The sequence below is a fragment of the Onychomys torridus genome, chromosome 10 (assembly GCF_903995425.1).
Source record: "Onychomys torridus chromosome 10, mOncTor1.1, whole genome shotgun sequence".
NCBI classification, from domain to species: Eukaryota; Metazoa; Chordata; class Mammalia; order Rodentia; family Cricetidae; genus Onychomys; species Onychomys torridus.
The window spans coordinates 44,350,431-44,476,398 of NC_050452.1; the positions used below are offsets into that span (position 1 = coordinate 44,350,431).

General features: G+C 40.9%; 1 protein-coding gene and 1 non-coding gene across 5 annotated transcripts; one reads left to right on the forward strand and one right to left on the reverse strand.

Annotated features, from left to right (window-relative positions):
• The first annotated feature begins 1,715 nt into the window (after positions 1 to 1,715).
• Positions 1,716 to 116,090, forward strand: Pds5a (PDS5 cohesin associated factor A). Of its 4 annotated transcripts, none has more exons than XM_036200407.1 (33): positions 1,716 to 2,053; positions 2,919 to 3,093; positions 35,021 to 35,224; positions 36,868 to 36,954; positions 37,409 to 37,506; positions 43,424 to 43,550; positions 44,660 to 44,740; positions 47,902 to 48,042; positions 49,089 to 49,204; positions 49,872 to 49,966; positions 50,818 to 50,963; positions 55,605 to 55,756; positions 57,223 to 57,336; positions 62,067 to 62,148; positions 63,087 to 63,135; positions 63,926 to 64,065; positions 68,072 to 68,187; positions 77,639 to 77,744; positions 80,731 to 80,891; positions 82,702 to 82,825; positions 83,243 to 83,401; positions 86,242 to 86,310; positions 87,992 to 88,128; positions 89,479 to 89,602; positions 90,009 to 90,213; positions 91,152 to 91,266; positions 93,579 to 93,711; positions 94,529 to 94,648; positions 98,739 to 98,801; positions 99,452 to 99,597; positions 100,445 to 100,553; positions 106,740 to 107,092; positions 113,586 to 116,090. In XM_036200407.1, exons 2-33 carry the CDS (start codon positions 2,959 to 2,961, stop codon positions 113,587 to 113,589), a joined length of 4,011 nt encoding a protein of 1,336 aa, XP_036056300.1. In that variant the 5' UTR covers positions 1,716 to 2,053; positions 2,919 to 2,958; the 3' UTR covers positions 113,590 to 116,090. The 4 variants fall into 4 exon arrangements, with proteins under 4 accessions (XP_036056300.1, XP_036056304.1, XP_036056303.1 ...); XM_036200409.1 differs by lacking the exon at positions 1,716 to 2,053 and adding an exon at positions 2,155 to 2,283; XM_036200410.1 differs by lacking the exon at positions 36,868 to 36,954 and having other exon boundaries at positions 1,736 to 2,053.
• Positions 57,394 to 57,468, reverse strand: Trnaa-agc. The gene has a single exon. It is a non-coding gene; the product is annotated as a tRNA-Ala (tRNA).
• Positions 116,091 to 125,968: the final 9,878 nt, after the last annotated feature.

Here is a 125,968-nt window from a genome sequence, read left to right on the forward strand (position 1 = left end):
CGAAGTGGTGGCGAATGCCTTGTAATCCCAGCACTCAGGAGGCAGAGGCAGGTGGATCTTTGTGAGTTCAGGCCAGCCTGGTCTACAGAGCCAGATCCAGGAAAGGCACAAAGCTATACAGAGAAAAACCCTGTCTCGAAAAACCAAAAAAAAAAAAAAGGGGGGGGGGGGGGGGTTGGGGATTTAGTTCAGTGGTAGAAGCACAAGGCCCTGGGTTCAGTCCTCAGCTCCAGAAAAAAAAAAAAAAAAAAAAAAAAAAAAAAAGAATTGCCTTGGTCATGGTGTTTATTCACAACAGTAGAACAAATGCTGAGACAAATCATAACAAAGTAATAAATTGTTAAAAGTTATATTTTACCAGCACATAAAAAAGTAACATTCAATAAGGGTGAAGTTGCTGATAATCCATGAGAGTGCCTGTCTGCAATCCCAACACGCCAGAGGTGGAGCCTGGAGGATTGAGAAGCCAGCCTGGGCTATACAGTAAGATCCAGGTTGGCCTCGGTTATATGGAGGAACCCTGCCTCAAACAAATAATACCAACATTTTTCCCCCGTTTTTTATTCTTTAGGTCTCCCAAACCTACCTCAACCTCCCAAGCACGGGGACCACATACATACCTAAGGAGATCTGCCTCCTCCCTGCCTCGTGTGTTACTGGTCTAGAAGTCTTGAGCTCAAGAAATCTTCTTGCCTCTGTCTCTTGAGTAGCTGCAACTACAGGCCAGTTAAAAGGCGGGTATTTCAATATTTACCTTAAATTGCTCAAACAGGGCTGACCTGAGTTTTGCTTGGCAACCCTTTCCTTTGGATGAAAGAGAAAGTTAAGCTCTGGGGGTATTTACAACTAAAAAAAAAAAAAAAAAAAAAATGAGGTCTCACACATTCACACGACTCACCCCGGTATTTGTAAATCAGTAGGACACCCCCCTCTCTTTTATTTCCTGGGTTCCACTGTCAGAAACCCTGCTGCGTGTTTTCAGCCTGTACCCAGAATGACGGGGAGGCCAGAAGCTTGAGAGCGTCCCCAATGCTAACTTCCGATTTTGCAGCTCGGCAAACTCAGAACGTTCAGGAGTCTAAGGTCGCAGGGTGCTTCCAGGGGCGAAGACACAAGAACCCGCAGTCCACGTTGCGCCCCGCGGTAAAAACTTTGCCTCGCCTTCGGGAGGGGAAACCGGCAGCGTCTCCGCGGAATTATTAACCATTTGTCAGCCAGCCCGCCCGCTCTCACCGCCCCACCGGACGAGCCTCGAACTCCGTGCGGGCCGCCAGCGGCCCCAGGCCGGCGCCGCCCTCCCGGGGTCCGCTTTCCCGCCACCGGGGCTCCTCCTCCGCGCGCCCGCTCGCCGGGCCGGCCTCCCGGAGGCGCCCGCGCGGGCCAGGTCTTGGCGCCAAACGGGTGGCGGCGCTGTCCGACCCCGCGCGCGGCCGCGCCGGGGCCCGAGGGAGGCGGGGGCTCGGCCGGCGGAAGAAGGGGCGGGAGCGAGGCGCGCGGTGCTCTCGCGTGCTCTCGCGCCGCTCGCGTGACGGGCCCTGGGCGTGCGCGAGGCCGGGGCTCGGGCTCCGCGGGGCACGGGCAGGCCGGGAGCGCGCCGCGGTGGCGAGAGGGCGTCGGGTGCGGGTGGGCGCGAGGTGCGGGCGGGCGGGCCGGCGGGCGGGCGGGCGAGCCGGCGCGGGTGAGCGAGCGGGCAGGCGGGCGGGCGGGCGGGCGGGCGCGGGGGGGCGCGCGAGCGGGCGTGCACCCGCGCGCGGGCTCTCGGCAAGGGAGTCGCGGCCGAGGCTGCGCTTCCTCAGCCCGACGGAGAGCGGCAGTGTCGCCCCGGCCGGCGCACGCTCGGCCCCGCGTCTCCCCCCGCGGCGGCTGCTCCTCGGCACCGCCAGCCCCAGCGCCGCTCCGGGGCGGGCGGGCGGCGGCGGCGGCGGCGGGACCCGCGGAGCCGCTTTGTGTGCAGGCCGACGAGGGGCGGCGGCGGCGGCGGAGGCAGCGGCGGCACAACCACCTGACAGAGAGGCCCGGCGCTCGCTGCACCGTCCGCCCGCATGAGGAGGAGGTAAAGCGGCGGCGGCCGGGCTCGCGCCCTCGGCGGCGGCGGCGGCGGTGGCGAGGGAGGGACGGAAGAAGGGGGGGAGACCGCAGCGGGGAGGGCGCGCGCCGAGGCCCGCCGGGGTTGTCCGGAGCGGCCGCTGCTCAGGCCTCGGCGGTGCCGGGGTGGCGCCGGGCGGCCGAGGGGCGGGAGACGCCGGCGGGCTCGGTTGCTGAAGTTACGGAACAAAATGCGAAGTGCGGAGCCGCGTCCTCCGCTTCCTGGCGCGGGGCTCGGGCCGCGGGCGGCTGGCGGGGGTGGCGGGCGCGCCGGGGAGGGGCGGCCGCGCGGCGGGGACGCCGGGGTGGGGTGGGGGGAGCCCGGGGCTCGGCGCGGCCGGGGCGTTCTGCTCCCCGGCGCCGGCGCCGCGCGTGGGTCCTCTTGGGTACCTAGTTTTGCGGCCTAAGCTGAACCCTCTAGGCCTCGCGTCTCCTTTCCCGAGGGGACCGGCCAGGCGGGGACCCGGCCGCTTCTCCTGGGCCGAGCTGGGGCCTTGGGGTCCTCACCGGTCCCCCGGGGCCACCAAACTTCCGACCTAGGTGCTCGGGGGTGCATTTCATTGTGAGGAGAGGGCTAGGAAACTCCGGGCGCTGTTGGGCACCTCCCGCGGCCGCGGCGGCTGCAGCCGAGAGCCCACGGGTGGTTCCGGGGCTGGAGCGGGTAGGGGCGGCGGACGCCCAGCGGGATCCGAGTCCCAGGGAAGGAGCGAGTGGCGAGGGGGTCCCCGGCTTCGGGGGAAGAAAGGGTTCTCCCCAGATTAGAGGTTTTTGAAATGAAAAAGAGGTTACAAAGTCGCCCCTTTCCCGCTGAACTTTGATTCTCTGACCGATAGAGGCCGGTAGAGGACTGTGAAAGAAAAGTTATCCCCCAGGATGGACTTCACGCAGCCGAAGCCTGCCGCTGCCCTCTGTGGCGTCGTGAGTGCGGACGGGAAGATCGCTTACCCTCCGGGAGTCAAGGAAATCACCGACAAGATCACCACCGACGAAATGATCAAACGTCTGAAGGTAAGAGTCTGGGTCGATGATCTGCACTCCGGGTAGCTTTCTGACTCGCGTGGTTTCGCTGGACGACTCAGCCTGGCCTTGGGAGTTTTTAAAGATAGTTTAAAGAAAGTATTGTTCCAAGTTGGAGACATCTTTAGTTCTGAAAGGACATAAGTATCGTGGGAAATTTGTGGTTATTTTCTATCCTGTTAGGCAAAACAACAACAAAACACCCAAGTTTAATTGCTTCCCTTCTCCTTGGGATCCATTTCATTTAGTGAATATTGTTTAAGTGGCTTGTACCCTTAATTGTAAGTAGTGGTTTGCCCTAGAAGGTTCCTGATTTTCATCAACTCCAAGTAAGACTGGTGTGAGCACAAGCAACCTTTTTCTTTAGTGGTTTTTGTTTTTTTGTTTTATGTGCATTGGTGTTTTTTACCAGCATATATGTCTGTGAGAGTGTTGGATCTTTGGAACTGGATTTACAGACCGTTGTGAGCTGCCATGTGGATGCTGGGAATTGAACCCCAGGTCCTCTGAAAAAAATCAGCCAGTGCTCTTAACCAGGGAGCCATCTCTGCAGCCCACAAGCAACCTTTCCTCCCCACCCCTCTAGTTTCTTACAATTTTCGAATATCTGGAAGCCTAACTATGTATACCGTGCGGCTAAACTTTAGAGAGGGTACAGATTTTTTGAAATTGGAGCTTAAAGTGAAATGATTTTAATGCCCAAGAAGTTTGAGAACTGTATTTTTGTTATTTCTGTGATGGGTGTAAATGTGGTAGTCCTTAACATCATTTTATGTTTCAATCTTGCATTGGTCAGTTTGGGGTTTTTTTTTGTTGTTGTTGTTGTTGTGAACGTTGATTGTGGTGGCACCCTTACCAAGTGAGGACAGTTTTTGTTGGGAGTCAGCTTCAAGCAGTGATTGTCACTTTGGGGCACTTTTGATTCACCAGGGGATGTTGTAGGCGTTTTGGATGTCAGAGTTGGGGCTTGTTTGGAATAGGGAGGTGCGGAGGGATCCGTCTTGCTAGGAAACCAGCAGTAGTTGAGGTGAAAGATGTTAAACTTTGGAAGTAGGGCCTTGACAGTGGAACTAGAGACAAATAATGGGTCAGGTGAGCTGTTAGAGAGAGGTCTCCTGTAGCCCTGCTGGTCTTCAACATCTTCCTGCCTCCACTCTCCAAATTCTGGAGTTATACCACATCCTGGTAAAACAGTGATTCTCAAACTGGGGGTTGCGACCCCCTTTGGGAGTCGAAACACCCTTTCACAGGGGGCTCATCAGATATTTACATTACAGTTATGAAGTAGCAACAAAAATAATTTTATGGTTGGCGTTACCACATGAGGAACTGTATTAAAGGGTTAGTTAGCATTAGAAAGGTTGAGGACCATTGTACTGAAAGATGCTTCAAAGTTAAATCAGACATGGTGGGAGGCTAGGCAGGAAACATTGTTGGCAACTTTTCTGCCTTGTGCAACTTTTTAAAAAAATGTGCATTGGTGTTTTCCTTCCTTTATGTCTGTGTGAACGTTTCAAATCCTCTGGAACTGAAGTTAGAAAATTTTGAGCTGCTGTGTGGGTGCTGGGAATTGAACTGGGGTTTTCTGGATGAGCAGCCAGTGCTTTTAACCCCTGGGCCATCTGTCCAGCCCCTTTGTGCCACTTATAAAATGTATTTTTAGGTCCTGAACTTAGAACTGAGTATAGTATCTAGTAAGGGTTGTGTGTTTAAAGTATTTCCATGGTTTAGTTTCCATTTGTTGCCTTTTTGAAAGAATCAGTACTTTAATTAAAACATCTTTCCTGTTTTCTTTCCATTCCTTTTTACTGGGGTGCCGAGGGTGCATGTGTAGGCAGTGCATATTAAACCCAGGCTCTGCTCTACCACTGAGCTACACCTCAGCCTAAAGCAGATAAATCTTTTTGTTGTTTTCAAGACAAGGTCTGATCTGAAACTTGCTCTGTAGAGATGAGGTGGTCTCAGACCTCCTCAGTTTCCTCAGCCTTTGAAGTGTCACCATGCTCCACTGCTTATATTTTTCGAGACAGGATTTCTCTGTGTAGTTTGGTGCCTGTCCTGGACCTCACTCCGTAGACCAGGCTGGCCTTGAACTCACAGAGATCCACCTGCCTCTACCTCCCAAGTGCTGGGATTAAAGGTGTGTGCCACCATTGCCTGGAAATCAACTAAAATCTTTATTTGAGAATGTATGTATTGTGTGTGTGTGTGTGTATGCCTACTTTTATATGTAGGTACATAGGTCTTTTTGTGTATGTTTGTGGAAGCAAGAGAACAATCTTGGGTATTATTACCCTCTGTCCTTTGAGAGAACACCTCTGATGTCCACCTGTGAGACAAGGTTTCTGGTTGGCTTGGAGTTCACTAATTAAGTTAGAGTTCACTGGCTGTCCAGTAAGCCTGGAGAATCCTCGTACTGAAATTACATTTGTTCTGGTCACGTGGAGCTTTTTATGCTGTGCTGGGATTGGAGCTCCAACTCAGGTCCTTATACTTGTAAGGAAAGCATTGGTCACTTAGTATTCCCTCCTCCCAATGAATCTCATTACGTGGTGTACTGATACTTCGTAAATGTTTCATAAGATTATATGCCCAGCAGTGGTGGCACAGGCCTTTAATCCCAGCACTCCCAGCACACAGGAGGCAGAAGCAGGTGGATCTCCGTGAGTTTGAGGCCAGCCTGGTCTACAGAGCAAGTTGCAGGACATCCAGGGCTACACAGTAAAATCCTCCTGTCTAGTAAAGTATATACGTATATGGTATTTTGAGTATGACTCTGAACAACTAAGAAAAATAAAGCTGTTCAGTAAAATTAGCGTTGTACCTGTATGTGTTTTTGTCCTGTGTATTTTCCCCCTCACCCCAATTTGTTTATTTTTTAGTGTTTTGAGACAGGGTCTCTCTATGTAGCCCCAGCTGTCCTGGAACTCATTATGTAGAACAAGCTGGCTTCCTCTGCCAGAGTACTGGGATTAAAGACACGTGCCACTAAGATTGGCGACTCACTCCAGGTTTGACCAGGTTCTTTTTTGTTTGTTTATTAAGACAGGCTTTCTCTGTGTAACAGCCCTGGCTTACCTGGAGCTTACTTTGTGTAGACCAGGCTGGCCTGGAACTCACAGAGATCCACCTGCCTCTGCTTCCCAAGTGCTGGGATTAAAGGTGTGTGCCATCACTGCCCGGCTTGAGACAGGGTAGTATGGTTTAGCTCAGGCTAGTCTTAGATTCACAGATCTTTCTTCCTTGGCCTCCTGATTGAATTGATTTGAATGTGCTGGGATGACAGGTATGTGCCACCAGTCCTAGCAATCATCTGGTTTTGATTAAGTGTTTAAATTAAGAATATGGAAATAAGTCTGCTGGTGGTGCTACATGCCTTAAATCTCAGCAATTCTGGAGGCAGAGGCAGGTAGATTTCTGAGATCAAGGACAGTCTGTCTGGTCTACCTAGCGAGTTCCAGGACAACCAGGGCTACAGAGAAACCCAGTCTCAAACAAAACAAAAATTGAAATAGTCAGGCATGGTGGTGTTCACATTTAATCCCAACACTCAAGGATTTCTGTAAGTTCCAGGCCAGCCTGGTCTACATGAGTTCTAGGCCAGCTAGGAGTATATATACAGTGTGACCCTGTCCTAAAAAATAAATAAAATTAGATAAAAGAATATTAAAACCTTGAATTGTTAGGGGTGACTGTCTTTTTTTTTCTTCCTGGAGCTGAGGACCGAACCCAAGTCCTTGCCCTTGCTAGGCAATCGCTCTACCACTGAGCTAAGTCCCCAACCCTGGGGTGACTGTCTTTAAAAAAAAAAAAGCAGGGTGTTGGTGGCACATGCCTTTAATCCCAGCACTCAGGAGGCAGAGGCAGGTGGATCTCTGTGAGTTCGAGGCCAGCCTGGTCTATAGAGTGAGATCCAGGAAAGGCACCAAAACTACACAGAGAAACCCTGTCTCAAAAAACCAAAAAACCAACAACAACAACAAAAAAAACCCGGGAATTTTGGGGCTGGCTAGATGATTCGTTAGGTAAGTGTGCTAACTCTGAAAGCTTGAGTGGACCCCTGGGACCCTATATGCTGGCAGGAGAATGGATTCCCACAAGCCCTCAGACCCCCCACATGGAAGCTATGGATACCCCCCCCCCCATGAAATAAAATGCAATGAAAATTTAAAAGCAGGAAGTTAGGAAATTGTCCACGTAAGGATGGATTAAATATTAGAAATATTACTGACTAAAAGGTCAAGGACAACATTGGCTTAGCTATCCTTTTTTTATGAATTCTTTTGCAAGTTAAAGTTGGCCTCTGTCTCTCAAATGCTAAGATTTGAAGGTGGTTGCCTTTCTTTTCTTTTTTTTCCTAGGCAATCTCTCTACCACTGAACCAAATCCTTAATCCTGGAGGGCATCTTTTTTTTGTTTGTTTTTTTATTAAAGACAAAATAATCACGTAGACCGCCTGGACTTGAACTTAAGATCTTAACTTGACATCTGAAATTCTCTCTCTCTCTCTCTCTCTCTCTCACACACACACACACACACACACACACACACACACACACACACACACACCCCATGCCTGAGGATTGAATTGAGTACTTCATGTATGCTAAACTGACTGATACCCTACCAGCTGACCCCATATCCTCAGTCTCTGTTCCTTTTTTCCCCTTCATGGTATCTGTTTTTGAGAGATATTTGAGACATATATATATATATATATATATATATATATATATATATATATATATCCATGCTACCCCCAAAATTCTGATCCTCTTATGTCCTAGGGGTTACAAATATGTACCACTGCATGAACTCCATAATTGAAGAAAAAAGTGTGTATCTGCATAGGTGCACTGTGCCTTGATGTGCATGTGGAGGTCAGAGGACAACTTGAAATAGTCGTCCCCCCCGGGTTTCTCTGTAGCTTTGCGCCTTTCCTGGATCTCACTCTATAGACCAGGCTGGCCTCGAACTCAGAGATCCATCTGCCTCTGCCTCCCGAGTGCTGGAATTAAAGGTGTGCGCCGCCACCGCCCAGCTGAAATAGTTCTCTTTTTCTACCCTTGGGTTCCAGGGGTTGAACTCAGATTGTCACACTTCGTTGCAAAGTACTTTCACTTACTACTAGCTTCGTAATTGTAAAGTTAGAAGGATCCTAAAAACATTCTGGAACCCCCTTTTAACAGACAACAAAAATTATGTCCGAAGCACTCATCAGGATCAGTTATAAAGCTGATTAGTGGCAGATCCAGGGCATTGGCATTTTATTTGTTTTGGTTCTGATGTAGTTTGTACCTAAGGCATTTTTACTAGATAGGACTAAAGATTTGTGACTAACAATTTAGTTACATTTAATATTATAAATTAGCTATTTAAATTTAAATGTGTGTGGGGGGAGCATTCCACAGCACATGTGTGGGAAGGTAGGACAATTTTGTATGGTTGTTTCTCCTTCCACCGTTATGTGTTCTGGGGATCAAACTGAGGTGGTCAGGTTCGGTCTTTCCTCCCTCAGCCATTTATTTCACCAGCCCAAGAGTTGATTTGAGAGGGAGAGGGTGGGCAGGTAGGCTGACTCATCTGGTCCCAAGCTTGCTGTGTAGCTGAGGATAGCCTTGAATTTCTCATTCTCCTTCCAAGGCATTATAAAGCAGGCACACCTCTTTGCTGGGTTTATGCTGGGCATTTATTTACTCAGGGCATCCTCAAGTTTGTATAGTAAAAAAAATTTTTTTTTGAGACATGGTCCCTGTACATAGCCCTGCCAGCCTCTGAAGTGCTGGAGTTGAAATAGTACACCATAATGCCTGGCCATAGTAAAATTTTAATTTCCGTTTTTGAGGACTATTTTATTTTGTTAGGTTCAGTTACACTTGGTTTTCTTTTGTTCCCCTTGAATATACTGGGTTCATTTCTGCTTTAGAGGTTGTTCACATTATATAGCTCAGGACATCCTTTGGCTGTGGGTGTCAGTTTTTACTAAGGGAAGTGTCTTAGATTTCTTTCTTATTGGGTAGTTGTTTCGTTTTGTTTTGTGGGGGGGTTGTTGTTTTGCTTTGTTTTTTGAGATAGGGTTTCTCTGCAGCCTTGGCTGTTCTGGAACTCACTTTGTAGACTTGGCTGGCCTCAAACTCAGAGATCTGCCTGCCTCTGCCTCCCTGTGCTAAGATTACAGGTGTGGGCCACTTCCTTCGGGCCCTACTTGAAGTTCTGTCAGTGTCCTGGACATTGGTTTCTTTGACTCATCTCTGTGCGAGCTTCATGAACACAGGTGCTAGATCAGATTGGTTCACTTTTGAGTGAGAGGTTTTTAATCCCTCCTACTCTTAATTTAAATTTTTAAGAAAATTGTATGCATGTGTTCACTTGCAGATGTCAGAATATTCTTGGGAGTCAGTTATTCCTTTTCACCTGTTGCGGCCAGGTCCCTTTCTGCTGTCCTGAGTATACCACGCTAGCTGGCCTGCAAGTTTTAAACAGTTCTGTTTATCCCCCATTCTGTAGTCAGAGTACTGGAAATATGTTGTTTAGGGGGGGGAAATTAAGATGTTAAAGGCCGGGCGGTGGTGGTGGCGGCGGCAAGTGCACACCTTTAATCCAGCACTCGGGAGGCAGAAGCAGGTGGATCTCTGTGAGTTTGAGACCAGCCTGAGCTACAGAGCGAGATCCAGGAAAGGTGCAAAGCTACACAGAGAAACCCTGTCTCGAAAAACCAAAAAAAAAAAAAAAAAAAAAAGATATTAAAGGTTAATTTTTCCTCCTCTACCTTAAATCTAATATAGTAGTATAAATATTTATAATTTCTTTTTTACTTCTTTTAATTTTGTTCATTTTTCCTTATCCTCCTTTGATTCTGGCCTTTTTAAAATTCTTTAATACTTAGTTTAAATCTTTTTTCCATGTACTGGGATTTGAACTCAGGGAGTTGCTCATGCTTGGCCAGTGTTCTATCACTGAGCTGCAGCCTCAGCCCTGACATAACCTTTTTTATCTTTAGATATATTTATTTTAGGAATATGAGTATTTTGCTTGCATGTATGTCTTTGTACCATGTGTGTGCTTTGTGGCCTCATAGGTCAAAAGAGGACATTGTATCCCCCGGAACTGGGGTAACAGATGGTTGTGGACTGCTGCCATGTTGGTGCTGAGAATTGAACACTGGTATTCTGGAAGAGGAGCCAGTGCTCTTAACTGCTGAGCTCAACCATAACCTTTTTAATGCATTCATGCAGTGGGTCTTAAGGTTCTTTTTTCTGGTTCTCTTATTTCTTCCTGCTTACACTTAGTTTAAAGTTTTATGGCAAGTATACTATTTCAGGGAGAGCTGAATAGAATAGTCCTTTGTTGCATTATATTGGGAAACACATATCATTTGTTCTTTTAGGTATGTTGCTTAATATTTGGTCAAATTTGGTCAGTTCTCTCCATTGTGAAGATAAGTTTCTTTTCCTTTGCAATTAGTAAGTAGTACTTTAAGAAATAACTTATTAGGATAACTTGTTTTCTAGCTGTCTTTCTTTGCTTTTCCGTTGCTGTGGTAAATGGCTGACCAAAAGCAACTTAGATGAGCAAAGGATTTATTTGGACTATGGTTCATCTAGGGAAGCCAAGGAAGGAATGAAGCAGAGACCCAAGTATGAACTCTGCTTACTGAGTTGCTCTCTATGGCTTGCTCAACTTTCATATACAACCCAGGACTACCTATGCAGAAATGGCACTAAGAAAATGCCCCTAGTGAGGCAGAGGCAGGCAAATCCAGTCTGCATAGCATTTTCCAGTTCAGCCAGAACTACACAGTGAGACCCTGTCTCAAAAAACAAGAAGTAAAAGCCCAGAAAAGAAAATGCCCCACAGATATTCCTATAAGCCAGTCTGATGGAGGTAGTGCCTCAGTTGACTCTCAGGTGACTGGTTTGTGTTAAGTCGGCAAAAACCTATCATGATTAACCATGTTTAGAAACATTTCATACTCTGTTTTCTGAGTGTGTTGGCCCTGGAACCTCCCCCCCCCCCCCCCAGGGTTTCTCTGTAGTTTTGGGGCCTGTCCTGGATCTCGCTCTGTCGACCAGGCTGGCTTTGAACTCGCAGAGATCCACCTCCCAAGTGCTGGGATTAAAGGCATGCGCCACCCAGCTGGTTCTGGTATCCTTTTAATATTAGTGTCCTTTTTTTTTCTTTTTTTGAGATAGAGTCTTGCTGTATAGCCCTAATTGGTACTGGAATTTACTGTGTGGACCAGACTGGCCTGGAGCTTACATTAATTCTCCTGATTCTGGGAGTTCTTGAGCCTCTGTGTTAATCTGAAGGAAGAACCTACCTTTTCAAACTGAGGATTGAATCAAGCAAGTGCTCTACTGCTACTGAGCTTCATTCCTCAGCTCCAGCCCTACTGTCCTTACGCTGGCCTCTACCTCCCCTTCGACTGGACACAGTCTGTATTGGCCACAGCTCCTTCAGGGGATGAAGTGGGAGGACAGGGCAGCACCGATGGAGTCCAGCCATGCTTCATTGAGTTGGTGTTGGTGATGGAAATGGTTGAAGGGCTTGCTGTCCAAGTCCACTCTGCTTCCCGTCACCTCCAGCAGCAGGCTGATGATGTCCTAAAGGTAGAGGATCTTCACCATCTCTGGCTTCTCCATGGGTGCTGCCTCCTTGACCTTGCTCTGTTGCCAAATAGTGAGCACAGCATCCACTGCAGACCTCTGTTGAGAGGTTGCCTCTGGCAGATGCTGTACAGTGGCGGCAGCTGCCTGCAGGCCACGCCCAGCAGCTGGTCAGGTCCATGTCATAGTAGGTGAACTCGAGGAAGCCCACTGCTGCTGCTCCACTTCCTCCATCTTGCCAGGTGCTCAGGAAAGAATGGATCACCTATCCCTGTGCAGTTGTCTTTAGGAGTGAGCCCTTTACTTGTCTAAGGTGTTACTCTAGTGTACTTCCTGGCCCAGATTTGGATAGCTCTTTTATTCCAGTGGCCCTATTTCCAGTTTTAGTAGAAGGTAGCATTTATAAATAAAAATCTAGGCTTTGTATTTGCTCATAGGATATAATTTCTTTAAGTTTTTTCAATATACAGAGCTAGGAAATAAACCTAGGTTTATTTAGTCAGTAAGTCAAATGCCTGTTTTGATTCCTCCAGTTGAAACTCACCGCATAAGCTCCCTCTATTTCATATTTAGGATTTTTTCTTTTTATAAAGTGGACCAGATTTCTATAACATCGATAAACAAACATTCATGCTATCCTAATGTAAACACAAAGGTAAGTTTACATCTTTATTATCAGTTTCATTTATGTGCCTCACACCTTTAATCCCAGCACTTGGGATGCAGAGAGAGGCAGGCGGATCCCTGTGAGTTTGAGGCCAGCCTGGGCTACAGAGTGAGATCCAGGAAAGGCACAAAGCTACACAGAGAAACCCTGTCTCGAAAAACGAAGGGAGAAAAAAAAAAAGGAAAAGATTTCCCTGCAGTTTGTTTTGCTTTATTATTACTGTGTATGTGTCTGTGGTGTATGTGCATAGGCACACAAGTGCTATGTATGGCATGTGTCAGAAGACAACTTTGTGGATTGGTTCTCTTTGAGCTTTATGTGATTTCCTGACGTGGAACACAGGTTGTGGGGGTTTCATGGCAAGTACCCTTACTCACAGAGGCATCTAGGCTGGCTCTGCAGTTTTATTTGCCGCATCAAAGGACGTGTAAAGTACCATGTTGTTAGTTAAGTGAAATTGAAACTTTTTAGCAGCTTTCTGATGTGTGTCCCTCCAAAGTTATTTAGAATATGTCCTCTTGAAGAACATTCGTAAATATCTTTAAAGAAAATAGTAAAAATTAGGCAGTAATGAAATTCCTTTTAGACCTGTGTAGAGTTACTGTTGACCATTTTGTCTGTTCAGTTTTCATTACAATTTCTTCATTTTTTTGTTCTATGTCCCACCGTTACTGTCTCAGTTCTGTACATTTTTCTTATGGTTTACTTTTTTAGTAGACTATTATTTTAGAGTAGTTTTAGGTTCACAGCAAAATTAACTGGAAGGGACAGAGTTCCCAGCTCACCCCTCATCACAGTCTACCCTACTGCAATACCTGTGTTCAAAGTAGCACATCCTTATCACTAAGTTCATATTCCTATTTTTTGGCGTATTTATTTTTCCTTGGCCTCATTTATATTTACTCATGTGTTTACTCCTTTAAACTAGCTTTTTAAGTTGATTTGATTTGATGGTTTGTGTGTCAGAAGACATCTCATGGCAGTTTGTTTCTTTTTCTGCTGTGTTGGTTCTATACATTGAACTCAGTCTTGGTGGCAAAGCCACTTACCCACAGAACCAACTTTTACTAGCATTTTATTTGATTTGTAAGTTTAACGATTGGAAACAGTCTGGTTATCCAGCCTTGAACTTTTTTAGGTTCTTGCCTCAATACTGGGATTACAGTTAAGACCCATCATGCCCTTCCTGTATATTCCTCTCTCCCTCCCTTTTTTAGACAGCTCATACTGCCTAGGCTGGCCTCCAACTGATTATCCAGGATGAACTTGACCTGCTGATCTGATCCTCCTGTCTCCACCTCCCAAGTTCTAGGATCATAGGCATATGCTGCTGTTCTACTTTTGTGTGTATGTTTGTATTGGCTGTTTTTGATACTGTTTGTTTAAACTTTATATACATTGGTGTTTTGTCTGCATGTGTGTCTATGTGAGAGTATCAGATCCCCTGGAACTGGATGGAGTTACAGTTGTGAGCTGCCACGTGGGTGCTGGGAATTGAACCTAGGTCCTCTGGAAGAGCAGTCTGTGCTCTTAGCTGCTCAGCCATCTCTCCAGCTCCTATTTATTTTTATCTGCTTAACACAGACTAGAGTTATCTGGGAAGAGGAACCTAATTTGGGAAAATGCCTCTCCATCAGATTGCCTGTAGGCAAGTCTGTGGGTATTTTTTTGATTAATGATTGATGTGGGGAGGCCTAGCCTGCTAGGGGTGAGTCCACATCTAGGCAGGTAGTCCTGGGTAGTAAGCAGGCTGAGTAAGCCATGGAGAGCAAGCCGGTAGCTCCCTTGTGGTCTCTGCTTCAGTTTCTGCCTCCAGGCTCTTACCTTGTTCTTGCCCTGACTTTCCTTGATGATAGACTGTAAAATGTAAGATGAAATAAACCCTTTCATCCGCAAGATGCTTTTGGTGTTTACCATTAGTCATAGAAACCTGTGGCTGTAAGTGTTGTATGGTGGTATGCGTATACCTGTATGTTCATATGTGTAGATCTGTATATAGAGGCCAGGAGTCAGTGTTGGGTGTCTTTCTCTATCACCCCTCCCTCCCTCCCTCCCTCTCTCTCCTTTCCTGTGAGACACGATTTCTCACTGAACATGGAAGTCACCAACTAGCAAGGTTGCCAGGTTAGTGACACTCCTCTAGCCCATCTTAGTCTTCCAATCTCTGCGATTATAGGTGTGGACTGCCATGCCCACCTTTTTTTTTTTTGGGGGGGGGGTGTCTATGTGTCTGTGTGTGTCTGTGTCTGTTTGAACATATGCACATGTATGTGAGTGCCCATAGAGGCTAGAAGAGAGATTTGGATCCTCTGGAGCTAGAGTTACAGGTTGTTTGAGCTGCATGATAAGGGTACTGGGAACCAAACTTGATCCTGGAGGAACAGCAAGTGCACTTCTGAATCATCTGTCCAGACCCCCAGCTGTTTTTGTTGTTAATGTGGATGCTGAGGATCTGAACTCCAGTCTTCATGCTCACACATCAAGCTGCCTATGAGCCATTTCCATTCTCTTCCTTTCTAAGATTTGTTTGTTTGTTATGTACACAGTGTTCTGTCTGCTTGTGTCCTTGCAGGCCAGAAGAGGGCGCCAGATCTCATTACAAGTGGTTGTGAGCCACCATGTGGGTGCTGGGAATTGAACTCAGGACCTCTGGAAGAGCAGCCAGTGCCCTTAACCTCTGAGCCATCTCTCCAGCCCCCCCCCCCCACTTTATTTCTTAACATGAGAAATCCTGAACACTCCACACTTACATGTTGTTTATACTATCTTTGAATCTAAGTGGGGTTTATCACCCAGTTTTAAAAGTTACATTTATTTATTGCGTGTGCGTGCATGCGTGCGTGCACATGTGGAAGCCAAAGGACAAGTTGAAGGAGTCAGTTCTCTCTCTCTACTGAATAGGAGTCCAGGGATTGAACTCAAATGGAGTCAGTTATCTTTTTCTGCCTAGTATGAGTGCAGGAATTGAACTCAGATGGTCAGACCTGACAGCAAAGTGTCTTACCTACTGAATCATCTTATTAGCCCTAAAGTGAGCATTTAAGTACCAAAATGAGCATTTACTCATTTTAAATGAATATTAGAGGATTTTTATTTTTAAAAGATTAAAATTTTTATTTATGCCGGGCAGTGGTGGCGCACGCCTGTAATCCCAGCACCCAGGAGGCAGAACCAGAACCAGGTGGATCTCTGTAAGTTCGAGGCCAGCCTGGTCTCCAAAGCGAGTTCCAGGAAAAACCAAAAAAAAAAAAAAAAAAATTATTTATGTGCATGCGTGTTTTACCTGGATGTGAGTGAATATGTATACTATATGTGTGTCTCGTGTCTACAAAAGCTAGAAGGAGGTATCAAATCTCCTAGAACTGGAGTTACTGATGGTTTGAGTGACCAGGGTTCTGGGAACCAAACCCAGATTAGGAAGTGTATGTAACTGGTGAGCCGCCACCCCCCCCCCCCAAGTGCTTTAAATACTCATGATAAACAGCATGCTGTAAACTAGATTGGTTGTTGTCGAGTTTTTGAGTTCTTAAATAGCACCTGGTGCTTGTGTGCAGGTGTGTCATTGATTGTGTGTGATGTTCACATGTGTACAAGTGCCTTCAGAGGCCAGAAGTGTTTGATCCCCCTGGAGCTGGAGTTATATACAGGTGGTGTGAGCCACATGCATTTTGGCAACTGAACTTGGGGCCTCTACCGGATTAGTACATGCTTTTGACCATGAACCATCTCTTCAGCCCTCCTTTGTTTTAGATTTGGTTTTTCAAGACAGGGTTTCTCTGTGTAGCTTTGCGGCTTTCCTGGAACTCACTCTGTAGGCCAGGCTGGTCTAGAACTCACAGAGATCCGCCTGGCTCTGCCTCCCGAGTGCTGGGATTACAGGCGTGCACCACCATCGCCCGGCTTGTTTTAGATTTTTATGTTACTTGTATCAGTGTTTTGTCTGCATGTATGTATATGTACCATATTCACGCAGTGCCTGTGGTCAAAAGAAGGCATTGTATTCCCTGGGACTGGAGTTACAGGTAATATGAAGCCATCTCTCCAACTCCTCCACCCTAAGTGATGTTTGTTTTTTTTTGAGACAGGGTTCCTCTGTGTAGTTCAGTCTGTCCTGGAACTCTGTAGACCAGGCTGGCCTCAAACTCACTGAGGTCCGCCTCCCTCTGCCTCCCTCCCTGAGTGTTGTGTTTAAAGGCCTGAGCCACCACTGCTGGGTTGGTGATCTTGATACAAAGAAAATACTTGAGAGTTCTAGAAATATACTGTATAATTGTAGACATATACTTTCTTGATGTAATTTTGTATCTTTTTGGTATGTGTCAAAAGGTGAAAGGTGGTGGTATTTTATTATTTTAATGGCTATATAGCCCAGGATGGCCCAGAACTCACAATTAAGTACAGTTTTACTAGTGATTTTAAAAAATGTTACTTAATAAAAGTAGGTTATTTACTTGTGAAGGCAGATGTTATGGGTTTCCAAATGTTTTTCATGCTCTCCTGTTCTTCTCATTTAAACTGATGCTACAAAACAGCACCTTAGCATCTAGAAGGAAGGTGAAGTGGAGGTTCCTACACATTCTGCTGAAGGAGCTTGACTTTCTGTTTTATTTGACACAGGGTCTGATTGTGTAGTGCAGACTGGCTTTAAGCAGTCCTCCTGCCTTAGCCTGCTAATACATGACTAGTGTTGGGGTTGTCAGTCTCAGTCTGTAAAGCGGCGAGGGTCAGTAAAGCTGACACTGATGTGTCCTTCCAGAAGTCATCCTTACTTACATAGTAGATGTGATCCCAGTTGGACTTCTAAGTCATCAACAATAACATCTAGATGGCTTTATTTTTTTTCATTTCATGTTTTCATTCATTTTCTACTTTATTTTTTGTGTGTATGCATTTATGTGCACATGGCAGCAGGGATTGTGAAAGCTTGTATGCAAACATGAGTGGAGGCCAGAGGTCACTGTTAGTATTACTGTCCTCATTCTGTCTCTACTTCTTTCTTGAGACGGGTCTTTCACTGAACTTGAGACTCACCTTTTTGGCTTGATCGGCTGGATGGCAAGGCCGTGAGGTATTCTTGTGTCTACCAGTTCCCACCTTTCCTTCCTGGGATGATAGGTATGAGTCATGAGTCACCACACCCCAACTTTTACTTGGGCACTGATGATCTGAACTTAGATTGTCATGCTTGTACAGTAAGCACTTGACCAACTGAGCCATCTCTCCAGGTCCTGTCCCCCCACATCACCCCACCCCACTTTTTTTTTTTTTTTTTTTTTTAAAGTAATAGGCGCTGGAACTTGCTGGACTCTACTCTGAGATCATTGCTTCTGCGTCCTAAGTGTCGGGGATCAAAGGCACTTACCACCACACCTAGCATCACTGATGAACTTTTATTTAAATTTATTTAATGTAAATAGGTGTTTTGTTTGCATGCATGTCTGTACATCATGTGTGTGCCTGGTGTCTGCAGAGGGCATTGGGTCCCCTGTAACTGAAGTTATAGATAGTTATGAACCCTAGTGTGTCTGCAGGGAGTCAGACTCAGGTCCTCTGGAAGAGCAGCAAGCGCTCTTCACCGAGTCATCTCTCCAGCCCCTATGAACTTTTTACTATGTGTTATACAGTAGCTCTTGAGAGTGTTGCTTACTGTAGGGTAATCATAGAAACTGAGAGTAAATAGAATGTCTACAGGCCATTTTCCAGTGCCATAGTAGCTACCCGAGTGCACTGTTTTTTATCTTACAAATGGATTAGAATTAAAAACAAAATATCTCACTTGACCACTTAGGATTTTCTAAGTGTGTCTAGATCATCTGATCTCCGAAGCTACAATCTCTTGCTCCTCTTCCAGAGCCACCTGGTGTTCTTACAGTACTAGGATCACTCAGCTGAGCCCTTACTGTGAAATCTTCCTCAGCTGGTTCATCTGCTTCAACAGCTCAGAGTGGTTGGGTGACGATCTGAATCTCAGTGTGTGGAACTAGTGTGTATTCTGTGGTAGATATGTTCTTCTCACAAAAACCAAAGCCATAAATGAGCTGACCAAGTGTGAAGGTGGAAGCAGAACAATTACAGTCTTAGTAGACTAGTGGAAGGGTACTCTGATTTCTACCCTTCAGTGCCAGAAGTAGCAGTTGTCACTAGTGCAGAGAGCATCCATTCCATTTTAAAAATAGAACTGACTTACTGTGTCATGAGGTCACACAGCTGACACTGTAACTATGAACCGTTCTGCTGGACTTGTTTCTCCAGTGGTTACTGGTATAGGTGCAGAGATCACAGGCTTTTAAGACTTTGCGTGCCTCACCAATTAAAGTCTAGCCTGGTGGATTTTAACATTTAGAAACTCCCTTTTGGTTTTTTTTTTTTTTTTTTTTTTAAGGATCTTGCCATACATTAGAAGATGACCTTGAGCTCATGATCCTCCTGCCTCAAGTGTTTGGATTACAGATAAATGTTATGCTTAGCAACACAGGGTTTTCATAGTAAAATTTGTATAAAGATAAGCTACAAGTTTTTTGTCCTTACCTCTGCTGCCACTTACTGTGATCTTGTAAAACACATCTCAATTCGAGGTATGAAAATAGGAGCCTTAGAATTGATGGAGTATGGACATTTTTGTCTGCTAATAGTAGAATTGGCACTTTGTTCTATTATGTCTAAATAACCAGTTTTACATAATTATGTTTCTGTCTTTGTCTTTGTTTTACAGTCACAGAAGAATAAGTAACATATATTTAATTTAGGTTACCTGTTCATGAAAAGCATGAATTCATAGCTGGTATCTTGATTAAACCCAAAATACAACTTGTGTCCTTCTGTGCTGTAAGGAAGAGGTTAGTTTTGGAGGTTGGAGTAGAATGAGTAAATATGCATTGCACAGTGCCCTGGTTGGCATGGTGTCTTTAACCAGTGGGAACGATCCGGTGCCGAAGGTTAATGAAGTCCGGGTGGTGATATGGGATTGTTAGGTCGTGATTGAAATGACTGTTTAGCTCCACATCATTGGTCAGTAAGGCAAGAGTGACTGCGTAGTCTGATTGGAGGTTTAGAATCCATATTGAAGGCAACAAATGGTTTTGCTAAGGACAGACAGAAGAGTTCATAGGTAGACTTGTTCTTGAAAGGAAATTGTGCAGCTAAGAATGCTGGAGGTAAGACGTTTTTGAAATGTGAGTTCCAGATTCTACTAAGGTCTGATGGAACTGAACACCGGGGAGGTAAATTAACAAGGGCTCCTTTCAGTAATTACGCTGAGACCACATGTGTGAATTTGGTCTTTCTGTGAAGTTATGAAAGCCAGTTAACTGGAGATCTGAATTCTTAGTTTAGGAGCTCTGGATTTAGAAATTTTTTGAGGATTTGTATTCCTGGATTCAACAATAGAAGATGTAAATAAAATTCTCTTTCCTGGAGTTCATTTTTTTTATTCAGTTTCTCTCTCCTTTTCACATTAAGGGTTATATAATGTTTACACATAACCTACTATTTATTATTTGTGCCTGAGGTTTTTTTGTTTTGTTTTGTTTTGGTTTTTCGAGACAGGGTTTCTCTGTAGCTTTGGGGGCTGTCCTGGAACTCACTTTGTAGACCAGGCTGGCCTCAAACTCACAGAGATCCACCTGCCTCTGCCTCCTGAGTTTGCAGGTGGGATTACAGGTGTGTGCCACCACCGCCCGGCCAGTGTTTTTATAGTTTTTATTGTAGAAATCTTTCCACTTCACTAGGTTTATTTGTAGGATTAAAAATACATTTTTTTTTTACATTAATTTTTTTTTTCTCTCAAGAGACAGGGTTTCTCTGCAGCCCTGGCTGTTCTGGAACTCACTCTGTAGAACATCAGACTCACAGAGGTCTACTTGCCTCTGCCTCCCAAGTGCTGGGATTTAAGTAATGCGCCACCACCGCCCTGCCTTTTTACAATCATTTTTTAAAAAGTGTGTGCTCATGGAGGGCAGAGGACAACTCATGGGAGTCTGTTCTTCCCTTTTCTTGCATAGATCCCAGGGATTAAACTCGGGTCCCCAGCTTGGCAGCACATGCTCTCACACACTGAACGTCCCTCACTGAGGGAAGTCAGGACATGAACTCAAGCAGAAGCGAAGGCTGAAATCACAGAGGAGTGCTGCTCACTGGTTTGCTCTCTCTCTGGCTTGCTCAGTTAGTTATTCTATGGTTCAGTCCTCCTGCCTAGGAATGGGCACAGTGGGCTGGGCCTCCTTCATCAGTTCACACCTAAGAAAACCCCGCATAGGCTAATCTAATGGAACAAATTCTTCAATCCTTTAACAGGTAACTCAAGTTACTGTCAAGTTAACAAAAACACCTAGTTAGTGCAACACCCCTCGTACTTTTTAGTTACAGTCTTTGCAGGCTACATTAACTTTAGAAAATTCTTTGCCACTGGTCTGGTTAGGTTCTCACTGGCTCCTGAGGTCTACTATCTTGTTCAGGGAAGGTGGGGGTGGTAGGCAGTAGATGTCTAGGTTGATGGGTGTCCTGAGTACATCAGAGTGGTCGAAGCAAACAGCGCTGAGCTTTGCACTGGAGCAGGTCTGAGGGAAGCAGACCCTCAGTTTGCTGGTCTGGTGTTTCCAGATATTGTCCCTCTGTAAGCCATCCCGTGAAGGGAAGAAGCTGCAGTCATCTAGATTCACTAGGCTTGGCCTTAAGGGTCTCAGTCCTGCCTTGCAGCAGGCTGTACTTGGTAGTGAGGTAGTGCCAGAGACTAGACAATATTTTGGACATGCATGGCTCAAAGCTCAGAGTCTCCATATTAGTCCATGGGTGGTTGGTCTTGTCTCACTCCTTGACACAAAGAGTAGGATCACCAGCAGTCTAAGCTGAGCTCTGCTGTTCCAACTTCTCAGTGGGTTCACAACTACTGCTTATGTTTCTCCCCTAGCTATACATTGTGACCTGGTGTCCTTAGGCTCTCTGACTTGTCTCTAGAGTTCCAGAATAGCTCAGTCCTCAAAAACAGAAACAAGTTCCCCTCTGTTGGTGGTGCCAAGCTGATACATTCTGAGTAGAGGAGGGTAGCAGGAAGTTGATTCTTTTCCAGTGCTATCAGCCATTGCAGGAGGAGTCACTGTCCACAGTCCTGGCCGGCACTGGGTTTAAGGCTTCTGAAAGCTGTGGGTCTCTCTGGTAGTCAAGACTGTCAGTTTTTTGTCACCAGAGCTGCAAATCTGAGCTCTTTTTTGGTACAGAATTGGAGTAGTAAATGACAGACTGCTTCCTTAGATTTCTTAGATGTCTTTCTGTTTTCCCAAGCTTTTGAACTGGAGTCACTTCCTTGTTGATTCCAGTCTATGCCTTGGAATACAGTTTCTCATGTTTGATCTTGCTGCTTTTCACTCAGAGTCCCACAAATGAATCATCTGCACCCTCATAGCTCTTGAGTATTTTTTCATCATCAAAAAGCATTAGATTTTGTGAAATACTTTTTCTGAATATTTTCATGATGTATGTTTGTTTTGAGACAGGGTTTCTCTGTGTAACAGTCTTGGCTGTCCTGGAACTTGCTTTGTAGACCAGGCTGGTCTCAAACTCACAGAGATCCAACTGCTTCTGCCTTCCCAGTGCTGGGATCAAAGGTGTGTGCTACCACCTCCCAGCTGCATGATTTTGTTTTATATTGTAGTAATTTATATGTTGCTTGCTGTTTCAGATATTAAACCAACCTTGCATTCCTGCTATAAATTGTACGTGGTCATAATAAATAATTTGTGTGTGTGTGTGTGTGTATGAATTATATAATTTAGAATACACACACACACACACACACACACACACACACACACACGTCTCTCTCTGTATTCTATTCTAGTTTGCGTTCTGTTGGTGTGGTAGGGGAGAGTAGATTTTTTGGCTTATATGCCCATGGTTGAGGGAGGCCCAGGCAGGTAGTAATTCAAGCAGAGCAAGAGCAGAGGGCACAGAAAGGTGCTGCTTGGCTGTCCTGCTCTTCACGGTTGATGGGTTTTTTTGAGCAGAGTGCTGGGATTAAAGGTGTGTGCCACCACTGTCCCCTATACTAATTTTCTCATGATATCCTTATTGTGTTTAAAATCTAATCTACCCTCATATGGAAGAGTTTCAGTAGTAATACTCAGCAGTAAGGGAACCTGGTCGTTTTCTTGTTGCACAGGTTTTTCATTACTATTGGTTCACATTTTCTGTTTTTCTTGTTAATTTCAGTAGTTTGTGACTAATTAGGAACTTATGTAACTTGTTGGTATTTTATAATGTTTTATTTTTGTACAGTCAGAAATATCTTTCATTTGAATCTGAATTTAGTTGCTTCTTTTTGGTTAATTTCACTTGAGTTCTTCATTTTGTTGAGTTTTTAAAAAAAACTGGCTGCTAAGTTTCCCTTTTACTGCTGTCTGTGGACTTGAACCTGGTGTGGGAGAGGTTTGCTTCTGTTTCCTTCCCTGGTGGTCGCCTTTTTATCCTGCTTCTAGGGAATTTCCCTGTGTTGATGCTCCCCTGGCTCTCAGAGCTTACAACAGAATTAATTCCATCTGTCTTTTTCTACATAGACCTACTTGTCTACTAGAATCTTAATTTTTCCTTCTAATTCTTTTTTTGTTTTTTGTTTGTTTTGTTTTGTTTTTTGAGCTGAGGACTGAACCCAGGGCCTTGCACTTGCTAGGCAGGCGCTCTACCACTGAGCTAAATCCCCAACCCCCTTCTTCTAATTCTTAATCTGTTTAATAATAAAAGAAATTAAGAGAAAGAAACCAACTAATGTTTTCATTTCATGTATGAGCAAAAAGACTAAGGATGAGACAGTTAGAAGACTCTCAGAAAGCTAGCAGACTCTCAGCACCTGGGAGACAGGTAGGAGATCTTTGAGTCTGAGGCAGCACGGGCTGTACATAGTGAGTCCCAGGCCAGCCTGTCTCTTTTTTTTTTTCTTTCTTTCTTTTTTTTTATGGAGCTGAGGATTGAACCCAGGGCCTTGCGCTTGCTAGGCAAGCGCTCTACCACTGAGCTAAATCCCCAATCCCAGCCTGTCTCAAACAGAAGGGTTGGGGATGGAGGGAGGGAAACTAGCAAGCCGGCAAGTGTTTTCCTTCCTTGTTCTTGCTTTAGCTCCACCTTGACATCCCTGACACTGGGCTGTGACCTGGAAATGTAAGCCAAATAAAAAACAAACCCCATCTCCCCCAAATTGGTTTGGTCAATGTTCATCACAGCAGGGGGAAACAAACAAATACTCACAGGATCACTTGCAAGGAGATGTTCAAAGCCCTCATTGTAGTCTGCCCTAGATTAAAGGGCTTTGTTCGTTTATAACAGCCTTGCTGTCTAGCTGGGAATTCTCTTCAAAGATCACAGATCAATTTAATAACTTGTTCTGAGACCAGGCTGGCCTCAAACTCATAGACCCGCCTGCCTCTGCCTCCCAAGTGCAGGGTTAAAGGTGTACAACACCACCACCACCCTGCTCTTGCTGCCCTTTGAATACTATTTTTATTGGCATACAGTAATTCCATTTTTTTCTCTTTTTATATCTTTGTCTTTTCTTTTTCTTTTCCAGTATTTCTGTGGTCATCTTTGTGTGAATATTCTATTAGAAATATTGAAGCTGCTTTAGGGTTCACTCCTAGGTGGAATTGTTAGGTCACAGGACATGCAGATATATTTAATTGAAAACACCAAAGTGGGTTCTCTGAATTATAGTCCAGTCAGCAGCAAAGTCCGAATTTTCTTTGGCCTAACAAAATCTCCCTGAGTGAATTGACAAAAAGTTCTTGTAGTTTACATTTTGCCTGAGTTCATGCTGGTCTTGAACTCATGATTCTCTTCTGCCTTAGCTTCTCAAGTATGCGGACTTCTAATGTGTACCATCACTCCTCCTGGCTTCTAAGACCAGGCTTATTGGGCTGGAGAGATGGCTCAGTGGTTAAGAGCACTGGCTGCTCTTCCAGAGGTCCTGAGTTCAAATCCCAGCAACCACATGATGGCTCACAACCATCTATAATGAGATCTGGTGCCCTCTTCTAGCTTGCAGTCATACATGCTGTATACTAAATAAATAAATATTTAAAAAAAAAAAAGAGAGAGAGAGAGAGAGAGAGACTAGGCTTATTAAGGTATACCGGAAATACAATCAATGGAACATTTTGATACTGTTTGGTCTTTGTCCTTGTTTCTGGGAGATTGAAACAAACTATAATATTTCTCAGTGAGGCAGCTTTTGAACAGTATGGGGAAAGGCCAAGCACATGGTACAAGGGCTGGAACTTTTAACCTCCTGACCTGCCAGGGGGACCAGGGAGGCTAGAGATGAAATAAGAATCTCACTGGTTCAGAGGGACCCTGACAAAGCTGGACATGAAGGTTAAAGACACTTCCTGTTGCTGAGCACACTGCTGTGCTAGAGAAGAGTGTCTAGGTTCCCCAGGAACACAGGAGCTCTGCCTCTTTAAATCTTACTCTATACCAAGACCTGGCCTTCATGTCCTTCAGCTTGACTGTTTCTGAGTTCCATCCTTTAAGATAAAACTGTAATGATTCCTATTCATTTGTCTAGCAAATTTTTGAACCTGAAAGAGTTGTAGGAAACCCTACATTTGTAACTGGTTTTTCAGAAGTACTGTGTTTCCCACAAGACTTGTGGCTGGTGTGTGAAGTGTGACAGAGGGGGGAGTCTGGTGAAATTTACCTTTTTTTGGTTTTTTTGAGACAGGGTTTCTCTGTAGCTTTGGAACCTGTCCTGAACTAGCTCTTGTAGACCAGGCTGGCCTTGAACTCACAGAGATCTGCCTGCCTCTGCCTCCCAAGTGCTGGGATTACAGGCGCACGCCACCACCGCCTGGCTGTTTTTTTTTTTTTTTTTAAGATTTATTTATTTATTATGTACACAGCATGTATGACTGCAGGCCAGAAGAGGGCACCAGATCTCATTACAGCTACCATGTGGTTGCTGGGAATTGAACTCAGGACCTCTGGAAGAGCAGTCAGTGCTCTTAACCTCTGATCCATCTCTCCAGCCCCTGTTTTTTTGTTTTTTAAAGACAAGGTTTTACTGTGTAGCTTTAGAGCCTGTCCTGGATCTCATTCTGTAGACCAGGCTGGCCTCGAACTCTCAGAGATCCACCTGCCTCTGTCTCCCAAGTGCTGGGATTAAAGGCGTGTGCCACCACCGCCCACCTGAAATTTACCTTGTAAAAGTATATTTATTCATGCATTTTATGTATGAGTTGTCTTTCTTCATGCACATCAAAGAGGGAATCGGATCCCATTACAGATGATTGTTAGCCACCACGGTTGTTAGCCACCATGTGGTCACTGGGAATTGAACTTAGGACCCATTGAAGAACACAGTCAAGTTTCTCTAGCCTCAGAAGTTTACTGTTTAATTTGTGAGATCTACACTAACTTCAAAATGTTATTGTTAATGAGTGACATTCACTTGCTTGGTGTCAGAGATTGCTGTTGTGACATATGTGATAAACTTTGACATATACCTACATGTAAACGTGTGTGTGTGTGTGTGTGTGTGTGTGTGTGTGTGTACGTGTGCGTGTGCGTGTGCGCGTGCGTGCGTGCGTGCGTGTCTGTCTGTCTCTGTGTGTTCTTGGTGTCACTACTACCATCATGATGGTTGAATGCCTGTCATCACCGGAAATTTTACCTATTTCTCCTTTAGTCTTTTCGGCTCTCTGTCAGACTCATCATATTTTAAAGATTAATATATGTAATTAATTGCCTCTATATATTCTTTTAATTGCCACATAGCATTCTTTTGTATGAGTATGCCATACAAGAGTATAACATTTTTGTTTGTTTTTGTAATAAAATCATTCTGTGGAGCCTTGCCCTAGAGCTGTATGTAGAATAGGTGGCCTTAAACTCACAGAAATACCTCTGCCTCTGGAACACTGGAACTAAAGGCATATACCACTATGGCCAGCTGTCATTTACTTTTTTGATGAACAGATATGTCCAGTTTTGAGATTTAAAATGTTTTATTTTTTAAAATTATATGTAGAATGTTTGCCAGCATGTTATGTCTTTCTACCACATGTGTGCAAAGCATGTGGATGCCTATAGAGGACTTTGAATCCTTGTTGGGGAATATTATTTTAAGGTGTATTACTTTTGTTTATGTTGCATTTGTTTAACTCTGTGAAGCTGTGTTACTGTGCCTGTCTAAAATACCTGATGGTCTAATAAAGAACTGAACAGCCAATAGTGGGGCAGGAGGAAGGATAGGCGGGGCTGGCAGGCAGAGAGGATAGATAGGAGAAATCTGGGAGAAAGATCAAGGAATGAGAGAGGAAGGAGGAGGGCATCAGGGGCCAGCCACCCAACTACACAGCCAGCCATGGAGTAAGAGTACGATTTACAGAAGTAGGAGAACAGGAAAAGCCCAGAGGCAAAAAGTAGACAGGATAATTTAGGTTAAGAACAGCTGGCAAGAAACAAACCAAGCTAAGGCCGGGCATTTAAAATTTAGAATAAACCTTCATGAGTAATTTATTTGGGAGCTTGGGTGGCAGAGGCGCCCCCCCCCCCCCCCCCCCCCCCAAGAGCAAAACCATCAAACAGCAGACAAAGTCCCTAAAACTGGAGTTACAGATAGTTGTGAGTTGCCACGTGGGTGCTGAGAATTGAATTCAGGTCCTCTAAGAAGAATAGCAGTGTCTTAGTTACAGTTACTGAACCATTTTTTCAACCCTGATTTTAAGATAGTTTTAATATGCTGTTAATAAAAATTTGTTCATGAGGTTTTTGTTTTTTAAGATAGGGTGTCTCTAATAACCCTGGCTGTCCTGGAACTCTCTTTGTAGACCAGACTGGCTTCAGACTCAGAGATCTGCCTGCCTCATGCTGGGATTAAAGGTGTGCACCATCACCCCCAGCTTGCTTGTTCATGAACTTTTATGTGATGTAGTTAAGTATTTAAAGGTGGTCTGGGTATAGTAAGATGCTGTGTAGTTCCAGACACTTAGGAATCTAAGGCAGAGCAGTGGCTTGAGACAGGGGGTACAGGGCCGATTGGATAAGTCCCTGTTTTATATTTTAGTTTTGAACTGTTTAGGAAGCCCCCTGGCAGTGGAACTGGGACCTGTCCTTGTTGCATGAGCTGGCTTTTTGGAACCTAGGGCCTATGCTGAGACACTTTACCTTGGTGTAGGGAGGAGGGGACTGGACATGCCTCAACTGAATCTGCCAGGCTGGGTTCACTCCCCAGGGGAGACCTTGCCCTTGAGAAGGTGGGAATACAGGGTGGATTGGGGGAGAAGGCTGGTGGATGGGAGGAGGGAGGACAGGGGAATCTGTGGCTAATATGTAAAATTAAATTAATTATAAAATAAAAGTATTTTAAAAAGAAAAAAAAGAAAAGGGGTCTTGTATACATGAGGCTGGCATAACTGATTGGTTATGTAGTCAAGGATGACTTGTAATGATTCTGCTTCTACTTCTGAACACCACCTTATGTAGTTGGATTTTCCTTTGGGTCATAAGTTCATAAAAAAAATGACACAGAGGCTTAATTATGAAAGCTCAGCTGATAGCATAGGCTTCTTTCTAATTAGCTCTTATAAGTTAAATTAGCCCATTTTCTTGTTTGGTTTCTCGAGACAGGGTTTCTCTGTGTAGCTTTGCGCCTTTCCTGGATCTTGCTCTGTAGACCAGGCTGGCCTCCAACTCACAAAGATCTGCCTGCCTCGGCCTCCCAAGTGCTAGGATTAAAGGTGTGTGCCACCTCCGCCCGACCTAAATTAGCCCATTTTCATTAATTTACTTTCTGCCTCATGGCTTTTACCTCATCTCTGTAGTGCTCATCATGTTTGCTCTTCATCTGGCTGGCTATTCTGCCTTCTTCCTAGAGTTCTCTCTGTCCAGAAGTCTCATATATATATGCATACACCTCCTGCCTAGGTATTGGCCATTTAGCTATTTATTTATGTTCGTTTTTTTGAGATAGGGTTTTGCTGTGTAGCTTTGGAGCTTGTCCTAGAACTCAGTCTGTAGACCAGGCTGGCCTGGAACTCACAGAGATCCACTTACCTCTGCCTCCTGAGTGCTAGGATCAAAGGCATGTGCTACCACAGCCCAACCTAGCTTTTTATTAAACCAATTGCAGTGACATATCTTTACACAATATAATCAAATGTCTCTCAACTTTTCCCCCTTTTTGTCTAAATAAAAAGGAAAGGGTTTTAACTCTAACATAGTAAAACTAAAAGAACAATTATCGGGCTGGAGAGATGGCTCAGAGGTTAAGAGCACTAGCTGCTCTTTCAGAGGTACTGAGTTCAATTCCCAGCAACCACATGATGGCTTACAACCATCTATAATGAGATCTTGTGCCCTCTTCTGGCTTGTAGGCAAACATGCAGACAGAATACTGTGTACATAATAAATAAATAAATCTTAAAAAAAAAAAAAAAAGAACAATTATCAGGTAAGGATTACATTTATAATGTCCTACCTTGTCTTGGCAAAGTTCAGCAGATACTTTCCTTTGTGACCTGTTTGTTCAGTTTGGACTGCTGTCAGTAGTCGAGGCAAGGGCAGTTTCTTTGCCTAGTTGGTATCTTTGCTATAAAGAAAGCAAACTCCATATGGAAGTTCTTTAACGCCCATCATCGTTTTTTTGAAGTAAATTGGTGCTGCCAGGAACAGATGTGTCTCACTGTCAAGAAAAGCCTTGGGCTATTAATACATTTTAGTTTATTTATTTATTTGTTTGTTTGTTTGTTTATTTATTTTGGTTTTTCGAGACAGGGTTTCTCTGTAGCTTTGGAGCCTGTCCTGGACTAGCTCTGTAGACCAGGCTGGCCTCGAACTCACAGAGATCTGCCTGGTTCTGCCTCCTGAGTGCTGGGATTAAAGACTTATGCCACCACTGCCCGGCTTTATTCTTTCTTTTTTCTTTTCTCTTTCTTTCTTTTTTTTTTGTTTTGTTTTGTTTTGTTTTTGAGACAGGGTTTCTCTGCAGTTTTGGTGCCTGTCCTGGATCTCACTCTAGACCAGGCTGGTCTGGAACTCACAGGATCCACCTGCCTCTGCTTCCTGAGTGCTGGGATTAAAGGCGTGCAACTGCCCAGCTCATTTTCTTTTTTTTAAGCCTATAAACATTGTTAAATACAGTATAACTTGTTTAGAGTCTTTTTTTCCATGTCTGAACCTGCTTTACTGTGAATCTATAATCTTTTTTGTCTGAGCAGAACCTTTTTTTTTTTTTTTTCCTGGAACTGAGGACCAAAGCCAGGGCCTTGTGCTTGCTAGGCAAGCGCTCTACCCCACTGAGCTAAATACCCAACCCCCCAGCAGAACCTTAAACCACTGTGCAGTTTTTTTCATGGAGTGCTGGCCGCTCAAGCCTGCAAACAGTGGCTGGGAGAGGTGTCTTTGTACTGAAGCCTGCATGACAGACTGTGGAACTAAGAAGCCATGTTTGACTCCATGTTTTTGTGTGTGTTTGTAACCCTTTTTTAAAGCTTTCTCATGTCCTATGTGGAAATATATGCCCCATGTTGGGTGCCATATGTAGTCAGACTTTCCTTTGGGCTGCCAGCTCACGAAGACTTATTCTTAATTTATAAACGCTTGGCTAATAGCTTAGGCTTGTTTCTTTCATCTCCATCTCCTCTTCCTCCTTTTTCCCAAGATAGGGTTTCTCTGTGTAAATTTCCTAGCTGTTCTGGAACTCGCTTTGTAGATCAAGCTGGCCTCGAACTCAAAGGATCTGCCTGCTTATGCTGTCCAAGTGCTGGGATTAAAAGCATGTCCCACCACCGCCCAGTCTTAGGCTTGTTTCTAATTGACTCTTATAAACTTAACTCATTTTTATTAATTTACTTTCTACCTCATGGCTTTATTACCCCATCTCCATATTTCCCATCCTATTTGCTCTGCATCCAGCTAGTGACTCTGCCTTCTTCCTAGAGTTTTCTCTGTCCAGATCCCTGCTATACCTCCTGCCTAGCTGTTGGCCATTTAGCTTTTTATTTAACCAGTCACAGTGACATCTATACAGAATGTAATCAGATATCTTGCAACAATCATGTTGGGTTTGTGTATGCTGGAGATTGAACCTAAAGCTGTGCATGCTAGGCAAGCTCTCTTCTAGCTATGTTACACCTCCTTTTTTCTTTTCTTTTTCCTTCCTCCCTTTCTTCATTTATTGTTTGAACTTAACTATTAAGTGTATTTCATAATTTTTTAAGTTTTATGTGTATGTATGTTTTACTGCTTGCATGTATCTATGTGTATACCATATATGTGTCTGGTGCCTGCAGAGGCCATAAGAGGGCGTTGGATTCCCTGAAACTGGAGTTATACTTGGTTGTGAACTGAGCCGTGTGGGTGCTTTCTGCCAAACTCAGGCCCTCTATAAGAACAGTAAGTGCTCTTAACACCAAGCCGTCTCTAGCCCCTGTGTCTTCCTTTCACTGAAGTTATCCACAGTAATACCATTTTACTTTAGCCAGTGTATGTTTCCTTTGGGAGCGGGGGCTTGAGACAGGTCTCTCTACATAGCCCTGGCTTTTCACTCACTGTGTAGGCCAGGCAGGCCTTGTATTCACAGAGATCCATATGCCATTCCTCCCAAGTGCTGGGATTAAAGGTGTGGTCCACCACCCCCAGCTAATTTTTTTTTTTTTCGAGACAGGGTTTCTCTGTGTAGCTTTGTACCTTTCCTGCAACTCGCTCTGTAGACCAGACTGGCCTCGAACTCACAGAGATCCACCTGCCTCTGCCTCCCGAGTGCTGGGATTACAGGCGTGTGCCACCACCGCCCAGCTTCTTCTTTTTTTTTTTCTGACTCAAGGTTTCTCTGTGTAGTCCTGACTGTCCTGGAACTCACTCTGTAGACCACCAGCCTAGAACTCAGAGATCCGCCTGCCTCTAACTCAGAGATCCGCCTGCCTCTGCCTCAGAAGTGCTGGGATTAAAGGCGTGGTCTACCACTGCTCGTCCCATTTTCATACTGAATAGACAGCTCACATACTACCTCCTTACAGAACGCACTGTAAAACCACAGTAATCAGACCTGGGAACAGGCTCAGTGGTCAAAGCCCTTGCTGGGCAATGGTGAAGACTGGGAGTTTGGGTCCCCAGACCTCATGTAAGTGCCAGGTATACATGGCCACCAGCCTGTAATTCCAACTTCAGATGGCCAAATCTTGGGATCACCAAAGCAAGCTGGCTAGCAAGACTAGCCATTTCAGCAAGCTCTAGGTTTGATTGAGACCCTGTCTCAAAGGAAAAGGTAGAAGAGCAACAGAGAATGATTATCAATGTTAACCTTTCTTTGTTCAACACATGTATATGCATCTACCCTTATCCATGTGCACTCACACATACCCCTCTGAAAATTTCCAAACATGCATACACATGTATAGTACACCCACCCACACATGGAGAAATAACAAAACTACAGTAATCAAAACTATGGTACAGATACAAATAACAGGGCAATAATAGTTTAGAAAAATAGTCCTGCCATAATATACTACCATTAGTCTTTTTAAACAACAACAAAAAGTCAGAACAACTCAAGGGAGCAAAAAAATGGGCTTATAGTAGTAGTGGTGGTGGTGGTGGTGGTGGTGGTGGTGGTGGTGGTGGTGGTGGTGGTGGTGTGTAGCATTGTTACCATGGTGCTTGACAAAAAAACTTCCAGTACATGTAGAAATTAACCCCAAGACAAATGTAGAGCCTAAAACTATAGAACTTAATTAGGAAACTTAGAAGAAAACTTTGCAGCTTGATTGTCAAAGATTTCTTAATACAGTAAACAAAAACCTTTAGAAAGGAAGAAAATATTAACTTTCTATTGAACCTATGCCTGGTGTGGTGGTACAGACCTTTAATCCCAATACTGTAGTTCTGGGCTGTTTCTCCAGCTGTCTCAGAATTTGCTGAGCTTTTCTGTTCCGTGTATAACCCACACACATGAAAAAAAAAAAAGGGAAAATAAAAACCAGCTACTGTAATCAAAACTATGGTACAGTGTTTGGGATTTAGCTCAGTGGTAGAGCGCTTGCCTAGCAAGCACAAGGCCCTGGGTTCCATCCTCAGCTCAAAAAAAAAGAAAAAAAGAAAAAGAAAAAAAAAATAACAACTATGGCACAGATACATAAACCATAGGAGGAATATAAGAAAGAGGGTTCATCTTACAGCTCAATTTTAGAAAACAGGCATGAACCTGTTTTCCTGCACATGGTCTTGGTGAGGGCTCATTTCCTAGGGCTTTTTTCCCCAAGTGGCTTTTGCAGTTTAGACAGAGAAGCTTTCTGACCTGGGAGTTGGATTGGCAGAGGGACATTGCTGCCTCGATATGCTAGTGCTTACAGCCCCAGCTCCATCAAGCTAGCTAACGTCCCTCCAGTCAGTCCATCATGGCTGTACCCAAACCCGTTGTGGGAAAGAACTCCACTAGATTGAAAGATGATGAGGGATTGTTTGTTTTTGTTGCTGTGATAAAATAAAAAAACACCATCGCCATAAAGCAACTTGGGAAGGAAGCTTACAGTTCCATACTGTAGTCCATCATCAAAAAGTTGGAAGTGCAGGAACTTAAGGCAGAAGCAGAGATCATGGAGTAATGCTGTTTCCTGGCTACTTTATTATATTATCCAGAACTACCTGCCTGGGGATGGCACCTCCCTCAGTGAGCTGGGTGCTTCCACATCAATCAGGAAAGCGCCCTATAGACTTGCTTACAGGCCATTCCTTTGGAGGCATTTTCTAGTTAAGATTTTCACCCCTGGGTTAGAGATGGTTAAGTGGTTAAGAACTCTGCCTGTTCTTGAAGAAGACCTAGCTAGGTTCAGTTCCCAGCACCCACATGACTGCTCTTAACTGCCCCGTAACTTCACTTCCGGAGAATCCAATGCCCTCTTCTGGCCATTGAGGGTATCATGAGTACAGATACATGTACAGGCGAAACACTAATACATGCAAAAGTAAATAAATAGAATTAAAAAAATTAATATTCTTCCTAGATGAATGTAATTTGTGTCTAGTTGACATAAAATCTATCTAGTTCAGTATGGTAGTTAGTCTTCAAGGTTGCCCCAAATGGTATCTGTGTGTAGTGCTTTCTAACACAAGAGTAGATCTGACCTCAGTAACTGGGAGGATATTGCAGAAGTCACTTGATTTACAGCTACCTAGAGAGGCCATGGAGAGAACCTCACTTCTTTTGTGCAGTTAGAGCCATGTGGATATGAGCTATTACTGAAATATCATGCAGACTTATTCAAGGCTTCAAATGGCATTTTTGTCATAGTGCAGCCCCTTGAGAAATTCCAAGCTGTGAACCACTTGGCTTAAGCCATGTTCCCAATACTAACTGCATGATAAATACATAATTATTGTTTCTAGGAGCTTCATAGGAGGGAGGTATATTTTTAGATAGCAATAGTTGAAAGTACACACCTTTCATGTGTACTTTTAAAAGTAGAAACAAGATTGAGTCTTGCTATGCACCCCAAACTGACTTTGAGTTAGCTCTGTTGTTCAGGTTGGCCTCAAACTCAGCATAAGTTATTTATAATTAAAACTTTCCATCAGGAATACTATATGAAACATTTAAATATGGTGGTTTTTGTTTATTTGTTTTTTAAAGATTTATTTATTTATTTATTATGTATATAGTGAGTGTTCTGCCTGCAGGCCAGAAGAGGGCACAAGATTTCATTGTAGATGGTTGTGAGCCACCATGTGGTTGCTGGGAATTGAACTCAGGACCTTTGGAAGAACAGCCAGTGCTCTTAACCTCTGAGCCATCTCTCCAGCCCAAAATAAATATGGTTTTGTATTATACAAAGGCAAATAAGATTTCAAGCGAAGAAGGTTTAAGGAGCCTGTAAAATTCAACTTTGATTATAAAATGAAAATGATAGAAAGATGCTAAATATTTGATCAGTTGTGTATATGGGGGTCAAAACCTTTTTAATTAAGTTACATTTGAGTAATGAAATCAAGCATGTTGACATATATGTGTAGTCTCAACTGCTTGAGAATCCAAGGAAGAAGTTGGGAGAATCACTTGACGCCAGGAGTTTGGTTCTGCTCTGACAACTTAGCAAGATGTCATCTAAATAAATAATTCAATACGATCACTAGTGGATGTTTTCAAGTTTTTATAAGAAAATATAGTGTAAAAAACACATAATGTGGGCCGGGCGGTGGTGGCGCACGCCTTTAATCCCAGCACTCAGGAGGCAGAGGCAGGTGGATCTCTGTGAGTTTGAGGCCAGCCTGGTCTCCAAAGTGAGTTCCAGAAAAGGTGCAAAGCTACACAGAGAAACCCTGTCTTAAAAAACAAAACAAAACAAAAACAACAACAAAAAAACAGATAAAATGTCTGAGTAATCTACAAGATGCTTCTTGTTTTTTATTAGTTTCTTTGACTATACTTTTCATGATTATGATCCTTTTTTCAGTATGTGGGAGTGGGTGTGCATGCTTCTGTGGTGGTTGGGAATGAACCCAAGACCTGTGCTCTAGCACTGACATACACATCCCCAGCTCCCTTTTCCCAGACTTAAAAAAGGAAGGGGAGGAGGGACACCTCTTTCTGATTCCTAAGTGTTATGGGTTGGTCATTTTATTTATTTATTCATTCATTCATTCATTCATTCATTTATTTTTCTTACAGATGGTAGTGAAAACTTTTATGGACATGGATCAGGATTCAGAAGATGAAAAGCAACAGTATCTCCCTCTAGCCTTGCATCTCGCATCTGAATTCTTTCTCAGGAACCCTAATAAAGATGTGCGCCTTCTCGTAGCATGTTGTTTGGCTGATATATTTCGAATCTATGCCCCAGAAGCTCCATATACTTCCCATGATAAACTTAAGGTAAATACAATGTTTTACAAAAAAGTTACTTTTATTTTTGTCACATAAGCATGGTTTCTGACCACAGGTTTCATATAATTATCACATACAGACATCACTAGTACAGAATGAGGCTTTGGAAGGTAAAGATCAGAGCTCGTCCTAGTCTGTTCCTATTTAACCTTCCTGGTAGTCCCCAGAAAACCCAGTCGGATAGATGGAAGCTTAAGTAGCGGCTTAATGATAATTTGTGAAACAGTAATATACTAGAATTTACACATTGAAATAACTTTTCCCCTTACAGGTTATTAAATAGTGGATATTCAGAACTGCTCGTTTTGGTGGTTCTACTTTTTTTCTAAACAGTTAAAAATAATTATTAAAGTGAACTATTGAACTGATTTTATATTGTTTAAATTCTTGGGAAATTTGTAAACTTTAGAAAATTAGAAAACGGCTTTTTTATTATTTATGTATATGTGCGTGCATGAGTATGTGTACTGCATTCATGCAGATGTCGGCAGAGATAGGAGGAGGATGTCGGGTTTTCTCAAACGAGTTGCAGGTGGTTTGAGCCACCAGATGTGGGTGCTGGGACCCAAACTCAGGTTCTCTAGAGGAGCAGCAGGTGCTTTTTTATCCGTCGATCCACCACCCCTTTTAAGTACAGTCAGTATCACCCTGTGGTTTCTCTTCCCATACTTTCAGTCACTTGTGATCAACCCAGGTATTAGATGGGAAATACCACAAATAACAGTTCACAAAGTGTCAGTTTGGTAGGACCATAATGAAGTTCACGGTCAGCTTTATTCCTCTTGAGACATGTGCCGGCTGCCTGTGAGTCACTTAGTGGCTGCCTTTGTTAGCTGAGAGCTGGAGTCGCATCCTAGTGTTTATGTTTAAGTCATCTGTACTTTAGTAATGACCCTTTATAACTTTGTAACTTTATAACATTGTTTTATTTTATGGTTATTTTTGATCATGTTTTAAGTACCTGGTTTATAGACTAAACTATCATGACTATGTGTGTAAGGAAAAAACAAAATACATGTAGATTATAAGCATCCACGGTAAGGATTACAGCAAAACAAGTCATTTTGTATCATACTAGTGCTCTTTGGAATGGATGTAAACGTCTAATGGAAGCATACTAAGGAATAAAGCACCACCATCAGTCCTCAGCTTAATGTCTTGCCTTTGTTCCAAATGGCTTTTTTGTCACACATCAAATTCAAAACCACGGGCTGGAAACTACTTGGTTACATGTCAGAAGTAGAATAGACTCATTCAACTTCTCTAAAAAATGAAGATAGTAGTTTTCCATGATGTGATGTAGAGACAGCAAGTGACCAAAAGCTCTACAATTAGAGGAGAGTGTGTAAGTTAAAAGGTGAATGTTCTCAGATAGATGTCCTAAAATATGCAGGAGAAGTACATCTTTAGCTTTACTTCCAAAGGATGTTGTTTGTTCTAATCTTTTCCAGTCATTTAAAATAATGGAATGGGCTGTCCCGCAGGGAAACGTTCTTTATTGTAGTTTGTAATTACTTTTATATATCTATACCTCTATATGTAGATATAGATATGCACTTAGTGTATTGCAAAAATGATAAGTAATAGTGTCTAAGCTAATATATTTTTCATTTTTTTTATTTCTTTAACAGGACATATTTCTCTTTATTACCAGACAGTTAAAAGGTTTGGAGGATACAAAGAGTCCACAGTTTAATAGATACTTTTATTTATTAGAGGTAACAGTAATACTTTATTTAATAAATATAATTTCATGTAGTTGCAAATTCTTAAAATTATACTATAAAGTAAAACTTCTATGTATAACTTAATAAATTCTTACATTTCATAAGGAAAATATCTCTATGTTTCCTCCTGTCTTAAAAAGATAAGTATATCCAGTGGGAAAAAAATTTGATATTTTACTTTCATTCCTAATCTAAAAATGAATTTTCACTACTTCTGAAATTTTATAACTGTATATATATTTGTAATAACTCCTAACTATTCAGTACTTTTCAACTTGAGAAAGTTGATGCTGCCAGATTGGAATGATTTATAATTTATAATTGTGTACATTGAGTCTTTGTAGACTTTAAACAATTCTACTTGTAAAAACTAAATTGAGTGTGCTTTTGTATAACAGTTCTGAATATATGTGATTAACCAATTATTTTTATTTATTGATTTAAGAATTTAGCTTGGGTTAAATCATATAACATCTGCTTTGAGTTGGAAGATTGCAATGAAATTTTTATTCAGCTTTTTAGGACTCTCTTCTCAGTAATCAAGTAAGTTTGTTGTTTTTTTTTTTAAAGCTTTTTTATTGTGTGTATTCTGTATATAAATGTACTCTAATATATAAACTAAACTCTTCAGATTTCTAGGGAATTTTTTTCTAAGACTATTTAAGACAAAGGGGGAAATGTTAAACAAGTCCTGCTGTTTGAAAGCTGTCCTTATCATTGTTTTAATGATGAGACAGGAGCTACTTTATATCTCTGAGAGACCTTGAACTTCTGTAGCCAGGTTGGCCTCAAACTTGTAGTGGTCTTCTGCCTTAGCCTCCAGAGTGATTGGATTATTAGGATTGAGCCAGCATGCCTGATGTTACACTACCTTTTAAATTTATGGTATAGATTAATTGGTTGACTTTTCTGTGTCTTTTTATGTGTTTGAGCCTAAATATGATTAGAGGATCATAAAACAGTTTTTGCAGTTTAAAAAAAAAATTGACAATTGTGTACATATATACGTTGATCATATTCACCCTCAGGATACCCACTTTTTGTCCTTTTTAACCCCCCATCCCTTGGTAATCCACTGCGTCTTGCTAGTACTTCCTGCTGGAATATTTAAGTCTTAGTTGGCATGATCTTGTGCTGGTAACCATAGAGAGTGAGTTCATGGGTGCCGTGGCTGTGCCGTGTTCAGGAGATAGTATCCACAGCACTCCTCCCCTCCTGCCGTAATCTTTCCATCCTCTTCCGTGTTCTTCCTCGGGTCTCAGTTGGAGAGGGCAGTGAATGGTACAGGTATTTCATTTACAGCTGGGCATGCAGACAGCACTCGTTCTGAGCACCCGACCAGTCATGAGTCTGCATTACTGTTGTGTACTTTAGCCGCCTCTCTGGCCAAGGTTTAGAGCAGAACTGACCTATGGCTATCAACATGAACTTTAGGACATGGTTTGACCACATAGCCATTCAGCAAAACAAGGGGAGTAGGTTCTCATCACCAATCACCCCCATGGCCCAATACTGGGCATGTAGTCTCTCCCGTGGAACAGGCCTCAATCAGAAAGTGGTTGCTACCCTCACTCGTAATTTTCACTTCACCCTTGTAGCTGTGGGGCTTGTCAGTGCTGTGGCATTCAGGGTTCATTTACCACTGTGTAATAACACAGGTGACCTTTCTCTCCAGATGCTTGTATAGTACCTGCTGCCTCTATGAAAGCTAGTTTTCCTGTCAGTTCCGACTTGATTTCTCTAAAGGCCCTGCAACCAAAGTATATTTGTCTCCAGGGGTGGTTCTAGTGGACAATCAGGAGCAATGGAAGTGGTCTGTGTTATGGGATGCGGGGACACTCTTTGGCCTCAAAGAACTAAAAGGGAGGTGAAAACACCTTGTTTTGAAGAAACTTACCCAGTAGAAACAGTGGCATCATTGTAGTGTAAATGGCATAAGACATGAAACAGTGAAGTGCTTTCTGTGCATCATTGATGTTGAAAAGAGCAGATTAGTCCATTGCTTACTAACTTTGATAATGTCTACTTTTTGGATGGAGCATGCATATATGTAACATGTATTTTGTGAAATTGTCAGGATGGAATCTAGGGAATACTAGGCAAATGCTCTACCACTGAACTACAGCCCTGACTCTTGAAAGTCATAAACATTGCTTAAATCAACTTTTTATAGAATAGAGAAACTAATAGAAGAAAATAAATCAGTGGGCTGGAGACATGGCTCAGAGGTTAAGAGCACCACTGCTCTTCCAGAGGTTTTGAGTTCAATTTCCAGCAACCACATGGTGGCTCACAACCATCTACAATGGGATCTGGTGCCCTTTTCTGGTGTGCAGACAGAACACTGCATCCACAGTCAATCAATCAATCAATCAATCAATAAATACTTAAAAAGTATTTTAAAAAATAGTGCTTCAACAGATAAATGAGTATATAAAAGTAAGCCCCCCCCGGGGGGGGAATCAGTATAGTTACTGGTGAGGAGATAGATGAGTCCAAACTGATTTCAGTCTAGTAGTTTATTCATACCCAACATCTGTGAGATGTGTCTTAAAGTATTATATGCAAATATGTCTTATGTTAATTTTAAATTCTCTACCACATTAAGATATGTAGGAAGAAGCAATTGAAATTCATTTTATTAATTCATTATAGCCAAAAAAATTAACCTTTCATTATATGGCTCTGTCAGGTTGCATATTAGAGAGTATATTTCTAGAACTTTTTCCTTTCTCCTTTGGTATGTTGAAGATTTGGTATTAACCTAAAGTAGACAGATTTGGTTAGTCCAAAGTTAGAAGCTAAAACATTTAGATCTTAAGAGCTTCCTGTTGCATTTTTACTGCCAGCAAGCCATTGGAATAAGTGATAGAAACCTTTATATTAATTAACTTTTTTATGTATAACAAAACATACTAGGAACTTGATCATATGAGAAGTCATTTCCAGCCCGTGATTCTGCTTGGTAGTTAGTCTGGTCTGGATTCTTTGCTGTGTTTGTAGTTATTTAGCAGGACACCTGGCAGTTGGTTGAAATAATGGAACAATAAAATCTCGTCTTTCATCACCCAGCAGGCTGGCCCCAGCATCTTCATTCACTGACTAGGCTTCAAAATTGCCAAGAAAGGCAAGCTCTACAATAGTAGAACCTGGTAATCCTTTAGTAGCTTCTGCCTAATCAGCCAAGCAAGATGTATAGGCAAACCCAGATTAAAGGATTGGCCAGATAGTTGTTTTTTGTTTGTTTGTTTTTCAAGACAGGGTTTCTCTGTGTAGTTTGGGAGCCTTTCCTGGAACTCACTTTGAAGCCCAGGCTGGCCTCGAACTCACAGAGATCCGCCTGGCTCTGCCTCCCCAGTGCTGGGATTACAGGCATGCGCTGCTGCCACCACCACCACCACCACCTGGCTTGGTCAGATAGTTTATCCATGGTTCCTCATGGATGGAACATCATTGTAAAGTGACATACAGGAACAATTTGTGGGGAGTGACTCCGTTGGTAAAGTGCTTGTTTCACAAGCGTGAGGACCTGAGTTTGAACCATAGAACCTCTGTAGAAAAGGTAGGCTCCATGGCACAGGTGTGTAATCTCAACGCTGGATAAGTAGAGACAGGCAGAATTTAGTGCTCCAGCCAGCCAGCCAGCTTGGTGAGTCACAGTGAGAGACTTGGCTGCCTCCCACAAAAGTGAGGACTGTGGCTTGTGAGGATTGACACCTGAATTTGTCCTGTCTTTAACACATGCTCAAATGTGTATGAATGTATACACATAGGCACATTTGTAACCACTGCTTGTGTTGTGCCTGCATTTCACAGGCTCTCCTTTTGAAGTTTGGCTCCTGTCTCTGACAGCTTGTGAAGTCACTGACTTGTTCCTCCTATAGTCTTCTCCACACAAAACCTCCAGCTACTTTTTGTTGTTGTTGATTCACTTCAGGAAATCTGATTATGATATATTGTAGAACTTTTCTTCTGGCTTTGGTTTGGTTTGGGTTTTGTACTTGGGGCTCCTTGAGTATCTAGACTCCAGGGCGTATCTTTTGATTACTCTTCCAAACTCTCATAGAAAGTCCAAAGGTTATTCATTCTCCAGATGCAAGGAATTTATTCACCTGCATGTGATGATCATCAAGCACTTGATTCTTTGGGTTTGATTTCTGAGTAATTCTTTGCTCACTGATTACTCAACTCTATACGCCTTATTCTGTGTGCACCCAGGAAGAACCATTAGGGTCCACTAGGGCTGATTTTCCTGGGCTAACAACCGCCTGTTAACTTACTGAGAACTATGAAAGTACTGTTTTTTTCCTTCATCAGTGTGTGCATGATAACCAATATCAGAACACTGTTGTTTCTATATCTTTCTCAGTTTTCAGTTGTTTCAGATACAGGGCAAATCACTGTGGTCACTGCATCCAGCTGCCAGTAAAATAAACTGACCTGGATTGGTGAAATCTTTAAAATAATTTGTTTTTGAGATAGGTTCTCATCAGGTATCCCTGGCAGGTCTAGAACTCATTATGTAGCCCAGGTTGGCCTTGAATTCACAGAGATCGATCGGCCTGCTTCTCAGCACTAGAGAGGCTGAGGTAGAAGGAATGTCACAAGTTTGAGGCTAGCCTGGGCTACAGCAGTGAATTCCAGACCAGCCTGGACTACAGAATGAAATTTTATTTTAAAAATACAATAAATGCTGGGCATGGTGATGCATGCTTTTAGTCCCAGCACTTGAAAGGCAGGGGTAGGCAGATCTCTGAGTTTGAGGCCAGCCTGGTCTACAGAGCTAATTTCAGGTCAGCTGGGGCTACACAGAGAAACCCTGTCTCAGAAAATAAAACAACAACAACAAAACAAATACTGGACAGGAAAAAGATGGCTTAGTAGTTAGGAATGCTTTCGGCTCTATCAGGACTCAAGTGTATTTTACATCAGGTGGCTCACAACTGCCTATTGTTGTGTTTGAAAAACAGTGAGAAAGAGTCACGTCATACAATAGGGCTCACTTGGTAGGTTTGTAGGAAGAGGGGAGAGAAGGGGATGAGAGAGAAGGGAGAGAAAGAGATGGAGGCGCCTTTTATAGCGAATGCACACAGGAGGTGCTCCTAGTGCACCTATAACTCCAGCTCCACAGGAATTCAACATCGGCTTCTGACCTCTGTGAGTGCCCACACACATGTGGTATACATGTAAACAAACCCAAAATAAATTAAAAAATGAAATAAATTTTTGGATGAGTAAATAAATGAATGCCTCCCAAGTGCTGGGATTAAAGGCATGCATCGCCAAACTTGGCCAGGGAAAATTTTTTAGTCTCTTTCATCTGTCTTCCTTGTACTCTTGCTTTCCTTCCCTTGAGGATATATGGATCTGAGAACCAAGCACTCAGATTTGTGTGTGTGTGTGCGCGTGTGTTTCATCAAGCTTACTATCTATACTCTCCAACTCATTCCCCTGCCCCACACACTAGACAGAGAATTGTGCCAGTTGGTGTTTTAAAGTGTGTAAGATATTTTGGAGAGTACACACAAAAGGACTGTCTTTCTAAACATTGTAGGAAACTATATCAGTGTGACAAATACCCCCCAAACTTTCAAAAGCTTCCATGTTTTCATCATTAAATGCTAGATGAGTTTTTTTTTTTTTTTTTTTTGGAGCTGAGGATCGAACCCAGGGCCTTGCGCTTGCTAGGCAAGTGCTCTACCACTGAGCTAAATCCCCAACCCCAAGTTAATTATTTTTTTGTTGTTGTTTCAAGAAAAATTTTAAAGCACTTTAGATAATTCAATCTTTCAATTTTGTTTTAAACTTCTGTATTTATACTATAGAATATAGTTACATCGTTCTGTAGAGTGTACATTTTGAAGGGATTTCTTTATTGTGAGTATGTGAATATATGGGTAAGTGACTTGTAGAATACTCCATTAGAAATTAGGGTGATGTTTGTTTAGAGTACTTTATAATAACATGGTTCAGTTATTGCAGGAGGCCTTGAGAGGGAGTAAATATGACAGCTGAAATTTCTTTGTCCTTGTCAGCATGGTTCCCTCAAGTAAAAATCTTTAACACCTCAGATTGTTGATGCTCTACTGTGATTGAATGTAGGGCTTCCTGTGTGCTAAGTGTTCTGCCACTGGGCTGTATTTCCCATTCACTCTCTCCCTAGAGAGAATCTTATTTTTATTTGTTCAACTGGCTTTAAGCTATGATTTACCATACTCAGTCTCCTGAGTCACTAGGATTATAGATAGGCCTTTTGCCTCTAGGTCCTGAGATTATTGCTTTAAAGTGGAAATTTTAACTGTCATGGTGGCACTTAGGGTGAGGAGGTGCAACCCAAGTTTGAGGTCAACCTAGGTTACGTAGCAAGACCTTGTCAACCACTAAACAAGTATATGAAAGAAAATAGACCCCAGGGAACTTTGTCTTTCTATATGTCTTAATTATTTTCCCTTCTTTTTAGCAATAGCCACAATAAGAAGGTACAAATGCACATGTTAGATTTGATGAGTTCTATCATCATGGAAGGTGATGGAGTTACTCAAGAATTACTGGATTCTATTCTTATCAACCTCATTCCTGCACACAAGGTCTGTATACTATCAAGATATTAAAGATCAGTTTATGTAAAGAAATCAGTTCCTGGCTTTTGACCATTTGCAATTTTATTTAATAATTCCTATTCTGACCCTAGAATGAGTCACAGTCTTATAGCCATTATCTTTAGATACGTTGTTTAAAATATTTAAAAAGTTTTTCATTTGTTTTTTTAAAAATGTGTATGAATGTTTTAAAAATGTGTATGAATGTTTTAACCTGCATGTATATCTGTGCACTATGTGTGTGTAGTGTCCACGGAGGCCTGAAAAGGGCCTGGAGTTAAAGACAGTTGTGAGACACTATGTGGGTGCTGGGAGTCAAACTCCTATCCTCTGTAAGAGAGGCCAGTGCTCTCAACCATGGGCCTCAGAAATGTGTTTCCAGTTTCTTTTTGAGAGGTACTAGATGAATAAGATTGAATCTGTTTCATAGTTGAGAGATGTTAACAAGTGTTCTTTAAAACAATAATTGTTTTCTCAATAAATTTTTAAAATTTAAATATATGCCATGGCCACCGTCTTTGGAAGCATAATAGTCATCATTTCAGTAACATATTATCTGGGTGTGAGACACCTTTACTACATACACTTGCTTGGGAAACAGGCAGGCAGATCTCTGAAGCTAGCTTGATGGGTAAGTTCCAGGCCAGCCAGTGCTTTCCCTACCCTTTCCTTTTTGTGGTGTAGAATTTGAATCTAGGCCCTAATAAATGTTAGATGATTGGTCTACTATACCACTGAATCACATTCCCAAGACTTTCTTCAAGGACACATTGATTAAATAGTGGGTTGGGGAAGGAGCATGTATTTAGGATAATATGTGTAGTGAGTTCATGTTGGTTAACATCAACTCAAAAGCCTTGACATCTGTTTTAGTTCAGTAAAGCTTTATATAGGTTGAACCTTTGGCTGCCTGTCTAGCATGGTTGTAGTGTTTGATTTGTTGAGTTCATTTGGCTGGCACCTTCTGTATAGAACCTTGAATGTAATTCACTTAACTTATTTCATATTTTGGTAGATTTGAAGTACTTAACCATTCTAATGATTCTGTCTCATCAGTTCACCAATTCATTTGTAGCTTTGCATGATTTGTTTTTCAGAACTTAAATAAACAGTCCTTCGACCTTGCAAAAGTCCTGTTGAAAAGGACAGTCCAGACTATTGAAGCATGCATTGCCAATGTATGTATTTCTGTATACATTTATTTCAGAACTCTATGATTCTTGGGGTTTATGTAGATTTATTAGAATCATTCATATACAGATATATTTCTTATGTAAACAGTTTTATTCAAATAAAATATGAAAACTGACATGTAAATGTGACCACAATTAGAGAAATGTAGCAAAACTAGAAAATGTCTTTAAAGTGGCAGTAATGATAGGAATGACTTTACAATCTGACTACATTTTCACCCCTCCTCTACCTCTGTATTCACAGTTGCCATATCCCTCCCAAATATGTGAAACTTTCATTTTGTTTCTGGATCTTTTCCCTTCCTTTTGAAAAAGGGTCTCATTATGTATCCTGGCTGGCCTCAGAGATCTGTGTCTTTATCTGTATGCATTTTCCTCTTTGCGTCTTCTGGGTCATTCTTTTAAAACTCTGTTTCTTCTTTACTAGATGTTTGTAAATGTGTGTTTTAAAAGACAGTGTGTTGTGGGGGGCTGGGGATAGCCTATAGGATCAATTCTGTTCTTCCATCATGTCTTGGGAAATCAAACTAAGATCATCAGGTTTGAGAGCAACTCTTAGCCTTATAAATTGTTTGTTTGTTTGTTTGTTTGTTTTTTCCGAGACAAGATTCCTCTGTGTAGTTTTGTGCCTTTCCTGGAACTCACTTGGTAGCCCAGGCTGGCCTTGAACTCACAGAGATCTGCCTGGCTCTGCCTCCTGAGTCCTGGGATTAAAGGCGTGCACCACCACTGCCTGGCCATAAATAATATTTTTAAAGATTTATTGATAACTGGATGGTGGTGGTGCATGCCTTTAATGCCAGCACTTGGGAGGCAGAAGTAGGTTTCTGTGAGTTCAAGACCAGTCTGGTCTACAAAGCAAATTCTAAGACAGCCAGGGCTATACAGAGAAATCCTATCTGGGAAAAGAAAACCAAAATAATGACATTCACCTCCTTTTCCCCCATATGCACATATACAAGCATTGGCATAAGTTAATTTCTGTAATGGACACGCCTTTAATCCTAGCAGATTTATTTGGGAGGCAGAGTCAGGCGAATCTCTGTGGTTTACGGAGTGAGATGCAGGACAGGCGCTAAAACTACACAGAGAAACCCTGTCTCAATATATATATATATATATATATATATATATATATATATATATATATATATATATATATATAATTTTCCTTTTTTGTTTTTATTTTTTTGTTTTTTGAGACCGAGTTTCTCTGTAGCTTTGGAGCCTGTCCTGGACTAGCTCTGTAGACCAGGCTGGCCTCGAACTCACAGAGATCCACTTGCCTCTGCCTCCCGAGTGCTGGGATTTCAGGTGTGCGCTACCACTGCCTGGCTAATTTTGCTATTTTAGAATAGTATTTCTTTTACAAATTTACTCATGCACATCTATTGTCTTTTATGTCTAGATACATATTTTAGTTTTTTGTTAATAATACAAATAGATATAAGTTGACACACTCACTTCCCTTATTGCCTTGTATTAAAGGTTTTATCGGTATTTTCCTTTATAGGCCATTTTTTGAGAATGCAACACTATCTATTGTGGAATTACCTCCTTATTAACAAAAGAGATTATTAAATTGTATAAAACTGCTATGTCTCTTATTAAATTAAGACTTGGTATGTTACCTTTAATGTCCTCCTCAATTCTCAGAAATCACCATCAGTAGGTTAAGATACACTCCCATAAGTATCATCCCATGCATATTTTTGTGCATACATAGATTCTTTTCTTTTCTATGTATAGGTGTTTTGACTACATGTCTGTCTGTGTACCATGTATGTACCTGGTACCCATAGGGATCAAAAGAGGGCATCAGATCCCCTGGGACTATAGTCACAGATGGTGAGAGCTGCCCTGTGAGTCCTGGGAATGGAACCTGATTCTCTGTAAGACGAGCCAGTGCTTGTGACTGCTGAAATGGGGCTTTATTTTAAGACTTTTTATTCTTTTCAATGATCCCATATTAAATATGAAAACTTTTCTGACTCATAATTTATCTTGTTTTATAAAGAAATAGATATAACTTTTTGATGTCAAAAGCAAATGCTGATTTGCATAGAACTGTGTTTTTAACATTTTGAAATCTAGTTCCTGGCTGGGGAGATGGCTCAGTGATAAAGAGTGCTTGCTGTTCTTCAGAGGACCCAAAATTCCTTCCCAACACTCATGTCTAGCAGCACACAATAACTGCCTATAATTCTAAATCCAGTGGAGTAACGCTGTCTTCAGGCCTCCATGGCCATATACTCAGAATATATGCACACACAAATGAAACCTATAAAAAGTAACAAACATTCTCATATATATATATATGGTGTGTGTGTAGATCACTTGTGATATTTTTTGTACTGTAGATATTAAATACTCTTTTTCTCCTCCAGTATTCTTTTAGTGTATCCAAGCCTCTCTGTGGGTGCTCATGAGTGCGATTAATTTCTTTTGGAGAAGGCCAGAAAACGTCATCACATTACCTGAAAGTAGAGTTACAGGCAGTTATGAGCCACACTCATAGATTTTGGGAAGTCAATTTGAGTCCTGCAAGAGCAGTGCATTCTTTCAATTGCTGAACCATTTTTAAATTATCATCTAACTTTTGTGTCTTCAACCTTTATTTTTATCCTAGTCAAAATGTATTTGACTTTCACTAGATACATAAAACAAAAGAACACAGAAACTTAAAGCCTACCTTAAAATATTATTTATTACTGAACTCATAGGAAAAATAGAATAAAATAGAAATCAGATTGAGACTTTAAATTTTTTCCTACTACTGAGTGATTGCTTTGTAAGTGTCCCTATAATGAATTACACATGATGTCTAAATTGTTTTATTTTAATGAAAAATGAAGGTTTTCAGAAATGTCATCCTTATTTGAAACACAGCCAATAATCACTGTTTTAATTCATGATTTGGTAATGTTTGGAAGTGTTTTCTTGTTTAGATGACTGTCCTTACATGTTAGTAATTCAGTGGTTAATCTGTTGTTTCTTTCCGTTATACCTCTAACACTCAGTCACAGTTTTCTCTGCATGTCTATTTATGGACAATTGCCTAAGTTTTTTTGTTTGTTTGTTTGTTTGTTTGTTTGTTTTTTCAAGTAAAATAACAGGTTTTTTTTTTATTGTAATATTTCCTATAGTTTTTCAATCAAGTCCTGGTGCTGGGAAGATCGTCAGTCAGTGATCTGTCTGAACATGTATTTGATCTGATTCAGGAACTTTTCGCTATAGATCCTCATTTATTGTTGTCTGTCATGCCACAGCTGGAATTCAAACTAAAGGTACCGTTAGGTTTACAGGAAAAAGTGTGTCTTGAAGATTTTTTTCACGAATCAGAAAGGAATGAGATGTGAGTTTAGTTTATCTTGGTTATCTTCATGACATCACAACATACATAGTTGTTATCTACTGATGAACATAGTGACACAGAGCTAGAAAAGTGGTGTTGTTTTTCAAATTTATAATATCCAGTATTTTGATATTAAATAATACTCATTTAAGTAGATACTAAAGTAATTTTACTAATAAGTAATGGGTTTAATCATTATTATGCCAAGTCAGTATATTAGGATACACATACAGTCACATACTAAATAAATAAATAATATTAGAAAAATAATTGATAAACTATTAATGTAGAAATTTTTAATCTTTGTTCTACTCATTAATTACAATGGATATTGTCAGTTCAACATATATCCGTGAGATAATATTTCACTGTGACTTAGATCAACCTGTGTATCAGCAATAAGAAACCATTTTACACCAGAAGGCCATTCCAAATTCACTTGAGGAACATGTGAAATTTTACAGTAAGGGCTATAGGTCAACTTAGTTTGGTGTTAGTAGTTTATAGTTGTAAACTTTCACATTAATTGAAATAACTAGGATCTTTAAATGCAGTCACTCACAGGTAATATAAAATTTCTTCTACTCTACTGTTTGACATTAATTTTTTTCTTTAGAAGTTAAGTTGGATTAACTAGTAAATTTTGGATGTACTAAACACTGTTATTGCTCAGCATTATTTTATTTTGCTTGAAGTCTTAGACAATGTAAAGATTTAATACAATGCTTATATTTGTACAAAGTATTTATAGTCAATATATAATTGGCAAATAAGTTGTAAAGTAGGCATAAATTAGCAATAGGGAAGATGTAAGAAGGTCAGAGAGCCACGTAATCTAACATAGAATCAGACAAAATTTCTCAAAGTAAACAAAAGCTTATAATATTTCATGTTGTTCATCATAATAATTGAAACATAAAATTTTTTCTATTTGGGTAGTAATGTGCAGCTTCCCTTCACTGTATCTTTTTTCTGTAGAGCAACGACGGTGAAGAGCGGTTAGCTGTGGTTCGGCTTCTAGCTAAATTGTTCGGCTCCAAAGATTCAGATTTAGCAACACAGAATCGGCCTCTTTGGCAGTGTTTTCTCGGGCGGTAAGAAAGCATAACTTTCAAATTTTGTATGGTCTCAGAGTCCACATGATTAAGATTACATATACCAAAATGTTAATTGATATTTGTTGGCTCTGTTCATGTCTGTGTTATAATTTTCCTTTTAGAATAAATTGTTGAGCAAAGTTTTTATGAAGGAAGTTTATTTGTTTATTGTAACACTTTATGCGTGAATGTGTCTTGTGGAGTGTGTGGGTGTGTTCTGAGTATTATTCTGTAGCAATATTTCAAGTTTAATAATTTAGGTGTGCAAAATCTGTTGTCTGAGTTGGATAATATGTTTATGGTAGTTTTTGTTTCAGCATGGTAAGCACATACTGTTTGCAAAATTGTTTCTATAGAATTATGTATCTTCTGTTTCTTTCTTTTCTTTGAGACAGGGTCTCTTGTTATGTAGCTCTGACTGTCTTAAGCTCACTCTGTAGACCAGGCTGACCTTGTCCACCCTTCTCTGCCTCCTGAGTGCTGGGATTAAAGGTGTGGACTACCACCCTCAGTTTTCTGTGTTTTCCATAGAACACATTAGCTATCAGTATAATTAACACAGTTTCTACTCAGTAATCATTGTCATTTATAAACACTTTTATGTTACTTATTTGAAAATAATTAATACTGCCTTGTTAATATTTAGCAATCTTTTTCTACTTAGCTTTAATGACATTCATGTTCCTGTGAGATTAGAAAGTGTGAAATTTGCCAGTCACTGTTTGATGAACCATCCGGATTTAGCAAAGGATCTCACAGGTAAGCTCCCTGGTTTATTACATATATTGCTTATAAAACATTTCAGATGTGGCCTGTATCTAACTCTAGTTTCCAAAAAGGATTTCATTCTAGGATGGCTTCATGTCTGCTTTGTGGAATAGGAAATTATTTTCTGTTAATAAGTTAAAATTTTATAAAATAAAATAAACATTCATGTATTGGTCATTTGTAATTTTTTTTTTTTTTTTTTTAGAAATCATATGTTGAGATAATGTAAGCCTTATGACATTAGAATTAGATAGAAAACACACCTACATTATTAAATACAATAACATACCTAATGTGTGCAGAAAAAAAGAGGCTATTTTCTATTTTAGATTGTAACTTTTCATTATTCAATTTAAAGTATTTAAACCTACCTATTTGGCCATAGCAAATAAAAAGCTTTCATGAACGTGCTGCTATTTATTAGAAACAGAAGAAATGCCTTTTTTGTTTTGATTTTATTTGTATTATAATTGTTTAGAAATTTAAAAGGTCATTCTATGTTTTTTATCATTTGATTTTATATATATCTTTTGTCTTATGAACATTTGTATTCTTTTTGAAGTCCTTTAATAATTTATAAATGAAATTCCATGCTTTAAAATTGGTACTGTATTGTCATTTGACCTTCTACCTAAAATTTATTTAAGATGTGCTCTGAAGTAATAAGTATAATTTTGTGAGTAGTAAAGGCTACTTAGTGATATCTTATAGGTAATTTTACTTCATCCTTTATTTTGTAACATTAATACAGACAAAGCTTAAAGCTTTTGTCTTTTTATCATTTTGAATCATGAACACTTTTATAACTAACATTTAGCTTAACTTTTCCTTTTTAATCATAGAATATTTGAAAGTTAGGTCACATGATCCAGAAGAAGCCATTCGTCATGATGTCATTGTTACTATAATAACAGCTGCCAAAAGAGACCTTACCTTAGTAAATGATCAGTTACTTGGCTTTGTCAGGGAAAGGACACTGGATAAACGGGTAAGATCTGGGAGTGTTACTATATCCTGATTTACTGTGTTCAAACTGTTTGCCATGTGTGTCTGGTATTATAATACCAATTGCAGCTTTTCTTTGGCTATTAGAATAACACTAAATGTAGAACTGTGGGTTTTTATGTTTCATGTACACCCACTTCTTTTGGAGATAGGTTGTCACTGTGTAGGTCCTGGAACTTACTTTGTAGAACATGCTGGCTGTAGACTTACAGAGATCTACCTGCCTCCATATACATAGTCTTTGCTTATCTTTCTGAATAAGTATGTTGGATTCTGAATCTTTTTTTCATATTATGGGAATGGATTTTTATTTCTTTTAATGATTTATTTCATTTTATGTGCATTGGTGTTTTGTCTGCATGTATGTCTATGTGAGGGTGTTGGGTCCCTGGTACTGGAGGTACAGACAGTTGTGAGCCATCATGTAGGTTTTGGGAATTGTACCTGGTCTGGAAGAGCAGCCAGTGATTTTTCTTTTCTTTTTTTTTTTTAAACTGCTGAGCCATCTCTCCAGCTCCAAGGGAATGGATATTTCTTACAGTAGTCTTATGTAAAGAAAAAAAAAAAATAGGTAAACGTAATAATTTGATTTTCTGCACATTTTACTTTGCAAAAGGCAAGTCATTGTTTACGTACATTTGCTTGTTATTTATATTTTCCATGACTTAGCTCCATCTGTCATTCATGTAGTTAAAAGAATATACTTCCTGCCGGGCGGTGGTGACACACGCCTGTAATCCCAGCACTCGGGAGGCAGAGGCAGGTGTATCTCTGCGTTCTAGGCCAGCCTGGTCTACAGAGCGAGTTCCAGGACAGCCTCCAAAGCTACAGAGAAACCCTGTCTCAAAAAAAAAAAAAAATCTACTTCCTAAGAAAGTACTGTTTCCACAAGGCCTGCTAAGCTAAGCAGAAATGGTCCTGTTGTTAGTTATTTTGCTGTTTCTGTCTTTGGATACAGTGAGAAATGTTGGCTGCCAAGGAAGTGTTGTGCTGTGAACAGTTACAGTAGTTACTGAGGAAGAGTGGAGTCAGCTTTAAGACAGAGCCAGACTTAGCAGGTGTGGTGTCGCAGGCCTGTAATTGAGGGGAAGAGGCAGGGGTATCTCTGAGTTTAAGGACAGCCTGGTCTACAAAGTGAGTTCCAAGACAGCATGAACTATACAGAGAGACCCTGTCTCAAAAAAAACAAAAGAAAAAAATCTTGTATGATATTAAGGGGACCAGCCTTAATATTATTATACTTCCCAGGGGCTCAGAAGAGAGAACTGTGAACGGCGAGGACTATTTTTGGGCAATAGAATCTCACAGCACACAGAGCTCTTAGTCCAGTTATTTATTCTTCCAAATCTCTGTCCTCCTGTGTCCTGGGAGCCTCGATATATATACACTTACAAGCAGTAATCCCTTGGCAGTGCAAAGCCAGGCTTCCAGGGTCAAACGGAGGGGTGATAAGAATCACATAGAGGGGCAGTAATTGTTAATTATCATTTGCAGCCCAAAAGGGAAGTGACTAATGGGGAAATGCTAATTTTTTGTTTTTGTTTTTGGTTTTGGTTTTGGTTTTGGTTTTTCGAGACAGGGTTTCTCTGTGTCGCTTTGCACCTTTCTTGGAACTTATTCTGTGGACCAGGCTGGCCTCGAACTCACAGACATCCGCCTGTCTCTGCCACCTAAATGCTGGGATTAAAGGCATGCGCCACCACTGCCCGGCATTCAACTATAATCATAAACATTATTGGTAGAAAATGTTAATAATCGCTGGCGGTGGTGGCGCACGCCTTTAATCCCAGCACTTAGGAGGCAGAGCCAGGTGGATCTCTGTGGGTTCAAGGCCAGCCTGGTCTCCAAAGTGAGTTCCAGGAAAGGTGCAAAGCTACACAGAGAAAGCCTGTCTCGAAAAACCAAAAAGAGAAAAAAAAAAAAAAGAAAATGTTAATAATCTCTAAGCTGCTAGGTCAATGGGGAAAAAATAAAACTGCCTTCTTTTTTCCCGTGGCTCCTATCTATCCAAGCTATCTGCTGTTGTTTTTCTGCAGTGTGGGGGAAAGTATGCTTGGTCTCTAGGCAACCTGTGTACAGCTAGATGGCTCTGGTGATAGTTAAAGGGAGATCTGGAACTGGAGGGAATATTTGGGAAAGGAAGTTAAGCTTAATTAGCACATCCGCCAGGCCTTCTCACTTAAGTCTGTTCTTATAGTACAGAGGTATCTCTGATAAGGTACTATCCTCCGTCTGGGGATGGACCTGGCCTGATGCTGCCAATGATGATAATTACAAGGAGGCTTGAACTGGGGTTCTGGCTGTGCATAGCTGTCAGTGCAGAAGGTTATCTAAATATTCCAAGAAGTGGTTAGGTAAGGAGTTAGAGGTTTATAAAGTTAGTAGGGTTATAAGAAAGGAGAGTCTGAGCTAAATTGTGTAAAGCTGTTACTTAAGGTCTACCTGACCTGGATGGTGTCTTCTTGTGGAATTTACCTTAAATCAGGAGACTGGACTGTTATTTCTGTTAGTCCTTGAATGTGGCTAAGGGACGTATCTTATTCCAGTACTGAAAGGGGAGAAAGGGATCAGCTGCAGGGAAGGAAGCCTGTCCTGAGGCTGTTCACCAAATACCTTGAATGTATATGTCCAGAGAGTGATCAGTCCACACTGTTAGTGATTCTTAGGGAAAAATCAATTGGGAAAACTTGAAGGCACACATGACTTTCATAACAGAAGACAGCTGATATATAACAAGACAAACAACACCAAAAGCTCCCTGGAATTTGGCTTCCTCTGAGGAATTTTTTGATCCCTTTTGGTAGTGCCTTTGCTATAACCAGCTGAGTTCCTAAAAGAGCCTTTTTCTTTTTTTTTCCTTTTTTAATAGCAGCAATTGCTTTATTGAATACTGGTTCATTTGACATTCTTGCAAAAACAACTGTTTTCTAGAAATGCATAATTTAGGTGTGATTTCAGAGTATACCAGTATGTTTTGACAAGCTAACAGAGGTGTTCTTTAATCTCCTTATTTTCAAAATATTCATGTGATATTAAAAAAGAAGAGGACATTAACATGTTTAATGGTGTCAATAATTAAAACTTTTGTGGGTTAATGTTAGTTTGTTTTTGTCTAAATTTACATTTTCAAGTTGTGGTGAGCTCACATTCCTAAATCTCCTCTTTTTCCTTGACTTATTACCTATCAAGGCTATGGATGGCTAGTGTGAGATTTCTTCCTTGGAGAAAAATACTGCCTTTTTTTTTTTGAGCTGAGGATCCAACCCAGGGCCTTGTGCTTGCAAGGCAAACGCTCTACCACTGAGCTAAATCCCCAGCCCTTTCTTCCCCCTTTTAAAACAAACATTTCTTTTTTTTTCCTCCTTCTTTTTTTAAACGTTGTCTTCCTTGGGGCCCTGGCTGTCCTGGAAAACTGTATAGACCAGGCTGGCTTCAGACCCATCAGTCTGCCTCTGCCTCCTAAATATTGGAATTAAAAGTGTTCACTACCATGCATGGCTTCTTTTTTTTTTTCTTTTCTTTTAAAGACAGGGTCTTGGGGCTGGAGAAATGGCTCAGTGGTTAAGAGTTTTGATTCCTCTTCCAGAGGTTTTGAGTTCAGTTCCCTGCACCCACATGGCAGCTCTCAACTGTCTATAACTATAATCCTATGAGATCTGATGTCCTCTTCTGATGTGCATACATACATGCAGACGAAACACTCATATTTGTACATAAATAAGGACAGGTTCTGCTCTAGCCCAGGCTAGCTATCACTTCTAAAGACTACCTAGAGTTTCTGTTTCTCTTGTCTCTACCCATTTGGTGTTGGGATTCCAAGTGTGCAATGATGGGAATCAAATCTCGGTTCTGAGCATGCTAGGCAGTCACTCTTCTAACTGAGCTACATTCCTAGGCCCCATACTTTTTTTTTTTAATTATTGGTGTATGTATGTGACATCTGTTCGTGTAGATCTCAGGATTGAAATCGGGTCATCAGGCTTGGCAGCAAGCGCCCCTACTTTGTGAACCACCTCACTAGCCCCATTATTCTACACAGTGAGGAAGTTCACTAAAGATAAGCAAAAGTTCTCATCAACTTTGTTTTTCCAGAGTTCTTGAGACTGAACTTTGTTCTTTCTTTATTTTTTTGAGCTGAGGATCCAACCCAGGGCCTTGGGCTTGCTAGGCAAGCGCTCTACCACTGAGTTAAATCCCCAACCCCTGAACTTTGTTCTTAATCAGTTAAGCTTAGGAGTATATGATTACAAACTAAAGCATTGTAGCCGTTTGTGTATAGAATAAATTATTTAATTTACACCTTTTATTTTTATCTTTATCAAATCAATATTTAAAGAATTGAATTGACTGAAATCTGTACTGTGCTTGGTTTGAGGAAGAACTAAAATTGGTAGGTCATGTAGCAGTACTGCCCTGGAAAATTTATGATAAAGCACCTGATGTCTTAGCAGGAGGAGTTGTCAAATGGTTAGTCAAACAACTTGGCAGAGCTGCTTATGAGAGGGTCCACTGTGCTGCTGAGAATGCACACAGCATCTACTGCATAGCCTAGCGCAGCCATTGCAGGTCTGCAGATTTGAAGATAGCTGTGATGTCTTGTTCATCTCAAGTGCTTTTTTTCTAGTGGCGAGTAAGAAAAGAAGCCATGATGGGACTGGCTCAGCTTTATAAGAAATACTGTCTTCATGGTGAAGCAGGAAAGGAAGCTGCAGAGAAAGTCAGCTGGATAAAGGACAAACTTCTGCACATCTATTATCAGAATAGCATCGATGACAAGTGAGTCTAATATTTTCATTTTTATGTAATTCATTTCTAGATATAGAAATCATTTTCTGTGTATTTGTACATAGGATGTTTAAGAATGATTCTTCTACGCAGCATTAGAGTAGTACAGTGTGTGGACTTGGGAGTGAGGAGCACAGGTAGTACAGTGCTCTGCCTCTTGTTTTTATTCCCATGTACTTCAGCAGTACATGTGGACGTAGGTGCTGCGTCTGAGTAGAGCAGTGTTTGGGAGCCTCTCTCATTACCTTCCTTTTTGGCAGTATTGCTGCAACCAGTAGAGGATTTTTCTCAGTTTTTGAATGTTACTTATTATTCTATTTTTTAATTATGCGAATACTTGGTTTTTGTGAAATATTTTACAGTGTTTTGTTGAATTAGAGTGATGACTTATGTATCACTGGATATATGTATTGCATTGGTTAATGGAGAGCTCTTCTGTTTATTGTATTCTAGCGATATTGAATAATACATTTAGAGTGGAGATAGGAAAAGTCAAATGTGCATATTTTCAGGAAGTAATATGATGAGAAATCCTCTTGTTTTAACTACATGACAGCATGGGAACGGAACTGAACTACAGTCAGGGAAGTTAATTAGTGTCTTGAGTTAGCAAAAGAACAAAAAAGGAGATTAAAAAAGGGAAAGAGAATTGGCTATCCTTGATATTATAGCTTTCTATTAGTACTACTTATAATCTGTAGTTTCAGCCTTCTGAAGATGAACTGGGACAGCCAAACCCCTGTAAGAATGAAATTTAAAGAAGAAAAAAAAAAAAGCAAAAAGCCGGTGCACGACTTTAATCCCGGCACTCGAGAGGCAGAGGCAGGCAGATCTCTGTGAGTTCGAGGCCAGCCTGGGCTACAGAGTGAGTTCCAGGAAAGGCGCAAAGCTACACAGAGAAACCCTGTCTCGAAAAACCAAAAAAAAAAGAATGACATTTAAGAAAACAGGGCTGCAATCACACACCTGCAATCCCAACACTTTGAAGGCTCAGGCAGAGGTTCAAAGCAAGCTTGGCCTATAGATAGCAAGTTTGAGGTCAGTCTGGGATACATCAGACTTGGTCTATTTTTTAAAAAAAAGAAACAACACCAATTTCCCTTCTCCCATAGGACCAGTGCTCACACCTGTAATACCAATCCCAGCACTAGGAAGGGTCGGTAGGAGGATCTCCATGAGTTCAAGGCCAGCCAATGCTACAGTGTGAGACCCTTCACTTTGGAGTAACAAATGTTATGACAAATAATGAGATAGGCCCCAAATACAAACTAGATGTAAAGTAATTTACTGAGACTCTCCCAAGGAAAGAGTGACTGTGTACTGAAGATTTTCATTATTTATGTGCACATAGCTCTCACCATTGGTGTAGTAACTTTATGCAAAATGGTTACATTCAGTTATCACCTCTTAAATAGCTTATCTATTTATTTTTTTTAATGTGTGTTTGTTTTCCATAGACTATTGGTAGAGAAAATCTTTGCTCAGTATCTTGTTCCCCACAATCTGGAAACCGAAGAGAGAATGAAATGCTTATATTATTTATATGCTAGCTTGGATCCAAATGCTGTAAAGTAAGTTACTTTCAATGTCTCATATATTTCCTAGGTGGGGCACTTTTTTGTTGTTGTTGTTGGAGCTGGGGACCGAACCCAGGGCCTTGAGCTTGCTAGGCAAACACTCTACCACTGAGCTAAATCCCCAGCACTCCCCCCCCTTTTAATACATGCATGTCTGTGTTGTCGGAATGTGTGTGTTTTAGTAATGATGTCAGTAATATGGTTTCAAATATTCAGTCAGTCATGTCTAGATTGATGTGTATGGGTATTTAAACTACCAGCCTTGGCTACGTATTGAGTTTAATGCTAACCAAGATATTCCATCTTGACTGAAAAGAGACAAGCATACAAGTAGACTAGGGTGCCAGGCATGGTGGCTCTATCCCAGCCAGCACTCAGGAGGCAGAGGCAGGTGGATATCTATGAGTTCAAGGCCAGCCTGGTCTACAGAGCCAGTTCCAGAACAGCCACAGTTCTGTAGAGACCCTGTCTCAGAAAACTAAAACAAAACAAAACCTACAACTGGACTTAGGTTATAGTTCATTGGTAGAGATCTTGCCTGGCATGCTGGCATGCACAAGGCCTTGGTTAAATCATCAGATGCATACACAAAGCATAAGACACTGCAACTTCAAATGTATGAGACAGTTGTTGAAACGGCAGAGTACATGGTAATACCATTTTGACTGTTGTCATCTGTTCATCCTACCTAAACTCACATGGTTTTTCCTTTATGATTGGAGAGACATTTACAGATACAGTGCTCTTTACCTCTAAATGTTTCAGAGTTGTTCATTATGAACAAAAATATTCTCTTATATAACTTTACATGTCTAAAAGTTTAAATTTTGGGGCTGGAGAGGTTGCTCAGTAGTTAAGAACAGTTGTGGCTCTTCCAGAAGTCGAGTTCAGTTCTCAGCACCCACATCTGGTAGTCTACAGCTGCCTGTATCTCCTGGCCTTAGAGGACACACATGGCATATATTTACACAGACATATATACATAAATAAAATCTGTGAAAAAAAGTTTTAATTTAATATTATACAATAATCTACTGTATCTAAATTTACTGTTTTCCATGTATTCCTCAGGGATGAGTTTTCCACCATCTGTGATTACATATTACATATTTAGTTTTTAGAATAGTATTGCATAAATTTGGCCTCAGTTTGGGTTCTTCCAGTGTTTTCTTGTCAGATTGACGTTATGCCTTCTCAGTAGAAATTCCACAAGCTAATGCTATGACCTTGAGACATTTCAGCAGTTATTCATCGTTCTTTGAAAGCTTAATGGTGGAAGCTAAGGCTTCTTTAGGTGGCTAAATCCTGCTATTCATTGATACAATTTATAGTTCTTTATCCTTCCTTCCTTTCATCAGGGTCTTTTGTAGCCCAGGCTAGGCTTTAACTTGCTATGTAGCTTAGGATGACCTTTAATTTTTAACTGTAATGCTGGCATTACAGCAGACACTTTGAACACACAGTTTATATAGTGCTAGGGATGGAACCTTTGTGCATGCTAAGCAAGTACTCCACTGCTTGTCAGTCCTCCATTTTATTTTTGTTTGTAAATATCTAAGTCACACAGTATTTCTTAGGAGAGCTCTTGACAGCTGGAATAAGGAGGGGATCTGTGTGAGGTAGGTAATCTCTTTCTTTCCCTGTCTGTCTTGACAGGGTCTCTCATAGCCCAGGCTCACACAGACTAACAGTTATCTGCTTTGACACTAAGTGCTATGATTACAGGCATGCCCCACCATACCTGGTGAAACTTGAATTCTTCTTAATTTTTCAGTCTTTGTGTGAGTGTGTGTGCATGTGTTCAAGTGCGAATGTGCAGCAACATGGATGTAGGCATTAGCAGACAGTGCCGGGGTCAGTGCCTGCCTTCCACCTTGTTTGAGACATGATCTTTTGTTTACCTGGTATATGCCAGGCTAGCTAGCCCTCCAGCTTCCAAGGATCTTCTGTTTCTGCTTCCTGTTTCATCATAGGATGTAGACGCATTTCTTAATGTTCTTATTAAATAAAAAACACAGAGCCAGAAATTGTGGTTAAAGCTGAGAGAGATCAGAGGAATAGGAACAGCCACAGCCAACCTCACCTCACCAACTCTGAGGCTTCCAAAAGCGAGTTACTTGTCTGCCCATGCCTATATGCCTTGCTGTTCTGCCATCTGATTTGCTCTCTGTCCAGCTACATCACTTCATCTTCCTGCCCAGCTCTGTCACTTCCTGTCTGTCTGTACAGACCTCCATGGTTAACTAGTGTTGGAATTTAAGACATGTGTGGCCGTGCCTGGCTCTGTTCCCAGTGTGGCCTTGAACTCAGATAGATCCAGACAGATCCTTGCCTCCCAAGTGATAGGATTAAAGGCTTGTGCTAACATTGCATGACTTTCGTGGTTACTTACAATGGCTGGCTTTTTCCTCTGATTTCCAGGCAAGTTTTATTTATTAAAGCACAAATAAAATACCACCACTGTCGGGTGGTGGCGGTGGCGCACGCCTGTAATCCCAGCACTCCGGAGGCAGAGGCAGGTGGATCTCTGTAAAGGCTCCAAAGCCACAGAGAAACCCTGTCTCGAAAACCAAAAACAACCCACCACAATAGAATGTTGGGATTATTAACATGGATTAATGCTTTCATGTGTATATAGCAAATATTTTCCACTGATCATTTCCCTAGCTTGGCATTTATTTATTTATTTCCATTATGATTACATGTTTTCCTCCTTCCCTTTCTTCCCGCCACCCTTTTATTTACCCCACTCTCCTTGCATCTTCTTAAATTCATGGCCTCTTTTTCTTTTAAAAAAAGATTTAGTTATTTATTATGTATACAGCATGTATGCCTGCATGCCAGAAGAGGGCACCAGATCTCATTACAGATGGTTGTGAGCCACCATGCGGTTGCTGGGAATTGAACTCAGGACCTCTGAGCCATATCTCCAGCCTGTTCTTTACTTCTTATTGTGGTGTGTTATACTCACATGCACACATGTGCCTAAATAAATACAGCCTGCTGAGTCTGCTTATCGTTTTTTTTCATATATATATATGAATATGATTTTAGGACTGACAATTTGGGATTGGTCTCACTCCTAGAGAAGAGTGTTTCTCTCCTCTCAGCATGTCCTTAGTTGCTTAGTTCTTTGTCAAGGGTAGGCCCCTTGAGATTTCTCCCTTCTATGTTAGCATGTCTATTAGTGGTGTCTTTTCAGGTCTGGTTCAGGAAGGCTATTGAGATGTTGTTGATAAAGCTTCCCTGCCCGTTCTGAGAGGTACAGTCTCCCCAGATTTCCTGGTCCTCCAGCTCCTAAAATATTTCCACTCCTGTGTCCAATGTTCCCTAAGTCTTATTTACCATGGTTATATTGTAGATGTGTGAATTAGGGCTGCTTACAATAATCACTTGGTCTTTGTATTTTGATTGGTTTTTGTTTTCTGTAATGGCCTCCATCTGTTTCAGAGAGAAATGTCTTTGATGAGGGATGAGAGCTACATTTACCTGTGGAATAAATATTTAGAATACAGTTAGGAATTATACCAGTTTAGCAAAATGGTGATACTATTTTCATCTCTAAGATGTATGACCTCAAACCTGGCTAGGTTTCTAGAACCAGGCATGATTGTCTTTCTTGTTGAAGGATAATGATATTGAGCTGTTGTTTACTAAAAAGATAGGAGTGCAGCTATTAACACCCTCGAGGATATTGTGCCCTGCTAGTTGTGGTTCATAGGTATCACAGCTGGGTACGACTGTTTGGTTTGTTTCCTTCCCTTGGAAGCTTGTGTAGCACGTTCTGGTACTAAGAAAGCTAGTCCTTAGGGTGGAAGCTTTCAGTTCACTCTTTTAAACAGTCTTCATCCCTCATAGGTGTGTTTTTCTGGCACTCAATAATCCTTTGCCATTTATTTATCTGTGGTGTACTCCAGTTTCCATATGCCACCCACTAACACTCTGTACACCAGGTTTTAATACTTTTCATTAGACCAGTACTTTATAGCTCCCTCTGCTTAGAATTAAAGCTTTTCTTTCAGTCAATTTATGACCTCCCTGGCAAGATCAAATTGATCCTTTGAACCCAGACAATCCCTCTCTGTAGCAGGATCTTAAAAGTTCTTATTAATAAAAACAGACCTGGAGCCAGGTATTGGGGTGAACACTGTAATAATATCAGAGAAGCAGAACCAGCCACAGCTTCCTCACCTTGCCAATGCCTCAGCTGATCCTGTTTCTCAGACTGGAAGCCTCTTGATGAGTGCTCATCCAAATGGATCTCAGCTGAATTGCTTCTAAAAGCCTAAAAGCTTAACCAGGCTCTAGTTCCTCATCCTCATGCCTTAAGTACCTTTCTGCTTTCTGCCATCACTTCCTGGGATTAAAGTCACCATGCCTGTCTGTTTTCAGTGTGGCTTTGAACTCACAGAGATCTGGATGGATCTCTACCTCTGGAATGCTAGGATTAAAGGTGTGTGTGCCACCATTTTCTGGCCTCTGTATCCAGTGGCTGTTCTGTTCTCTGACCCCAGATAAGTTTATTAGGGTGTACAATATTTTGGGAAACACAATATCACCACACCTCTCAGTGGTAAAATACCTGCCTAGTATTAAACCTCCTTAAGTTCTAATAAACTGTTGCTTAAAACTTTCATAGATGAATATAGAAACCTCATACTTAAGTCACGGAGTTGAACAGTTTGCAGTGTTGCTAAATGTGTCTTTCATTTTTATAACTACAGAGCTCTCAATGAAATGTGGAAGTGTCAGAACATGCTTCGGAGTCATGTGCGTGAACTATTGGATTTACACAAGCAGCCTACAGTAGGTTTATGATTTTTGTTTTAATTCACAGATTAGAAGTCAGTATTTATTTAATTTTTTGCATTTCAGTTTATGTAATGAAAGTATCTCAAGGCATTTTGATTTCCAAATATCAGTTAAGTGGTTTTCAGAGCTAAATTGTCTTTTTAATTTGTTTCTTTTCTTAATGTGTTTTTTGTTTCTTTTTTCCAGTTTCTTTAGCTTAAGCTGGTCTAGAAATCACTATTGCTCAGGTTTGCCTCAAATTCCCAACATTAGATAGCTGGGATTTTAGTCATATTTACTTTTGTTACTATGGTGACAGAATATCAAACAAGATCAAAAGTAAGGGGGATCTGTTTTAGCTCGCAGTTTTAGGGCACAGTCCGTCTAACCAGGAATGTGTAGCAGGCCTCAAGAGTATAAGTCATGGTGTTGAGACTGATTGTCAGTTCCTGGCCTTACGCGGTCCTCCTACCTTAGGAGATGAGATGACAAGCACGCTGCTACCACAACTGCTCTTCAGTCTTTGAATGTTTTCCTGCTGATGTCTCCTTTCCTTCTGTTTTTTTGTTTGTTTGGTTTGGTTTTTTTTTTTTTTCCCCCCCGAGACAGGGTGTCTCTGTGTAGCTTTGCGCCTTTCCTGGAACTTGCATTGGAGACCAGGCTGGCCTGGAACTCACAGAGATCCACCTGGCTCTGCCTCCCAAGTGCTGGGATTAAAGGCGTGCGCTTCTTTTTCCTCGTAATATTTGTTGCTTTCTACTGTTCTTTGCTAATAACACTCACACATTCTCTCTCGCACATGCACATGCCCAAAAGCATGTTGAAGAGGGAGGTTAGCCATAAATTTATTATAGTCTAACTATGGAGCATTATACAATTTGTATTAATTTCTCTTACAGAAAATTGTTAATACAAATGACTGGTGGTTCTTTTGTTTTTGTTTTAAATTTCAGTCAGAGGCTAACTGTTCTGCCATGTTTGGGAAACTGATGACCATAGCAAGTAAGTGTGTTTATTTACCCCATGAGGATTTAATAAATGTCAAACGGGGCTTTTTCATGTTTTATTTGTGTGTATGAATGTTTTGCTTGCATGCATATATGTGCATCATCATGAGTGCCTGTTCAGTTCCCTGGAACTGAAGTTAATTACAGATGCTTGTGAACCCACATGAGTTGGGAGGAGTCAAAGCTGGGTCCTTCCCAAGAGCAACAAGTTCTCTCACCCTCTCTCCAGCCCACTTACAACAGGTTATGAATTTAACCAGTGGAACTATGAGTAAATGGTAAAAGATAATCCTTCATTTTGTCTTTAAGAGCCATTTGTCTAGCTTTCTTTTAATTGTTCACCACCATTTATATATTTTTTTTATTTTTAATTAGATGTAAGTATGTCTGTCTGTCTGTGAGTACATTCTGTCTGGAGGCGGGCGGTCCTAGAGATCTCAGATCTTCCCTGAGCTCGTGTTACAGGCACTTTTGAACTACCTGGTGTGGCTACTGGGTCCTTTGTAGAATTAGTGTTTGGGTTGCATGTATGTATGTGTGAGGGTGTCAGATCCCCTGCAACTGGAGTTACAGACAATTGTGAGCTGCCATGTCGGTGCTGGGAATCGAACCCAGGCCCTCTGGAAGAGCAACCAGTGCTCTTAAACCACTGAGCCATCTCTCTAGCTGCATCCCACCCTAGTGAACTCCTAACTACTAAATCATTTCTCCAGCCCCTCACCAATGTTTTAAAGATACTTTTAATGTAGTTATCTTTTCTAATATTTACTCTCTTCATTTTATAGAGAATTTGCCTGACCCTGGGAAAGCACAAGATTTTGTAAAGAAATTTAATCAGGTTCTTGGAGATGATGAGAAACTGCGGTCCCAGTTAGAATTATTAATCAGCCCAACTTGTTCCTGTAAACAAGCTGACATTTGTGTGGTTAGTATACTATGCTTTTATAATTTCTTCTAATAAGTTGGAGAAATTGGTATTTCATTATGTATATTTTTGTGTGACTTTTAACTATAAGGTAGATTGCTAAATTACTTAGTAATATATCCAAACACAACTAAATTCTCCTTCCCTAACACTCTCCAGACATATTCCAAGAAAGGGGGGAAAAAAAATCAGATCTGAGCCAGAAAGATTGGTCCTAGGAAATGACTAAGATAAAATACTTTTTATTTAATGTGTGTTTCTTCATTTAAGAAATGGAAAAGAATTTTCAAGATATTTTGTATTCATGCACTTTCTACTTTTGTCTCTGAACATGGACACAAAGCAGTAACTGAGTTATAGACATGTTGTCATCCAGTATTTCATTTGTACAAGAAATAAATTCCTATGTAGACTTCTGTCTTGCATTCCTTATTTTCTAGGCAACCAGTATCACAGAATCTCCGGGAAGAAAACTTTATTTGTTCGTGTCTTCAGGATTTTGCAGATACACATTATGCTAAGACTAGGCTTAAAACATGAATAAAAGATTAGCATTTTGGTTACTTATTTTTACCTTTTTTCTGAATAGGATTAGAGTTGATAATTATTTAAATATGTAATAGGGATTAAAGATTATAATAGATGTTTTTAAAAAGTGGTCTAGGAGCATAAAACAGTTTTTATTCGCTGTGGGGAATCTAAAGAGATTATTATGTAAGAGGATGTGCTGCAAGATCCACTTAGAGAAGAGAACTCTTTGCCCAGGTTTATTCATGGGCCAAATGTCCTGATATTTTCACCTATGCACTTACCTAAATAATTTATTGCTTTAAAGATTACTTATACTCCTTTGGTTATTAGAATTTAGTAGTATTGTATATCGCAGAGGATCTGCTGATATAATTGGAGTGGTACATTGAAATGATTTAAATACCCTTGAGAGCATGTGGTTTAAAGTTTTGCCTGTATGGACAATGAAATGTTTTAAGAACATTTTTCATGCTTCATAGCAGGTTATAATGGCTGACCCTATATCTCATAAATGCATGATAGTGTCAGTTCTTTGAGAAAACAGTGCAGGAGCTCATGATCATGAGGTTGCTTTGTTTCTAATGTACAGAGCACAAAGACCTGAGTTCAGATGCCCATAACCCATGTGAGACATGGTGCGTGCACCTCATCTCAACACTACAGAGGAAAAGTCAGAACCTCTTGGGCTCTGCACACCATGTATAAATAACACAAAACAAACAAACCCACATATACAAAATGGACCTGGAATCAAGGGATACTTTTGATTTGGAAAAAAATATTACTTGAGTTTAATAACAAGCATTAGTATGAATCCCTTGAATTATACCAGAAATATTTAAATAGGTATCAAAATGGATATCTATTGGCCGACTTCATGGCTCAGCAGATAAAAGTTCTTACCCCTAAACCTGACAACCTGAGTTCAGTTCCTGAAACCCACATGGTGGCCAAGAAAACTGAGTTCCACGGTTGTCCTTTGAACTCAACATATGTGTTCATTCATACACACACACACCATGTGTGCATACACAAGGGCCCACAGGCCCACACAATAGATAAAGAATAAGACATATAAATCTTAAACACCAGATTCCTGTCATTAAAACATTCTGCACTGCTATGGACAGGCAGTGCTTCCTGCTTTATGAGTCAGGACAATGGAGGTCCAGACTGTACGTGTGGAAAATAGCTCTATCGCTAGACATGATGTGTGCTTGTTTGTAATCCCAGCCTTCAGGAGGTAAGGGCAAGAAAAACACCATGAGAGCATGATCAGTCTGCAATCCAGCATGAGATCCTCTTTGTTGGTTTGTTTTCGGTAAATGAATATGACAGAGCCAGTCAGATAGCTCGTTGGATAAAGGTACTTCCTGTGAAGCTAGATAATCAGACAGTAGAATCCCTCAAATTAGACTCTGAGTTCCACAAGCCCTCCATGGCGTATGCCCATACATACATACACACAAAGTAAATAGGTAAATGTAATTTTAAGAGCCTGCTAATGGTTCCTGCTTTTCTTACCTTTCTATTAGCAAGTACTGTGTAACTTGTATATATTATTTAAATCACCCCTGTTCTTTATGTAAAATAGAAATACTAGATCCTGTAAGCTTCAGGGGTCAGTGAGGTGAGCATTGTACTATGTAACACTGTAGAGACAAGAGGGGAGAGTTAGTGGCCCACATTAGCTGTGTCTTACACAACAAAAATTACGCATGAGGGATGGATCATGCTTATGACCCTAGCACTTGGGAGGCCCAGGCAGGATTGAGAATTGGCGGCTAGTCTCTTAAAATCCTTTTTAACAACTAAAAAAAGAAAACATTAGAAGTCTAAATTTATTTTTCCCTTGATCAAGTTTACACTGATTTAGTTTATTGCTAATTTTAGTAATTTGTATTATATATGATCTCTTCTTGCCCAACTCCTAGATTAAGTGACAGAAATAGGTCACTGTTTTGATAGTGAACCCAGCACCGTATGTGTTCGATTAGAATTATATAACGGAAGAGCACCATTCACCCCAGGTAGGGGTAGAAACTGGTCAGAGAATGACTTATTCTAGAATAAGTGACTCCTGAGTGGAGTCTTACAGGATTTGTTGGAAATCAATCATTGTTTCAAAAATAATTACATTTCTATGTTGGGGAAGTAAAAGATATCTAGGTCCAGTGCTGTTGCTCAGTGGCAAGCTCCCATCTGAATTCAGTTCTAAAACCTCGAGTGAAGGGAAGAACTCCTGCTGAAGGTTTTCCGGGTCCTCTGCATGCGGGTTACAGAGTGCATGCACTCACATCACACACACACACTAGCAACAATAAATACATGAAAATCCAAATTAGAAAATAGGAGATGTCGTGTTATCTGTGACTTGTGGTTTAAAATCTGAGTTTGGACCTGGATGATGTGTATGAAAACAGTTAAATCACCTGGAAGACCTAGAGAATATAAGATTCCTTTCTTTGTCAGAGAGTATTGATAGAATACTGCCATCTTTGAACTTAAATAGTGACAGTTACTTTTTTCAGAAAAATATTGCTGTTCACCACTTTAGAATATAGCCACTATTTCCCCATTTTGTGTGGTTTGCTTTTTAGACCAGGTCTCCCTGGCCTAGGCTGCACTGGAGTTCCTGTGCTTGGTGCTTCTGGAGGGTACATAGTAGCCGACACACAGTGTGCCATTGTATGTCTGCTACATAATCCTCTCTTTTCAAAATTTGTATTAATTTTTTTTGTGGGGGCAAGAGGCCGAGTAAGTCAAAAGCATCAGTTTTCTCCTTCCATATGGATCCTGGGGTCCTCAGGTCCTCAGGCTTGGCAGCAAGCCCCTTTATCCTCGTCAGTCACCTTGCTCCGCTTTCCTTTAAGAAAGAAAGAAAAAAGAAATTAGGGCTGGATTGATAGCATTTGTGGGCTCCTACTGCTCTTACAGAGGATTAAAGTTCAGTTTCCAGAACTCACATACAGCAGCCCACAACTTCTTGTAACTCTAGTTCCTGAGAAAAGGAGCTCTGATACTGTCCTCTGACCTCTGCGGGCACTCCACTCAGGTGCACAAACCCACACTCACATACATACATTTACACGTGGAATTAAGCATGTATTAAAAGAAATTAACTGAAAGAAAACCCAATATTCTATTAAATTATGAAATAACAAAACCATTTATGCATAACAGTGACTGTGATTTTTTTTTCAATAGAGCACTTATGTTATTACATTGAATAGAAATTCTATAGTGGAAGAATAAGCCAAAATAAAAAATCCTTCAAAACTACATCTTTTTTTGTTTTTCACTGTCCAGATTTTATAGTGATTGCTTAGTATGCACATTTCAGTCAGGGCCTAAAACGGAAATTGTTTCCATTTCTTTGGTTTGGAATTTTTCAATGCTTGTCTACCTATAGTCATTCTTATTGTGAAAAACTATAAAGTAATTAAACTTACAGTAAAACTTCTTTCTTTTATAGCGAGAAATAGCTCGGAAACTTGCAAATCCTAAGCAACCAACCAACCCTTTTCTAGAAATGGTGAAGTTTCTATTGGAAAGAATTGCTCCTGTGCACATTGATTCTGAAGCCATAAGGTAAGCCAGAAAAACGTATGTGAAATAAATACATGCTCATCCAGAATGCGTGGTTGTGAGCTTGAGTGTTGGACTCAGAGATCGGTCCCTTTAATGATAGAAGTGTACCCACCATTCATGTAAAAAGGATGGCCATCTTAGCTTTATTTATTGCCTTTTACTTTTTATGAGTTCTTGCATTTAGATCTATTCTGTATGTGCTAATTTTAAAAACCCTAGAATACACACACACCAAAAAGAAAATTTTAGTTCTATATGATTATTTACTAACAACTGAGTTTTCTTACGAATTTCGGTGGTCACATTATATTCTGTTACGTCTTGTTTTATCACTCTGCAGTTGATGTATGAGAACAGAATGACATTTTGTAAATGAGGATGTGTTTGTTTTTTAAACCTCACTTTTTTTTTTTTTTTTTTTTTTTAAAGCTGAGGATCGAACCCAGGGCCTTGCGCTTGCTAGGCAAGCGCTCTACCACTAAGCTAAATCCCCAACCCCTAAACCTCACATTTTATTTCTTATGATTTACTAGTATGAATTTCTATGAATGATTATGTCTTGTAGTGATAATTGTTTGCTATGTTGACATTCTTTGTAGCACTCATTGGTTCTTAATCCAAATAGATCCAAATCTGGAGACCTAGTCATGGTACTCAAGAAGCCACTAGTTACTTGATCTCTGTGAATCACTGCTGTGGTTGTATTAAAAGGCATGATATACTTGTTTTCAAGGGTTATCATAGCAATAGGATTGGCTGGCAGGGTGTTCAATAGAATTTATTTTGACATGGTTCTGGAAACTAAAATTCTCAAGATCAAGATGTCAGCAACTTTTGTTTTTCTTACCGGGGGCCATCCCTGCAGTGGACAGGTCCCAGCAGAGGATGTAAGGAGTCGGCAGGGGAAGGAGGTGAGCCAGGCAATGGTCGTCAGGAGAATCTTGCAGCCTGACTGACTAGCAGCCAGAATGCTTCTTTATTTATACAGAAATTAGTAAGCAGGGATACATTTGTTATGTTCCAAAACATAGATAAAATCATTTTAGTTTTTTTTTTGGACATGTATTTCACTTCCTTGTGCTCATCTTTTAGTCCTCATGAATAAACTATGACAGTACAGAATTATCATTTCCAATCATTATCCCCCAAGTTTTGACATCAGTAATAAACAGTTATTTTTACTCATTAATCTTACAGCCCAATTTTTAAGAATCTATAGGTATATGACAGCCTGTTCTCAGGCTTACTAGCTTTCGTGGCTACAAGGACATTGGACCAAAACAAAACCTTCAGGCCAGCAGGGTGGTGGCCCCACACGCCTTTAATCCCAGCACTCAGGAGATAGAGGCAGGTAGATCTCTATGAGTTTGAGGCCAACCTGGGCTACAGAGGGAGTTCCAAGACAACTAGGGTTACACAGAGAAACCCGTCTCAAAAAAAAAAAAAAAAAACAAAAAAAAAAAATCTTTAAGCCAGCCCACACACATTGCCATGTCCCAAGCCATGTCTTATTTGGCCTCAGGCCAAAGCTGCTGCAGTGATTATTCAAATTCTGGCACAATGCAGTGTCTATAGAATTTTTCTAAGACATGACAGTGACTTTACATGAGCTAAGGAGGAGAGGTCCTGAGACCTTTCCATTTCATTCTTTGCTCATCAATATAAGTCTCTGTAGTGCTGAGGAAACTTCAGCTAATCTAAGTGGCTTTTTTCCAGACAGATTTTCTCTGTGTAGTTTTGGTGCCTGTCCTCGAACTCACAAAGATTGGCCTTGCTCTGCCTCCCAAGTGTTGTGATTAAATGCATGCACCATCACTACCCGGCTGCAGCTAATCTAACTTTGTTACTGTGTATTCCAAGTAATTGCCTCAGTGTATAGTGGGAAGAGACTTGTCATCTGGACTGTGGCCAACTCCTTTAGCTCACTAAGTCTTGTTGACCTTTTTGAGTGTACTTTGTTTTGACTATTTTGTTTCTGCATAAGTACAGGGACAGATGTTCTAAGAATGTCTCACAGCTTCGTGAAGAGGCCTCTGACTTCTTTGTGTCACAACCTCCAGGGTGTAAGGAAGACCTTCAAGTAGATAAGGATATCTCCCTAAAAGCAGGAATATTAGAAGCAATATTCCTGGGAGAAGGCATAAATGATTCATTCATATAGAAATTTCCATCGATCCAATATCCCCAAATTGTACAAATATTAAGTCTCCCAAGTATGCAACAGGTGGAGATGAAAACCAAAGGTGGTACGTTGGCCATCATATTGCTCGGCTCTTCTGGCTCTATGACTTTTGTGTTCCATCCCATCATTTAGATATGGCTGTGCCATTTTCTAATGTTGTCCTCCTTTTTTTCAATATAGCTGACCACTTCTCACTGTTTTCAAATGGTCTTTTCTCTGTGTACCCAGGAGAAATCAGTGTCCTACTCTCCTTATCTTTTAAAGATAGCAGTCAGCCTAGGTTAGCCTCATCATATGACTTCACTTACATAACTATTCTTGAATGCCCCATCTCCAGTATAGTCACACTCTGGGACTGATAGATAAATCTATGAGTTATAGAGCAGTTCAGCCCAGAACATAGTTTTTACTATTATTAAATTAACAATTCCTGATCTAATTTTCTTCTTTATAAATTAAAGAAAAAGAAGAAACAAAAGTTTAGAACACAAAACTTGTCCATAATTAGTTTAAAAAATGCAGATATATTATGTGTCAGTAAGTGTCCTTTGATCTGTACCATTTACTTCCCACCCACCCTGCCTTCTGTACAGCTCTGAGTGTGTGTGTGTGTACACATGTGTGTACAAACTCAGCACAGGCATGTGTGCTGGGGAATGAATTCAGGATCTTTCCAGTGCTGAGTGCCATGTCCTTATTAATCAATTCACCCCAGCCCTTTAGCATCATGTTTTAATAGGCTAGATTACAGATACAATGTAGTAGGAATAGGAACTCTTGACTGTGCATGTTGACTTTGAAAGGGATGTGCAGTGGCGTCAGGACATTTCACAGGCTATTATGTCAGCAGATTACTATTGTTTGAGCCAGTGTTCAGAGTCTTCTGAACACTCATTTCAGTAGCATCAGGAGCTGTTTGATCTCTGAAGAACATCTTAGTTAAGATTGTTAGCGGAGTAATTTTGAAAGAATGCCAGTGTTAATGATTTTTAAGAGAAAAAGTGCCACATACCTGGAAATGGTGGCTGTTAATCTCAGCACTTAAAAAGCCGAGGCAAATAGACTTCTTCTAGTTTGTGACCAAAGAGATCTATGTAATTAGATCTGGGCAACCAGGAATTCATGTCGAGAACCTGTCTCCAAAAGAAAAGGCCATTTTCTTTGTATTCAGCCACATAGTCACAGAATATGTATTATAAATAAAAGGCTTATTGTTTTGACTTAGTAGGTTTGCTTTTAAAAAAATCAAAGCTATGTTTAAAGTACATTGTGTACCTAGTAAAGAATAAGTCACATAACCCAAATTGTGTGAGTGGGTTTGTTATTGTAGAAGACTCCAAAAGTAAGCTGTACATCTGATGAGAGGTAAAAGGAAGTAGAAATTACAGGGATTAGCCAAGGAAGGATTACCACGAATATAATCCAGGTCATTGGCCTTGAGTCTGTAGGTTGCTTAGGTGCTCTGAGCTTCAGTTTCTAGATCTATAAAATTATAGCAATGCTAATTACTACTTACTTAAATTATGCAGAGGTTTGTATGCTTGTAAATATCATTCATATTTTATTAATATCAGATTAACACACTTAACATGTCTCATGTATTATATGGTGGCCAATATTGATAGTTGTTTTAGGGGGAAAATAGCAAAGCAAAAAGGGGGAAGGAATTAAATATTTAGATGGGCCAGTACTAACTGAGTAGTAGGTCGTGGGGGTGGAGGGGAGCAGAGGAGAGAGAAAGAAATGCATACAGCTGTCCTGGAACTCAATCTGTAGACAAGACTGGCCTCAAATTTAAGAGATCTGCCTGCCTGTGCCTCCCGAGTGCTGGGATTATCTAGGCCTATGACACCAACAACCCAGCTGTTTCGGGCTCTTAAGGCAGGGTCTCTTGGTCTTGAATTTGATAGCCTCCTGCCTCTGCTTCTTGCATATTGCAATAATAGGCTCAGGCCTCCCACTGCGAATAGTTTATAATGTAGGGTTGTAAAAAAAAAAAAAAAAAAAGTATTGGTTCCAAATATAGTTTTACACTCCTTTAATCCCAGCTCTAGGGAACAGAGGCAGGTAGATCTCTGTGATTTGGGGTCTAGCCTGGTCTACATGATGAGTTCCAGGCTCTCCAGGGTTACATAAACCCTGTCAGAGAATGCAAATAAAAAGGAAGAAAAAGAAAAGATTGAGAGCAAAAAATTATTCCTTAATGAAATTACTTAAAAATGTTAACTACATTAGTCATTGTAATAAAGATTGAAATCCAGGAATGAAAGTAAATTAAAGTGGGAAGAGGTGAGGAGAAAGAACTGAATCATGAGGAATTAATGATGTCCTCAAATTGTGAAAACTATTTTTATAGGTGGATTAGTTAAAAGTTGAAAATTAGGAATGATGTTTATATAAGCCATAAAGGTTAGGTTAATGTGTTGACTGAGCATGTGAAAGTGTTAACACACCAACCCTTGTACCTGGACTTTGATCTCCAGAATCCATGTGGTAGAAGAGAACTGACCGTCCTCACATGTGCCATGTCATGTGTGCACACACAGATGCATGGTAAATAAATATGTATAAACTGCAAGGTGCTGGAAAATGGTTCTCTTCTGCAGTTAAAAGTACATACTCTTTTTTTTTTATTTTTTCATTTTTTATGAGATAGGGTCTCTACATGGCACTGGCTGGCCTCAAATTTACAGAGATCCACCTGCATCTGTCTCCTGGGTACTGGGAATTAAAGATGAGCACTACCATTTACAGGCTTTGAGCATATACTGTTCTTCCAGAAAACCTAACAGGCAGTTGATAACTATCTATAACTACTTGTAGGACATCAAAGTCCATCTTCTGGCCTCTGCAGACACCACATACACACCAAAAAAAATATAATTCAATCTTTAAAGAGAGAGAGAATCTTTAAAGGGCAGAGGGCTCATAGGAGTCAAATCAGTCCCAAAAAATCTTTGATAGCTTAAGAAAAGGAAAATACCATGGCCAGTTCAGTTTCTCTGGGATACCCAAGGTGTATCTAGGGCTCTGTTGTTTCACAAAGACTCAGGACTTGCTTCCCAGCAGCAGCTGCATCATGTACCACACAAAGTGGTAGGAGTTGAACAGAGGAGACTGCAGAAGTGTGGTCCCCCTCAGCTTCACTTATGTTTGAGAAAATCAAAAGGATAAATCTTTCCCACAATTCTAAACTGCTTTAGGAGGTAAGCTGGAATGTGAGACAATTACAGGCACCTTCAAGGAAAGGAGAAAATGAGTTTGTGGCAAGTGAGTATGTTTGGAGAAGAAACTTTGAATGTTTTTAATTGAAGACTTTTGAATATTTAATGATTTTATATTTTATTTTAATTGTGTACCTGTGTTGAGTTTGTGCAGGTGAGTAGTGCCCTCAGTGGCCAGAAAAGGGTGTCAGATCCCTTGAACTAAAGTTCCAGCTGGTCTGGAGACCTCTGACATAAGTTCTGGGAACCGAACCTTGGTCTTCTACAGGAATAGAAGTGTGATCTCTCACTGAGCCAGCTCTCCTTTCTGTGTAGTCCATCTGAACTTGCATTTCTATTCCCAATACGAATATTGCAGTTGTCTATCACGCTATTCAGGATCATACTTTGTATTAAAGAATCCTTTATTACTAGAGCCAGAAATGGTAACATAAGCCTATAATTCCAGCTTTTTTTTAAAAAAAATATATTTATCTATTAAATTTTTTTTCATTTTACATGCCAACCCCAGTTCCCCTCCCTCCCCTTCTCCTGCCTCCTCACCTCCCTCCTACTCTACCCCCATCCACTCCTCAGAGTGGGTAAGGCCTCCCATGGTAGGCAACAAAGTTTGGCATACCAAGTTGAAGGAGAGCCTAGCCCCTCCCCATTTTATCAAGGCTGAGCAAGGCATCCCACCACAGGGAATGGGTTCCAAAAAGCCAGGTCATGCACCTGGGATAAGTCCTGGTCCTGCTGCCAAGGACCCCACAAACAGATCGGGCCACACAACTGTCACCCACATTCAGCAGGCCTAGTTTGGTCGCATGCAGTTTCCCGAGCTGTCAGTCCTTAGTCAGTGAGCTACAACTAGTACCGGTCTGCTATCTCGGGGTTCCCCTCTTCTCCTCCTCCTCCTTTTTTTTTTTTGAATGCCGTTTATTGAAGGAGGGAGGAGGTCTTAAATATAGGCTTATAGCACAATGGGAGAACCCCCAGTTTTGGGTTTTTTTGTTGTTGTTGTTTTGTTTTGTTTTTTTGAGCTGAGGATTGAACCCCAGGCCTTGTTGCTTGCTAGGCAAGCTCTCTCCCACTGAGCTAAATCCCCTCCCCTCCCCCACCCTTACCCCCCTGCTTCTGGTGTTTTACAATCTTTCATCTAAGTTGTTAACGCCCAATATGCTGGATACACAGACAAGGAGCTTCCCTTAAGCATTCAGGAGGGTGGAATCTCACAGGGAATTAGCCTAGGGAGTATATCAAGGTCAAGGTCAGCAAGCAATGCAACAATTACCCAAAATGGGGGCTAGGGACCTATAGGTCCCCCCCTTTTACTAAAAAATGAGCTTCTGACTTAGGTTGCAAGGGACATCAGCAGGTCAACTTACCCGTCATAGAGACACCTGTCCAGGCCACACAGGTGTTCTGTCTTAGGTTGGTGAGCACCCCCCAGGTATTACCCGTCTGTGAATACTCATTATTATACAGGCTCAATTGTGTGAGAGCTGCAGAGTTAACTGTTGCCAAAGATCTCTAAGTGGTGCTGGACTTGCAATCTGTGTGTTTGACACAGAAAAGACCAACAGAAGTCTTAACCCACCCATAGCCGGTAGGCTAAAGGCAGCTGAGCCATTCCCTTCCTTAACGAGCCTTACTGCAAATTGGAGTCCTTGTAAGATGGTATCCCGAGAGCAAATGGAAGTTAAGTTTGTAAATTTATAATTTTCAAAGTTAATCAAAATGTACATAACTATTGATTTAAATTTGTCATGCCCAATAGAATGAAAAATTAATTAACTTTGGTAGCTATTTTTGCTGCCAGGGTCTCCACTGTGCTAGCTGTAGTAACCAGTTATGAAATGGCAATCCCAGAAACAGTAGTGGGGGGTGTCGACACTGTTATAACAGCAACAACGGCAGCAGTGATGTCAAATTCTCTTCTGGAGCGTGTGGGCATCCACTGGCATGGACACAACTCCAGGAACACAAACTGCTGAGGCCCATTTTTCTTCATCCCAGCACGACTAAAGCTGGCAGCTCTGCAAGAGAACAACTAGGATTCACAAAGGAAAAACAGGCAGCTCACAAGGAGCAGAACTAATGGTCTCATAATGACTACATTCAGGATCACAAATTTTAAGGTATCTTCAAAGGGGGCTAAATGAGTTTCAGGAGGCCAAAAAATGTTGCACGGATTGTGAGAATGAAAATGCTTAGCTGTATGCTACTGTCAATAAATGGAGGTCAGTGATCTTTAGTGTTATCCTTAATCTCCAAGGTGTCTAGGTGACACGTTCTCAAACATACTTGAAAAAGCAGTTACCATCCATTACTTTCTGGAGAATCCAACCGCATGGCTGCAGTTCCTAGGCTTACGTTAATGCTTGCCAAGGCTGGCCCTATTGGGCTCTCAATCCCCATTGGCATCAGAAGGGGAGAGTTTTTCACGAAGGTCCAATAGGTCTCTGCCATGTTGGGCTTCAGCTGCAGCCACAGGACACACTCAGTGCTCAGAAACCCATGAGGAATTTCATTGTCCTGAGGAAAGACTTAAGCAAAACTCCGGGCTCCCACCAATACCAGATTGGTTCCCCTCCAAGTGTCAGTAGAAAGATCCTTCCATCGTCCAGCTCTTATTATGTAGAGCTGAGACTATCTTCTGCTACACATTGAATTTAAGGCCACCCTGGGATATGTGAGACCCTGTCTCAGCAACAACAACAGTTCTTTGATTTCCATGAGGGGTGTACATTAATACCAGCTACTCAGAGTGAGATGGGAGGATCACAGAGACTGAGTTAAAGGCATGTCTGGGCAATATGCAGAGACCCTATCTGCGAAAAACAATCATAATTTGATTGACGCAATTATGCCATCAAAGGATGCCGTAATTTCTCACTCTGTCCCTTACCCCTGTCCCTGCCTGTTTTTGTGATGGCATCTTGCTGTGTAATCTTAGCTGACTTGGTGTGCATTGTGTAGCCCATGCTGGCCTTGGACTGTGGCAGGCCTCCTGGTTGAGCTTCCCTTACACAGGAATTACAGGCAAGACCACCACACCCAGTTTTGTGTGGCGTAGAGGACCAAACCCAGAGCTTGACAAGTTGGGCAGTCTTTCTGCCTAAGAACTGCGTTCCTGGTCTCATATTTGTCTTTATTTTAAATGCTCCCGGTGTAGTCAGGGAAGGAAATAGACGCCTGTAATCCTAGCTGTGTGCAGTCCTACCACTCAGGAGACTTGAGTCCAGAAGGACCGAGAGAAGTCAGCCTGGGGTACATGTGGGGTCTTGTTTCAAAAACAAATAGGTCTATTCTATTAGGTAGTGTGATTTTTAGTGATGTTTTGTGGTAGTAAATATATTGAAAAGATAACTAGTTTCTTACAGTTACATGGTATCTAATTGTATCTGTTTGTGAATACAGCATGTTTCTGATTAATTGCATCTTTGTTAATAATTTCTTAAAATGGAATTACTGATTCCATAGATTAATTTGATTGTGCCGTTAATACTACCTTCCCTGTATATGTTCACTGCTTGGTCTTTAAATTACATTTATTTATCTATAAATTACACACACATGTAGCACATTTTTGGGAGGCCAGAAACAACTTTCAGGAATCCTTGCCTTCCATCGTGTGGGTTCCAGGAATCAAACTCAGCATCAAGCTTGACAGTAAGCCCCTTGACCCACCCACTAAGCCACCTTGCCTGCTATCTAAATTTTGTCTGGAGTGGCCATTTGCCCAATTATCAACCTTTTTACTGTTTCTAAGTTATTTACAGTGTCTTTATATGTAGAAATGAATATTGAAATAGCTAATATTAATAGTTCAGTATATCATTTTACTGGCTTATTTTTTAGTCAAATTGTTGTTACTATTACACATTAAGTTTTGGAGGGTATCATAAAAATACAGTCAGCTCACCTATCAAGTGAGTGGTAAACACATCCTCATGCTACAGAGACTTCTTTGACCATTGTCATTTAAATTCTCTTTGCTTACTGTATTTCATTTGGGATCTAGTTACTAGTGTGACTAACTTACATTTCCTTCTTTTAATAGTGCACTAGTAAAATTGATGAATAAATCAATAGAAGGGACAGCAGATGATGAAGAGGAGGGTGTAAGTCCAGATTCAGCCATTCGCTCAGGACTTGAACTTCTTAAGGTATTTTTAAAACAATTTGTCTCCATTTATTTCTAACAATTCATAATGGCATTTCCTTTAGGGTGTGCAAGAGCAGGCTTATTTTACTTTAGATTATTCAAAAGATTAAAATTTGCTGGTAGAAATTATATCTTTTTTTAGATTTAAAAAAAAAAAAACAAAACAAAACCCAACAGAGTCTTGTTCTATAACCCAGACTGGCATGGAACTCTCCTCTATCCTTCTGCTTCTCTGTCTGCCGGGTACTATGATTACAGATGTCTGCTACCATGCTTGGCTGGAAGTCAGACCTTATAAAAATAATTTTTGCATCATCATATAATTATTTTACACTGTACAGTAGCATCTTTAAAAAAAGATCTATTTCTGGGGTCTTGAGGATGGCTCAGCAGTTAAAATGGGAAAGCATTTGGCCAGTCTTCCAAAGGACCCAGGTTCAATTCCCAGCACCTGAATGGTAGTTCACAACTGCCTATAACTCTAGTTCCAGAGGATCTGGCACCCTCATGCAGGCATATATGCAGGCAAAAACCCAATTCATACAATAAATTTGTTAAAAGAAACCTATTTCTGATTGCCTTTGCATTCCTGCTATACTTGTCACCATGTATGCTCAATAATCCAGTCTTGCCTTTCAAAGAAACTGTATCTGAGACAATTGGCAATCATTGTTATATGACATCGTCTGTATGATTGGGACATTTTAAAGCTACTCATGATCTTTTGGGGGGGGGGTGTCTAAGACAGACTAATATGCCCTAGTTGTCTTGGAACTCACTCTGTAGATCAGGCTGCCTTTGAACTCACAGAGATCCACCTGCCTCTGCCTCCTGAGTCCTGGAATTACACAACCACTACTTCCCAGTATGCTATTTATGATCTTAATAAATGCAAAATAATTCAAATTACTGATAAATAAGAGCCAGGTATGACTCAAGATTTTTCACTATGACTGCAAGTAAGAATTGTTTGCAGTACTAGTGAAAGAAATGATTGGTTTCAAGGTAAAGGGTCATATGTGAGCAGGGCAGTGTTGTCTTTGTCCAACCACAACACTGGATAGAGCTCTCACTGAATTTAATACAAAGAGCGTGAGGCAAAAATACATTGAAATCCCAGCAAGACAAACTGAAGAAGTGGCACACGAGTCCTGTAGAGAGCATTGGAGGAAACAGCACTCAAACCCAAGCCCCTGCTCATCTATGCCTAGCCCAGAGGCACAGAGTTTTAATTTGCTTTTTGTCCATTTTAAAAATGGAATTCTCCAGCTTTTCTATAAATAAAAAAAACTGAGCCCATTTCTGTCCTTTATGATGCATGTAATGTTTAATTTTCAAGAACACAAGAATGGGCTGCTCAATTGTCTTCCTCTTTACTTGGCTATTTTATCCGATAGAGACTAGCCTAGTCATTCTCACATTATAAAGATAGAGGTTGTAGCCATAGACTGTGTAAGCTGGTATAAGGTCCTTAACGGTAGAGACTGGGTAGGGCTCATGTCCAAACAAGCTAATAATTATATGTTTGTAATTAAAAATTTGTAGTAATGTCTTCATTGTTGATAATTATGAGATAGGAACTTTCTGTGAGGATTTCCCTTGATATATTCCTATACAGATTATCATTTTGACAGCCAAAGCTGTATTTTTTTTTCTTTTGTTAACATCAATAAATAAACCTGGAGCTTTGATTTCAAATAAAAATTTCCATACCTAAGTATATTTATTAAACTGAGAGTATTTATTACCATTGAAGTGATCTACTCTCTGTAAGAAATGAGCCTTTGTGCTAGGGAAATGGCTCAGTGGTTAAGAGGACAGGCTGTTCTTGCAGCAGTCCCAGGTTCAATTCCCAGCATCCACATGGCAGGTTGCAACTGTCTATAATTCCAATTCCAAGGGACCTGACAGACCCCCATGCAGGCAAAACACCAGTGCACATAAAATAAATAAGTCTTTTAAAAAGAAAGAAAGGAAGAAAGGAAGGAACCTATCCAGTCGGTTAAGAACTTGCTTTGCAAACATCAGCACCTGAGTTTGATCCCTATTACTCAAGTAAAAATGCCTCACTTGGTAGCATGCTTGTAATCCCAGCACTGAGAAAGCAGGGGGATCCGAGAGGCTCACTGGCAATCCAGTCTAGCTTAGTTAGCAGCTCCAAGGCAATGAAACCCAACTGTGTTCCTGAATGTGACTCACACTTGTTTTGTGTTGTGTTGTTTTGTTTTGTTTTCTGAGACAGGGTTTCTCTGTGTAGCCCAAGCTGGCTTCCAACTCACAGAGTTCCACCTGCCTCTGCCTCCCCAATGCTGGGATTAAAGCCGAGCACCACCACCGCCCGGCCAATAATTTTTGTTTTTTGAGGCAGGGTTTCTCTGTAGTTTTGGAGCCTGTCCTGGACTCTAGCTCTTGTAGACCAGGCTGGCCTCGAACTCACAGAAATCCACCTGCCTCTGCTTCCCAAATGCTGGGATTACAGGTGTGCGCCACCGCTGCCCGGCAAATTTTGTTTTTATATATTATGTGCATTGGTGTTTTGCCATGGGTGTTGGGTCCCCTGGACCTGGAATTAGAGACAGTTGAGAGCTGCCATGTGGGTGCTGGGAATTGAACCTGGGACCTCTGAAAGGGCAGTCAGTGCTCTTAACTGTTGAGCCAGCTCTCAAATGCATTTTTCTTTCTCTTTTTCTTTTTTAAGAAAACATTCTTTATTCTAAGTAAGTATGAACCAAGAGATGAAGTGATTGGTCAGAGGTAGCATATTAGCTATCTTGGGGAAGTGACTTTAAGCTACCATGCATTATTTCCTTCAATGTCTCATGAGGAAAAGTGATTATAAAGGTGGCTAAAATAAGTAATCCATATTCCATGTGTTGTAGCTAGCATATGTACACCAGAACTTTGCATTTTACTTGTTTAGTGAATTCTCCTTTTTTAATAGATTAGAACTGTTGTCTGTCCTCTTAAAGGTGTATCTATTCCTCCAGGTTCTGTCTTTCACACATCCTACCTCGTTCCACTCTGCAGAGACATATGAGTCCTTGTTACAGTGCCTACGGATGGAGGATGACAAGGTAGCAGAAGCTGCCATACAGATCTTTAGAAACACGGGCCACAAAATAGAAACAGACCTTCCCCAGATACGATCGTGAGTATGTTTTTAACCTGGTAAACACAAACGCTCATGTGTATGGGATCAACAGAATCTTGATTTGTCTTTCATAAACGAAGATAGGAGCAGAAAGAAAACTTCACATTCGTGTTGTGTGTCTCCCTTAGTCTCTATCTCCTCTCTGTCCCATCCTATCTCAGTTAGGATGTATGTAGAGCTACAAACTACAGCTGTTTGTTTAGAAGGACATGACTTGAAAATTTTAGTAATCAAAAGTTATCACAGAATTAATTAAATATTGCATTATATTTATAATTAATGTATCTTTCTAGTCTATATATTTGTATTTTCTTTCAAATTGGCTATAAATTCAGTAGCTGTACGACCTTCCTGTCCCAACAAAGAAAACAGGGCAGCTAAATAATGTTCATCATAAATAGTTGCTTGGTATTTGATAATGCTGACAATGATCTTGAGAATAAAATACATTTAAGTGTATTTTCTTTAGTTGTTCACCAGTATTAATAGTGGTGAGCTTATGAACAAAAGACCAAATGGTGCTCGGGCTAACAAGGTTATTTAGACATGGAGCTTTTATCCTGTAGTTCAGATCTCCATGGAGACAGGCTTGAGATGCTCATGAATTTGTCAGATTTATACTGACTAGCAGGTTCCAGGCTTTGGTTTTCGGTTGAGAGGAATGGCTGTGGTCTTGAATATTGCTATTAAACTCTTAACTATTGTTATACATAGGCCTTTGCATTTGATGACATCAATTTTTTGTCTAATAGTATTGAAGGTATAGCAAATATTTGCTGTAGAGTTTTGTTGCTGTACAGATTTCCTCTTATAAAAGCATTTATATATTTATCATGCAAGCTGAAACTAAGGCTGGTAGTGTTTACATCGTATGCATAAGCCTGTGAGTTGTCCAGAATTTGTAAGTGAAGTGTCTGGGTGAGGCTAGGAAAATAAAAATACGTGCCTACTTCATATACGTGCCTATTTTTTAGGTTCCTATAAATATATTTCCTTCATATACATGTTTTGCCATATAGTCAGCATTTGTTGCTTTTTTATTATGATACTTGTTTTCATATTGACCTGTGGAAAGACTTTTAGTTTAATCTTTTATGTTAGTATGCTAATTAAATGAATTGATTTTTTTTTTTCTTTTAAATACATTTTTACCTTCAAAATCCAGTTTCACATTTTCATCCAGATTCACCTTTTCCTCTCTGTGTTTCCTTTGGCAGTTTCAATGCATCTTTATGTTTTAGCTTTCTCATCCTTGCTAGGGCTATATTAGTAGTACTTATGGGATGTTAATGTTCATTGGTCGAATCCATGTTAAAAACACCTCGAATGGAAGCTACACATACATGTACTAGATGATTATTAGAACCCTTTAATTTCATTTTACCAAACTGTATGTAACTGCATCTTGTGTGCTCACTTTCTCAGATATCATTTCTACTGTTTTTCTTGACCTTTTACTACTGTTTTCCCATGATTCCCTTGAATTAACTGAAGGGAATTATAAAAGGGAACTGGAAAATTAGGAATGTCTACTTAGGAGGTAAATGTGAATGTGCCCTGGGGCAGGTTGTAGGTTGTTAATTAAGGGTAGCTAGTGTGTTATTTTTCTATATTCATAAATTAACTTGAAAATGAAAATTGCTTGCTTAAAATACCCTTTGAATGATTGTATGTCTTATCAATCAAATAATTTCTAAGAAAGCCTTCTCTTCCAGCACAGATCTGATTAAGTAGGGGAAATGATGAATAAGAAGAAATCTGAGGATTTGCATGCTTCAGAAAAATACAACTGTATTCTTTTTTGCAGAACCTTAATTCCCATTTTACATCAGAAAGCAAAGCGGGGTACTCCACACCAAGCAAAACAGGCTGTGCACTGTATCCATGCTATCTTCTCAAATAAAGAAGTCCAGCTTGCACAGATTTTTGAGGTATACATAGTACATAGAATGTGATTCCATCAGTTTGTGTCAGTCTCTAATTTGGTAAAACTAGAGTCTAGGTTTTTATCTTTTTTCTGTATTTTTTTCAATTTTGTTATTGTCTTAGTTATTCTCTTTTTACTGTGATGAGACACCATGACCAAAGGCCACATCTCTTAACCCTTCCCAAAACGGTTCATTGACTAGGGACCAAACATTCAAATGTGAGCCTTTGGTGACTATTCTCATTTGAACCACCACAAATATATGTCAGTAGCTGAAATAACCAAATTGGTTAAATTTAATTAAGCATGATCATATCAGTAAAACAGATTGACTTGGACATGGTAAATTTGTGAGGACTGTAGAACATCTAAATGCTTTTAAAACCAATTGGTGACTTTTTTTTTTTTAAAATTTTCATAGCCACTCAGTAGGAGTCTGAATGCTGATGTACCAGAACAACTTATAACTCCATTAGTTTCACTTGGCCACATTTCCATGTTAGCACCAGACCAGTTTGCTTCCCCAATGAAATCTGTAGTGGCAAACTTCATTGTTAAAGATCTTCTGATGAATGACAGGGTAAGTTTCTCATTTAATTATTAAATTACAGGTCATGAGTTTAAGGCTGTCTATATCTTTATCACAGAAACATTTCTTTATCTGTGTGTGTGTGTGCGCACTTGATTTACACGTTAGAAATGAGGTGAGTGATGTGCCTTCTAGGATCTAACATTAGTCACTATGTATAAATTTTCACATTGTACCCTATTAATATAACTGTTTTTCACTTTTTGTTTCTTTTTTAAAGATTCATTTTTTGCTTTACAAGTCAGGGTTTCTCTGTGTAGCCCTGGATGTCTTAGAACTCACTCTACAGACCAGGCTGGCCTTGAACTTGAAGTGATCTTGACTGCTTTTACTTCCTGAATTCTGGGATTAAAGGCATTGCACCATCACCACCTGGCCAATTATTTTTATTTTATGTGTATGGGTGTTTTGCCTGCATATATGTCTGTGCACCACGTGCAATGCCTTTGGAGGCCAGGAAAAGTCTGGGGATCCTCTAGAACTGGGGTTAGAGACAGCCATCGTGTGAGTCTGGGAATGGCACCTACATTGTCTGCAAGAGCAGCAGTTGTTTTAACCGTTGAACCATCTCTCCAGCCCCTACAGTGTATGTTTTAAAGGGATCCAACAGCACAGAATTAGGGAGGTTCAAGCACAAGGCACACTTACAAACATCTTTCTGTTTGGTCTAACATTGAGCACATTGACTACTTTTTCATGAAGTTCCCTAGGATAGGGATCAGGTCAACACCAAATCATTCGCAGTGTTCCATCATGTTAAGAATGGTTGGTGCTCTTGGTCAGAACGGTGGGATACTCTACAGTAACATTAAACAGTATAACACACGTCTGACTTAGCGTTTCTACCCTCATTGCTGAGTCACTTCTACTGTCCTCTAACCATCTCCTGGGTTAGTTTTCTATTCTTTGGTTTTTCAAGACGTGGTCTCTATCTGCAGCCCTGGTTGGCCTGAAACTGGGTATGTAGACCAGGCTGGCCTTGATTCATAGTGATAATCTATCTGTCTCTGCCTTCCAAGTGCTGGGATTAAACCTCATATTCAACCTGACTTATTTATGTGTTTCTTTCTTTTTTTTTTTTTTTAATGAGGCATGGCTTTGCTGTATAAGCTTGGGTGGTCTGGAGCTTACCTTGTAGATCAGTCTGGCATCAAGCTCACAGAGATCTGCCTGCCTCTTGCCCCAGAGTGCTAAATTTAAGGCATGTACCACCATGCCCGATCCTTTAAAAAGCTTTTATTACATGTTTGATTTAGTTGAGGGGTACGTCACAGTGCATTTGTGTGCTTGTGAAGGTCAGAGGGCATCTGGTGGAAATCAGCTCTCTTCTTCCACCGTGTGGGTCCTGGAGATTGGACTCAGTTTGCCAGTGTCGGCAGCAGGTGTCTTTCCCCCGAGCTGTCTCACTGGCACTCTTGATAGGTATAGAAACACTCTTCTGGCTGTGAAGCGGTGTACTCACATTCCCCCAGCATAGCTCCGCAGAACCTGTACATGCTGACTCTGTGGATTTATTCTAGATATCTTACTGTCCATACTTGTCCTTTTATAATATAGCTTGTTTTACTTGGCGTTTTTCCAAGATTCATTTTCTTGTGATATTGATCAAAATTGTATGTTTTTTCTCTTGAAACATACTCCTTCATATATTCCACATTTTCTTTATCTCTTAATGAACAGTTTTGAATTATTTCCACCTTTTGGCCATTATAATGCTAGTATGTATAATCAGAACATTTTCTGATCTTTTTAATAAGTAACTAAAAGTAAAATTTCTGAGTCACACGGTCATTCTCTATTGAACATTTTTAGATAATAACAGACTGGTTACCATAGTGTCTGCCCATTTTTACTCTTTTTCAACCAACCTAGCCTGAAGGTTCCAGTTTCTCTATATTGTTTTTCATTCTTGCTGTTTTGCTTTTTGAGAGAATAAGTACGAAATATTTTATTATGGGTGTGGTTTGCTTTTTATGATATTTAGAACTGTTTCTGTATGTTTTAAAGGTTTATTTATTATGTACACAGTATTCTGCCTGCATGTGTTCCTGCAGGCCAGAAGAGGGCACCAGATCTCATTACAAGTGGTTGTGAGCCACCATGTGGTTGCTGGGAATTGAACTCAGGACCTCTGAAAGAGCAGTCGGTGCTCTTAACCTCTGAGCCATCTCTCCAGCCCCCCAAAGGCTGTTCTTTACCTCTGCCTCCCTCCCAAATTCTGGGATTACCGGCATTCACCACTGTTCGAGCTAGGTTTGTTTATACATTCTGGGTATGAAATCCTTTCATGTTTGCTAAATACAAGGTAACAAGACTACTTCCTGTGTTGTCTACTGAGTTCATAGGCCTAGATTCCTTTCCTTTAGGTGATGTTTGTCAATGATACGACAGTCTAGCCTCATTCCTCATTTGGCGGTACCCAGTTTTCTTAGCACCGGTTGTTGAGAAAATTGTTGTTTCCCCACAACTTGGTATATGTGCCCTTGTCAAAAATGAATTGACCCTCATTAATAAAAGAGTATTTTAAGGGTTGGGGATTTAGCTCATTGGTTGAGTGCTTACCTAGCAAGCGCAAGGCCCTGGGTTCAGTCCTCAGCTCAAAAAAAAAAAAAAAAAAAAAAAAAAGTATTTTAATAGGTTTTCTTCCTCTTCTATTCCATTGCTCTGTATCTATACGTGCACCATGATCTTGATTGCTCTAAGATTGTGGTATGTTTGAAGTTGGAAAGTGACTCTTAATCATTTTTTCTCCATTTCTACGTTCTTTTACCTATATATCTTCACATGATATTACTCAAGATGAAAAACTAAATTTCTTCCATTATCTGTAGTCAACAGGTGAGAAGAATGGAAAATTATGGTCTCCAGATGAGGAAGTTTCTCCTGAAGTACTAGCAAAGGTAAGTTTGGATAGATCATCATGATCTTTATGTTGAAAACAGGAATTCTTGTGGGTATCCTGGGCTTTCTCTAGTGAGCCGCTTTATTTATTTATTACTTAGTTAATAAGTGTAGGGTGGGGGTATGTGTTGTGAACATGCACACAAATTCATGGGTCCCCCTGAGGCTACAGATACAGATGGTTGTAAGTCACGTTATTGGTGCTGGGACCAAACTTAGGACTGTTCAGCCCTCTCTCCAGCTCCAAGGTGCTTTATTTGAAAATTTATTGCAAAATAATACCTCTCTAAAGAATTGTCGTTGCCATTTTATTTGTGGAATATTTTTTTTTTTTAGGATGTAAGTTTGTGCTGGGAATTTAACCCCATGTGCTGGGTTAGTGTTCTAACACTGAGTACACCCCTGTCCTATGCTTGGTCAGTGTCTAACCTATACGGAAAGCCTATACTTTCCGTTATATGTAAGCTTATATTTTTTTGGTTTTTTTTCTTTTCTTTTTTTTTCCGAGACAGGGTTTCTCTGTATCTTTGAGCCTTTTCTGGAACTCACTCTGTAGCCCAGGCTTGCCTTGAACTTGCAGAGATCCACCTGCCTCTTGCTTCCAGAGTACTGGGATTACAGGCGTGTGCCACCACCGCCCGGCATATTATTTTCTAACCATGTATTTTTGTCAGATGGCCAGTAAAATACATGAAATAATACTTACATCCTTAACTAGCTTTGTGTATGTTGGTAACAGTCTTTCAGTTATTAAGATACAATTAATTATGTAAACTCCGTTGTAGTCATGATGTTTTAAGATGAACCAGAATTATTTATTCAACAGTTTTTCTGATACTTCAATATTACAAAAGCCTCTAAGTAATTAAATAATTGTTTTTATCAGTATTTTTGTTTTTGAAGATTTTTAATTGATACTTTACTATTTTATGGAGTTACGTTATAATGCATAGTGATTAGATCAGGGTACTTGGCACATACTGTTTCTTTGTATTGAGAATGTCCATAGTCCTCTCTGCTAGCTACTTCGAAGTGTCCAATTAATCATTGTTAACCATAATTCTCTAATTATGATCATATTTAAAGTTACCACTTAGACTGGGGGCACACGCCTTTCATCCCACCCCTGGGAGGCACAGGCAAGTGGATCTCTGAGTTCTAGGGCAGCCAGGGCTTGATAGGGAGACACTCAAATAAAATTCTTTTTTGTTTTGTTTTGTTTTTGTTTTTTGAGACAGGGTTTGTTTGTGTAGCTCTGGCTGTCATGGAACTCTGTAGACGAGGCTGGCCTCTGGAACTCACTCTTTAGACCAGGTTGGCCTCTGACTCCTGAGTGTGGAATTAAAGGTGTGCACCAAAAATGACTACTTCTCCCCAAGTGTATTGCTCTCCCAGTTAGTTCTTCTCCCTTCCATCCGCCGGCTGGCCTGCCCTCTAGTCACCACCTGCAGCCGTGTGTCCCAGTTGCCTTCTCTGTTGCCAATAAGAGCATGGATAGCTGAGGGGGAGTGCATCTGCAGAGTGAACAGAGAGTGGCAGTAATCCTGTGTGTTACTCTTTAGATCCCTTTGCCATGAGCAAGAAACTGTCTGGTGTCATTAGTCAAACTAGTTCAAAATAGTCGCCCCTTTAATTAGAATTTTAAGTTGCTTTCTTTTTTAGCATGTTAATATTTTATAGGTACAGGCAATTAAGCTTCTGGTAAGGTGGCTGTTGGGGATGAAAAATAACCAGTCTAAATCTGCCAACTCAACCCTTCGGTTATTATCAGCGATGTTGGTTAGTGAGGGTGACCTGACAGAGCAGAAGAGGATCAGGTAAGCCTTCTTCTTCCTGCTTTCCTTGTCCCTGAGGGTGGGTAAGAGATACAGAGTTCCTTCCCTGACTCTTACTGTGTTGTCCTTGCACTGTAAGCTTAGGGATTATCTCTCGTGACTACATTTAAGAATGCTAGTATTTTTTCGTCATTTCCAAACACTATGAACATCTGCTAATAAACTTTTAGTATAATCAGTTCAGTGTTAGTAAACATTCCCATTTGGCGACTCATCCAACAGTTATTTGTTGAATTTCTACTCTTTGTAACACTATGAGAAGTATAGCAAAGACAGATCACCTGTCATGGGATTGAATAAGTGTAATGATTTAAGGATAGCTCAAAAAAGTGAGAATAGAAGCCTTCTGGTGATTCAGGAACAGTCTATAGATGTAAAAAGAAAAAAATGGGTAAATTTATTTCCACTTTTCAGTATAATGAAATTACTATTTCCTTTTTGTTCCTTATTTGAAGAAATTGTCAACTTGCTTATTTCTCTCAAATACTTGATTAAGCACTGATAGATACTAGGTACTGGTAGATACTGTTTTTAAGATAACATAATTTTCTCAAAATATATAATCTGCTTGTAGAGGTGTTTTACATAGACAGTTCATTGTGCTTAATGCTTTGATAAACTGAAGAGATATGCAAAAATAAAACAAAACCCAATGTTTTAATGGTTTAGTAACCCAAAATTTAAGAATTCTTTGCTTAGTGGCAATTAAGAAAATGGATTCTGTCCTTTTTCTCCTCTGAGTTGCTACCATCTATGTAGAACTGTGAAACATTTTACATCTTTCCTTTTTAAGTATGTTCTTAATACTAACACATTAACTTAATTAAAGCATTCATGAAACATGATAATCATGTAAAATATTCATATAGCCATATTCTTATCTCAATATCTTTTCCTTTGAAATATCTCATTCTTTATAATTGACTGCTATTGATAAAATGTGTAGAAAATAATGCAGAGTCTTAATTATGTGTATAAATGTATGTGACATAGTAAATGGATTGAAAATGATTGGCTTCTATTTCTTTGATTTGTTTACATTACGTTTCCACAATGCATACTATACTGTTCTTGACATCAGGGATACAGATAGTGATGAAACTGGCTTTTCTCAGCGTTGTGAGTAGTTTGATTGGAAGAATTGCTTGGTTGGTGAAAGATTAGAGTACGGGTAGAAGCCACAGTTGACTCGAGCCTTTTCTCTAGGTTGAGTTCATAGACACAAAGTCACTTCCTTTATTTACACTATCAATCTCACACTCAGAGCGACTGGAGGATTTTATTTGTATTAATGTTTATAGGAAATGTTTATTTCTTTTTGTTTGTTTATAGTAAATCTGATATGTCTCGCTTGCGATTAGCTGCTGGTAGTGCCATAATGAAGCTTGCTCAGGAACCTTGTTACCATGAAATTATTACCCCAGAACAGTTTCAGCTCTGTGCACTTGTTATTAATGTAAGTGTAAAACTTATTTCAAATCTTTGTCTTCAAAGTTGAATACATTTACTTTGCTTTGAGTACTGGCCCATTTAATATATGGATATATAGACAGGATTGATTATTTCCATTACTCCAATAAAATCATCATTTTAAGTTTTTGTTTTGTTTTGTTTGAGACAGTGGTACTCTGTGTATCCCTGTCTGTCCTGGAACTCACTCTGTAGACCAGGCTGGTCTCATACTCATAGAGATCCACCTGCCTCTGCCTCCTGAGTGCTGGGATTAAAGGCATGCACCACCACCACCTAGCCATTTTAATTTTTTAATAATCTCAGATGTTTTTAAAGTACATGCGCGTGCATGCGTGCGTGTAAGCAAATGTTTACCCATCTTATCTGTCTTTGTTTTTGTGCTGATACAGGATGAGTGCTACCAAGTAAGGCAGATATTTGCCCAGAAGCTTCATAAGGCACTTGTGAAGTTACTGCTCCCGTTGGAGTATATGGCAATCTTTGCATTATGTGCCAAAGATCCTGTGAAGGAAAGAAGAGCACATGCACGCCAGTGTTTACTGAAGAACATCAGCATACGCAGGGAGTACATTAAACAGAACCCTATGGCTACCGGTATGTACTTGATAGTTGTCCTATTGCTGTGAAGAGACACCATGACCACAGCAGCTCTTAGAAAGGAAAACAGTCAATTGGGGGCTTACAGTTCAGAGCTTTCGTTCATTATCATCATGGCAGGACATGGTGGTATCCAGACAAACATGGTGATGGAGAATAGCTACATCTTGATCCTGCAGACAACAGGAAATGAACTAGGATACTAGGTGTGGCTTGATCATATATGATACTTTAACTCACAGTGACTCACTTCCTCTAAGGACAAACCTCCTAGTAGTGCCACTCTCCATAAGTTTATGGTGACCAATTCCATTCAGACTACTACAATAATTTACAGCGTACATGAAAGGGACATTTGCTTTTCCACTGTAGTTTATACTAAAACGGTTAACTTAATAGAATGTTGTCATATATGTTATATATCACAGTGTTATAGTTGTAGTATGTAGAGAAACTGAAATCTTGTATTGGAGTGATAGTTACCTTTCCATTGTTTTGGGTAGCTGGGCGGTGGTGACACACACCTTTAATCCTCACACTGGGGAGGCAGAGACAGGTGGATCTCTGTGACTTTAAGGCCTGCCTGCTCTATAAAGCCAGTTCCTGGACAGCCAGAGTTGTTCTGTAGAGAAGCCCTGTCTGAAAGGAAAAACATTTCTGGGTAACTATTTTTTTATGCAATCAGCAGTGTGGTTTAATTGCACACATTGCTCCGTGGTTCAAGTATATGCTCTTTTCCCCTGACTCTTCCAGTCATCTGCTTTGTAATTTGTTTATCTTTGGCTTTAATTTCTTTTAGGATCAAAGTAAAAATATTACATTAGATCACACATTTCTTTGTTTGTAAATACCTCAGAGAAAATAGAAGCAAATGGTTACAACTCAAACAATGAAGGAATTTATAAAAGCTATTCTTGTTAATTTTTTCATTTTAGAGAAATTATTATCACTGCTGCCTGAGTATGTGGTTCCATACATGATTCACTTGCTAGCCCATGATCCCGATTTTACAAGATCACAAGATGTTGATCAACTTCGTGATATAAAAGAGTAAGTTGTCTGTTTCAGAAATTCTGCAAATTATGTTCACTCTTAATCTTTTTTATTATTATACCATGGGAATTTTTATCATTGTGAATTTTTTTTATATATATAATTTGTTTTCATTTTATGTGCATTGGTATTTTGCCTGCATGCATGTCTGTCTGGGGATGCCAGATCCCCTGAATCTGGGTTACAGACAGCTCTGAGCTGCCAGTAGGTTCTGGGAATTGAACCCCGATCCTCTGGAGGAGCAGCCCCTTAATTTTCCTTAATTTACTATTATAAATTTAAAGAAAAAAATTTTTAGAAGTATTTCCATTTAACCATCCCTTTCTTACTCTTTTGTTTGTTAGAGCCTCAGCTCCACATAAACCAAGCATGGTAGCTTATACCTATAATCCCACCACTCGATCAGAAGTTCAAGGTCATACAGCCAGTTCAAGTCAGCCTGGGATAGTTAAGACCCTATCTCAAAAATCCAAAAGGCTTTAAAACAGAACAAAAAAAATGTAATTTTTACATCGCCCTAAAAACAGTCTCCAGAAGGAGGTTCATAAATTTGAAAGAGAGCAAGGAGTGATAAGTTCATGAGAGGAGTTGAAGGGAGGAAAGGAAGGAGGGAAATGATAGAATCCTGATGATTCTGAATATTGCTGCCAAGAACCCAAACATACGAATTAATTCAGATTCTGAGGGGTTTCGTAGTGGTGGGGGACATAACACCACAACACGTGTACACATGAGACAGGGTCTCTTAATGGGATATGCAGGTCTCACTACTCAGGCTAAGCAGGCTGATGAGGGAGCCCCAAGGATCCTCCTGTCTCTCCCTCCCCCTTGCTGGGATTGCAAGCAAGAGTCACCATGCTATTTTCATGGTTGTGTTGTGTTGTCCTTCTTTGGTGTTTGTTGGTGAGGGATTGTCTATTGCCTGAGTTTTCATGGGTGTGTTTATCTTCTGTAGTTTGGATTTTTCCTTCTAGTGCTTTCTGTAGTGCTGGGTTTGTTGACAGGTATTGTTTAAATCTGGTTTTATCATGGAATATTCTGTCTATGGTGATTGAGAGTTTTGCAGGGTATAGTAGTCTGGGTTGGCATCCGTGGTCTCTTAGTGTCTGCATATCATTTGTCCAGGACTTTCTAGCTTTCATAGTCTCTATTGAGAAGTTATTCTGATGGGTTTGCCTTTATATGTTACTTGGTCTTTTTCCTTTGTGGCTCTTAATATTTTTTCTTTGTTCTGTATGTTTAGTGTTTTGATTATTATGTGGCAAGGGAACTTTTTTTTTTTTTTTGGATCCAGTCTATTTGGTGTTCTGTAAGCTTCTTGTATCTTCATAGGTATTTCTTTGATGTAACCTGTTAAGCTAGCCTCATACAGCATTTGATATGGGCAAAGATGTCCAGATTAAAAAAAAAAAACAATGGAGGTAAAGTCTCTTGTATCCCAGCCTGGGCTAAATTCAGCTGTATAGTGAGGAGACCTTGAACCTCCATCTCTCAGGTGTTTACTATCACACCTGGTTTATGTATTGTCAGAGATGAAACTCATAGCTACATAAAATGTTATCAAATTAATTCTTCCTTTTCAGTGGAGTAAAGCAGTTACTCTTATCTACAAATCTTTTGGAAACTTGGCAAAAAACAAGCTCTATCCCCATATTTGTCAATTCCCCAAGTGATGCTCGTGGTTAGTATGGCTTGGGGTCCACTCTTCCTTGGAAAACTCACGTGTCTCACTCTTACTATTTTTGTATTAATGAGCGTGCTGTGACAAGAGGAAAGAGGAAAAATGATATCACACATAACAGCCTCCTAACAGGCAAATAGTGCTAAGGATACGTAGGATGTTGGTCTGTCCGTCTCCACTGTGGGTTGAATACATCACAGTCTAAATGTTTATTGAAAACCTTTATTGTCTTTATGCACCTCAAGAAACTGCCAGAAATTCTCAAAGTAAGCTGTGCTTTATTTTAAATGTTTTGTGACCTAATTTTCCTCTAGAGCCAGACATGATGACTCAGACCTATAATCTGAACACTCAGCACTCAGGAAGTAGAGGTAGGAAAATGAGAAGTTCAAAGCCCATCTAAGCTGTATAGTGAGTTGGGCACAAGCTTAGGATGCAGGAGACCTTGTCTCAAAAAAAAAAAAAAAAAAAAAAAAAAAAAAATCCACCTGAATTGATACCATTAATAAAATGATATTTTACTATTTTGTTTTTATTTAATGCAGATAACAAAACTTCTCAATAAAGACTTACAAATCCATTAAGCAAAAAGCCATCTTCATGTGTTCTCTTGAATGTGTTCCCTCAGGTGCCTATGGTTTATGCTTGAAGTCTTAATGACAAAGAATGAAAACAACAGCCATGCCTTTATGAAGAAGATGGCAGAGAACATCAAACTGACCAGAGATGCTCAGTCCCCAGATGAATCCAAGACAAATGAGGTAAGAGAAATGTTAAGCAAAGATGTCAAAGGAAAATACACCAACTAGTTTATTTTTCTTGCCAGTTAGTTTAAATTACAGTGTCTGAAAATATATTTAAGGTCACTTAAATTTTTTTCAGATATTGTTTAATGTATATGAGTAGTTTGCATGTATGAACATGTACCAAGTATGTGCTTGGCGCCCATGGAGATCAGGTCCTGGACCTAGAGTCATGGATGGTTGTGAGTTACCATGTTGGTTGTTGGTAACCAAATCCAGGTTTACAGGAGCAACAAGTGCTGTTAACTCTTCCTGAGCCTTCTCTCTAGCCCCCGATTTTGGGGGTTTTTTAATGCCTATACTTAGAAAATTTGTTTTTCTGGAAATCTTTAATGTACTTAAAAAGGGGGGGTGGGGTTAATAACACAAGCTGGGCAGTGGCTGGCCCTTTAATGCCCAGCAGAGGCAGAGGCAGTCAGTCTCTGAGTTCGAGACCAGCCTGGTCTACAAAAGTGAGTTCCAGGAAGGGCTCCAAAGCTACACAGAGAAACCCTGCCTAGAGGAAAAAAACAGATAACACTTAGAAAGATACAAACTGATACAACATACTGCAGCAGTCTTGTGTTAGAAACTTCTTTCTAGTGAGAGAAAGTGGATATACTTTTAGCTTGCCTTCACTGGGAGTCTGAAGAATGCCGATCAGAAACAGGAACTGTTTAAGGATAAGTGGCCACATGTCTTTCCAATTTGAATTTCTATTATCTGATGGAATTGGTACTTGTGATTATTATGCAATCGTGGAAGTTATATAAGTGTCCTTTTGTTTTTTCTCTAGAAACTTTATACAGTCTGTGATGTGGCTCTGTGTGTTATTAATAGTAAAAGTGCTTTGTGCAATGCAGACTCACCAAAGGACCCCGTCCTCCCGATGAAGTTCTTCACACAACCTGAAAAGGTAATTCTCCTCACTTCTCTTTCCTCTCACACTAAAGGTGATTTAAATTTCAGTCAGTACCCAGGACAAATACTGATAGTTTTAAGGACAGATTAAGAAAAAAAAAGAGTCTATAAATTTATTGAGAAATAGGAAATTGTCGTTCTTCTCTAGGTAAGGGAGTCCAAGTTAAGCTTTCTGTTACTGCACAGACGTTCATTCTGGATACAGGAGAAAACTTTGGGATTTTAAAATGACTGTATCCTTTTTTGTATTTGTGTGTTTGTTTTATTGTGTGTATGTATTGTGTTGTAGGCTTTATACTCAGAACCTTGTACATGCTAGGCAAGAAGCTCTGTAAGTGAGGCTCATCCTCAGCTATAGAGAACATTGGTGTGGAGTGCACGGTATGGTCAGGCAAGGTGTGCACTGTTGGAACAGCAGCACTTGGGAGGCTGAGCTGGAACTTCATGCATGCATGCATTGATGGACGGACAGACGCATGGACAGAATGGATAGATGGACGAGATAAGATGTTAGAGTACTTGCCACACACCTTTAATCTCAGCAAAGCAAGTTCCAGGACAGCCAGGACTATCACACAGAGAAACACTGTCTTGAAAAAAATAAAGAACAAGCAAAACAAAAGGTTAGAATACTTTTAGTTATATAAATAATTATATGAAATAAATGTTAGTGACTGAACAAATTAAGGCAGTACTTACTCTCCTTCCATCATGTGGGGTTCAGGGATCCGACTTCATACTGAGGCCTCTAACAAGCAGCCCCACCCACTGAGACTGCTTGCCCAGTCTTCTCTCTCTCAGTCAGGGTTTCTCTGTGTAGCCAAGGCTGTCCTGAAACCCACTTTGTAGACTAGCCTCAAACTCAGATCCCACTAGCCTCTTCCTCCTAAGTGCTGGGATTAAAAGTGTATGCCACCATGTCAGGCCCTTCTTTCTTTTTCTGACATACTGCTTTTAATCTGGTACTGTCAAACACTAGAGCACCAGGCTTGTGCAAGACTGTTGAGGTGGTAATATTTCTTCATAAGCAGAGTAAGTAAATTTTTAACAATTATTTTAGCTATCTAAAAGCTTTTTTGCAAAAGAAATTGCATAGGCGAGCTGGGCATCATGGCTGACCTTCTAGTCCTGGCTAGCACTGAGGAGCTGAAGCTGAATTTACATAACAACACTGTGGGTGTGTTGGGGAATTGGGGTCTGGGAACAAAACAAAGAAAAAGAAAGTTTTAAATTATACAGTGCTGCGTAAGGCCATTTTCATGTATGGATACAATGTACTTTGAAATGTGGTTTTAAATGAAATGAATAAGACATTCCTTTGCACCCCCCTGGCCACCTCTGCTTTTCCCTGGGTTAGTTCTTGCTGTGTTGGCCAGGCTGGTCTTGAACTTCTGCCTCCTTAGTGCTGAGGTTGCTGGTATTGCTGCAGATATCTGTTGTTTCAGTAACACTATTGCACTTCGTTTGTTTGTTTATTTATTTATTTATTTATTTATTTTTTCTTTTTTTTCTTTTTTTTCTCCGAGATAGGGTTTCTCTGTAGCTTTGGAGGCTGTCCTGGAACTCGATTTGTAGACCAGGCTGGCCTTGCACACACAGAGATCCACCTGCCTCTGCCTCCCAAGTGCTGGGATTACAGGCATGCGCCACCACTGCCCGGCTTTTTTGTTTGTTTGTTTTTTTGTTTTTGTTTGTTTGTTTTTTGAGACAGGGTTTCCCTGTGAAGCTTTGTGCCTTTTCCTGGAACTCACTTATGGTAGCCCAGGCTGGCCTTGAACTCACAGAGATCCGCCTGGCTCTGCCTCCCAAGTGCTGGGATTACAGGCGTGCGCCACCACCGCCCAGCTTTTTTTTTTTTTTTAAGATTTATTCATTTATTATGTATACAGAAGAGGGCGCCAGATCTCATTACGGATGGTTGTGAGCCACCATGTGGTTGCTGGGAATTGAACTCAGGACCTCTGGAAGAGCAGCCAGTGCTCTTAACCTCTGAGCCATCTCTCCAGCCCTTGTACTTTATTTTTAACTTACAGAACATTTAAGAGGGATAGTCATCAAATGATTAAACATGAACTTTGAGTTGGTTGTAGTGGTAACACACCTTTAATCCTAGCATTGGGAGTCAGGTTGGACCTCTTGTGAGTCCAAGGCCAGCCTAGTCTACATACTGAATTTCCAGGTCCACCATGGTTCCTTCCTCCTCAGTCCTTCACTCCCTACCCCCAAAATATAGCTTAGATATAGATGGACATAATTCATGAAAACATCAGTGTTCACAATTGATTTAACTTATTTATTGACTAATTGGTATCAACACTGTTAGGGAATGTTATGTTTACCTAGTTGTATTGTGGTGAGTTTGTCTTTGTGATTGGAACATAGGTATTATATGTTCAAATATTATATGTCCAAAAATTACATACCTGTTTTTTGACCCAGGGTTATTATAGCTCAGTCTGTCCTTAAAGTTGACATCTCTTGCCTCGACCTCTCAGTACTGGGGATATGCGCATATATAACTGTATCCAGCTCAAGATATTGTTAGATAACAGATACTTGTTTTTATAATAATAATTGAAATGGAGTATAGAATTCCTTTTTTTATAAATGCATAGGATAAGCCTGGCATGGTGGCAGGAGGATCATGAACCCAACAGCTGGTCTACATGAGACTGTTTCAAAAATAAAATTAAGATGCCTGTTATGATACTGTACATGGGGGACCTCCTGGCTGGACCAGGGAGTCCCACGCCCCAGGGGAAATATGCTGGGCAAATGTAGCAGCAGCATGTCATTCACAGCCCAGGCCTGCATCCCCTTGGAAATGAGGGTTTTGTGTTTGTTTGTTTGTTTGTTTGGTTTTTAATTTTAATTTATTTTTCTAATTACACCCATGATATTCATTAATTACACTCAGGATATCAATTGCATTTGTGGCATTCATTGATTATATTTGCAGTATTCTGTCAATAATTTTATTTATTATATTCATTAATTACATTAATTGTTATGATTTACTACATTCATGATATGTCCTGATATTACTGTCCATTTGAGGGGTGTTTACATCACACAAAACAGATCCTGTACTTAGGAAATCATTGCTCTATATTCCTTTTTTCTCTGTCTTGAGATAATGTCTAATCTTTCTGTCTCTATGAATTTATATATTCTGTGTATTTTATGTAATAGTTCTATAGTATTTGCCCTCTTTTAAGGAAGAGGGGAAGGCTTTTATGTCAGGACGCAGGGCAGTGCCAAGGGTGGGATTTCAAGGGTCAGATCAGAATATTAACATTGCCAGCAAGTACATATTGTCTACTTTATCAGCTGAAAAGTAGACTTTATACTATAGTAGAGGGGAATGATAATACTTGGAACAATATGAAGAACTAGGAATATAGTTTATTTAAAATGCTGAAAGTGATTTTCACAGTCACTGCATGCACATGGTGCACTTAACAAATGCAGGCAAAGCACTCATGTACGTCAAAATAAAGTAGATCTTGCCAGGCGGTAGTGGCGCACACCTTTAATCCCAGCACTCGGGAGGCAGAGGCAGGCAGATCTCTATGAGTTTGAGGCCAGCCTGGTCTATAGTGCGAGATCCAGGACAGGCTCCAGAACTACAGAGAAGCCCTGTCTCAGAAAACCAAAAATAGGTAGGTAGGTTGGTGGTTCGGTAGGTCATTCATTCAGTCTTATCAGATGTGATGGTGCATGCCTTTATTCCTAGCACTGTGGAGGCAGAGGCAGGAAAATCTCAGTGACTTTGAGGCCAACCTGATCTGCATAATGAGTTCTAGGACAGCAGGACTACTTAAAGAGACCCTGCCTCAAAACAAACAAAAGTGTGAAATCTTGAAAGGTTGAGGATGTTACTCTGGAAAAGTTCTTGGCAAGTATGTGCGGTTTTCTGGGGTCACTCAGCAGTGGCACACATCACAAGAGGGGAAATGTACCTTCTGCATTTATCCAGGTCCAACCTCACAAGGACAGTTGCTGCTTGTACAGTAGAGCCTGAAAATACTGTTTAGAAGATAAAAGTGTTCCAATTGTTTGTTTTTGTTCTTTTTTCAAAATAGGACTTCTGTAATGACAAAAGCTATATTTCAGAAGAGACAAGAGTGCTTCTGTTAACAGGAAAGGTACTACACACATTCTCCTTTGGGGAGTTTTGTTTACTATGTGTATTGTGTCTGCTGTATGCCCCCAGATTATTAGGGATGCATTATGAGTTTGTATAGCATCTGTGTTCTCAGATATTTTTCTTCAATTAACGACTGTTCAAAATCGTTGCCACATATTCTTAGCAGTGGTGAAAAGCTCAAATTCATTTAAAATTCTTAGTGCAGAATTTCATAAGTAAAAATACAGTAAGTAGATAAGAAAGATAAATAATTTGAAACGCTGATATGGTAGATAGATTGTATTTCATAAAAGTAAGGTGATGTAAGATTATACATTCAGTAGTCCACTTCTAAGGTAAATGCATCATTTATGTGTTTTAGAGGCATGCATTTTGTTTTAATTAAGAAATAAGAGATAGCAAATACTGCTACATGATTAAGGTAATTCACATGCTTCTGCTTATTTTAAGAGAACCGAACATTTTCCAGAACCCAGAACTGTTGTTTATAATAATAACATTTCAAGAGATCAGCCACCCTTGGCTTAGCATTAAAGCACATGTTTAGGCTGTTTATGAATTTTTACTAATTCCTTTCCCTGAGGTGTGAAATAACGTGTGTTTTTGTGTGTCTTTTTCTTTTTCTTTTTCTTTTTTTTTTGTTTTAAGCCAAAGCCTACTGGAGTCCTAGGTACAGTAAACAAGCCTTTATCAGCAACGGGAAGGAAGCCTTATGTTAGAAGCGCTGGCACAGAGACTGTGAGCAATATTAACACCAATTCAGAGCTGAGTCCTTCAGCCGGAAGTCGTTCAAGGCAATTTATTTTCTCTGAATACATTCTGTTCTCCTACCTGCTGCTCGGCTTATGTTTTAACTTACTTCCAAGGCATTGGATCATAGGATAGTTTTCTGTGGAAGTGGTGTAAAATAATATTCACGTGTTTTCAGATTTTGTTTGTTGTTTGTCCTAGAACTTGCTCTGTAGACCAGGCTGGCTTCTGCCTCCTGAGTGCTGGGGTTAAAGTCGTGCACCACCACTAACATTTGAGACTCAAAAATGTACTGTCTCTTTTCTGAGACAGGATGTCACCATGTAACTCTGTCTAACCTGGATCTTGACGTGTAAACTAGGCTGGACTCAGAGTCACCTGCCTCTGCATCTTTCCTGGTGCTGGGATTAAAGTTGTGTGCCCCCACACCTGGCTTACAAATAGTGTTTATTGAGACAATGCCTTGTTATACAGTCCATCTGTATACTACAAACTTGTAGCAAGACTCTTGCCTCAGCCTCCTAGTAGCATAATTAAAAACTAAGATGTTTAAAGATTTTACTCTTATCTGTGAGATTTAAGAATGAAATAGATAGTGTTGAAATCACATCACAGCACATTTAAAAATATAAATTCTAGAACAGCTATGGTTTAAACCAATGGGGACTAAACTCCTCCCAGGCAAAATAGTAATATGATCAGTCAGTAAATAAAATTGATTATTTTAGTTCTGCTTTGAGATAATGCTTAGAACAATTTCTTGACAATCTTTGTTGTTGGTTGGTCCTAGGCAGTGATTTAGGTCTTACACTGTTAATGTTAAATAGAAATGGGGTAATAAAGTAAATGAAATACCTTTGTTTTGTTTTTCTTTGTCTGTTTTTCTACTAGGGAACAGAGTTCAGAGGCATCAGAAACTGGAGTTAGTGAAAATGAGGAGAATCCTGTGAGAATAATTTCTGTCACCCCTGTAAAGAATATTGATACTGTAAAGAATAAGGTAAATGGTTATTCATATGTTAGCATTACTGAGGACTGTAGATTACATAAGTTACGGCCGGAGAAACGGCTTAGCAATTAAGTACTAACTGATCTTTCAGAGGACCCAAGTTTGGTTTCCTACATGGCAACTCACAACTGTTGGTAAGTTCAGTTCCAGGGGATCTGACACCTTCTGGTTTCCATAAGCACCAGGTACACATGTAATAAATACATATACATGGGAGCAAAACAGCCATATGCATAAAATAAAATTTACAGAGTGTGTAAACAAACAAAATATAACAAGTAGAATTTTTCTATAGAGATTTCTACTACAATTTCAAGGTTACGGTAAGAAACTGAGACAGCAGGTGAATGCAGTACCACAGTTTATATGTGTTTATTCCAGCTGCGCTTTTGTTCTCCTAAAATGACCCTTTCTAAACTTGTCCTGTTAGTTTTGTAAATAGTTACTCGTAGTAACACCCATTTTCCACACTGCCATTCTGAGCACGGGAACACATTTGAGAGTGGGGGTGGGTGCAGACTCGGGTGTCCTCCAAAGCAATTCACTAATGTCCACAGGGCAACAGCACTAAACTTTGTTTCTATTATACTTTTTTCAAAGTTGGGTTTTCACGACTTAGCATTTTAAAATGTGCATGTATTTTTGCTTTGGTTTGAGGGTTTCTTTGTTTTTAATTATTTATGTTTTGTGTGCATGCTTGCTATATCATGCATTTGGAGCATGTCAGAGGACAGTGTCCCACCCTGTTGAAGCAAGGCCTTTTCGTCCCTGCTGTTCAGCGCACTCTAGGCCGACTGGCTCTTGAGCTCTAGCTTGTCCTCCTTTCTACAATTCCCAGTTCAGTTTACAAATGTTAAATGTGGCTTTTCCTACATAGCTTCTGGGAACTGGACTCACTTTTATGTGCTGAGGTATCTCCCTAGTCTTGCTGTGTAGACCAGGTAGGCTTCTAACTTGTCCTCCTAAATTACAGACATGTTCTACCATGACATTTAAACTGCAGCGCCCGATCCACTTTTTTTTTAAATTATGTGTTACTGACTTGTATATGTGTGGCTTGCTGTTCCCATGGACGCCAAAAGTAGATGGGTCCCCTGAGGCTGGAGTTACAATTGGTTGTGAGCTGTCTTGTGGGTACTAGGAGTGAACTTGTGTCCTCTGCAAGAGTAGTAATCCTCACCTCCCCGTTTTCTTTCTGTTTTTAAATACTTGTTTATATGTATGACTGTTTTGCTACATATATGTCAGTGTACCACATGCATGCATGCCAAGTGTCCATGGAGGTCAGAAGAGGGTATTGGATCCCCTAGGAAATAGAGTTTCAAGTCGTTATAAGCTACCATGTGTGTTCTGGAAACTGAACCCAGGTCATCTGCAAGAACAACAGGTGCTCATTCCATTCACTTGTCGAATTTAATGAGTTTCTCACCTCAGTAGGAATGGCTTGAAACAGAGCATCTTATTAGACAACACAGGAACACCTCACTGCCAAAATTCTTGGAATGCAGAAACCAATAGATCTGCTTATTATGGGATCTGTACTCAATTAAGTAGGCTGGGCGTAAAGAACCTTATAAGGTACATTACTGCTATAGACATTGAGTCACATGTGCTCACAGCAGTCAGATGTAATGCATTCCTGGGGCCTCTACATAAAATGAAGTAAACTTTTTAAGGCCTCGCACTCACTTTCTCAGTCTGTGTCTGTGTGTTATGCTAGAGAGCCAATGTAGGCCTTGGTGCCTGCTAAGCATGATTTTATACCTGAGCTATAACCCTAGGCAAATTGGACGTGTAAATTCTTATTTCTGCGTGATTTGAAATAGCAGACTGAACCATTCCTTCTACTTTTTACTTGGAAAGAGTGTTCTTATGTATCTTGATGAGATACAGTTGTATCTTCAAAAAATTTTACAACAAATTAAATAGGTTCTCTAAGGCAATATGGTAATTTTTTTGCTCCGGTCTGACCTTCATGCCTCTAGGCTCTTACTATCTTTCTCTAATTCAGGCACTATAAAGATGTAAGGTATTATTTCTTGCTAACCAGTTTCTCAGGAAAAATTGTGCATGCATGTGTGCATGTTATTGTTTGTTTTGATGGAGAGTTTTTAGAGACAAGGTCTTAATCAGTAGTCCCAACTGCCCTGGTACTCACTATTTCAACTCTTGAGTTCCTGGCCATCCTCCTGCCTCCACTTCCCAAGTGCTAGGATTATAGGTATGTGCCAGTACACCCAATGTGGATATGCATATTTACAAATCAGCATATTTGCTCTTGTTATTTGCTCTGTGGGGCAAATTGTAACATAAAGGATGAAAACTGGATGTATTCAAAGAACCAAGATTGCTTGGATTCAGGTGAGGGACATTGTCAATACTGCCTCCCTCCACATTTGGCTTTTTACTTGCTTTCCTTACGTATGCATATGTACATAATTTTCCTGAGTGGGACCTTAATAGGTGGATTGCTTTGTAGCCCAGGCTGACTTCAAAGTTGAAATCTTCCTGCCTCAGCCCCCCTTGTGTTGGGATCATAACATACAAGCCCTACTATGTTGGTTGATTTTAGGCTTAGCTTAGTGATAAAGGATTTGCCCATATACAAGGCCCTGACTCAGTCTCCAGTTAGTACAAACATTAGCTGTGTGGTTGACACATCTTGTTTTCCCCAGAAATCTGTTTCTTGAAGATGGCTTAAGCCTATTGTAACACAAATTGCTAAATTGTCTTTTTTTTTTTTTTTAATTCATTTATTTTCATTTTATGTGCATTGGTGTTTTGCCTACACATATGTCTGTGTGAGGGTGGGTCCCCTGGAACTGGGGTTACAGACAATTGTGAGCTGCCATGTGGGTGCTGGGAATCGAACCCTGGTCCTCTGGAAGAACAGTCAGTGCTCTTAACCACTGAGCCATTTCTCCAGCCCCACTAAATGGTCTTTTAATAAAATATCTGGAGCCAGATATTGGTGTAAATGCTGAAAGATCAGAGAGACGAAGGAACAAGCCACTGCCATGTCTCACCTCACCAACTCCACGAATCCTCTGTTTGAAAGTCTCTGAATTCTCAGCCTAAAAGCCTCTAGCTGAGGGGTTGGGGATTTAGCCCAGTGGTAGAGTGCTTGCCTAGCAAGTGCAAGGCCCTGGGTTCGGTCCTCAGCTCCAGGTTTTAAAAAAAAATAAATAAATAAAGGAAAAATAAAAGCCTCTAGCTGAAAGAGCATCAGCCAAAAAAGACTCTAGGTCCTGTCTCCTCATGCCTTATACACCTTTCTGTGCCCAGCCATATCACTTCCTTCCTAGTGCTGGGACTAAAGGTGTGTGTGCTTCCCAAATACTGGTGGCAGAGGCATGAGAACTCAAGTGTTGGGATTAAAGGTGTTTGCCACCATTGCCTGACTCAGTTTCTCTCCTAGACTGGATCAGTCTCATGTAATCCAGGGTGGCTTTAACCCACAGATATCCAGACCCAGATCTCTGCCTCCTGAGTGCTAGGATTAAAGGTGGCCTCTATGTTTACTCTAGTGGCTTGTTCTGTTCTCTGATCATCAGGAAAAATTTATTAAGGTACACAACATAACACCACAGTCTATCCCTCTTGTGATGTGTTGTTGCAGTTCGTGGGGACTGCTTCAGGGTGAGCACTTTAGTGGGTTACCCATCCTCTCAAGGGAGACTTAAAGTAACGCACTGGGTGTGACACTGAGTTCTGGATTCGCTCTGTAATAGGAAGGCTTATAATATCCCCCTGTTGTTCCCACTCACTCTGGAAATACTTTTCTGGGGAAAATGAAAATGTTTGCCTTTTGTCTCAGTGTGTAACCCAGGCTTATCTGGTGCCTGCTATGAGACTGCTGTTGGCCTCAAACTTGTAGCCATTCCCGGCCCCAACCTCCCACATAGGGATTGCAGTGTGTGTCAAGCCTGACCTCTCTTTTCTTTGGATGAGTTAGAATTATAACAGTTAAACTCATGACATGTCATCTACGTGAAGGTCAGTTTTATTCTGCCTGTCCTTGCTTCTCCCAAAGCCTGTTTTGATGAAATGGGGATTTATTACTTGTAACATTTTATATGAGGTAATGGTAATTTTTTTTATAGGAAAAAGGGAGTTAATGGTTGAATTCACATTTTAAAAAATCAGCAAATGAAGCCAGAAGCTAAGAAAAACAACAACAAAAAAGATTATTTAGAGGCAACGTAATAAAGCCATGTTGAAAGTGATACATTTAGAGAATGTACTTTCCCAAGTAGATTTTCTTTTCTTTTCTTTTCTTTTTTTTTTTTTTTGTTTTGTTTTGTTTTGTTTTGTTTTTCGAGACAGGGTTTCTCTGTAGCTTTGGAGCCTGTCCTGGAACTCACTCTGTAGACCAGGCTGGCCTCGAACTCACAGAGATCCGCCTGGCTCTGCCTCCCGAGTGCTGGGATTACAGGCGTGCGCCACCACTGACCAGCCTTTCTTTTTTTTTAAATATTATTTATTATTATGTATACAGTATTCTGGTGGCATGTATGCCTGCAGGCCAGAAGAGGGCACCAGATCTCATTACAGATGGTTGTGAGCCACTTAGTTTCTGGGAATTGAACTCAGGACCTCTGGTAGAACAGCAGCCAGTGCTCTTGACCTCTGAGCCATCTCTCCACCCCAAGTAGATTTTCTTTAATGCTTATTGGTTCTTGGGTTTTTGTATTGAGACAGGGTTTCTCTGTGTAGCTTTGCACCTTTCCTGGATGGAACTCTATAGCCCAGCCTGGCCTCGAACTCAGAGAGATCCTCCTGCCTCTGCCTCCTGAGTTTTGTGGGTTTTTTACTTTTTTATTTATTTGTATGTATGTATGTGTGTGTATTTCACATGTGTGCTGCTGCCCAAGGAAGACAGAAGCAGGTATGGGATTTCATGGAGTCGGAGTTTTCTGTTTATTTGTACCCTTCTCGATCAAATTAGTGCTGATGATTGGATGTTCCCCCATTTTGTTGGCTTGATTTTTTCAGTAACCTACAGTTCCAATTGGTTCAAGAGTTCAGCACTTCTCCGTACGTTCTTTTTCCCCTCTTCTGTGACGAGCCCTGAACCTTGGTGTAGTGGAGACGAGAGGGGACTGAAAACTGTGTCTCATTTAGGGATAACACTTGATGTCAGCCAGCACTCATTGAGCATATTATGTACCCCACACGACTGAGGTAGGCTCCAGGCACAGTTCTTACCCTCTGGGAGCTCACGCTCCTAATGTAATACAGCAGTTAGTCAGAAACCCTGGCATCACAACTCCTTTAAAACATTTCCAGAGAGGGCTTTAGTGATGGCTCAGAGGTTAAGAGCGCTACTTGCTCTTCCAAAGGTCCTGAGTTCAATTCCCAGCAACCATGTGGTGGCTCACAACCATCTGTAATGAGATCTGGCGCCCTCTTCTGGCCTGTGGGGATATGTGCAGACAGAACACTATATACATAATAAATAAATCTTTAAAAAAAAAAAAAAGAAAATTTCCAGAGACTGTTGACATGGCTCCAGTCACAAAGGCCATTAGATCTTAGCCTGATGATGGTCTGAGTTCAGTCTCCAGGTCCCACATGGTAGGGAGAACTGACTCCTGCAAGTGGTCCTCTGACCACGTGCCGTGGAATGCAAGTGTGTACAGAAAATAGACAAGAAAATGTAATGACAAGTTTTTTTGTTTGTTTGTTTTTTATTTTTTGGTTTTGGTTTTTCAATACAGGGTTTCTCTGTGTAGTTTTGGTACCTATCATAGACCTTGCTCTGTAGACCAGGCTGGCTTTGAACTCGCAGAGATCCGCCTGCCTCTGCCTCCCGAGTGCTGGGATTAAAGGTGTGCGCCACCACCGCCCAGCATAATGACAAGTTTAAAGTACTTTCAGAAGCTAGAAAGATGAGTCAGAGGTAGAGAGCCTTTGATGCATAACCAAGCCTTGAGTTTAGATCCCAGTACCCATATAATGATCCAGGTGTGCTCTCATATGCACCTGTAACCCTAGAAGGGTCTGGGAGAGACCTGGCGTAAGGTTGAGAGTGGAGGAAGAGAGCACAAAGTGCACGCCACACACATGAATGAATTGGATCCACATACACACCAAATTAAAAAATCATAATCTTTTCTCGTATACTCAGGTATTTAAGGAATTTATGTTTACAAAATTGTTTTTGTGCTCTTTTAGGAAATTAATTCTGATCAGCCTACCCAAGGCAACATCAGCAGTGAACGAGGAAAGAAAAGAATTGTAACAGCAGCTGGTGCTGAGAATATCCAACAGAAACCAGATGAGAAAGTAGATGAGTCAGGACCTCCTGCCCCTTCCAAACCTAGGAGAGGACGTCGCCCCAAATCTGATTCTCAGGGCAATGCAACCAAAAATGATGATCTAAATAAAGCTACCGGCAAGGGAAGGAAGAGAGCTGCAGGCAGCCAGGAGAGCCCTGGGGGTCTGGAAGCAGGAAATGCCAAAGCACCCAAGCTACAAGATGGAGCCAAAAAGGCAGTACCAGCAGAGAGACAAATTGACCTACAAAGGTAATGGAGCACACTCATCTCATCCTCACCTTGTCAGGACCAGGGAAAGGTTGATAATAGCAAAGTTTTCTTGAGAGTGGGCTAGATTCTTGCTTGGGAAGGACCTACTTCCCATGTTGGCACTCCATAGGGAATAGAAAACATTTTCATTATGTGTATTGGTACAGTAAATGTATAAAAATTGAGAGTGATGGTACCCACCTGTTATCCCAGCCTTGGAGGCAGAAGGAGCTAATGAGTTCACCCCAACCCCAACATGGACGATGAAGCAAGACCTTATCTCCAAAGAGGGAGAGAGAACAAGAAGAATTAAACTTGTTTTTTAAATTACTACTTTGAAGAGAATAACATTATGAACATACCACAAAATGGATGAACCTTGAGGGCATTATGCCAGTCTGTAAAGGACCTGATTCAGGGATTTTTGTATTTTTATTCTGCTCATTTGAAACCTTGACAAGCCTCGACTCAGGCAGTCCTCCTGCCTTAGCCTACCTCTTGAGTGCTGGAGTTGCAGGTACTATGAGCTGCAGGTACTGCAGCTGGTGATGAGCAGCCTCTGTGAGGTTTCTGCAGCAGGGATCTTGAAGACTAAGGAGACAGACCTTCAGAATGTTTGTGAAACTTCAATTGAGCACGCCAGGAACATCCTGAAAATGGGTGGTGAAGGGTATACTATGGTGTGACTATACAAAACTCCACTATGTCCTGAGAATAGTTTGCTACATAAAAATCTAAGTTGAATCTGGTTTATTCTCTGAAATGCTAGGGAACCGAATCATTTTTAGATTTTGAATTTTGTAGCATTTGCACATACATAATATTCTAACACAAAATTCATAGTTTTTCTTATTTTGCGTGTGTATGTGGGTGGGTGGGGTTCAAGACAGAGTCACTGTGTAGCTTTGGCTGTCCTGGAACTCTCTCTGCAGAGAGATCCACCTGCCTCTGCCCCCCCCCCCCCAATGCTGGGATTAAAGGCGTGTACCACCACCAACCACGAGGTGCTTATTTGTTATTGGTTTGTTTGTTTTGAGACAGTCTCATTGTAGACCAGGCTTTCCTGGAAATGACCTTGTAGACCATTGCTTAACTCTTGCAAGTCTAACTTCTTTGGCCTCTCAAGTGCTGAAATTATAGACATGAGCCACTATACCTTACTTCTTACATGTTTATACACAAATCCTGAAATATACAAGCTGAGGATGTATCTCAGTCGATGAAGTGTTTGCATGTCACAGATGATATCCTAGGCTTTATTTCTAGCACCATCTAAACCTGGGTATGATGGCATAGAAGTTCAAGGTCACTCTTGCCCAGTTTGAGGCCACTCTGGGGTACATAAATAAGACTCAAAAAGAAACAAAAAAGAATGAAAAAAAAAGGCGATTTCATAGGATATTTTTAGTGCATCTATATTATTGACCACATTCCATCACTTGAGATCAAGTATGTAATTTTCCGTTTACTGTCTCATCAGCATTGTGTAGAATTTCATATTTTTGGTTTTCAGATTAGGATTGTGTACCCTGTTAGAGTAGCTAATGCTAATACAATTAATTATTCTGTGAGCGATGCTGATGCTGAGCTGAGGGTGTGTGTTAGTGCACTGAGGCTCAAAGCAGTTCTCCATGGGCATGTGCCAGGAGGGCCAGTGTTGCCTTCTTCATCCCTTTGGTATGGGAATGTTGAAGGTGAAGGCAAGATTAAACACACAGTGTGGCTCCAGGGTTGTAATCCTGAAAGGGCTTGGAAGATGAAGTTGTCTTCATTCTTCTGCTGTTTGTTCTTGCTATTATAAATCCTTTGAGGACACTTGTTTGTGAGTTGGCTATTGCAGTTCATCTATGTTACCCTATGAATGTTTTCATAGTTCCTGTTAGGGAAGCATCAAGAATTGAACATAATCACATTTAAACTAGACCAACTGTAAACACATTGCCAACTACCTTCAGAGCACATGAAGAAAAAAGAACCAAAGGAAAGATCAATTGCTTTGGATAGTCGCACACTTAGAGTAGTTGAAACACCCAATGATAAGAAACAAAGCCTGGTGAAAGTTGGTTAGAGTTACTTGTACAGCAGTGGTTCTCAACCTCTGGGTCATTACCCCTTTGCCAAACCTCTGTATCCAAAATTATTTACATGATGATTCCTAACAGTAGCAGAATTACAGTTATGAAATAGCAACAAAATAATTTTATGGTTGGGGGGTCAACACAAGATGAGAGACTGTATTAATGGTGCAAGCCACAGGAAAACGTAATGAAATTCAGCTACTATCACAAAAGCTACTACTTGAAAAGTCAAGGACTTCTCCAAAGGTCAAATCATGGCTTAAGAAGTCTTGGTGATATTTTAGCTTGTGTGTATGTTTGTGTTAGCTGGTTCCTAAAATGATTTTCTTGTGTGCTTCCAAGAACTCCTAACAATGTATTTATCTAAAATGCCTATCAAGCATCCAAGGCCAAACGAAACAACACCTGTCTCCTAGGTCAGTTGGATAGCTTTATTTCTTGTGCAATTTAGGGTGGGACCCTCCTCTCTTATATAACCTTACTAATAGCCCCCTAACTTCTTATCTAACTAAGCACTTTTCGGAATGTAGACTGAGCACAGAGATCCCCCTTTTCATATACTAACTGGTCAATAGCACTAGGTTAACCTCTTTTTAACACTCCCATTTTGGATTGTAAAAGAAAGCCTGGTGGTCACTGCCTGAGGAAAATTCTTACCTTGCTTGGTGACCTCTTGTACAGGAGATTGCTATAGCTTGGGTTTATAACTGGATTCCTGGTTGACTTAGGAGGAACGTGGAGAACTTACAGTCGGAGAATGGAGAGGGATAAGGAGGATTTGGACTAGAGAGAACGTGTGGACGAGATGGATAATGAGGAAGAGTCAGATGGGGGAGTACTAGCTGGGTAAGAACAAGATGAAAAGGACCTAGATGAGGCAGAATTAAGATAGAACTTAGAGGGAGCAGTAGATAAATATAGAGAGAAATCAAGCAAGAAAGGCACGAGAACAGAACTGAGGCTGTATAGGACGTTATTCCAGATGAATTAAAGCGAATGGACTAAAGAGCTTGGTGTGCTGAGATACTGTTTTCCCTAAAATAGTCCTCGCCGTTCGTAGATCTCTCTCCTGAGCCCCTGGGATGTATAATATTAAGGCTGGTCACTCTAATAATATACAAGATATTAAAGGGTCACAGCACTAACAATTGCTATAAAGGGTACATGACAACAATGCCTGATATATACGTGTGGGTGTGTACATACACACACACATGCACACACACTCATTAGTAATAGGAAAAGTTGCTGTGAGTATGTGTGGTCAGCTCTACCTTAGGAGTAAAGAAGTATGGCCACTGCTTCAAGTATATCATATCCACCTCAGTAGCTGTTAACGCTGATAGCTGCAGATATATTTCTCCTCTGAGTCAGTTACCATGAAATATTTTTTATCCTGTGAGCATTCTCCCTTTCTTCTTCCCCACGTCCATCTTATCTTACTGAAACAGGTCTCAACAGCTGGATGTTTGTCCTGGCTGAGTTTTGTTGCTTGAAGAAAGATGTTTCTCTAGTTCAGTTCAATGAGTTTTCCATTGTATACTGGATCTGTTCTCTAAAGGCAAATTGTCTTTAAAATTCCGTATTGAAAGTAGTGTTGTGGGTCAGATGGCGGTGGTGGCGCACGCCTTTAATCCCAGCACTCGGGAGGCAGAGGCGGGCAGATCTCTGGGTTCAAGGCCAGCCTGGGCTGCAAAGAGAGTTCCAGGACAGCCAGGACTATTAAACAGAGAAACTCTGTCTCGAAAAACCAAACCAAACGAGAAGTAGTGTTGTGAGTTCCAGGTCAGCCTGGGCTACAGGGTCTCATAAAGCCAAAAGCAAAGGCTGGTGGTGGTGGTGGTGGTGGTGGCACACACCTTTAATCCCTTACCTGAGATAGAGAGGCAGGTCGAACTCAATGAGTTCAAGGCCAGCTAGAGCTCAAACTTTTTTATTTTAAAAATTCAGAAACAAGGGCCTAGTGAAGATGACTCAGCCTGTCCAGGCGCTGGCCGCCAAGGCTGACACCTGAGCTCTGAGTCTAGACCACACACAATGGAAAGAGAACCCACTATAGTAGAGCCTGGTCCAGATGCACCCCACAGCAAAGGGAATACGTTTGTAGATTTGATGTAGTTGTTTATGTGTATGGTTGTTTTACCTGCATGTATGTCTGTGAAGGCCTTGAATCCTCTGGTACTGGAGTTAAAAACAGTTGTGAGCTGCCATTTGGTGCTAGGAATTGAGCCTGGGTCCTCTGGAAGAGCAATCAGTACTCTTATCTACTGAGCTATATCTCCAGCCTCTATAATAAATTTAAAAATAAAAGACAGGGATTGGAGATTTAGCTCAGTGGTAGAGTGCTTGCCTAGCAAGTGCAAGGCCCTGGGTTCAGTCCTCAACTCTGAAAAAAATAAGTAAAAATAAGACAAATACAAACAAAAAATACCAGCAAATATTACTGATTTTGGGGCGGGCGGATTGGGGGACCGTTTGAGACAGGGTTTCTTTGTGTAGCTTTGCGAAAGTCCTGGAACTCACTCTGTAGATCAGGCTGGCCTCAAACTCACAGGGATATCCGCCTGGCTCTGCCTCCCAAGTACTGGGATTAAAGAAAGGCGTGCGCCACCACTGCCCAGCATATTACTGATTCTTAATGTTTTGCTTATAATAAAGGCCAGGTTCTTCCATGAGGAAGAAATTATTAATAAACACTAGTGCAGGTGGCTAGGATATGTCTGGGTTGTTCCCTAACATCACATTAGCTAGGCATGGTCGCACATATGTGCAGTCCTCCAAGGCAGAGGCATAGGGTCAGACATTGAAAGTCATCCTTGGCTATGAGTGGATTTTGAGGCCACCCTGGGCTCAGTGAGAACCTGTCTTGTTTGTTTGTGGAAGAGTTTCTTTAACTCTTTAGTTTTTGGTGCCTTAGTGTTTGGTGCCTGTCCTAAATCTTGCTCTGTAGCTCAGGCTGGCCTCAAACTCACAGAGGTCCACCTGGCTCTGCCTCCTGAGTGCTGGGATTAAAGGCATGCGCCACCACTGCCCATTCAAACCTGTCTTAACAAATAAGCAAGATAGTGGGCAAACAGTCTTCAAACGTATGACTTGTAGGAAAGTTGAGCTTTAAAGAGATGTGATAATGGATGATTTGATGGTTTCCTTTTGATCCATGTCTGCCTGGCATGCTCATTGTGGGATCTTGGGAGTTCAAGGATCTTGGAATTGCAGTCTTTGTTAAGCAGAAGGATTGTTTTATTGGTTTCTGTGTAGTAAGAACACAGCATAACCTCCTGTTAGGTGCCTGTTTGTTGGAGGCAGTGTTGCTAAGGTTGGCTTTGAAATTACTGTCAAGCCACAGTCCGCTGAATATGCAGATTACAGGCCTGTGGCACCATGCCAGGTTTATCTATTAAGTCTGATATAAATAAATATACTTTCAGTAACAAGTAAATCTCTTCTTCATCAAAATAGCACTAACATTATCCTTTCGGACACAGACCGGATGGAGTTTTTGCCATGACACATCTCATTGGGCACTGTGAGAGCAGCCGGGAACTCTGTAGATTCAGGGCTCTTGGACAGCATGGCATTAATCTAAAAGCCTCTGGGAATCCTTGTGGTGACTTCGCCTTTTAGCATTCCATCTTTGTGAAGTTAACTCTGTCTTATTCCAAAGGTGAACTATAAAGAAAGACAGTCTTAACACTGATTAATCTGATAAGAATATGGAAAAATAGGAGGTAGCATTGGTCAAGCTTGTGCAAAGCCCCATGATCTGTCACCCGCACTTCCCACCTGTATAACTACAAATGAATAGCCACAGCTGCTCCTCTCCAGGAGGAAGAACAGACCCCACCAGGGCATGTCCATCCGCAAACTCCACAGGTCATTTACCAGATAATCCGTCACTTCTTTCTCCCAGAGAGACAGGAGACATGGCCTCTTTCCTGTAGGTTAGGGTCTGAGTCTGTCATAGAATTATCATTCTGCCAACCTGTTAACTGACCGGACGACATTTTCCTTTTGTTGTGTTGTGCTGTGTTTGTATTTGTAGGTTATGGTTTACTGTTGTAAATTGTGTTGGTTCGCACAGTCTGGAAATCAAGGCTTGCTTTGCTACTTACAACTGTCTAATGTCTAGTAGTAGTTCTTATAATTTCATTTTTGAAAGATTTAAAACCTGCAATTAATCACGATGGATGGTTTTAGCATTGTAAACAAATAAGCCCTGACCACAGTGCTTGGCAGGAAAGCAGAGACTTGTGTGTTGCTGTTTCATTTTTACATAGCTTGGGGTCATTCCCAGAAGCTAGTGAAAAGTAAGTTTTAGTTCACAACTTCAGGTTGAAAGCATGAGACCACGGTCGACGGTTCTGTCGGGCTGCTCCTTCTGTGTGTTCTAACTCTTGTGTTCTTCCGTTCCCAAGGTAAAAAGAGAACTCGCACAGGGAGAAAATGAAGGCCAAACAGAAGCAGATTCCAGGTTCTGTAAAAACTGGGATTCAAATGTCCCCAAACAGAAAACAAAGCTCACTTCAAATACACACTTCCTGCCTTGAAAACTGAGAGAAGGAAGCTAAGCCTTCCTTTCCACGGCCACAGTCCTCTGGTGGAAATGTACAGCAGACTCTAGAGAGAGGCTAAAAGCCTCTCTGTTCTTCCCTTCCCCGGACTTTTCCTGTGAAAAGTCAATAATTAAGCAAATTGCTTAACACTTGGTTCCAGTTCCTGCATATCTGGAGCTACAGGCGCCCGTAGGAACCATTCTTCCCATGCTGCAGCTGTCCGTCAAGAGGGTGGCATGTCCTCCTCACACTGACACGGAGCTCGTCCATCTGGAGCCACCCAGGAAGCAGGTGTCTACAAGAGAGCAGACGACATAGTTCTTTGTTTTCCTTTTGGAAACTTATGTATTATTCTTTCTGCCTGTCTACTTTTCTGCAAATAATGAGATGTACAGATTTCTGTTCCCTGCTATGAAAAGTAATGTCGTGGCGATTTTATAAATGTTGCTATCTGATTTTTATCAGAATGAGAAAATAATTAAAATTATTATTGATTTGCAAGTCATAAATACTTCATATTATAATTTCTCCCATTTTAGTTTAATATAATTTGCAATAAATGTACATATGTTTCATAAGGAATATCACTTTAAAATGGTTTTTACTCCTATGATTATGTTGGAATATTTGGGATTTTAAAGGAGTAAAGACTGTCCAGGATTTGGTTTTTATAATTTTTGTCACCAGATTTTTATTATTAATGTAAAAAGTTGTTTTTTGTTTTTTCTTTGTGATAGACGTAGATGGACACTGGCAGCTTTGTAAGAAAACTGAGATGCGTAGGGTTGCTGTCAACTCTCAGCATCAGGCTGTTAGGAAATAAGCGTTTGATTTTTGTTTGATAATTGGGGCTCAGTTTTTAACTTTATTTTACAGACAACTGTTACATCAATACTCTGTTCCTTCACATTCATTGTTCAGCATAGATAATGTGCACACCATTTGTGTGCACGTAGTCATTGAATTTTTGCATAAAATAAATGCTTGTAGATGTCCTATGGAAGTCTTTCATCTTTCTATCATGCTGTCCTCTCTTAGGAACTGTTATGTAAAGGGCTAATGTCACAAAGAAGGGAATGACTCCTGCCAACTCTCAGTTATCTGTGGAGGACAGTGGCTGGGCTGCAAGTGGTTAGTCTGTAGTGACCATACACAGAAGAATGATGAAGGCACCTTCGAGAATAATTGAGGAGAAACTTGAAATTCATTTTTTCTCATCCTCAGGAGTTTTTGCCTGTCTCTACTGTTCCCACTTGGCTTGTTCCCAAAGCCCTAGCAAAATGTGCTGCTCTGTTTGCATTATGATTTGGTCTGGGTGGGATGTATAAAATCATTGAAGTGTCAAAATTTCTTCAGGATGAAATTCACATATATGTCACTGAGGTTCTCAGATAATTGAGAGTTGGCTGTAGATTGACTGGGTGAAAGATCGGCTTGTCTTAAGTACATCTGTTTTACATGTACATGTTTAGGTGTCAGAAGATGGCTAGAGAACAGTGGATACCAATGACAGAAACAATATTTCTTGAAAGGGCATAAAAGCCCTACTCTTCCTGTTTCCTCTTCATAACCCTCTAGAAAATGCAAACATTGCCTCCAATGTACTGACAGAGTATCTATGCATACAGATCAGCAAGGTCCCTCCGTCAATCAGCAGTGGTGTATTCTATTTAGAAGACGTTTGAAGTTCAGATAACTTGATTCTTAGGGCCACCAGTTTGCCAACAACACAACTGCATTGCTGGAATCCAGTGAACCTCTATGTTGAGCAGTCACAAGGGGTAAGAAGGAAGGCTCATAGGTGTTTAGACGAAAGAGAACACAGCATTTCCGCCCACATCCCTGGCTCTTTGGGGTTTTGCAGCAGAACAGTTACTGCCAGGGCCTGTTCCTCATGGGTGTGTAAGCATGGACTAGAGGAAGAGGACTAGAGTTCTGCACTAAGGGAGGGGAGAGTTAACTGGTCAAGGACTAAGCAGATAGAGAGGGACTTGTTTACTGGAAATGTGCCAGGTTTTCTTTAAAAAAGAAAATGTAAAATCTCTTAGGAATTTGATATTTACATCTCAGAGAAATACAACACAAAAGTGCAGACTTATATTTGAGAATTACTGTTAACCCTTTGTGTCTAGTTTGAAGCTTCTTGTATTTGTCTAAAACTACAAGCCAGAATTTTGTATCTCCTTTGATAAAAAGTGTGTATAATGTAAAGTAGTTTTGCATATCCCCGTGCTGCACATGGGCTGGATTTTTAGAATTTTTTAAAAGACTTTAAGCAGAACCTTGTAATTTGTGTAAATGACAAGTGTAAAATCCTTCCATAAAATGCTTAAAAATATGCACTGTTTCAAATAAAACCAAGAAATGCAGCATTACATAGAAGTGTGGAGACCTGAGTGTTCATGCACCCCATGTCAAAGGTTGACGAGACATTGTTGCATACTGTCCATTTGAGCCTCTGGTGGAGCGTACAGTAACCAAAGAAGAAAACACTTGACAATCCATTCTTTGTTTAATAATGGAGACTGGTCATATCCCACAGTGGACAGAAGAAGAGATGAACAGAATGAGAGGTAAGATAGACCATCAGGCTTGATATTCATGGATTCTATAAGTCGACAAAAAACTAAAGGGGAAGAATATTTTCAGGGGTAGGTGGGTGGGTACTCTTGTACCAAACTTTTTCTGATCATTATTCCCCAAACAATACAATATATATTGTTTAGCACTTTAACAAAAATGTATGTTATTTAGTGATTAGCAATCTCAGAATGAAGTAAGAAGGGAGAAAAGATGTCAGTCCTATGTGACCACTACACCCTTTCATATGGGCCTTGAGTACCTGTAAGGGGTAGGGCCGTACCTCTGCTTGGCCTCAACCAACCTCCGTACTGATGGACAGATGTGATGGCGAGACTTCTTTGTCTTCATTTCAACAAATCTCTACCAGCTCCAACACCCCCACCCCCTCTCTCTCGTTTTCTGCACGTGTGTCTGCACCACTTGCTTGCATGCCTGATGCTGTTGGAGGTGAGAAAGGATTGTTGGTTCCCCTGGAGCTGGAGTTGACAGCTCCCATGTGGGTGCTGGGAACTGGGCCCCGGTCCTCTGTAAGGTCTTAAGCTGTCTCTACAACACCCCCAACCCCATGTAGTTTTGTTTGTTTGTTTGTTTTCTTAATGCAGTCTCATGCCCAAGCTGTCCCTGAACTCCCTGTAGCTGAGGATGAACTTGAACACCTAATCCTCCTGCCTCAACCCCTAAACCGCTGTGATGGCTATCCTGACCCAAGCCTTAGACTTCAACCTCCGACATCAGAGCTTCAAGTTTTCACAAACAAACACTGTAAGAATAATAACCTGATTGTCTAGCCTCAAATTGTAGCACAGACATATGTCTGATTTCTAAGGGTTCTTTGTAGACAGCACTGTGTTCATTTGTTTCAGAAGGAGCTTCAGCTAGAACCTGGTGGGCATGCCTTTAATCCCAGGAGGCTGAGTGAGGCAAGATGATCTCTGAGTTCAAAGCCAGCCTAGTCTACAATGGGAGTTCCAGACTAGCCAGGGCTACACAGCTGAGTCCCTATCACAAAAGGGGAGGAAGGTAGTTGGGAACTTACGAGATAGTAAAGTCATACACAGTATCATGATGAGGAACGTGTAGTTTATTCTTAATTCGGTTAAAAGCCAAATGTGCAGGCATCTGTTTCTTTAAAAAATAGCATGACTGCTATATGGAAGATAAGCAGTAGGCATGAGTATCTAATAGAGGAGCACACTGAGCTAGTACAGGATCTCAGGTATTTGGGCTGATTGAACCAGCTGGATAGCCAAGGAGGTCTGTAACTGCCAGGGTCTCCTGCGCAGCACTGCAGTGGAGCCCCAACGGTTTCATGAGACGCTGCCATGACAACAGCTCTGGAGACCTGTGAGTTTTCTGCTCAGAGGAATAAAACCTTCCTAAAATTGATTGTGGTAGATACACAAATGTGAATATTAAATCATGGGATTATACACTTATATTTTTTCTCCAGTTTTATTGACAATACTTATTTTTTATTTATGTATTGAATTACATACTATGAGTGCACTGTATAGTAGTAGGTAGATTACTTCTCAGTAAACCATAAAAGCACATACACACATACAACACATTTTTGGCAGTTCTGGGTCTTGAACCCTGGGCTTCACATGTTAGATATACTGTTAGATATACCCAGCCTTCACACAACAGCTATCAACACAGAAGCCAAGCCCACATTTCTTTAGAGACTTGTTGGAAACCATTTACTTATGCTGTTATTTGGTTGCATCCATTGATTAAAAGTGCCATTTTTTCCCCCTTTTGTTTGTTTGTTTTTTGTTTTTGTTTTTTCGAGACAGGGTTTTTCTGTAGCTTTGGAGCCTGTCCTGGACTAGCTGTGTAGACCAGGCTGGCCTTGAACCCACAGAGATCCACCTGCCTCTGCCTTCCGAGTGCTGGGATAACAGGCATGTGCCACCACTGCCCGGATCCTTTTGCTTCTTATTCATTCATTTATTCATTCATTCATTTATTTTAGGACAGGGTTTCTCTGTGTAACAGCTCTGGCTGTTGTGGAACTCACATTGTAGACCAGGCTGGACTAGAACTCGGAGATCAGCCTGTGGGCACTGTCATGCCTAAAAGCATCAATTCTTAAGGAAGTTTATTTCCTTAGTACTGTGTGTCACTCCTGGCTTCTATTCTCACTGACTTGACAACTCTAATGCCTGTTTTCTTAGAATTGTCACTTCTTTGGTTTTCTGTTCTTAAGTAGAATCGCCAGTTCTTCCCCTGCACTCCGGTGAAGGCTAGCACAGTGTTACACCTAGGAACTACCTACCTGACAGTCTCTTCTCTTGCTCACACGGGCAGGCAGCACTGGGCTGCGGGACAGCTGCCAGTGTGGACCTCGCTTCCTTCCTCCCAGAAATACCCGTATGTTAACAGCATCTTCCCTTGGTATAGTTTCTCCACTAGGGTGGATGTATTGTTCATGTTCCTCAGAAAATGGAAGACCAAGTTTGAACATCTGGAAATCCTCTACACTGCCTGGCATTCAGCTGAGAATGGGCCTAGTAGTTAGAAATGCTGTGTAATCAAGCCAGCCATGGTGACAGATCTGAATTCCAGCACTCGGGACAAGAGGCAAGGGCTGATTCTGAGGTCAGCCTGAGCTATGTTTCAGAACAAAGAGGTGCTCTGCACTCAAACCTTGGAAGTTTCTATAGTCAAGAAATGGTGGTGTTTCATTTTCAGATTCCCCCAAGCTCCCATTGGTTTTCTGGCTGTTGCCAATATTGTGAAACAAAGTGTGCTTATAAACATGGTGCTGGTAAAATGACCCATTAATTTTCTAAAATTATGCCATGTTTTTCTAAAAATATTTTTTGCATTACTTAAACTTTATTATTTTGGATCGGAGAGTTTTATTTGCTTGAGACAGGTTTTCACTGTGTGAGCTATTATTATATGGCCCAGGCTGCCCTGTGTTCCGCACTTTTTTTTTTTTTTTTTAAAGGTTTATTTATCATGTATACAGCATGTATGACTGCAGGCCAGAAGAGGGCGCCAGATCTCATTACAGATGGTTGTGAGCCACCATGTGGGTGCTGGGGATTGAACTCAGGACCTCTGGAAGAGCAGGCAGTGCTCTTAACCTCTGAGCCGTCTCTCCAGCCCCCGCACTTTCTTACATGCGCAGTCAGTGGATATTTTGTGATAGTCTATATAGCCCAGGCTCTCCTCCTGAATGCTGGGATTACAGGGTGTACCATTGTACAGGTATATTTCGGGGATGTTACATTTTCAGCTTTTCTTACTGTACTGATCATGTTCATTATTTTCAAAAGTTTGGTGAACATTTTACTTTGCATAGCTGTTTGTCTTTCCTTTTCTTGGAGCTGAGGACTAATTCAGACAGGGCTTTACAAATGCCTGCCAAGAGCTTACCAACACATGCCCAGTGATGTCTTTGTTTGCCTTATGATGCTGCAGTCCACCCAGGGCCTGGTAAACACTGCATGTACCACTGGGTCTCAGCCCTCCCCTCTGGTGATTCTGCAAAGTTCACATGTATGAACTTAGCTTTCTCACTGAATCCCTTTGAGTGATAGGAATGATCTTTCCATCTTTTCCTCTTCCTGATGCTTAACTGTGGACTGAGCAGACAGTGTAGTGGGTAAAGTACTCGCCTTACCCAGCACCATATAAAAAGTTGGGCCTGGTAGCATGATTATAATTCCAGCGCTGGGGAGGCAGAAACTGATGATTCCTGGGACTTGGTGGCCACCTAGCCTAGCACAGCCTGTATGCCCCAGGTCCCAGCAAGAGACACTGTCTCTACAAACAGGATCATGAACATGAGGAACATTTAAGGTTAATCTCTGACCCCCAATGGACAAGATACAGGTGCATACACAAACACATGTACAGACCAGGAAGCTACCACATGGGTCCTCATCTTCATGCCTTACTGTGATCTCAGGATTTTGTGTCTGTCTCAAGAGGAATTTCCTTCCATAGTAAGATCCTAAGTCTTTTTGGCCAAATCTCATTTTGCAGCCACTGATTTGTCAAGCTTCTAGGTTTCCTTGCCCCCTGCAAACAGTTATACTGTCTTTGCATCTTTTTGTTCCCTGGTGATGTCATCCCAGAGAATCTGTATCAGTTTGTGTTTGTTTTCTGTCTATGGGTCCCTTGCTGTTCTGGAACTCACTATGTAGACCACGCTGGCCTTGAACCTAAATAGATCTTGCCTGCCTCTACCTCCCACTTGCTAGGATTAAGGGTGTGCATCACCACACCTGGAGTTAAAATATTAAACCCATGCTGAGGTTTTTAGGGGGAAATCAGTCTACATATCTATCCAGTTGTAAAATAAGACAGTCCTACTCAATGGTCTGTTCCTAGCTATCCAACTCATTCTTTATGGCATCCTCACAGGACTGTGTGCTTTGGCTATGAATAGTTTGAGGCATAGTCACATAAACTTGCAATCCAGGCACTTGTGATAAAAGTCAGGATGACCAAGTTTGAAACCAGCCTGGACTTTACAGTAAGCTCCAAGCCAGTCTAGGCTTTTATAACATGAAACCTGTGTTAACAAAAAGGAAGCCTGCGCACACACGCGCGCGCGCGCGCGCACACACACACACACACACACACACACCCCAAAATAAAAAACAAAAACCCACGAGCTTAAGGCCAAGCTGGCAAATTCTAGATCTAGGTAACCTAGCAATTTTTGTTGTTCAAACTGTCAAAAAAGCATGGTGCTGGTCCCTGGCAAGGGCCACACTAGCTGCATCACAAATGGAAGGGCCAAGGAACAGCCATGTGCACAGGGGCCAGGTACGGTGTCCTGTATTAGAGCTCACCTCTGCACTCTGCAGGTGCTGCTCCACGGTATGAAGATCTCTTCAAAGGCCCCAGGGTGCCATTCTTTCTACAGCATATTGTTGGCAAGCCATAGCCATAAAGATCCAAGCCACACCACCAATTGATGTTTTTTTGGTTAGTTTTAGGTTTTGTCTAACTTTCAAGGCTATAGATTTTCACCCCGATCCTAGCGTGAAGATGCTAAGGCCAGACTCAACTGTGAGAAAGGATAAGACCAGAACGTTTTTGATTTGGTCTTCTAGTGGTTGTTTTACTTCTCAGATTATACTATGTATCTCCCTGACTCCGCCCAGCCTCCTGAATGTGAGGCTAAAGTACTCACATGTGGGTTGTTGAGAGAATAGAAGCACATTTGAAAACCAATTGAAAAGGGTAGTGAAGAAACACAGTGATGAACAGGAGTTAGAAGTATGAAGGGTAGTAAGATGATCAGTGAAGAAATGCCAGCGAAGACAGGCTTTGGGTGGGGGTCGGGTGCACACTACTGGGAACGGAGCCCAGAGCCTTGCACATGCTACAGCAACCTCTGAGCTCCTGTGCCAGCCTGTTTTCATCTATCATAAACTGGGTTGAAGAACCAAGGTAGGAATCTCGACTTTATCTAATTAAGAAAGTATAAACAGCTGGGAAGTCTCCTCGTGGTCCCCAAGCTCTATGAGCACTCTCCTGCTCCCATTCCCCACTACTCTTCCCTACCTGGCCGTCCCTGTGCACCATCTCATTGCCTGTCCTGTTAATTTGCCCATGCTCCAGCCAATTTCACCATCCTTTTCTCCTCTCCAGTTCCAAAACTCCACTGAAAAGCCAGGTGGTGGTGGCGCACGCCTGTAATCCCAGCACTCGGAAGGCAGAGGTAGATGGATCTCTGAGTTCGAGGCCAGCCTGGTCTACAAAGCGAGTTCCAGGACAGCCTCCAAAGCTACAGAGAAACCCCGTCTCGAAAAACCAAAAACGACAAACTCCATTGAGCAGGTAACCCACATTGAAGGGCAGAGCTAAGGGGCACTGGGGATGGTTTGGAAGGTAAGGGTGATAATTCAATGAACATGGGGATCTGCACTTGAGCCCCAGCACCATATTTAAAAAACAAAAACTAAAAAAATCCAGGCATAGACACATACCTGTAATCCCAGCAGTGGGGACGGAACCAGGTAGCATCAAGCCCAGTGAGACCCCCTTCTCAAGTGATAAGGCAGGGACCAAAAGAGAAAGATCCTCAGTGTTAACTTTAAGTACTTTACTTCCCTTACCTCTTTAATCATTTGAGGCACGGTCTCTTCCACTTCCCAAGTACTGGGAATCGAGCAGTGTGCCACCAGACTGATTTTTCAAATGGGGCAAAACACTAGACATATTTACCTAGATAAAGAACAGGATCAGAAAACCCCTGGCCTTTTGTGATAGGATCTAACTATGTAGCTCTCTCAAGCCTGGAATGGGACATACAGATCAGGTTGGACTCAGTCGTATCTCCCTATCTGCCTGCCTCCTGGGTGCTGAGATCAAAGGCATCCTCCACCAGGACACAGGAAGACCATCTAGAGTCTTCATGTACCATGCACCTTTTCAGGCCATGTGTGCTTGTATGAAAACTTGATAGTGCTGCTTCAACCGCCAGCTAAAGTGGGAACTTGAAACCCTGGGCCACAGCTCAGCCAGACAGTGCCCCGCGTCTGACTAGGAACTTTGCAAAGACCCAACACACTTTGTAGAACCTATTAGCACTCACACCATCACTATAAAACTGTTGAAAGCATTTTCCTGCTCCATGTTTAATGTGAAGGCTTAATTCCTTGTCCAGAAATAATACATAAACCATGTGTGTGGGGGGCTCGGGGATAGGACATGCATGCATTTATTTTTAAGAATTCCCAATAAGGGGGAAAATTCAACATCTTTAAAAATGTGTTTATTTTTTTTTAAAAATTCAGTTGTATACAAAAGTGTTTCGTAGTTTTTAATTCTCAAGACAAACACCCAACCCTCCACCCACAGCCCACCCTGCTTCAATGGTATTTCTGGTAACCAGCCCATTTTCCCCTTACAGGAAGTTAATGGCTCAGAATAGACCCTCCTACAGAAGTGACCATCACTAACAAATTGTTTAGAGCTCTAAAGACGCTAACAAGCAAGGGTCTCCCCAGTGAGGTTCATGAAAATCCCTACAATGGCAGTAACTTCCAGCAGACACCACAACAAAGCACCATCAATTGCTGAAAGCTAAAAAATAGATATTTTCAATAATATTTCATTTTCTATTGGAAAAGTCTTTTAAATTACATTAAATAAGTCTCTTTTCCCCCAAAGGAATTGTCTAGCTTTTATTATGATGCCTGTAAAAAGTAGGTGACGGTAAGCAGACATGATCAGTAACAGCACAGTGCAAAGACTGGATTCACTTCTCTCAGAACCAAACTACCCTATGTCACAGCTCCTCACAGACAGCAGCGTGGTAGGAAGGACCAAGCCAAAGGTGAGACAACCATGACACCTTCTGGTGATGACGGCAGGCTTCTGAGGCCCTAGCAATGTAGAAAGCAGTAACGACGACAGCAAGGGAGAAAGCAGCGCTCTCCAGCCTTGTGCAGTCATGTGTACTGCGCATGGCAACAGTGCAAACAGAGTCTGTCACTACATGTGCAGACACTGGAGTCATGCTTGGGAAAAGGCTATGCAACAGTGAGGACCTGGACTTGCCTCCTCAGTGACACCAACGGGCTGATGGGTATGCATTTACTTAAACAGGGACTGAAGGGTGGAGATGCAACTTTTAAACATCAACTCCTTGAAGTTAGAAAAAGTGATTAATACAGAATCATTATGTCAAAGTCCAATGAAATAAAGTTAACTGTAAACAGACACCTTCCTTTTCTTTTTTCCTATCTAAACACTGGTTCCATCTATGTTCACAATATACCTGACTCCACGCTCCTCTGCCCAAATTCATCTTAAATCCTTATACTACCAAGAAGTCATTTCTGGTCCTGATACACTGCATTTGGAAAACAGCCTTTCTTCTACTGCAGGTGTACAAGCTCCTATCAGACAGACACTTACAATCGAGCTTTGCTTTTCCCACGGGTAAATTTGCCCAGCGGCCTGACCAGTACCATAACATGTTGCATTCTGCAGTGCCTAACAAGCAACCCTGCTGCCGTCCCTTCCTGCAGACAAAGATTTTTGCATAGTGTTAAATGCCACCAACAATCAGGAATATAAAAAAAATTTTTTAAAGTGTTTTAATCTCATTTCATAGGTCACACTTTTCAAAAGGAAAATACTCAAGTTTCCAAACATTAACATATTTTTGAAGGTGTTATGTGTTTAAGTAAACCAAGAAACATTTGAGAGCACAAACCTGGGGCAGCTGGCTAGTACCAGTGTGCTATAAATATCTACATCCTGTGCTTGGAGTCAAACCATCCAGTGATCTATCCTAACAGGCTTACAACTAAGTTTTCTACTAAAAGTCAGGCACAGGCTCAGGAAAAACACGGGATTATGTAAAAAGCCCAGTAGAAGGTCAGTGACTTGTAGTAAATCTGCATGCTCTATATGAGACCTCACTAAAATTACTGGGGAGGAGAGGTACTCCCACAAGGCCTGTGGAGTCCTAGCTGGCGTGGAACTCGCTATGTAGACAAGAATGGCCTCGAACTCGAAAACATGCTTGCCTCTGCCTCTCAAAAAGCCTGGTACTAAAAAGCATGTGCCACCACACCCAGACCAAAAACTTTAGAACTTTTTAAACTGACAAATTCTCAAATGCAGAATTTAAAAATAATTTCCATCAGGGTACTTATTACTAAGCCTGAATTTTTAATACTTTCCTAAACATATTTAATACCAGAATAAAAAGCCTTAGCTTCTTTTTTGTTTGTTTTTGATAAACTAAATCTATCAGTTGGGAAGTTCAAAGCAAGCCAAGAGGACAGTGAGGAAATAAATATGCCAGAAAAGCTATTACCACATAAAATGAAAATGAGGAATCTCAAGTAGTCTTGCTTATGTAACCCAGAGAGCCTTGAACTCATGGTCTTGGCACCCAAGAGCTGGGATCACAAGAGAATCTGCCACCATACCCAGCTGAAAATCAATTTCTATAAAGGCAACATCATGTAAATTCTGTGAAACCCAATGTTACACTTCTTCAATCTCCTGGGGGCTGGGGACCCTTAAGTGTGTTTAGTACATACAGGATTGGGCCAGTCTGAGGCCAATATGCAAAAATAAAAAGTAAAAAACTCAAGCAGGGTTGGGGATTTAGCTCAGTGGTAGAGTGTTTGCCTAGCAAGCACAAGGCCCTGGGCTCGATCCTCAGCTCAAAAACAAAACAAAACAAAACAAAAAAAAACTCGAAGCAGGACATAGCTGCCTCCAAGAGCAAACAAAGTAGGTATGCTTGACTCTCGCCATCTGAGCGAGTTCTCATCGATGTCTAACCAGACAATATACCCTGACAATACAGGCCAAGACTAAACTCCAAGAATGTTTATACTTTTAAATATCCAAATATTAGTGTTACCAAGCCACCTCCACTTAAAAAAAAATAAAACTTTCTAATCAATAATGAAGCTAAATTGTCCATAATATCACACAATTCCATCTAATCTCAGAATATAAAGGAAAGTACAGTTTTAGCTATTTAAAATAAATAAAGAAAAACTTGTTTCCTTTGGCATCTTTAGAAAATAAACTATAGCAATAAAAGGATGTGGCTGCAACAGGAAATGTGTGCATCCGCAAACATGGAGAACATAGCAGCTTGAGTTTATAGTGTGCAGGCCCAGCAACACTAAGTCACTGTTAACTGTGAAAGCCTT

Coding starts and splice junctions, on each gene's coding strand:
- Pds5a (XM_036200407.1), top strand. CDS start 2,959: ATGGACTTCACGCAGCCGAAGCCTGCCGCTGCCCTCTGTGGCGTCGTG. Junction 62,149..63,086: donor ATTTACACAAGCAGCCTACA/GTAGGTTTATGA, acceptor TTTAAATTTCAG/TCAGAGGCTAACTGTTCTGC. Junction 93,712..94,528: donor ATGAATCCAAGACAAATGAG/GTAAGAGAAATG, acceptor TTTTTTCTCTAG/AAACTTTATACAGTCTGTGA.